The following is a 144179-nucleotide window of genomic DNA, read 5'->3' as shown; positions in this document are numbered from 1 at the left end:
CCTTTTATTCTAATCTTGTGTTTATGTTCGGTGGTCATATTCTGATGTATTGTAATTGATTTCTAGAGATCTTATGAGATGCTATAATTATTCATGATGTATATTCTTTGAGCTTTTCATACCTTGTGAGTTGTACAATGGATGATTATGCATTCTAGTTATTCCATGTGGCATCTTATGTAATTGTATATTATTTCATTTAAATTTTTATTTATGGTTATTCTATGATGTGTATTTTGTTATGTATTAGATTTAGAATCAATAAAACTTACATATGTGATTCAACATAATGGAACTCTTAAGAGATGTAATATATTGATGGATTGTTTGTACGTATGTGAGTTATTGCTTCATATATGTTATCTCTTGTTGTTTTAATCTTTAATAATAAAAAGTTTGGAAAAATTAGTGAAATGTTAGGTTAATTTTTTTGGAATTCCCTAGCGGGGCATTACATCTGGTATCAGAGACCGAGTTTCTGCATTGGGAGCTCTAGGTATATTGGAACACCACTAGATGACAACTAGTTAAACTTAAATAAAACTTAAACAACTATATGTATATATTACAACTTGAACACTTGAACTTCAAAATCAAGTAATTAAACCTAGAAATAAGCAAAACTCAAATCAACCTTGATTTGTTTTCAATATATGTTTCTTATGTTTATGCTTTACAGTACTATGCCCTTCTTGATATTATTAGCATTTCATTGTTCTTTCTTGGATATTGTTGTAGGATGGTATTTGGGACTAGATTGATAGTGAAGGGTCATAACTCAGGTTGTAGCAGAGTCTGTGGGCAAGGAACAGATATCATCTTGCATGAGTCTAGACATGAGAGTCTTATTCCAGAGGAGAACAAAGAGGAACACAATGGAGAACATCAGGTTGATTCAAAAGAGGTTAATCTGAGACAGATGATGAGGACGATCTTAGAGTGCCTACCCACTCCAAGGGGAGTTGATCACGAGGAATTACATCATACTGGGAATGAGGAGAAGTGGAGATGTAGGAGTCCTTAGGGAGACCTCCACAGTGATAGAAAAAGGTTGACTAAGGTCACTCAAATGAGGGACCTACAGAGGTCCAAGATCAAACCTTTCACCAGAGTTGGTATATGATTATAGTAGAACAATAGTTACTTTCCTTAGAAAGATGTTTTTCTATGCAAGACTTTGTCTCCAATGTCAAACTGAGGTATGTCATCACACACCTAGAAGTCTTTGCAGCTACATGGTGGAACATTGAAGAAAAGAAACTAGGTGTGGATATGAACACTATTACTTGGGAGTTATTCCTTGAAAACTTCCATGATCTCTTCCTACTAGAGGAATGGCACCAACAAAGGGTAGATGAATTCCATAATTTGAGGTAGTATACCATGACCATGGTAGAGTATGAGAGAAAAATCTATGAGTTGATGCCTTATGCAGGGATTAGTGACAGTTCACCACTGATGGTACAACACTTCATTTGGGGTCTGAATAACTATTTAATTAAAGGTGTAAAGGTATTCCAACTGAAAACCCTCAAGGATGTAGTACATTAGGCTATTCTTGTAGAGAAGAATGTCACTTTGGGATATGGTGGTTTTGTGGGAGCACTTGCAACATCAGGGTTCAAAGGAAACTAGGGCACAGGTGGCAATAAGAAGCCTCCTTATCCCAAAGGAAAATAGGGTCAGTAGCAACAACACTAGAAGGGATCCTATCCTTTAGCACAGAGTGGTCGCAGTGGCTCCAATTCTTGGAACTTCCATAACTCGCAGTGCAATAGGCAAAATTAGAATAATCATCCTATCCAGAGTAATCACTCCTTTGCTAGTAGATATAGTCAACAATGGTCTAGTGCACCTCTAGAAGGGAGAGGTTTGTGTAGAGGTATAGGGTGTTTCTCTTGTGGATAGTTTGGGCATATAGCAGCCAACTACTTGCAATGTACATCTCACTATTTGGGACTTTTTTTACAGCAGTAGATCACCACCAGGAAGATCATCAAGATGTCATAGTTGAGACTATGAGAGTGATCAAAGGTACACCAACTTCCATCTTATTTGATTCAAGTGCTATAGATTCCTTCATATCGCCTTCCATAGTTGCTAAGTGCAAGCTTGAGGTGGTTAAGTAAGGCATAGGTTCGCAAGTGGAACTAGATTTAGGAGCTCAGCTTCCCACATATTCTCTAGTGCAATAGTGTGAGTTGAACCTAGGAGGTTTTATTACTTCAATAGACCTTTGAGTTATTCCCCTTGGTTCTTATGATGTAGTATCGAGTATGGATTGGTTTGGCTCTCATAAAGCTAGTATTGACTGCAGGAAGAAGATTGTTTAATGTAAGGATGACCAAGGTAAGGACTTTGAGATTGTAGGCATCCAAAGACCCATATCCCTTCAAATGATCTCTATTATGCAACTGAAGCAAAGTATTCATAAGGGTTGTTAGGTGTTAGTCATTACTATGAATGAACTTGAGGAGGAAGACCCAGAAGGGAAGAACCTAGAATACCTTATCCTATAGGAGTATGTCAATGTCTTTCCCAGAAAGATTCCAAGTATACAACCTATGAGGGACATTGATTTACACATTGACCTCACCCAAGGAGAAGAACCCATATCTAGAGCTCCTTATTAGATGGCCACTCATAAGTTGAGTGAGTTACACCTATACCTTGAGGACCTTTTAGCCAAAGGTTGTATTAGACCGAGTGTTTCTCCATGGGGAGCACTAGTGCTCTTTGTGAAGAAGATGGATGGATCGTTATGCTTGTGCAAACTATAGTAGTCGAACAAAGTAATGATTAAGAATAGGTATCCTTTACTGAGGATCAATGACTTGTTTGACTAGATCAAGGGAGCCAAATTTTTCTCTAAGATAGACCTAAAGTCAAGATACCATCAGCTATGCATTCATGAGGTTGATATACATAAGACAACCTTATGCACTCACTATGGACACTATGATTTTACAGTGGTCCCTTTTGGTTTGATGAATGCTCCATCATTTTTCATGTACTTGATGCATGGAGTATTTTGTTCTTACCTAGACTATTTTTTACTTGTGTTATTGGATGATATATTGATATATTCTAGATCCCAAGAAGAACATAAGGAACATCTACGCTTAGTTCTTTAGTGCCATAGAGACAATTAGTTGTATGCCAATTCAATGATGTGTGATTTTTTCAGTCTTAGATATAGTACTTAGGACATATCATTTTAGGAGATGGTATCTCAATGGATCTTGTGTAGATCCAAGAGATGGTAGATTGGCCTACACCCACTACTGTGTCTGACATTTGTAGCTTTATGGGTTTGGCCAAATATTATGGCAAGTTTGTTCAGAACTTCTCCAAAGTTGCATACCCCATTTCTTCCCTCCAAAGAAAGGGGAAGAAATTCATTTGGACATAGAAATGCGAGGAAGCATTCCAGAACTTCAAGGAGCTTTTGACTAGCACATTGATTCTAGTAGTACCTAATCTAGTAGGTATTTTATGGTGTGTATTGATGCTTCCCTAGAAGGGATTGGAGTAGTCCTAATGTAGGATGGACAAATGATTTCCTATGAGTCTCGAAAGCTCAAGGATCATGAGTTGAACTATCCCACACATGATCTTAAGCTAGTTACAATTGTTCGTGCTCTAGTGAGATGGAGACACTTTTCGTTGGGGCATCATTTTGAAGTTCATAGCAATCATCGTAGTTTATAGTATATATTCACGCATCATAATCTAAATGATAGGTAAAGATGTTGGATGGAGTTTATATGTGAGTATGACTTCAAGGTGAAGTATATCAAGGGAAAGGAGAATGTGGTAGCTGACGCTTTGAATTGTGGAAGACATGAGACACTAGCTTTGACTCTTAGTGTGGATTTCAGGAGTTGTATACTTTAGGCACTTCACATAGATACTTGGTATTAAGAGGTGAGTATGGAGATAGATATAGGAAAACCTTTAGAGAGAAGATTTCTAGGTTATGTCCTAGTGTCAGATGCACTATACAAGAAGGATTTATGTACCACTCTTGGATGAGCTTCATACATTGATATTATCTTAGGCCTATTGTGCACCTTACTCAGCACATCCAGGTGTCAAGAAGATGCATACAAACTTGAGACATTTATACTTTTCAACAAAGATGAAGCATGATATCAATGATTTTGTGGCTAGGTGTCTTGAGTGTTTGATGGTTAAGGTAGAGCACCAACATCCAACAGGACTTTTACAACCTAATCTCATTCCTTCATGGAAGTGGAATATTAATTGTAAGGTTTTCATTGCGGGATTACCTATGACTTCTCATTGACATGATGCTATCATGGTCACTATTGATCGGTTGACTGAGGTGGCACACTTTTTACCGATGAGGTCATCCTATATAGTAGCTTCAATAGCTAATGTCTTTATGTATGATACCGTGAGATTGCATGGTATTCCCTAGAAGAAAATTTTGGATAGGGATTCTAAATTCACATCCACATTTTGGACATCCTTGTAGCATGATCTTGGAGCGCAGTTGAAATTCAACTCAACATATCACCTAGGCATAGATGGTTAGGCTGAAAGAGTGAATCAGGTTCTGGAGGATATGTTTAGGATGTATGTTATGAACCAACAGACTCTTTGAGATGATTATCTATACCCAGTAGAGTTTTCATATAATAATGGTTATCACAGTTCCATCAAGATGGCACCTTTTCAAGCTTTGTATGGTCATCCTTGTCATACACCATTAAGTTGGGATATTTTAGAGGATCGCATCCTATTGGGTTCTGAGATGTTTTGAGATATCGAGCAATAGGTAGTGCACATTCATGAGCATGTGTTTGCAACATAGGATAGGCAGAAGAAGTATGTTGATGCTCATAGGATGGATAAGTAGTTTGTAGTGGGTGAGAAATTTTTCTTGAGCATGTGTCCATAGAAGATTCCAATCCATTATGGAAAGGGTTCAAAGCTAGCACCTTGTTTTGTGGGGCCATTTGAGATTCTTGAGAGAATAGGTCTGGTGGCCTATCATCTTGCATAGCCACCTAGCTTAGCTCATGTTCATGATGTTTTCCATGTTTCTATTCTTAGATTGCATATTCCTGATGTGATACATGTTCTTTATTGGAATGTATTATAGGTGGAGGATGGGCAGCTGGCTTTGGAGCCCGTGCACATTCTTCAATAGTGGGATTTGATCCTCAAGGGTCAAACCACGGAGCAAGTGCCCAATGGGACCCTATAGATGAGTCATTAGCTACTTGGGAGGATGCATTTGGCTTACGAGATTTGTATCCCTACTTGTTTATAGGCTTCCAAGAGTAAGCCTAAGTCTAGTGGGGTGGATGTAGTGCCTACCCCTACTTTACTTTTCATGTTATATTGTCAAATTATTTTAGCCCAGCTTTATGGTTATGTTTTATGATTTAGTGGTACTTGGTTACATGATTTCATTGGATGTTATTTCATACTCACTTTATATATTTGATGAGCTACTTGATACTCAGTTATTTCATATTTTTATGTTTATCCTTTCGATGATGATGTTTTGTATGTTCATATAATGATTTTAGTTATTTTTTGATGATAGTTAGATGGATGATTTATATATAATTTTCTATGGTTACATACCCCATACTTGCATGTGTATGGTGTACATGTACGTTTTAAATTATGTTTGATGTTTCAGATGTGGTTAAGGGAGGGAGTCGTAGTCACCTGTTAGTCGAGATCTACATGATGCACCACTCCCTGCCACTACCTATTTAGTTTAGATATATGTATATGTACATGTTCAACTTTTATGTAGATTACAGGAACTGGGCATCGACTTCCCTGAATTGCCAGGATGAGCATGCCCTATCACAATATCTCAATGGTAAAGAGGGGAGGTAGTTCTTGAGTCCAAATCCTAACCCTAAGCCAATTGTCCTAGAAAATAGGACATGTATCCGTGTTATTTACCCTTTCAAAGTTGTCAAGCGACATGAATTCAAGATTTTGACCCTTGAACTTGATTTAGTACTTGGTCTTTAAATTGGGTTTTCTTATTTAGATTTGTGGGTCTATTGTGATTTTTAGCTATTATTAAATCAAACAAAGATATTATTAAATGATTTAATTTAACAAAAAAATTATAAAGAAAAATCAATTTTTAATTATATTTAATTAATGAAGAAATTAATTCAATAGAAGAATTAAATTTAAAACATTTAATTAAAGTTTTTCATGTTCCCTTTTCAAATAATTAAAAAAGAAAATCTTTGCTAAGGCAGGCAGGCCCAAGAAAGTGAAGTTTCGGAAAAAGGGGGTTAATCTTTGGAAACCGTTGGACTAATAAATGAAAATTATTATTAAAATAAGTTTCATTAACCTCTCTTGGACGTGAGTTACAGTTATGCCCTCTTTTAAGGGGTTTGGAGGCATTTTGGGCTCATTCCAGAACTTGATTTTTGCTCATTCTTTGTTATTCTTCAGAGGCTGCCAAACCTGTGGAGAAGGAGACCCAAGAACGGGAGTTTGCAGGTTTCCAGGGAGACCCAAGAACGGGAGTTTGTAGGTTTCTAGGAAGGCTAAGGACGGGAGTTTGAAGCCATTCCATGTGCATGCTCATACAGAGTTTGCCTTTGTGCTGAACAGTGCAGATTTGTGAGTTTTCGGGTGTATTTTTGTAAGAGTTTGGTGTTTCCGGTTGAGTATTTCATATCAGTTTTGGTTGCTGCTGTATTTTATACTTTAAGCTGTTAAAATAGAGCTGAATATATATATTGGGATGTGATTAAACTTCTGAGATAGATTATTAGTGTTCTTGTGGTGTTTCCGGGCATATTTTGTGCTATTTCGGGAGCCCGATGAGCATAGTTTTGGTCCTACATTTTCGAGCTGTTGTGTAAAGGCTATACGGATCTGGAAATGTCAATTTGTAGGCTGTTATGCTGCTGAAAGTTCTGTAAAAATTTCCATTTTCAGATTCATTAATAATTTGTGAAGTTGTGAAGCTTTTAGCACTATTTTCAACATACCCGATTTGGGGTTTCTTGAGGAATTTGGTGGATCTTTGGGATATTAGCTGTTTGATTTTAAAGATCTGATTAGAGGTTGGAAATATCATGAAAAATCAGAAAAGGGACATTTCAAAGTTCTATTTTAGTCTAATTATATTCATTTAATTTAATAATAATTAATTTATGAGTTTCATTTTTTTTAAGTATAAATATTATTATTTAAATTAATAAATATACTTTTAAAATACATCTTGTTATTTAATAAAAGCAAGAGAGAGTAAGTTTATTTTATTTAAAACACAAAAAAATTGCACATGAAATTAAAATTAATAAAAGAAAAATGGTTTGTGTGTTTGTAAAACTAAAACCTAAAAGAGAAAGCTCTTTATTAAGAAATTAGAGCTCATTTCTCCACACACAAGTTTGGAGGAGCAAATTTTTGGAAGGGTTTTCGAGAGATAAGAATTTTTGCAATTTCTAAATGTTCGTCTGGTTAGTATCAGATTGAGGTAGGAACTCTATTGAAATTGTCATAGTAGATTGCACTAAATTTCCTCTCTATCTGCTTCATGTTTGAGTGTACATCTCATTTTCAAAGATCAATTCTGATTGAAACCCTTGTTTAAGAAATTTTGTTATTCATTATTGATTGTCTATGAGAGAAATTAATTGAATACTCTTACTGAAAAATTGCATTGATTTAGAAAATTATGAATTTGGATAGGGTTTGGAAAAGAAAACCATAATTTAATTTAACAAATTTGATTGTTTTCAATTATTTTCCCTATCAAATCTATATTGGAAAAGTTATATATATATGAATTACCTAAGTAATAAAAATTATTGTGGTAATCCTTTTTTTTATGTTAAATACATTTAAAAATGTCATTTCATTTTATTTTGGGAGGGGGGTTTCTATTTTTAAAAAATATAATTTTTTAAAGGGGGGGGGGGGGGGGGGTGTGGATGGCGAGGGACCAAAGGCAATGACCTCCTCCATCCCCCTTTCTACCTCAACGCAGCTTGGCTACGAAGGTAGCCATAGTTGCCACAACAATGAAGGTTGCCTAAGTAGCCAAGGTTGTGGTGAGCAGCGAGACTGTTGTCGCAGTCAACCTATGGAACTATATATATATATATATATATATATATATATATATATATATATATATATATATATATATATATATATATATATATATATATATATATATATATATATATATATATATATATATATATATATATATATATATATATATATATATATATATATATATATATTATAAGTATTAATTTTTATTACTAATATTATTATTAATTATTATTATTATGTTATTAATAAATTTATTTTTTATTATTATTAATTTAATAATTATAGTTGAATTTTAATAATATTTAATTAAAGATTTTATTAATTGGTTTATAAATTTTATATATATATAATTGATAATTGCAATCTCAATTTTTAATTAAGAGAAATTCGTTTATAATATTTTGATTTTGTTTAAATGGGATTTCATTTTTTTCAAAAAATGGGCCTTTTGCACTAAGATGAATTTTAATGGAAAAGATTCCCCAAGTTTCATTCAATTCAAAATATTTTAAACAGTGTATGTAGTATAGTGAATATGTCCTATAGTGAGAATATAAAATGGATTAAGGGGGGATGCCCTTCTAGGTCAATTTTAGCGCCAAGATCATACATAAAATGTAAGATCTAAGTATAAGAAATTCATTTTTTATACTTAAAATAATATTTTATGTATATACTTTTAAGATGTTTGAGAGTGGTTTCAACTTTATAGGAGTTAAGATAAATATTCTAGATTTAAGGATTTGTAGAAAATTTCAGACTTGGAAAATGTTAGGAATCAACACATTATCTTCAACATGATTTCTAGTGGATCAATGATTTTAACCATAAGCCCTTGACTTATGCATGATCATTTGAGGATTATTTCTATTTGTATTATTTATGTTTGGGCTAGTTTGATAATTAACATGTATGTTTAGCCATGTTATCATAGAGAAAGAGAGAGGGGGAAGGTGATAGGGGGGTGGATGGATGGAGAAAGAGAGAGATAGTGAGAGGGAAGGAGAGAAGGTGGATCAAGAGAGGGGGGAGAGAAAGGGAGAAGGGTAGAGAGAGAGAGAGAGAGAGAGAGAGAATCATTATAGGAAAAACTTTAGGGTTCTAAGTGATTCAAATGTTTCATTAGTATTCCTAAGGGTGTTTAATGGGTCCTAAGTGATCCTAGGAATCCTTAGGACCCATTACATCCCATTATGACACATTATTGACCCATTTGGATGTTGGAATTACAATAGGAAAGGTAAACTTTTGAGAGGGGGGGGGGGGGGGGGGGGGGGGTGGTGGTGAATCAATAGTTTAAACTTTGACCTATAAAAATTTTACCACACATCCATCTCATACATTCAATAAGTAAACTGAAATGCCATGTAAAGCATATACATCTAAATCATGTAAACAAGTAAGCATTCACACATATATGACAACTTATATGATTAACCAGAAACCCTCGAATGAGAAGGTAAAACTAGGGTGGGGATGACCACAAATCTTCACTACTGTAGTAATAAAGTGTATCCAATGAAGGTTGCAATGTTTGATCATGAGCCATGATCTACCCTATGAAAGGTCTTCCCTATTAAAGGTTTACGAAGACTATTAGGTCTTACCCTGTTAAAAGTGTGCCTTGTTAAAGGACTTTAACTCGCAATTAAGTAAGCACCTTGTTAGAGGATTTTAATATAGTCTGTTAGGACTACTCTATTAAGAAATTTAACTAACTCACCTATTAGAATGACTCAGCATTGATCCTGTGGTTACCACTTTGTTGCTTGATGATAGATCACCTCTAAACTGATGTATTCTTGATCCTTCTTGATCAAATGTCTCTCTATTGTTCACTATTTCATTCATCTATTCTCCTTTAACTAATTCTGAAATACAATTTTAGATCACAATACCTTAGCCACCATGAATGCTCTTTTTATGCATGCAAACTTCTCTCTTCACTCCTTCCACACACATATTAAGTTTTGGGTTTTTCCTCCTTAAGAAGACCTAGGTGACTTAGGGTTAGGTATGAATCAACGGCTGTGATTCATCCATTTTTTTGATTAAACCTTCAATTTGCCTAATTGGATGCATGCAATGCATAGGAATTCCAACTTAAGATTAGTCCTTATCACCAAAATAATGTAATTCAATCTTTAAGTCAGCTCAAGAATGATTTACATACTAGTTTGTGCCAATACAAACAACTATGAAAAAACTATGTCACTTGGCATCTAAAGTCTCTGATGCTCAACATATACTAATTTCTATACTGTGACTCCAAATCTAAATGACCCGACATGCACTGCTTACTCAACTCCTAATTCACTTGGCATACACTATTTACTCAACATTTGAGTGACTTGGCACTCACTGTTGACTCAACATGCTCTATCTTATACATGTTGTGCTCGGCATGTACTACTTTTTTGGCATGAACTAAGTAAGTGACTTAAGTGTATAGACACTCACTTATCAAAACCAATCTGAGATCAACATTGGACCCCATTGTACACATTAATTATTATAGGAATCACTTTGTTACAAGATATGGTTGTTGCACCAAAAGATCGACATTTCAATGCCTGATACAACCACTAGACTTGTAGAACATAGGAAATGGTTAAGTTATATCACAAATCCTAAAGAGAAGTGTTGGTAGTTAGTCCACCAATCCCCCCTCAATGTTACCCAAGAAGATCTAGACATGTGACCAAGCTCTAATACCACTTCTTCCAAGATAGTGTTTTTGTTGCACCAAAATGTTGACCTTTCAATGCTCAATAGAACCACTGGACTTATAGAAAATAAGAAGTGGTTAAGCCATGTAGAAAATCTTGAAGGGGAACATTGCTAATTAGTCAAACACACTTTAGGGTTATAATGTTTCCTAATATTTCTTAAGGGGCTTTGATGGGTCCCAAGTGCTCCTAAGAACCCTTAGGACCCATTAGGATCCATTAGAACCTAAAGTGTGTCCTACAACTATTATTGCCATCTAAAGGGTCCTAATGTGTCTTAATGTGTCCTAATAGGTTTTAATGGGTCCTAAGGGGCATAATAGATCCTAAGCGATCCTAGTACTACTTAGGACCCAATAAAACTCCTTACAACACATTAGGATATATTAGAACCCATTAGTGTTTCTTATACCCCTTAATATGTTCTAAGGGATAGTATGGATACTAATACATCCTAAGGGGTCATAGTGTATTGTAATGGGTCCTAGGACCACATAAGACCCATTAAAACCCCTTAGGAGATATTATGACCCATTAGGACCCATTTGAACAATCTCTTCGGACACAATAGGAACCAGTGGGACACATTAGAACCCATTAATGTGTCCTATGCCCCTTAATGTGTCCTAAGGGGTTCTAATGTGTACTAATGGTCCCTAATACATTCAAATACATTTGAATGGTTCTTAAGGGTTCTTAAATTCACTTAAGAGCCATTATGACCTATTATGATACATTATGGCCCATTAGGATACATTAGTATGTCCTATGATAGTTAATGTGTTCTAAGGAATCGTAATGTATTCAGATATATCCTAATGGATCCTAATGTGTCATAAGATTACTAATGGATCCTAATGGGTAGTAATCCCACTAAAGACACATTTGAACCCCTCAAGGCACATTAGGACACATTAGGACCCAATAAGAAACATTAGACCCATTACCATGTTATATTCTCTTTAATGTGTTCTAAGGGGTATTAATCAGTTCTAATGTGTTGTAATGGGTCCTAATGTGTACTAAGTGGTTTTAATGGGTCCTAAGAGGTCATATGACCACTTGTAATCTATTGCTGCCAATTAGTACACATTACAACCCTAAAGTATGTCCTACAATCATTAATATACACTAAGGGTTCCTAAGATGTCATAATAGGTCATAATGAGGTCCTAATGTGTTCCAAGAAATCATAATAGATCCTGAGGTGTTTTGGTACCTCTTAATACCCATTATGACTCCTTATGATACATTAGAACTTATTAGTGTGTCATATGCACCTTAATGTGTTTTAAGCAGTATTAATGGGTTCTAGTGCTTCTTAATGTGTCCTAGTGCACTCTAAGGTGTCATAATGGTTCCTGAGGGGTTATAGGACCACTTAGGACTAATTATGAGCCCTTTTGACACATTAGGATTTTTTAGGACACATTAGTGTGCAATGCACCCCTTAATGTGTTCTAATGTGTCCTCTAACGGGTTCTAATGTGTCATAAGAGATCTTAATGATTCTTTATTATTTGTGACCACTTAGGACACATTACAACCCCTTAGGACACATTAGAACATCTTAGGACACATTAGAATCCTAAAGCGCATCCTACAATGATTAATGTGTTCTATAGGGTACTAATGGGTCTTAATAAGTCCTAAGGAGTTGTAATGGGTTCTAAGGGTTCTTAGGACTACTTAGGACCCATTGAAACCCCTTAGTGTACATTATAACCCATTAGAGAACATTATGAGATTAGTTCCTATCGTCAGTAGGAAAACTATTGGAATCGTTCAGTCAAATAAAATATTATTAAAAAACTTTTGTCCACAAATGAAACTCAAGAATTTTTAAAGGTTTTAAACCTCTTAAATTTTGAATTATATATATATAATGTAAAAATGGCTATTTATACAAAACTTCATTGGCCATGTAGAAAAATAACAATGAGAAAATTGATTTTTCAACACATAAATTTGAGAAAATTTCAAAACAAAATTATTATAGAGAATATGACACGACTACATTGCCTTCTGTCGATAGTCTCTATTACATTGTCTCTTGATTGAAACACAGAGTTTCCCTATTTTCGTGAAAGCTTCAACCATCGCACCATCACTTCACAGGTTCATTTTTGAGACACCATAATTTTAAATTATTTTTCCCACATTTCTTCACTTTGTATCTCCCTTGGCCATCTCACTATTCTCTGGCTTATATCGCATTTCCATTCTCGCTAAAACTTTACGATTCCTAGGGAAAACTCCTTAAACTACAAAAAAGTTTAAATTTCTTGGTCAGTCAAGCTCGCAGTAACCTAATCCAAATTTATTGAATTTCTAGGTAAAATTAGAAATTGACACACTCACCTAATCTAAAATGTATTGAAACCCTAGATTAGATAAACAACAAAACCCTTTACCTAAACCTATGGGCCCAAATGTAAGGTTGTGAGGCTAGCCAAGGCTTGCTTAGGGTTATAGTTGGCGGTAGGGTTTAGGAGACTCCCTGAAAGGGATTAATTGTAGGTCAAGAGAATCCAATGTAAAGACTATAGGAATAAAGATAATGTCCAGGGTGGTGTGTAAAGAAGGATTGAAGTTGGAAATAATGATTCTTTGTGGGGTTCAAAGCTGAGCCATGTAAAAACCAAGAAGGTGTCGTCAGTGTAATATTTAACATATCTACTATGATTGCAGCCCCTGAAAAAAATAGTGGAAGAAGGATAGCTAGAGTATTGAGATTCAAACAAGCAAGAGAGATTTAGAAAAAAAATGTTTGGATTTGAACGATTCAATAGTAGAAATTCTAGTTTTTGTAGGTGGATGAATATAAATTTCAAGCTACAATTATATTATTCCGCAATGAAATCCCTTGACTTGTCAATCAAAATTATTTATATTCCAGTTGTTTGAAAAACCGTTGTACAAGATGTTGAGAGAATGGATGGAAAACAATAGCTGAAATTGAAGGTAGTTAAGATAATAGATAGAGGGCTAGGGCATGCATATAATGTGTAGCATATGGCATTCGTCACCTTTGTATGAAAAAATTACTCAAATCCGATCTTTCATTGCTAATATTGTTGACATAATTTTGCAATGGATATTCGACAACTATATTTGGATGAAATTTTTGTCCCATTTTCCTTTAAACTATGGAAATTGTGAATTGGACACTATATGTGGGGCAATGTAGATTGTCCATATAAATATAATGAAGCTTGTTTAGTGTAGGAGAAGAGAGACAATTGTCTAAATCTTGTGTAGAGTAGCGTAAACAAAAGTGAGTGACTCGTCCATATGGAAGCCACACATTGAAATCTTAATCCAGACAAGAGAAATAAGAATTAAAAAAACTCCACAGTACATAATGATAAGAATCTCACCAACAAAATTTCATCCTTATCAATCACAAAAGACTGTAGATAAAAAAATGTTAATTCCAAGGATGATTTCTCGATATCCCTAATTTAGACCTTCTTGTTTCAGGGCCTAAAAATAATTGATTGTTTGAAATTAAGGTTTGGGGACTTTGATATTTCATAGAGTGCAGATCATGTGGATGAATTTTGGTTTTTGGGTTTGATAGACCATAGTTTCTTGTTTCATATTTTATAGTATTTTAGATGGACTTCCTAGAAATTTGACAATAAGCTATTACTTTACAATTGTCCATGCACATAACTGTGCAGATTCAGTACCTAAAATAAGAGCAATTATTATAGATTACAGGAAGTTATCTTTGAGTTGAGAATTTTAAGAATAGTTTCCTATTTAAAAATGGCCTCACCTCTAACTTGTCTACATTTGAAACCAGTTTAGGATTCATAAAGCTTAATTTATTTATTGCATGTAAATTCAGCTTCTCCATGGAGGCCTTTGAGGACTCATCCAAAACTTTAATAGAAATGTGCAGGCACTCCTGTTCCATTGCTCTCAGATTATGCAAGCCCTCTAATCTAACTAATAATTAATAATAAAAAGAATAACCAAGAAATTAGTAAATCCAATAATGTGAACAATCCATTGATTTTATAGTGTTGAGTCTATTACATTCCAATAAATGCAAAATCACATACAAGGTAGACTATAGAGCCTATTTCAAACTTTTATCTATATTAGACAAGGTAACGAATCAAAAAGAAAAGTGAAGAACTTAACAAAATCAATCATGCAGACAATCCAACAATAATCACAAATAAGCATGCTAAAAAACTATAATCTGAAATAGGCCAGACTAACTTGTTATCCATGCAAGATGCTATAATAAATGTTTACTCTTTTCCTTGAAATATCACTGTCAATGTCATGCTAATGCAAAAAGAAGCACACCATATTAGTTTCATAGATCTTGCTAAGAAAGTAGACTAAAGTAATGAATAAAATTGTTGATATGTCTATATTATTGATTGGGAAGCTTCAAACCATACATTTTCTTTACAATCCAATAGAGTCATTCTAGTCTGTGAAAAAAATTAGACTCATTGCATTTGAAAAATGCTCGTATACCACTTCTACCAAAATCTTTTCCAAAACCACTGAATTAAAATCCCCTATTGTGGTTAGCAATGTGCTGGGAAATATGCATGCAAAGTTTGGAAGCACATGCAAGACACGTTTTGTTTGACAGCTTACCTCCAGCAAATGTGGCTTCCCTCTTTGCCCAAGATGCATGTAGCAGTCAAGCACACAATTTTACAATTTATGGCTCAAATTTAGAAGTACACAGTTTTACGTATCAAATAAATAAAAAAATTGATTTTACTACATTCTAAATATAATTTAATACTAGCCCTTAATCACAACTAAAATCTCTTTGTATCTTGGTTTTTACTCCTTTAGATTTGATTGTATAAATATTATTTTTTGTGACTCATAATTATTTGTGTTTCCAATTCATTTCATTTTGATAGTGTATAATAGATATTTTATAAAATAGAAAAAATAGTTGAAGAGTCAATCCAAAAACTTTAAAAGATTCCATAATTGAAAAAGAAACAATTATTGTAGTCGATGAGAGAGAAAGAGAATGAAGAATTAATATATTTTAAAATTTGTTAGTAGGGGAAAGAGAGAAGGTTGAAGAGAGAGAAAGAGGGAGATTTTACCGCAAACAATAACAATTGTATAATCATGTTAGGTCTCCAATAGATTAAAGCTAAACAAATTTAAATAGTTCAAATCTACCAAACCCTTGCACCAAATTGTGCAAGTGCTCAAGTGTGAAAAAAGATAAAGTCCACTTTCTTCAAGCGATTTAACAAATCTACATTGTATGTCACTCTTCTCATTAATTAAATTTTTCTTTTGTACTTTTTTTGAATTTCAATTTTTTACAATTGGAATATTTTTAAAGCTCTTTGTGGTATCTGGTAACATTTCAAGTTTAAAATTAAATGCACAACTTGACTCAACTCTTATCCTAAAACCCACCACATTAAAGGTAGGACCTATGGCACTTTGTGCCCCTTGTTATGTCTTATGTCCCTTGACATGTTTTTAAGGTGTATTAGTACATTCTAATGTGTCCTAATGGGTCCTAATGCATCATAAGGGGTTGTAAGGAAATATAAGGGGTCCTTAGATCACTTAGGACCTATTAAGACCTCATTTAATGCATTAGGATCACTTCGAAATAATTAATGAGTCCTACAATGGTTAATATGTTCTAAGGGGACCTAATAGGTTATAATGTGCATTATGATGATTAACTCTCTATCTCTCTCACTCTAACCATAGCATTAATAATATAATGATCGATGATCCTTAAATGATCATGCAAAATCAAAGAGCTTAGATTAAAATCAATAGTCCACTAGGAATCATGTTGAAGACAATATTTTAATTCTTGAAATTTGGCTAAGTTTGAAGTTTCTTAAAAACCCTCAAAACCTAGAATCTTTATTTTAACTCATTTGAAGCTAAAACCACTCTCAAACATCCTTAAAACATATACATAAACTGGACTTTTACTTAAAAGTTAGATTTTGTGTATGGTTTTAGTGTTGAAACTAACTTGGTAAGACTCGTTGGATTTTAGTTTCCTACTTAGAATATTTTTTAACATGTTTGTATTTATTTGGGAAATTTACATATGGCGTACGTGTTATAGGGTGCACAGTATGTTTTAAATTGTAGAAACCTAAGGCTTGGGCAATCCAGGTCATAACACATACACATAATATTTGCATTTTTTGAGGAAATCCAATCCATAGTGCATGCACACAATATTACTATTTTTGTGGAAAAAAGAATCTTTGTGCACTTACCCATGCCATGAGTATTCATTGCAAGAAACAAATTGCCACCCTGACCATTAGAGCAGGTAAGAATAGGACCAGGCCAAATTTAAGATAAACTTGTCTAGAAACATCACAACGAGATGCAAATCTAGACACAATATTTCCATGATGCCTAGACCATTACATAAGGATTACATAAGATAACAAGCCAACTTAATTGATTGCCTTCCAATACAATAGGAAACAAAAAAATAGAAAGGGAAATATTTTTGGATGATGCAAGATTTCCAATGACCCAATAATGCTTCTACATCTCATACACCAGGTGACTTGAAAAATATTTCATAATAGAAATTTATGAACATTTAACCAAGTCCAAGACATGAATCCCATGCTCATTCTTCACCCACTTGTCTTCTTCATCCAAACCACTAAACTAATTATTTCCATTGTCATTTTTTATAAAGTAACCCTTACCTACATGGTATATGTTTTGCAAATGACTGCTTATGTGCCAACTACCCAAATACTCACACCATTCCATATTCAGTAGTATTATTCTATAAGTTCCATGATCTTAGTTATGTCTTCATTCAACAATAATCCTTACTATTAACCTCGATGGGTGCTTTGGTTCTTTAACTCTACCTCTAAAATCTTTCAACAAAATCTCCATATCTAAATTTCTTAAAAGATTTTATTTCTCATTTGATACCAAAGTATTCTTTTCACCTCCTAATACTTTGCCTTCTTCATTTTTTCTTCATAACAAGTTTTGAAAGTCACAAGCCTTCAAATGTTTTATTTTATGTTTTCCTTTAACAAGACCTTCAACACCTAAACAACCTCAAAATACTTATTACCCACCTTCTAAAAATTCATCACCTCTTGGTCCAAAGCAATCTGATTCCCTAAGGTATATATTCAACATAGTTAGATTCGTTTCTTTCATTTCTTCCTCCCACAAAGGAAGTAAAGTGAATTTCTTGTTAATACTAGGACACAATGAGGGGGCAAGTAAGGAGGAGGAGGAGTTGGGGGTGAATTAGTTTAATCAAAAACCTAATTATTTCCATTAATACTTTCCACAAGATGTAACATGCTATGGAAACAAAAATATGGTAGTAAAGTAAACCAAACATGCAACACATGCAACACTTTAACAAGAGTATTTTTTACATAGAAACCCTTGGTCAGGGAGGAAAACAATGGTGAGAATTAGTACCCAAAAATTATCACTACTATAGTAATAAGTTATCCTATTAGGTACATTGCATCCACTCAATTAAGGATATTTAGCCTTATTAGGAGCTTACAATGAGATCTATTAGGATCTACGTGGTTAAGGGATTTTAAAACTCCTGAGATTCACCTTGTTAGAGGATATTTACCTTTAGACCCATTAGGATCCTACAAACTCGATTAAGAATGACCCTATTAGTGGCTTTCTTTTGTCAAACTACTAAAATCACCAAGCAATGGCCTATCTAAAATTCACACCCAATGCATGATAGATTCAATAATATCTTGACCTTTTTTGTACTCTAGATTGGTTCTAACACAATTGAGTGCACCCAAAATACCATAAATTATATCAAATCTTTTTGTGCATAGATCTTTCAATCACTTTAATAATCTTCTTAAGGCAATGGTGAAACCCAAAACATGTTACCCTTACATCTTCAAAAATAATTAAAATTCCATGAGTGAGCGCTGATTTGTTGAATTATGTGCCTTTTTGCCGGCGAGCAATCGTGCATAAGAACTTTTCATTTTCAAAAAACATCATAAACCTTAACAATTTACTAAATCTATACAAGTATACTCTTTTGGTTGACTATTTTTCATACTATGACCCATAGTCTTCATCAAATCTTCACTTCCTCTAAATTTCTAGTAGACATTCTTTCACAAATCACTCCTCATGTCTCTCATAGACATATCCAATAAACCACTCATCACAACTCATCAAATATATTACCTCATCCAATTTACTATAACCATCTACATTGTACCTCACATACTTTATACTTAACCATTTTGTATATTTGATCAATTTGATCTCCGATATAGGCGCTAATCCTTGCCCCATAGATCACCTAGTTGTCAATAATGACAATATAAGAATGATGGTCCAACCAATCCATTTCATCCAATCTTATCACACAACATCATCATGGAAACAATCTTCCCCTTTGGAAATGATGGAAATATTTAGAGAAAATTTGACTAAGTGTATTAATTAAAAAAATTGACCAAAAACCTAGTCTAAATAACTTAGCCTTAGTTGAACACGACTTATTCCTCCCTTAGATGGAAAAGCTTATCATATTGTACATGCTACTCCCTTTTACTTGTACAACCCAATTTAAAATTCTCCTTATACTACTCCACAATATTTTCTCCTTATACGACTTCCCCTTTGACAACAACAACAGAGGTGTATAAAATTTCAAAAATACCAAAATGTATTAACGATAGGTTTAAAGCCAATTGAACACTTCTTTAAAAATTGTCTTCAACACATGCAAGTCATATTCCCATGCCCTCCCCATATTTTCAATTACTAAAATAATACTGCACAACTGGTACGCCAATTCTTCTAAGATATCTATTGTACTCATGTCCACTAGGGATAACACAACCTCGACGTCTTTATTTCCTTTTGTAAAATATCCAATCTTGAAATTATTTGACATTGAAATTCAATCAAATTATTAATCATATTCTCCTTCTCACTACTATGTGTCTTGAGCTTGTGATTTACCATACTAATTGATACTCCAAAACTTGTGTCTCATTTATTGATAGGGTTAAAAATGGCAATTAAAAAAACCTAAGCTTTAAACCTCTTTCTATCAATATCTTTGAAAAATATTGCATAATCATATATAGGTGTGAGTATCTTACCACCCACTTTCAATTCTTCTTTCAAATTATTAATATTCATAGTCAATGTTCTATAGTTCAGTATAATCATTTGTGCTAATTTATTTGATCACTTCTTCTCATAGTCTCCCTCTACACTCTGAACAACATTTTCTTGACTATGCATTTTCTCACTAATAGCTTCCACTAACTAGCCTAATTGTTCAATAGGTGTGGTTGTATCATCACATTTTTCTTTTGGCACCACACTAATTAAAATGTTTCTAGCATATTATATAATTTGTTCTTTCTTATTATTATGGTCTCTCTTTTCCTTTGATTTGATTTTCATTGCAATACTCATCATCTCTTGAGGGCTTATATCACTTATTGAGATCAAAACCTCTTCCTATCAATATCCTTGAAAAAATTGCATCATCATACATAGTTTTATCTTACCACTCACTTTTAAGTTTTCTTTCAACTTATTGACATTCACAAGCAATCTTCTTCGAACCGATAAAATCTTTTTTGCTAATTTATTTGGTTCCTTCTTCTCATAATCTCTCTCCACATTTTGAATATAAGCATCTTCTAGACTCTGCAATTTTTACCAATAGCTGCTAGTGACTAGCCTAATTGTTCAATAGGTGTGGCCTTCTCAACACATTTTTCTTCTAGCACCAAACTAAATAGAAAGTCCCTAGAAAATTATGGAAAAAAAAATGTTCCTTCTTTTGATCTATCTTTTTCCTTTGATTTGATTTCCACTGCAATACTCATCTCTTGAGGGCTCATAGTACTTAGATCAATTACACCTTTATTGATTGGTAGGTCAAAATGAGCATCAATAGTATGTCTTCAAAGTAGATGATATTTTAAATGACGTTTTTTTTTTCTTTTTTCCAATGTCCTTGCTATCTTATCTTCCTCTTCTAGCCTCTCTTGTTCATCAATAGTTTGCACACTTTCTAGTTGTGCAAGTTCATATTTGTTGCATTTATCACTAGTGGCCTCTTTCATAGTTTATTGTAATCTATCCTTGATAGCAATGTGGACAGTGGAATCATCAATAGGCAACTCTTTCATTAATTGATTTATTCCTACCACCTCTAGTACTTCCATAGGTTCCTTTGGAGCATTCTGAGTATTAATATCATCAAACTATAGGATTTGAGCAAATATGCAAATCAAATCCACAAAGCCCAAGAATAACTACATGCAGAAAACCTATCACGGAGAAGAAAAAGATAAGAAGAGGCAAGGGTTTGATCTAAAAAACATGCAAATTGTATTCAGATGAAGAAAAGATTATTCAACAGATTAATAATTACAAAGAGATCAATCCTTATAAAAGGAGATCGAAACCCAAAAAGGGTAACCTAAAACCTTAAAAAGCTAGGTTGCACATTATAATTAATATAAAATATTAATTATATGCATCTAAGAGATAGCTTAAGAAAACTAGAGTAATAGGCAACTTATTTAATTAAATCAAAGTGATTTAATTAATGAGTGTAAACAAATAATTACTCTAACACCCCCCCTTTAGCAAAGCTCATGAGGTAAGCTAACCTAGCACAACTATGAAAGCATAAAAATGGGTCTCAGCAACAAATTCTGATCAGGTACCAAATACAAGGAAATCTCTATGAAATGGAGAAATAGAGAAAACCACATGGGAAAAACCCTATTCCAAAAAGAGATAGCAAAGAATGTTCTAAAAGATAGGAACAAAGAGAGATCATGAAGAGAACCACTGAAGTAAGAAGAAGTCGCAAACTCTGTCAAAAAGAAACCACTAATCTGTAGAACCTCAAGGTAGGAATGAAAAGAAGAGTGTCTATATGGTAGATGATCCATCTCATCGAAATGCATAGGTATCTAGCCACTGCAATCGCCTAGTATATAGGATCAAAAACTGAATACATAGCTTACTCCAACGAACCATCGAACCAAGGAAGTATTAGAAACAACAGAAGAACCCCCCCTTAATGTAGACAGGGTAGGGTGATAGGCACCTGAGAAGTGGTCAAAAAATCTCCTACAAACATAAAGAACCAGGCACATCAAGGGTGAGGAAGAGGTACAAACACTTATAAAGGCACTTGTCACCAACACATCATGGGGCTAATGTCATGGAAGGGACACTCACTTGACAAAGGAAGAGGGCCTAAACGGCAATCAACTATCCCCCAATGGCACTTTATAATATAGTGTGAGTACAATAAATCACAATGATGAAAAGGATCCCGAAATGCATGTAGTGGCACTTTATCTCAATGTGTTTGCATAAAGATGCTTACAAATGATATTAACAACGATCAGAAAGGAAAAAAAAGCTTATACAAAAGATAGTACAAGTCATGACGAATCATCTGAAGCAACAAAATCAATCTCGGGACCTGAAACAACCAGGATATATCAGAATGCAAAAAATAAAACAGAATAGAATGTGTCTGGAGAAGAATCTGGAACAACAACCAGCATCACTGGAAAGAAGGCAGAAACTGATTTCCAATGATATAAAGAAGTCCCAAATCAGAGATCGGATGCTCAAGATATGCCTCCTGGAGTGCAAAACAAAACATTCGGCTTTGACTACCAAAATAGGAACCAAACTACATCAAAACCCAAAAACATCTACACCAATGTCTTCGTCTTGGAACCAGCTTTTCGACACATTTTTCAAATCGAAAAAATACGTTTGTATTCTCAAGTTATGCAAAAAACATACAAGGCCTCTACAGAGATGCAAAATATTATTTTTTTTAATAGTTACGGGAAAAAAACCTACAGGGCCTCTGTAGAGATGCAAAATATTATTTCTTTTAACAAAAAATATATATCACCACCACCACACAACCAGCGGAGCGGTGGTTGGGTGGAGGGCCGCCATAGGGCGAGGTTGCAGCAGGGCCGCGACAGGGCTGCTAAGCAAACCACCAGCGATGACCGCTAGCAGTGGCTGCCAACGGTAACCGCTAGAGGTTAACAAACTGCAACAGTCTTAAAATTTCTTTTTTATATTAAAATTTATGATTTTTTTTAAATTTCCACCTTGAACTGCGTGTCAAAGGTTGTACGAGCCTGTCAAGCAAAATAAATTTGCCTCCCAGAGCAACGTTATCCGAAACGGACAAACTTTATATGGAAACGAGGGTTTTGACGCCTTCTAAATCCATCCGTTTGGCTTCAAACTGCTCCAAAAATTGGTGACCCCCTATTTTCTCAAGAAATACCCGAAAAACACCATATCTGATCTGCCAAACCCTTGTTCTTGCTTTTTCTCCAAATATCGAACAAGCTATAGCAGATCTGACTCTGATACCATGTAGAATTTGAACAAATATGCAAATCCAATCCATGAAGCCCAAGAATAACTGCATGTAGAAAACCTGTCATAGAGAAGAAAAAGACAAGAAGAAGCAAGGGTTTGCTCTAAAAAACATGCAAATTGTATTCAGATAAAGAAACGATTATTGTAGTGCCTGCCCCTAGGTCACATTTTTGTTATCATTGTTGAACTCTTTTAGTGCTAGTTTTATGTTGATGATTATTAGTAACATTATTTTGAGATTATCAGATATTGTTTTAGATTCAGTTTATTATATGATGAGATTACTTGGTACCTTATAGTTCATCTATGCATGATGATTATTCAAGTGATTTTAGTTATTGATGATGATTAGTTAGATGATTTATTATAACATGTGTTTTCTTATAGATACTTACCCCATACTTGCATGTGTACGGTGTGCATGTTTGTTTTCTTTTTTCTTTCTGTATGGCGTTTCTAATATGGTTAAGGAAGGGAGTCGTAGTCACCTGTTAGTTGGGATCTACACGATGCACCACTTCCTGCCATTGCTTGTTTTGTTTAGTATATATTGTGTATGTACATGCATAGATTTTATGCAGGTTGCACGTACCAAGTATCGACTTCTCTGAATTGCCAGTATGAGCGTACCCTATCGCATTATCTCAATTGTAAGAGAGGGGAGATAAATTCTCAAGTCCAAATCCCAACCCTTTAAGCTTGGTCCTAATCGAAAATTAGGACAACTATCTGAGTTGAGTACCCTTTGAATGTGTCAGATGATGTAATTCGTGATATTAACCCTTTTGGTTTGATTTTGTATGTGTTTTGCTATGATGGGTTTTTGTATTTTACTTTATGAGTCTTTGGGGTATTTTCTATTAATTAAGCCTAATTAAAAGATTTAATTAATGGTTTAATTTAATGAAAAATTAATATGATATTTTAATATTTATTTTATTTAATTAATTGAAAAATTAATTAAATAAAAGAATTAAATTTGAAGAAAAAAGTTATAAGTTTAGATTTGGAATATAATACTAATATATTTAGAATACATTTTTAAATAAATGCTAAATAATATTATTATTTAAGTTAATAAATATTTTATCAATTAAGTTTCGAATAATAAATTTAAAAGTGGAAAAGATATTAAAACTATTAAAAGATTCTAGATCACGTGATGTGTGCATGTGATTAAAATATATTAAGATAAAACAAGTGGATTTAATAAAGGGAGTGCATGAGATTTAAAATTAATAAATTAATTTTAAAAAATAAAAATAAATAAAGTAAATATTAAATAAATTAATATGCAATATTTTAATATTTATTCACATAGGAGTATGCGAACTCTTGTGAGTTGTCATATTGACAACACATGAGTTTGCACTCTAATTATGCACGTGTTGTCTACACTTAGGAGTTAGCACATTATTTGAGCACATGGTGTCTACAACATTCTAGACACCTCATCATGTTTATCATCTTATCGTGGAAGTTATGTGCTTAGTTGTCATGCTTATCTCCTAGTTCTTTCTGGACACATTCTAGATGCATCTTAGAGGCCTTTATATAGAGGCTCTCCTAGTGTGTTTGGATAAGCTTATATGCATTCGAGAAGCTCATATGCTTCTACAAGCACTTCTAGTCACTCGGGGGGGTTCGATTCTTGGAGGAATTGCGAATGTTGGAGAAGGAAGAAATTTTCAGAAAGGAGAAGGTTCTAAGAGGAGGAGCTTCTCTACAATTTTCTAAGGCGTAGTGAATTAGCATCAATGTCCAGATAGGCACTCATGATTATTTTGCATATTTTATTATGCTCTTTCCCTTTCTGTCTTCATCGTGTCTGTTATGCGTGTTTGAATAATTCTCTATGTATGAATCTTCAGTTTTGTAATTCGAGCATGCATATTGTTTCTAGTTATGGAAATTCAAAATATTATTGCAATCTTCCCTTAGTAGAATCAAGATTTGGAAATTCATTCGGATTTGGGTTCGAATTAAAATAGAATCTTATTATTATGCATTAGTTTTATCTGATTTATTAACTAATTTAATTTAATTAAGATTAATTAATAGTAGAAGAAGTGTTATTAATTATTAGTCAATTTAAGTAAATGGATTTTTAAATAAGGGCAAATTAAAAGAAAAGAGGTATTAATTAGTGAAATTAAATAATTGAATTATTAATGAGATTGATTTTACTTAAAATTAATGAGTAATATTTTAAATAAATGATTGTCCTTGAAGTGTTTAAAGGAAATTGTAAACTAATTATTTGAAAGTTGATAAGTATTATTCTAATGTTATGAATAATGTGAATGATTTTATCTAAAAGTCAATGCGAACTAGTTTAATGATTTAAATAAGTAAATAATTATCTTATGATTATTTTAGAGAATTGTTTTAAAATAATGAAGGGATAATTCTATGTTTTATTCAAAAAATAATAAAACAAATGGGTTGAGTTGTAGATTAAATGAAAAATCTTATACACTTGAAATGTAATTGAAAATGAAAACTGAAACCTAATATTTGGTGTAACCATGTGATTGCGAAAGCAAACTAAAGTATGTGTTTGTATCTTGTTCTTTATGCTATCCATGTTTGAGATTTGGGTGGTCCTAGAGTGTTGACCAGTTAGGATGTCTACTAGAGGCTTGGGAGTTATGTGAATGTGATGGCATGTTGATGTTATTTGGTCTCGATTCTTTTAAAACCCAATCATGGTAATGTGATGGCATGCTCTATGAAATGTTTGTATTTACTGATTGTTATTGCTTTCCAGTCTTCTTGTGTGAAGCTGAGGTGTATGTATTTGAGACACTTGACTTAACCATTTTTTAGTCATCGATCAGTTATCCTTGGACTACTTTTCAGTCGCCATGATGAGACTGAATGTTAATTTATTTTTTGATGTTGTCATGTTGTGACATGTTTTGACTCGACCATTTTGGAGTCTTCGATCAATATTATTTGCTTTGAGATGCCTTTTTGGTTGCTTGTTGAGAACCAATGGATATTGTGATTTATTTTGAGATTCCTTACGGTTGCTTGTTGAGAACCGATGGATGTTGTGATTATCATTGATACCTTTAGTTGCCAATAGAGAATTGTTGTGGTCATGATTATCAATGGATGCTTTTAAGTTGCTCATGGAGATTTGATGTTCTTATTTTGATTATCTTTATGATGCTTTTCAGTCGCTTGTATAGGATTGAGGTAATTTTGTGATTTGTGATTTCATGAGCCTAGGGTAGGTTATCTACATGTCGTGTTGGGAAGTGGCTTGCAATGGGGGTCGGGGCCCTAAGTGGTTGCTAGGGTAACCCATTGTAAGTTTTATTAATAAGTGAAAAAATTTACACTAAATGGGGATTAAATGAACCTAATAAGATAATTGTATGTTCTCGCCCATGCCTCAAGTGCTAGTATAGACTAGGATGGGAGTAGAGAGAACGCTTGGTTGTGACCTTGCATTTCATAGTATGCCTCTTCAGTACGAGAGGATACTAGTGGCCGCATAGGGATCACTAGGGGGTCGAGGTCTATAGAGAGACTACCAGGGTAACTCTAGCATGATCCGTGCGATGACACTTTCCCGCTTGCATAGTAAGTTTTCTACATGTCTTTGTTGTGCCTCTAGGATTAGATGTCAGTTTGTGATTGAAACCTTTGAGTTAGTAAACTTTTAGGATTCCTAGACTTAGAGAGTATTTGTGCTATGTGTTTGATAGCCTATTTGGGACTTGATATTATTTCCTCAGCGCGGTGGGAGTGGACCATTTAGGTTCTACACAGTCGGGTGGTAGTGTTTTTTCATTCTTACCATTTGAGATCTATCTAAGACACCATGGTTGAAGCATTCTTTGTTGGCACTTATCTTCATTCTGTTCTTGGTTTATGATGATGGACACGTATCCTTATATTGATAATTAGCATATGATAGATGATGTTGTTTACTTATGTTTTACTTTGCATGATTAGATTTTTGATGCATATGTCATAGCATGTTAGATTGCTTTCTGCATATGATGTAGTATGTTTTAGGAGTGATGTCCCTATTACTATAATATCGATGATCTCTTCGATGGCTTGGGATGTTCCATGCGGAGGGATGGCTAGGGCCCACGATGGTCGAATGATGCTATTTACGATTGAGAGGAACCATGCATTTAGATAATTATGTGTTGTGTTTATGATTTATGGTTATCTTTTATGATGGATGTTTATATCTTCTATGATGATGTATCATGTATGGAATTTGCTTTTATTTACTTTATTGCACTTGCATCATGGATTAGAATAGGATGATGTACTACATTCTCACACATGTATATTCTTTTAAGCTTTTCATACCCTGTGACATGTACAGTGGACGATTGAGCATTCTAGAATCTAAATTACTAAGGGACTTTTAGAACAAATATATATATTATGGACATTGGACCTTTAACTATTCTTTCATGTGGATGCGGTAGTTGTTAAACTTAGTATTAGTTAGATTAAATGTGACTCAACGTCTTGGGATCCTTAAGGAGTGTGAAATGTTATGTATACTTTTTAGTGGAATGTGTGTATTGCTTCCACTACTATGTGTTTGATATGAATGGTTTATCTTTCTTGTTTTAAAAAAAAAATTGTTTGGCAAATTTAGTAAAATTTTAGGTTAATTCTTTTGGATCCCTTGGCGGAGCATTACCTCTATTCAACGAATTAATAATTACAAAGAGATCAATCCTTATAAAAGGAGATTGAAACCCAAAAAGGGTAACCTAAAGCCTAAAAAAGTTAAGTTGCACATTATAATTAATATAAAATATTAATTATATGCACCTAAGAAATAGCTTAAGAAAACTAGAGTAATAGGCAACTTATTTAATTAAATCAAAATGATTTAATTAATAAGTGTAAACAAATAATTACTCTAACACAAACGTCACTTGGAATCCTAAAACATCCCACTATATGTCAATGTGAGTAGCCCTTGAATTAAATGGTCTTCATCATCTTCATTTGGTTCATCATTATATAAAGTGAAATGTGAAACAATGTAAAATCTCTCAATTACTTCACATTTCGTTGCAAGGGCTAAGATCTTATACCTCAATGGGAGGTGAAGGAGATTGGATCCTTTAAATTTTGACTCTAAGTTATTAGATCCAAGTAGATTAATGCAATCCAAATGATGGAGTACAAATACAAACAAATATATAATGGTTATAGACTTGGAGAAGAATGCAAAATCATTAAAACTCCAATGGTAGAAAATGCAAGAAAGGAAGGTAGGAAGAAGCTATGATTTGCAATTACAAATTGTAAATATGGAAAGTAAATTTACTGAAATGAATAAAATAGGTAAAAGACTAACCTTGAAAAGTGAATGGAGAATTGGATTTGCATTTCTACCCTCTGTACTATTAAAAACAAACAGGCCTAGTACAAGACATGAAATTGCCAGATCTACAAAACCCAGATATCATTTGGCTCTAAGTCAAAGATGGCTTCCCTAGACAGGGAAGATATATGTCCTAGTCCAACATAGTCAACTTTCCAAGATAGGGAAGAAATATGTCCTAGTCCAACATAGTCAACTTTCCAAGATAGGGAAGAAATGTGTCCTTGTCCATCTATGCATGATCGCAAAACTGATGTCAGATCTCTAAAATTCAATGAAATGGCTATCCAAATCTAAACTTTGTTCTACTTTTGAGATCTGTAAACTACAAGAAAAATTGTTATTATTATTATTAATCATTTTTATTTTATTTTTAAATTTTTAAATGAGGGATTTGTCTTGGTGAAACCTCACTTTAGGAGTTAACCTTGAAATTGAAATTAAAATAATAATTGCAATGCTAGAAATGTAAAATAAATAAACAAATTCCCCTTACAAGAGTAAGATTTGTCAATCAAATACAATGAACCCACTTTGCCAAGTTGATTATGTCAAGAGGATGTGAATGTACCTTTGAATCAAATCAGTTGTAGAAGAAGCATGAATGCAAAAAAAAAGTATGTGCAATAGCAAGAGAATGATAATGTAATAGGAGCATTAAAGGTGTAATTCACCCATAAAGAGGTATGAGATGAAAACTAACCCTACCTTAAGTAGATATATCAAACACCATGTGCTGAATGAAATGCAAACTCCTATGTATTTACATGCCACCTGGTATGGAAGTACATTATCCAAAATAAACTCAGGTGTCATTTATGAATATTTAATTACATCAACAATAATGCATTTTGTTGAACTAAATGTAAAAAAATGACATGTTAGATCCATTTTTGTGAATTTCCTTTATGAAAGTATAAATGCATGTCACATTGTTTGTCCAAATTATTTAAAAACAAATACGTCATTGTCTACATAGCAACTTATTTACACCTTGAAAAAAAACATATTGGTAACAAACAACACTATTAGCAATTATGTTAGCTAATTGTATTAATGTTAGTGATTTGCAAACGCTTTCAATTAAATAACATAATTGCTAACATTATTGTTTGTCAGCAATATGTTCTTTTACTAAGAATAAATAAATTGCTGCCTAGAGAGTGCCCTTAAATAAAAGCATTATTCCTTACCAGACTGGATCTCAGATCTAGATACCATCAAATCATAATGGAAAATAAGGCTATTCCCGATATTTCCTTCAAAACATGAGGTCGGAGAATAAGGCTATTTGAATATTTCCTTCAAAACATGAGGTCCTCTATGAATTTTCAGTAATATCGTACGTATATTTGCTCCTGAGTTTTACAGTTTGATGAATTTCACTTCAAATCCTTCACGCGTTATTAATATTAGTGCCATTTAATTATGTTCTCATTTACTGCATTCACGAAATTACATCTAACACCAAATACAACTGAAATAAAAACTAGCTTCTACGCAAAAATCCTCGGTTGTTTTTTCAGGGTCTCAAAAACGATCCCAAAAAGGACAGAATAGTAAAAATGCTGTGTACCAACTACCAAGGCTCTCATGAACCTCAAAACAATCTTGTAAGTTACTACCGTAGGTCAATCGAGAATTATGGCTACATTGCAGCTATCAAGAACCCAAGAAGAATCTTCCATGACTTACAAGCTGCTACCATAAATTTATCAATAACTTCGACCACATTGTAGATTCACTACTAATAGCCTTTAAGCAGCACAAAACAACTAAATTTTTTTTAACACTGATCAAGTTTTCTTGGTGTGGCATTGTATATCAAGCATAACAAAAATTTCCTTGACATGCAGAACATGCACTCAAAGGATTGAAAAAACATGGAAAAAGAGGTTTTCTTTAACAAGCGGAGCTTGCACTTATACGGTCTGGAAATTAATTAATGCTCAATTATGAGTACCGGTTATAATTCCACGCCTTTAAATTACATGTTGGAATGTACAAAAATGGATATGCATATTCGGAACTTGAAGATTTACCGATTATTCCACCTTTAAATAACATACTGAAATGTACAAAAATGGGCATGCATATTCGTAAGTTTAGGATTGACAACATACAAATTGAACATGACCATCGAAAGCAATATACTGAGTTACAAAATCAATCACTCAGATCGTTTGAACATAATGCATTATGTCAGTTGAGTAAGAAGTGAGAGATTTTCATTTAGTAAATAAGATACAATCTGCTGTATGATGTTCTTTTATCTTGAGAACTTCCTATTAGTAGTCAATGACTTCAAATCAGTACTATTGCTTTAATTGCAAGTATGTTTCCACAATCCATTGTAGTAATCTTGTTATGCTTCTGGATTTAGATTGTGTATATTTTTTGAGCCAACCTAGCTCTGATGATGGATCACAGAGTGTGACTCAAAACATTGGCTCAAAAAGATGCACACAATTTATGCCTATTGCTTTAGTCCATGATAAAGACAAAACTCCCAAAAGAGTCCCAGATGGAATGGGCATCTGTTATTTAACTTAATTCTTTGAATTCCAATTATTAGTAAGATATAAAAGATTTGTGTGCATGTACGTCAAGTTTGAATCAGTATTGACCATATGATAAAACTTAGAATCACAATAAACTGAAAAATGATACAGATCCTTGAACGATCAAGTGATGTATATTTTCCGTACATCTTGAATAGGCTGTCTACAGATTGGGCATGCCGCAGAAGCCTCCTTTACCCTGATGATGACGAAGTGCAAAAAATATAAATATCATTGAGAAAATTTAAAGAAAGCATATTGTTAAATATATAGAAATTTAATCATCCCTGTCTTACACTCTTTAAGACAAACTAAAATCAACATCCACAAAATAAAATATGGTGTGGTGTCAAGTAGTAGATGCTTCACCTCAGACCACAATTATAGCATGTTGCACAATGACCACATGGCTGGAAAAAGCAGTTCTTCCGATCCTCAAAACAGATGGTACAGAGATTTTCATCAGATATTTCTACTGCTGTCATGTCAGCTTCTGTAGAATTTGTCTGCAGTTCATTGTGTGGATATAAGCTACCACCTGTTGGATTGGTTTGAAAGCAAGTCGCAGCTGTTTGAGAATTTAAAGGAGCAACTTCCGGATAAAAATCTCTTCTTCTTTTGGATTTTATTCGACAACAACAGTTCGAAAACAGTATCAAACCTAACATACCTGCACAAATTATTTGGCTTTACTGCATTAAAATCTCCATAATCTTTGACCTCAAACCAGAATAAGAGAAAAATTGATTTATGGGGAACTTCTAGCAATCTAATTATGATTACTTATCAGTAAACTAACCATATATCGCAATGTATGTTGACCACCGAGCACCATACGAGACAGTCACATGCCACACATCAAGGCCTTCCTGCATGAAGAAAACATACCGAGCCAATAGTTATTCAGATTAGTATAAACCACTATGGATAGAGACAAATTCAAGGTCTATTTACAGTAGCATAAATTGAGGCTTTGTTGTACTAATATGGACAAAACATGATTGTGAGAGACACATAATGGCATCGACTCAATGACTGAAAAGATGAAGACCATAATGAATGAGAAAGAGCAAGATTCAAAAAAAAAACTTTCTTCAAACACGTGCACAAAATTATTGAAGAAAAGTGGAACGCAATGACCACCTCAGTACATCTTTTTGCCTCTGCATTGAGTCAAAAATACTAAGTACTAAATTCTTATTATGCCAATAGGGATTGTCCAATATAGAGATTATGAAGTCATTAGGGTACAAGTCAGTATACGATAGGCTCTTCCCTAATCTTGATTAAAAGATTCATTCATCATTGAGTGCATTATTTTGTACACTCCAAAATATTTAGGCTCGTTTGTGATAAGGTCAACAAAAATGCTCACAATTGATCATACTTGAAGAAAAGTTCTTAAAGTCTTAACATGTAGGTCTATGATTAATTCATATTTTTTCCATGACTCAACTTTTAATTTAATACATTTTGTAATTGAATTTTGCTAAAAAACAAATTGTCCAAGAATTTTCCGAGTTTTGGACAAGTCAAAAAGTTCGGGCCTGTCCAGGACTCTTCGAGTTCGAATTTGTGAGCTATACTTTTATATATCAACTAATCTATATTAGTTATTCATTGGTACTGCCATGATAATTGACTTCTCAACTTGACATGTCCTATAGTGCTAAACAGGTAACACTTATCAGTAAGATTCCTTCTCAATAAACTATAATCCTTTGTCAAGTAGCCATTCATATTTATTTCAAACCTATCTGGCATATGTCCTCGAGAAGTGCATATTGCTAGCTTATAGCAAAGCTCAATAATATATTGTGATGAAATTCTCTGTGCTTAGAATGCCCTAAAACATTAGATCTGAAAAGGCACTAGGTTGCTGGAATAGCATATACTGCTAGCTCGATATCATATTATGCTTAGAATTTTTTTGTGCTTAGAATGGCCTAGACGATTTCATAGGCCTTAAATGGTACTAGATAATAAGAGTATGGCCATTTTAAGAGTGAGAATAGAATGCCAGCTGGATCTACAATAATATGGATTGTTTTGACAAAAGTATATCATTTGATGTATTCCATAGATTTAGTTCTTGATGCACCATATAGCCAGCAAAATAGATTGGGAATCTACAGTGAACTCCAATAAATACTCCCCCAATTACCGAGGGTTTTGTTTGATACGCATCCTATGCATGGTTGTCATTGACTCATTACGATGCATAGTTGTCATGTTGTGGACAAGGGATTGCATGATATGTGGAATCAAACTTGACTCTCTTTTTTTGTCTGCACTATTGAATGCTATATTAGCCAATGAAAACATGACTTAATACAGAAAAGATAAAATTATAAAAAGAAGTGCAATCAGTATATTTAATTTGTTTTGTAAGTTTATGATCTAAAAACACAATTTGTTTGACTGGCCAACAATAAATAAGTTATATATCTAAGTTACCCGTTTGAAAACAGATGCGGATGTAGGTATGAGTACCATGTACATGCATACAAGAAATTTTTTGGAGGGGTGTGTGTCTGTGTGTGTGCGCGTGCAAGAAATATATAGAATTACAGCATTTGATAGTATGATATTTCATCATCGATCAATGCCAACTACCATAGATAAATATTAAATGCAAATTCATAGTTCTAAAATATTCAAATAAGCCATATCATATATGTCTATGTTCATGATTCCAATGAAAATCAGAAAAATCATTACAATTACAAAAATTAATTCATGATTTATCAATCACCAGAATGGTTATAAAAAAATCATCCTCTATCGGATCTTCTCCAACTTCAAGATCATTTCAAATCAATGCAGTTCTAATCACACTAGATGCACCATGTATACGGTAAATTTATATACAAAATTGATAAATGGACATGACAAATATAAATTATATTTATTATTTACCTTCAACAATTCCAATCTCGAAACAATCTAAATATTTTTGTAATAACATTTGGTGGTTTGTCACAAACATATGGATCTCCTCATCCTTTGTATATTTGTTCCACCCACTCTATTTGAGTACCAATTTGTTGCATCACTAAGTTGAGAGAGAGTAAGGTGTATGGTGTCCAAAAATGTGCTCATATCAGCCCTCAACCAAAGCACCTGCTCCCCGACAATTTTAGCATTGTCCGTAATTTACCCTAGACCACATTCTCACTACCCACCATCTCTGTCGACTCAATGAGAATATTAGAAAGGGATTGTGCATCTTCACTTCCCCTTCACAATGAACTTCCCTCAAAAGCATTGTCCCTGTGAGCAACAATGCAATAACATTAATCAATGGACAAACATTGCAAGGGACAATGCAATAACATTAACCAATGGACAGTTTGTGGTATCTTTCTATCCATCAACAATAACAGAAACACCTTATTCAATCCAAGAATCTCTAATTGGTTAGAGAGAGATTTTTGTATTATTCCTCTCCTTTTGCAACAAGGTGGTACACACCTTTCAAACTTCGAAATTGTGTAACCAGTTGATGCACTATTGGTTGCCGACACCATTTCCCACTAATACGGTGATCTCACCAAATTTAAAGGAAGACCATTGGCATAGAGGTAACATACAATTTTTTTATCACCAATGTTTCTTGCCTACACTTGAAATGCCTTGTCCAACGGACCTCTCTTGCGGAAGATAACTTGTACTTTGTCTTTGTAATATCCCTCAACTGAAAATAGTTTAATCAAACAACAATTTTCTTCACAACCAATGGTTTGACATTTCGTCGAAGACATGGCGCACAATTCTGTTATCACTGTATATGATGTATTTGTTTCATTTTGAATTTTGAAATATGTATATACATACAAACTTGAAAGAAGCAAAACCAGACTGGTAATGATAAACAACAGATGTATAACAATTTTATTTATTTAATTTGTATTTGTTGCTACACAATATTGGGGAAGGTAGCACCTATATTAAATTACAAAGATTGCACCTGTTCAAAATCTTCAGATGGTATCACAAGAAGTGCAGAATTATGCCCAACTGAATCTCTCCACTCCACGTGCAGCTACAGCAGCCTTCCCAATTCACTTCACCACTTCCCAACTTGAACACAGGGCCAGGGCTCATGGACGATTCACAGGCCTCTATGAAACACATGCCTTCCAAAGTCATTCATGTGCCACCAAAAAATGAACGCAGGTATGTATAAACACCAGATCGCTGCTACAGGTGTAAACGCAGCCTCTAAAAACAGACAATGATTTACCATATCACAAATCAGAGATATATTTAACAGCCAGAAACCCTTCTCCCAGTCCGATCAAAATCTGATGGTTTAGGTCAGGAACAAACTTCTCCTAACTTGCAAAACAATTGTAATCACTTCCCAATTTACCATATGGTCTTCATAGCAACAGTCTAAACAGAATGAAGACACTATGATTCAGATTCAACAGTCGCCAATAATCAGATTTCTGCATAATAAACAGAATTAAATTACCAATCTCTCATCATACATTTGCTCTCCCACCTACAGGAATCACAGTATGAGGAGACACAATTCAGACTCTTAGATTGAATCTCAGAATTGAATCTACAATACTTCAGCTGTAGATCTCAACCCCTTATACCTCAGCCAGGAAACTGAATTCACAAATCAGAAACTCAGAACTACTCATAAGACCACAAAAGGAAATAGAGAATTGGATGATTCATTTGCTTTATGAAGCCACCTTTTATAATCCACTTGATTTCACCGAGACACCGTTAATTCGAAGCTTCCATTAGATCCTTTTAATAAATAGCTTTTCTACATGGCTTTATGAAGATGCTTTCCAATTAAGAGGCTTCGACTTTTAAATAAAAAAACTGCTTGCACTTTCATATTTAATACTTGACTTAAGCTTATAACTAATTAAATAGATGGCCCCTTCCAATGATGACTCTACCCTTAAGGAAAATTATAAAAGTTAAATTATAACTTTATAACAAGTCATTTAATGACTTTATAATAATTTTGTCACTAAAATAATAACTACTCCCAAAATTCTTGCCCTATTATTTCCTCATGTGACCAAATGCACTTCCCTCAAATAGAAAGAGTTCCTCTCAATCATCACCCAACTTGCCATAAATAGTAGCTGCATGAAACTAAGCCCAAACGAAGTCCAATCTGAGTCAAACAAAGACCAAACTAGAACATACTGAATTGTGAAGAAGACAGGACCCTCCCATAACCAGGTCTGTGTCTCAGACAACCCTCTATCCACTATAATTAGCCTACAAGGATCACAATAAAAGGCTAATCCCTCAAACTCTGATGCAAGCAAAAATGGGAACATTACAATTTTCATCTTCCACTGCCAATATAGGCAAGAATGTATGTTTGGAGTACACAATAATTTGGTGGGTAAATGCATTTTTTTAATGGCTCTACTAGTATAAGTAGTTTGTTTTGATCATAGAACCAATCTATCAACATCTTTTTATTCTTTTACAAATCTTGCCATTTGCACTAGACAAAACCCCTTCTTATCTAAGCCTTGACACTTTCTCATCCCTTTACCAGAAGGGTCCATAAAGTGAAGTTTCACTTGAGAATATGAGCTATTGTTTGGTTTACTATTACAAAAATTGCACTTTTGAAACCTATTAAAATCTTGTGTTTTGTCTCCATAAGGAGATGCTATATCAATTTTGTATTTATTGATTCCTTCTACACCCATTGTTCTTTCATTACCGACCATTCTTGTAATTTCATTTCTTGTTATTTGAACTTTAAAGACACCAAATAAGTTTAAATTAGAAAAAAATACAAAGATACAAGTGCAATAAAAGATACCAAAACATAAGAACAAAGCTAAACTTGTTTCTTTGAGTTTTAGGTGGAAAAAATTTGGCAAAAGAAACTTCAAATTTTCATCCCCAACCTAAAAATATTCATCAAGATCTTTAAAAATATCATTAGAAGACTTAAGAATAGGGTCAAATGCTTACCTTAGACACTTAGATCTCCTTAGTAAAATTTATTTGGCACCCCACAAACGATTAAATTCGAAAATAATCACATGCCCTTCAAAATACCAAAAATGGTGACCAAATGAGAATAGGGGCAAAACAACAAACAAAATGATATGTTGAAACAATGAATGAGGATCTAGGGTCATTTTAGGGTTTTGTGGAAGGAAAAAAAAGTCACTTTTGAGGCACATGTTTTAAGTGAAAACTCGCTTTTTGAAAAACATTATTGAAATTTCTGAGCATTGGACATCCGGGTGTATCTGGATGGGCTTGGATGTACTTGAATGCTCATAAAGAGATATTTTTCCCCCTCAAGGTACATTTGGATGCACCTAGAGGTAGAATAAGCCCTCCCTGTGTACATTTGAAAGCATTAGCAGAGACATCTAGCACCATAATGCACTAGCATCCAAAGTTCTGGGCAAGATGCACGCACCTGGTAACTTAGTTATATATAAATCTCCATCAACATTAAGCTTGACAGCCTACACAATACTAATAGTTCAAGAGCTTTGCAAGGCATAAGTAATTGACACTTTAGGCCATTGTACCTAGGAAAGAAAAGAAATTAAGATGCAATAAGTGAAACTCTAGAAATAGATAGAGTTTACAAAAGTTTTAATGAAAAAGCAAAAAGCAAAGCTGTCCATAAAAATTAATTAATTAAGATAACTGAAAAATAGAACCTAAATAATCATTAACTAAGATTATAAAATAACAAGCTAAAAATACTAAATAGCAAGAACCTAGGATATTAACAATAAAAATGATGGCTTCCCAGTTACACTCATCCAATTTGTCCTAATTTGACCTCGATTAAGTAGGACATATTTCTTTACCAATTACAATGTTGTCAAGACAACGATATAAAAATATTGTCATCATGCGTTGCTTCCAAGTTTTGTAGTAGTGGTCAATGAATCATAGATTTCCTTCCAACATAATGATGGTTAAAGAAACCATCATGAAGTCTAAGGTCATTGATCAACCCTATGATGGCAAAAAAAGTGTAGTGTCCTTAAATTAATGTTGTGAAATAATTAATCCATTGGTTCCAATATTTAAATAGTATCATAAGGATCTATTTAATTAATTAATAAATAGAAAGGGCCAAAGTAAAATAATAATAAATAAAGTATGTCAGCTTACTTGTAGCCCTTCAAGAAATTCTCTAGAGCTCTTTATAAGATCATGGTTTGCATGGTAGGAAATCGTGGCGGGATTATCTTTTCTTTTGTATTTGTGATTCCAATTGGAATTGAGTCTTGTGTGCAATTTTGGAGGTCCAAGACCCTCCCTAGTCTATATTCACAATTTTGATGGTTAGCAACCACCCAACTCTGTAGTTGGAAATATCGCCTCAAATATTTCACTTGTGCCTCAAAATTGTGAAATCTTCTTGCGAGAACAAATTCATGCATCAAGATATAATCTGAAAATATAAAGTCTCCAATTGATAGAAATTCATTTATTTGGTTTGCATTTGCTCTGATCTATGCTCTATTTTGTTACTTTAGATTATAATCATAACCATTCATATTTCTAAAGGGATCAAGTATAATGTTCAATTATCGAGTGTTGAAGGGTGCTAAAGGAAAAGTGTGTTATGCAATTGTATGGTGTATGGAGTGCAATCGTGTGGAGTGCAACATGCAACCACAATTTTGATGGTTAGCAGCAACCCAAGTCTGCAATTGGAAATATCGCCTCAAATATTTCACTTGTGCCTCAAAATTGTGAAATCTTCTTGCAAGAACAAATTCATGCATCAAGATATAATCTGAGGATACAAAGTCTCCAATTGATAGAAATTTGTTTATTTGGTTTGCATTTCTCTTATTTATGCTCTATTTTGTTACCTTGGATTATAATCATAACCATTCATATTTGTGAAGGGATCAAGTATAATGTTCAATTATCGAGTGTCTAAGGGTGCTGAAGGAAAAGTGTGTCATGCGATTGTACGATGTACGGAGTGCAATCGTGTGGAGTGCAACATGCAACCACAATTTTGATGGTTAGCAGCCACCCAAGTCTGCAGTTGGAAATATCACCTCAAATATTTCACTTGTGCCTCATAACCATTCATATTTCTGAAGGGATCAAGTATTATGTTCAATTATCGAGTGTCGAAGGGTGCTGAAGGAAAAGTGTCATGAGAATTTATGGTGTACAGAGTGCAATCGTGTGGAGTGCAAAATGCAACCACAATTTTGATGGTTAGTAGCCACCCAAGTCTGCAGTTGGAAATATCGCCTCAAATATTTCACTTGTGCCTCAAAATTGTGAAATCTTCTTGCGAGAACAAATTCATGTATCAAGATATAATCTAAGAATAGAAAGTCTCCAATTGATAGGAATTCATTTATTTGGTTTGCATTTGCTCTAATCTATGCTCTGTTTTGTTACCTTGGATTATAATCATAACCATTCATATTTTTGAAGGGATCAAGTATAATGTTCAATTATCGAGTGTCGGAGGGTGGTTAAGGAAAAGTGCTTCATGCGATTGTACGGTGTACAGAGTACAATCGTGTGGAGTGCAACATGCAAAGTGCATGCATGCAATGTGTTGAGTGTAGTTGTATGGTGTACATGGTGTGTGGCATGTTGTGTGTTGCGTGCAGTGTGCAAGCATGCGACATGCAAAGTGTTAGCTGGTACAATGGAAGTTCGGTGACTACTACAATGGAAGTGTGTTACTGGTATGGTGGAAGTGTGTTGACCAATGCAATATAAGTCTGTTGGCTTGTACAGTGGGAGTGTGTGTGGTGCAATGTTTATTAGTGTACAAAAAGGGCATTGGTTTGGAAGATTGTGGATTTCATATGGTGGAGGAAGTCTAGTTTATCCTTCAATACATTACAGTGGTGTCAAAACTAGTGATTATGCCAGCCCATTGGGAGAATTGTAACACCCAGTGATGGAATGGAAAATGCCCATACAACAACCTTGTTGAGTAAACTTCATGGAGGTTCATTACAAGGTCAACAATATCGACCCTGCGAGGATTAAGCAACAAAAAATGCAAAACCCACTTTAAATGAGTCGTTAAAGCAATTTAAGCATGATTGGGTTATTGGTGGATGGTAGATGAATATATCTCTCAAGGAATGGGACTAATAGAATCTAGAACAATAATTTGAAATGGAAGATCGACCATCAACTACATAACGCCATGTGCCCTAAGGGATATGAAGGCACGCTCACAACATCTCTTTAGAGACAAGAGGATATGGACAAGCATGAATCATCAACTATTATTTCTTGAAGTGGATTTTTATGTTTTTATGAATTTGTGAATTCCAACTGAAGTCCAACATTGTCTGTCATTTCAAAGGGTGCAAAATCCTCCCTATTATGACACCTCCTCACCCTATTTTGGTTGTGGTCAAAATTTGTAAGTCTTCCTTAAAGAGAAAATTGTAATTAGGTTCCAAATTAAATATATATTGCCAGAGTTTTGCATCTTATGCATTGACGTTCCTATGTTGGCCATTTAAGAGTGTGTTGTGCATTCCATTTAGATATTTTTCTGTTGTTGAATCCATGTATTCATTCGAACTGGCTAATGTAATAGTTGACAATACCTTTAGAGGATCATTGTACAAAGCAAAGTCTTGCGAAGATTGTTAGCTAAAAACTTTGCAAGTCACTATGACCACAACTTGCATAATTATTGCTTTAGGCAACATCGTATGAGATCTCTCTCTCTCCTCTCAGCAATAGGGGAGGCTCCCTTGTTACCATAGGAGGCTTCAACGAGAACTTAATTGAAATTACAAATTGGGCTAGTTCACTTAATCAATTCCTCTTTTGTTTAGAATGATTTACAAACAACTTTCAAACAACAAAAAGATAACTTTCGAACAACAAAAAGATCCTATTGCTACAATAATATTGTTGGCTCAAGGGTTGACATAAGTGTTATTGATTTGTAGCTTTGGTTGGATAAGTCCAATCAATAAAATCAAATCATATTAAACTCCAAGTGTTGATCTGAATAATGGTCGTCTATTTTAGAAGTCAATTATACATATTACATTGATGTTTCATGAAGACAATTATATATAAGATCGAACATATATATATGATCGACCATATTGTTGTTCTAACATATATATATATATATATATATATATATATATATATATATATATATATATATAAACATCACTTTGCAGATCACAGCACATATTACAATCGTTCATACATGTTCCAAGATATATTTCATTCATCTTAATGGCATATTAGCCAATTAATGATTATTGCTAACAACAGTTACAAGACACAAGTATATGTGAAGGGGCATGTCTCAATGTAGAGACATGTCCCTATGTGAATGAGAATCACATAGAGACATGCCTCTACATGTTGATATATATGTTGATCTTAAGTGTTCTTGAAAAACACATACATAACACATTGAGTCTCATTACACCTCAATGTAGAGGCATGTCCCTATGTGAATGAGAATCACATAGAGACATGCCTCTAAATGTTGATATATATATTGATCTTAAGTGTTCTTGAAAAACACATACATAACACATTGAGTCTCATTACAAGTTATACAATATATATATATATATATATATATATATAGAGAGAGAGAGAGAGAGAGAGAGAGAGAGAGAGAGAGAGATTATATACTTATAGATATGCACTATTATCTTCTTACTTATCTCTGCAAAGAAAAGAAAGAATTATAACAGATTGAAAAGATATCATAATAGTGTTAGTTCAGATTTATTGCATTGGAAAATTAAAATTGCCTCTATTTATAATCTGATCTATAACTTTTAACTTGGTATCAAAGCCTTGTTGAAGAAAAGATCAAAGATCAAATTAACTAAACAGAAAATCTAATTGCCATCAAAAGAAATCAAATAAGAAAAAATGGTGAACGGAATTAGATTTGAAGATAGACTTGAGGCTGCCACAAAAAATTTCTCTAGGAAACTCAAGAGTAATTATAGTACTAAGAGAACAAGAATTAGACTCATTTGATAAAAAGGCTGTACCTATACCAAATGACGAGAATGAGAAACTTCAATGGACAAAGAACAATAACAAAGCCATGAAGATTCTAGTAGATGCAATAAAGGATCATATAATTCCAGTTATATCAAAGTTGGACACTGCACATTACGTGTTTACCTTCTTAGAAAACATGTATTAGATTAATAATACTAATAGAGATCTCGCCTTGAAACAACAATTGCATCATGTAAAAATGAACAAGAGTGAGTGAGTCTATTACATCATATTTTATAAGAATAACTGAGTTAAGTGACTAGTTATCCACTACTGGTCATATAATTGACAAGAAGAAATTTAATAATACTAGCTCTCAATGAACTTCCCACATCCTAGGAATCATTCAAACAGGGAATAAGTGCCTAATCCGAACTTCCAAAATTTGACCAATTAAAAATTGATTGTATTCAATAGAAATCAATATTAATCACCAGAGGGATTGGAATAAAAAACTCCGGTGAGAGATCCAAGTGTTAAATACAAATTCTCACAAGAAAGGGAAGAAAGGAAACCTCAAATGGAAGAAAGGAAAGGACACCAATAGAAAACACTCATTCAAAACAAGGAAGGACATGTCTAAAGTCCAATGCTTGAGATGTGACAAATATGGACACCTAGCTGTAAAATGCCCAGATATACTCAAAAATCAAGGTTCAATAGCAGATGTAAGCAAGAAAAAGGATGTAGAAAGAATGGTATCCTTTCAGCACTATCAAGCGAAACATCCACCAGTGGAAACACTTGCGTCATTGATAGTGGAGCATCTCAACATATTACAGGATTTATAGAACAATTGAATAGTCTAGATGAAAACTCAGATGAAGAAGCCGCCATTGGTGATAATTACACCTACCCTATAAAAGGAATTGGGACCTGTACAATTCAGCTAAAATCTAGAGTTTCGCTTCAACTAATAGGAGTACTATTCATGACTGGCATCAAACTGGCCTAAGAACTCAAACATAAAAAAGACTTACACTATAAGGACTCAAGATGGATGTCTATACAAATTGTGCATTGTTCAACCTCAAGCCCTACTCCATGGTGTCTTTACTACAAATGAAATATGACATAAGGGATTAGGACATCTTCATTATCATGCCCTACACTCCATAGAGAAAATTGTTAAAGGCTTACCTAAACTGAATCAAGATCATAAAGGAATATGTAAGGGGCATGCTTTAGATAAGAATACAAAAGGGACTTTTCATAGTAGCGAGAGTAAATCAAGTAATATCCTTGAACTTATTCATACTGATTTATGTGGACCATTGTCAATATCCTCCTTACGGGTATTTTTGTACTAAGTTATCTTTGTTGATGACTATTCAAGGAAAACTTGGATTTATTTCTTGAAACATAAACAATCGAATGAGGTCCTATCAAGACTTAAAGAATTTAAAGCCTTAGTTGAAAACATGCATTGGAAAAGAATAAAAATCCTAAGGTCAGGGAGAAATATATTTCTGAGAGATTTAAAGAATTTTGCAGTACAACTGGGATCAAGAGGTGTCGTAGGTAAATATTGTGTAGCCGACAGGATGTATGTCATCGGTAGATATTGTGTAGCTGATGGGTCCCTTCGAGAAGGTTCTTGTTATGTAGCTAACAGACCCCTTTGGGAAGGTTCTTCGGAAAGTATATATACACCCTCCAAGATCATTGTAATCATCATTAGAAGCATAATGTAATGTCTTTGGCATATGCGAATGAAACAAGGAGTACTGTTGTTCGTTTCTATTGTTTGTGTACATTTGGAAAAGTCACCGTACAGCAACTACAATGCACCGTACGGCTTTTTAAAGCATCATTCATCGTACAATGGATTTTTTAAATTAAAAAAATTGCAAGCATCGTACGAAAATTTCGAGGGATATAGCGTACAGATTTTGAAGTTTTAATTTTATGCTTGAAAAATTAATGGATATTACTACCGTATGGATTTCGGCGTATGGTATTGCCTGTTTCCACCATACGGATTTTGAGATTAACCTTGCAATTGTCACCGTACGGATTTCAAAGTCTAGCGCACGAATTTCCTCCTCAGATTGGCATACGACTTGTGAAGTTTTAATTATATTGCCACCGTACGGATTCTATGAATAAGTTGATTTTCTTCCTCTATGGCTTTGGAGATTTAATTTGCTGATTGGAGCAATACCGCAATTGAAAGTTTAATTGATTTATTGGTGTCGTACGGATTTGGTAACTGATTGGAAATTGTTTTGAGTTGTACGGATTTCAAGACCTAGCTTGGCGTCCAAATTTGGCTTGGCGTACGAATTTTAGAAGGTTACTTTGTTTACTTTCATGTTTTGTCAGCGTATGGCTTCCATACGGATCTGGAGGATTTGCAGGTTTGAGTCAAAACACTGTACAGCATTTTCCGATTGTTAAGTCTTCTAGTTGATACCGTACGGATTGTGAACAGCTTTCCGAAGGGTTTAAAATATATACCAGCAGTACGACAATTGCAATTTTTTGTGCACCATATGTTCAAAGCAGTCAGAAGAGAAGGGTAGAAGGAAGCAGTCAAAAGAGAGGAGCAAAAAAAAATTTTAAATTAAAAAAGACAACAAATTGAAACAGTTCGAAATGAGTAACGCATGATGCCAAAAGGAAGGGTAAACATAAGCAGTTGCCAGAAAGAGTGTGGAATCTGAAGAAAATGACAGAAATAGTGTGTTCCATGCAGTTTTGTGTGGGTTTCAGAATGCTAATTTGATCTTGGCGATGAGGGGGCGCTACTCCTCGACCCCGCTAAGGGCGATGCCCCCTAGACCCCCAGTCGTTGCGATTATCAATCATGGGAAGTGTGACTAGTTGATGAGACCTAGAGCTGCTGCAGGCATGGAGTGTCTGTGTACCGGAGGCACTTGGAGTAGGTGTTGAACGTGAGGCTATCTTGGTGGGATGCATAGAGAGCTCGGGTGGAGATGATCATCCAATTGGAGGCAGTACAGTGACACTTGGCTTAGGGTACCCAAGAGTTGGAAACAGAGAAAGCGGCACGGGTGGCTATCAAGGTCAGTTAAGCAGATAGTATTGTGTTAGCATTGTGTTAGCAGAGGCTGCAAATGCAGGATGGTTTGGAGACCAGTTTGGTGCAAGCACGAGACAAATGTGAAAATGATGTGACAAAAGTAGATTTATCTTGTTAGTCAGTTAATGTATTTTGTTTGTTAATTGTCTCAGATATTTTGTAATTGTCGTCCGGAGTTTAGGGGGGGGATGATGTCGTAGGTAAATATTGTGTAGCTGACACAATGTATGTCGTCGGTAGATATTGTGTAGCCGATGGGTCCCTTCGAGAAGGCTCTTGTTATGTAGCCGACAGACCCCTTCGGAAAGGTTCTTCGGAAAGCATATGTAATGTCTTTGGCATATGTGAATAAAACAAGTATTGTTGTTCGGTTCTATTGTTTGTGTGCATTAATCTATTTACCCGTACGGTAAACAAGAGGGAATACACTCTTCCTTACAACCGACAACGAAATGGGGTAGACGAAAGGAAAAACAAGACCATAGTAGAATCAGCCAAAGCCATGTTGCATGATCAAAACCTTCACACATTATTTTGGGCTGAATCCTTTAGCACAACTGTATACATAGAAAATAGATATCATCACTCTTTTCTAGACAATATAACCCCTAAAGAAGTATTTACTGGAATCAAAACTAATATAAGCTACCTTAGAATATTTGGTTGTCTAGTCTATATTCACATCCCCATTGAGAAAAGGCTCAAACTAGAACCATCAAGGAAGAAAGGGATATTTGTTGGACATGTTACATCCCAATATTTGGTGGCTCAATTTTTAAAATATTCTTATAACTGTTAAAATTTCATGTGAAGTCAGATGACTAGTAAAATTTGTTAAATAATATGATCATGTGAAAAGGAAATATGGTTATTCGTTATAATTTCATGTTAAGATTACATGTTAGTTAAACGTTATGATATTATTATGATCATTTGATATCTTGAAATTACGAAAAAGTTGGTTACTTGTTATAAACTCATGCACTGAAATGGTAGTTAGTCGTGTAGGATTTGAGCAAATATGCCAATCAAATCCACGAAGCCCAAGAATAGCTGCATGTACAAAACCTGTCACAGAGAAGAAAAAGACAAGAAGAGGCAAGGGTTTAATTTGAAAAACATGCAAAATTGTATTCTATTGATGAAAAATATTATTCAAAGGATTCAATAATTTACAACGAGATCAATCCTTATAAAAGGAGAATCAAGACCATAGTAGAATCAGCCAAAGCCCTATTGCATGATCAAAACCTTCACACATTATTTTGGGCTGAATCCTTTAGCACAACTGTATACATAGAAAATAGATATCATCACTCTTTTCTAGACAATATAACCCCTAAAGAAGTATTTACTGGAATCAAACCTAATATAAGCCACCTTAGAATATTTGGTTGTCTAGTCTATATTCACAACCCCATTGAGAAAAGGCTCAAACTAGAACCATCAAGGAAGAAAGGGATATTTGTTGGACATGTTACATCCCAATATTTGGTGGCTCAATTTTTAAAATACTCTTATAACCGTTGAAATTTCATGTGAAGTCAGATGACTAGTAAAATTTGTTAAATAATATGATCATGTGAAAAGGAAATATGGTAATTCGTTATAATTTCATGTTAAGATTACATGTTAGTTAAATGTTATGATATTATTACGATCATTTGTTATCTTGAAATTACGAAAAAGTTGGTTACTTGTTATAAACTCATGGACTGAAATGGTAGTTAGTCGTGTAGGATTTGAGCAAATATGCCAATCAAATCCACGAAGCCCAAGAATAGCTCCATGTACAAAACCTATCACAAGGAAGAAAAAGACAAAAAAAGGCAAGGGTTTGATCTAAAAACCATGCAAAATTGTATTCTATTGAAGAAAAATATTATTCAACGGATTCAAGAATTTACAAAGAGATCAATCCTTATAAAAGGAGAATCAAGACTATAGTAGAATCAACCAAAGCCATGTTGCATAATCAAAACCTTCACACATCATTTTGGGCTGAATCCTTTAGCACAACTATATACATAGAAAATAGATATCATCACTCTTTTCTAGACAATATAACCCCTAAAGAAGTATTCACTGGAATCAAAACTAATATAAGCCACCTTAGAATATTTGGTCGTCTAGTCTATATTCACATCCCCATTGAGAAAAGGCTCCAACTAGAACCATCAAGGAAGAAAGGGATATTTGTTGGACATGTTACATCCCAATATTTGGTGGCTCAATTTTTAAAATATTCTTATAACCGTTGAAATTTCATGTGAAGTCAGATGACTAGTAAAATTTGTTAAACAAGATGATCATGTGAAAAGGAAATATGGTTATTCGTTATAACTTCATGTTAAGATTACATGTTAGTTAAACGTTATGATCATTTGTTATCTTGAAATTATGAAAAAGTTGGTTACTTGTTATAAACTCATGGACTGAAATGGTAGTTAGTCGTGTAGGATTTGACCAAATATGCCAATCAAATCCACAAAGCTCAAGAATGGATGCATGTACAAAACTTGTCACAGAGAAGAAAAAGACAAGAGGCAAGGGTTTGATCTGAAAAACATGCAAAATTGTATTCTATTGAAGAAAAATATTATTCAATGGATTCAAAAATTTACAAAGAGATCAATCCTTATAAAAGGAGATCGAAACCTGAAAAGGGTAACCTAAAGCCTTAAAAAGCTAGGTTGCACATTATAATTAATAAAATATTAATTATATACACCTACGAGATAGCTTAAGCAAACTAGAGTAATAGGCAACTTAATTAATTAAATCAAAGTGATTTAATTAACAAGTGTAAACAAATAATTACTCTAACACCCCCCTTTAAGCGAAGCTCAAGAGGTAAGCTAACCTAACACAACTATGAAAGCGAAAAAATAGGTCCTGGCAACAAGGCCTGATCAAGTACCCAATACAAGGAAATCTCTGTAAACTGGAGAAATAGAGAAAACCACATGGGAAAAACCCTACTCCAAAAAGAGAGCAAAGAATGTTTCAAAAGATAGATCATGAAGAGAACCATTGAAGCATGAAGAAGCCGCAAACACTGTCAAAAAGAAACTACTGATCTGTAGAACCTCCACAAAAATATAAGGCACGAACCGAGAGTGTCTATATGGTAGATAATCCATCTCACTAAAATGCATAGGTAGCCAACCACTGCAATCCCCTAGTATATAGGATTAGGTACTAAATACATAGCTCACACCAACAAACCATCAAACCAAGGAAGCATTAGAAACAACAGAATAACCCCCCTTTAATGCAAACGGGGTGAGGTAACAGGGAACTGAAAAGGTGGGCCAAAAAACTCCTACAACATAGAAACCAAACACATCGAATGAGGTATAGACACCTATAAAGGCACGTGTCATCGACACATCATGGGGCTAATGTCGTGGAAGGGACACTCACTTGACAAAGGAAAAGGACCTAAATGGCAATCAACTATCACCCTCATGGCACTTTATAAATTAGTGCGAGTACAACGAATCACAATGATGAAAAGGATCCCAAAACGCAGGGAGTAGAACTTTATCTCAGTGCGTTTGCAAAAAATATGCTTACAAATGATATCAAAAATGATCAAAAAAGACATGAGACTAATACAAAAGATAGTACAGCCCAAAACGAAGCATCTGAAGCAACAAAATCGATCCCCAAACCTGAAACAACCAGGATATCCACCAGAATGCAAAAACGCAAAAGACTAAATAGAATGTGCCTAGAGCAGAATCTAGAACAACAACCAGCATCACTGGAAAGAGCACGGAAACAGCTTTTCAACGATATAAAGAAGTCCCAATTCGAAGATTGGATGCTCAAGATATGCCTCCTGGAGTGCAAAACAAAACATCCAGCTTTGACTGCCAAAACAGGCAACCAAACTGCATCAAAACTCAAAAAAGCCTGCACAAATATCTCCGTCTTAGAACCAGCTTTCTGGCGCATTTTTCGGATCGAAAAAATACGTCTGTATGCTCAAGTTATGGAGAAAAAACCACCAGGCCCTCTGAAATGCATAAAAAAAAAATTTTTTAATAAAAAAATAATTTAAAGACAAAAAAACCCCACAAAAATCGCACCACCACGTGGGCGGAAGCGGAGCGGAGAAAGGGCGGCGAAGCCGCTGGTGGCTGCGATGGGAGGGCGGAGCTACGACGAGGTCATGACAAAGGCTGCCGGCGGAGCCACTGCCGGCCAGTAACCGCTAGCGGTGACCACTAGCGACTCTACTGCGGTTAGTTAACCACCGCGGCTAAAAACTGCATAATCTTTTTTATTTTCAGCGCCTCGTAGTGCGTGAAGAGGCCATACGACCCTGCCCAACAAAAAAAATTTGCCTCCCAAATTAACGTTGTCCAAATCAGACAAATTTTATATGGAAATAGGGGTTTTGATGCCTTTTGAATCCATCCGTGGTCTGTTTGGCCTCAAACTGCTCCAAAAATCAGTGACCCCCCTATTTTCTTAGAAAAAGCCCAAGAAAAAACCAATCTGATCCACCAAACCCTTGTTCTCCCTTTTTCTCCAAATACCAAACAAGCTACAGCAGATCTAGCTCTGATACCATGTAGGATTTGAGCAAATATGCCAATCAAATCCAGGAAGCCCAAGAATAGCTACATGTACAAAACCTGTCACGGAGAAGAAAAAGATAAGAGGCAAGGGTTTAATTTGAAAAACATGCAAAATTGTATTCTATTGAAGAAAAATATTATTCAACGGATTCAAGAATTTACAAAGAGATCAATCCTTATAAAAGGATATCGAAACTCGAAAAGGGTAACCTAAAGCCTAAAAAAGTTAGGTTGCACATTATAATTAATAAAATATTAATTATAAGCACCTACGAGATGGATTAAGCAAACTAGAATAATAGGCAACTTAATTAATTAAATCGAAGTGATTTAATTAGTAAGTGTAAACAAATAATTAGTCTAACAAATCGTTATGATGTTTGATAAAAATGACAATTTCTTATAGTAACGTTGATTTATGTTGAAGAATATGTTATTCTCTTGAAAATTTCTCTTTTGCAAGAGCACATCTAAGGGTGGGGAAGCATTGTCAAAGAAGGAATTGTGTAAGGGACACCAATCCACCTATGGGTTGATAGTTATGGATTCTAAGCCATCTTGGTCAGGGAAGCTAAACTAGGTAAGCAAGGTCATACCAAGTGATCACCATGAACATGCTGGTCAACACACTTAATAAAATAATGAAATAATCAACTAGAATAAATTATTACTTTTATATTTATAAACAATCTCAAAGCTTCCTGTCATGGCAAGGCATGTTTTAATATAATGATACCATGGTACTTACACATGCATGTACATGTATATACATATACACATGCACATACATATATTCCATATGATTTATATGAACGTATATGTCTTATACATAATATACGTATACTTGGAATATTATGTATGCATACATATACATGTACTTACATATGCAAATATGGGTGGGTGCAAATGATACCCCTATATTAAAACATTGAAGTAACTCTTATTTTCCAACTTATGTCAATGATTTAGTTCCAAACTTTGGCAATTTTATAATTATATTTTAGCCATCGGCCCATTACTTTTTGAGTGCCCTATTTTATTTTTTTTTGGAGTCATTACTTTATCGGCCACCTTGTATGGTTCTTGGACGTAACATATTTTGGTGTCACCTTTTCTTCTTTCTCGTAATCAGGCATGCGGTTGCAAGAGTCAAGCTTATCATATGCGATGTATGTATTTCAAGCTAACTCTTCTCTCACCTTTGAACCTTGCTCTTGATTTTATCAACTATTCTTTCTCTGCTTTCTACCATAAATAGTAGCATTGAGCCGCACATCTTTTTCCAATTAGTTTACTTGCACCAACTATTGTTGTTCCTTTAGTGTCATGTATAAGCATTGGATTTTCATAGCTGACTATAAGATATAGAGTCATAAATCATATTTCTTGAAGCATGTATACTGCAAGCTCAGCAATTGTCGTGAGCCATTGATAATTGATTGTTCAATCCCCAACAAGGAGCCATAATAGGAGGCTTACCTCTCTAGTAAACCAAGGAGATGATCCTCTCCCAAGTTGTATATTCTTCCACATTTCTCATTTTGAATTCTTACATGACAAGCTCTAAAATCTTGGCTGAATATTGATGGAGTTTTTCCTAGAAATTATAGAGAGAGCATGACACCAAAGGATCATCCATTTCATTATAAGTTTGATTGGTAGCTGTAATACCATTGCATGAGGAGCCTATATGTTGCGCTACCTCTGCAACATTATATTTTGTTTTCAAAACTTTGATGTTTGAAGGATTTTAAATCCAATGCAAACTTATATAGAGGCATTTATTTTGTATGCCTTTGAGATAAGGAAAGCACCTTATAGAGTTCAACAATTATTATAAGAACTTAAAGATTTATTTATGAATGACTATTCTAAGCCCACGTTGGGCAGAAAGAGTTTCAAATTGTGATGAAATAAGAACAATCAATGCTATAGCAACCACAACAGGATTCATCCAAAAAGGCCAGCAATGTCGAGATGAATAGTGTGGGTTATGCCAGAATAATAGCGAGTTATACCTGCAAGTTAAGCAAAGGAAATTAGAGACAAATATACAAATAACAAGCTTAAGCAAAACTATCTTGACTAATTAACTCATGGTGATCAAAATGGTGTAAATCTTGTTGTTCAGTCGATCGGTGGGTGATCAGGTACAATTTTTCCATATAAATCCCTAGCCAAGGTAGGTTTAGTGGCATGCTTGTTGTTGTGATCACTAGAGGTCGAGTTGCTAGTTGTCAATAGATAGGTTAGAGGAAGGTATCAAGGACCTATCTAACTGCCTAGCCAACACTACACCAAGATGCTTAGTAGCAAGACAAAGTGACCCAAGTTGAGCAGGAAGAGTTTCAAATTGTGATGAAATAAGAACAATCAATGCTATAGCAACCACAATAGGATTCATCCAGAAAGACCATCAAGGTCGAGATGAATAGTGTGGGTTATGCCAAAATAATAACCGATTATACCTGCAAGTAAGTTAAGAGAAGGAAATTAGAGACAAATAAACAAATAACAAGCTTAAGCAAAACTATCTTAACTAATTAGTTCATGGTGATCAAATGGTGTAAATCTTGTTGTCCAGTCGAGCGGTGGATGATCGGATACAATTTGTGCATATAAATCCATGGTCAAGGTAAGTTTAGTGGCATGCTTGTTATTGTGATCACTAGAGGCCGGGTTGCTAGTTGTCGGTAGATAAGTTAAGAGGAAGGTATCAAGGACCTAGCTAACTACCTAGCTGACAATCTAGCACCAGGGTGCTCAGTAGTAGGACAAGGTGTCCCATGCGTATTCCCAGGTAGGAAGGGCCTTTCTCAGTAGAGATTGTGTAGGGATACTTAAGGATTGGCGGTTGGGAGGTTAAGCCCCTGACAATGCTTCTCATCTCCACTAGATGCCAAGTCTTGCACAAAACAGAGATACGATCTGCAATCAAATAACTTCTAGTAACTGGTATTTTACTTTTATGAATTTGCAATTTTGAATTGAAGATATGTTAGATGGTTAATATCGTTTAATCAATTTTTTTTTTCAATTAATCTATTATAACTGCTGACATCTTTCATATGAACATGTAAAATGGCTGATTATAACTTCCTTCTCATGCTCATGAATATGAAAAAGTAATTGTGTTCAATGATATGATAGTTGTTAGTCAAGGCTTGAAAAACAAGATGTTACACAAAATATACATTCCTAGTCAGAAACAAATTGAGCTCAGTAGAGATATAATTTTTGAGGAAGATATTGCATTCAAAAGATCCAAATACATAAATGAAAAAGACAATGAGTTTCCACAAAATATAGAAGAGGAACTAGCCCTAAGATTCAGAGATAGATACATGTAGAAGATAATGAACCTTTGAACCCTACTCCTAAACCCAAAGATACTACTGTTACTCGAAAAAGGCCTCTCTATAAAAAAAAAATAATTAAAGCAGCAAGAAAACTATGTAGCCCCACAGGGTAAATTTAGAGAAACCAAGAAACCTAGAGGCTACTCAAACTATGTTGCTCTCATGAGTGAACTTATTAAGTCTGACCTTCTAGTGTTAAGGAGGGACAAAAACATCAAGTCTGGAAGGATGCCATGATCGAAGAATATCAATCTATTCTAAAGAATAATGTATGGGATATCAATCTATTCTACAATGAATCTACTATTAGGCTAAATGAAAGAAGAATACCATTAATACTATATCAATCTATATCAATGATCTCTGGGATATAAAAAGAATAGCAAACTACCATCTACCAAGAGAAAATGATATATACACAACAACTCTCATGAGAACCCCAACTTGAATGCAAAGGACAAGAAGATTAAAAAAACACTCACAGTGGAGAGAAGGAATAAATAATGACTTAGTAGTCTATGCACCCAGTCATGTAGATAAAGCACAAGCATAAGTGAAGGGTTATGAGGTGAGTGATAAACTACGTGGTCAAATCATCCATGTCAATCCAGACATCATAGTAAGAGGAATAGTGAGTGAAGTAATTAAAAGGACACATTGGAGACCACACGATATATGGAAAGAAGAGTTTAAAAAATTAATACCCGACCTTGATAGAACGTACATACCACATAGAGATGGGGGACCTATCGTTATTGAGTTGAAATAGAACCGAGTCTATTTTAGAGATCAATAACAATGGCAATATAATTACATTCGGAGACACAATCCATGTTACTTAACATGGTAGTAGAGCAAAGGAAAAATCGATATTATTGATATACGTTTTGAGATCATTGACAAAAGAGATATGTACAGAAGCAAGATTGATACATAAGATAAGCATGGAAAGTTGGAATATTTTGATGTGGAAGGTAAATCGAAGAGAAGTAAAATGCGGTATATTATTTTATAGTTGATGGGACGTCCTTTGTCAATATCATTGATCGTAATACATCGATTAATAGAATTACAATAAGAAAGTACTCGTTGATATGGCATATAGAAAATGAGTGCTTCAAGTGTCAGATGGACATATATTAGATGGATTTAAAAAATAAAAAATTATGTGTTACCATTTGAGATAGATAAGAAATGGTTGTGATAATTGAAAGTAAATACATGACGATGGATGAATAGATAAGAGGAGCCCCACCTCAATCTGGTCAAAGACCATATGAATCAAATTGTCCTAGGCCTCCGTGGTTATGAAGATGAGCTATAAAATATATTCATAAGTAAGGTGGTGGACCGATGTGTTGGGTGTACTACAAATTATGTCTCACTTACCATCAACGAAACACGTGCCCATATTAAGAGAGGGTATGAAAAGATTGGAGGAATAAAGGGGGATCCATTTGGTTATGTGTTGTGAGGTGGCTACCTCAAACCTTCTATGATCAGAAACTCATGGAGTTTCAAAATCTGAAACAGGGGGAAATGACAGTTCATAAATACTGGGAGAAATTTATCAGGTTACTTAAGTATGTACCACCCTACCAGCAGGACATTAATCTAAAAGTAAGAAAGTTTGTCATGGGATTGAATAATAGAATAAGGGGAGCCGTGGATGTTTTAGCACCACGAACCATGGAAGAAGCCTTGGAAAAAGCTGTGCATCAAGAGCATAAAGTCAAGAAGGATGATTCCATTAGGGACAGCAAGAGAAAAACCAATTGGAATTCAGAGGGTGCAAAATCTGGACCACCAAGAAAACAGTTTAAGGACTTTAAGAATAATATCCCTTATAATAGAAGCAATGGAACTAGAGATAATCAGGGAAACGTTCATGTAAACAAAAATGACAGGAACAATGGAAAAAGAGGACCACCAGGAGGTTGTTTCATTTGTAAAGGAAATCATTTTAAAAGACAGTGCCCTAACCTCAATCAGCAACCATGCCCATCCTTACCGCAGCAGCAACAGGTTTTTCAACAAAGAATTCATGCAACCCTGGATAATCAACAGGCAGAACAACAATTAGGCCCCATTGAAATGTCGGGTAAGATTTATGTTAACCCCGTAACTATTCTTATTGATACTGGAGCAACAGAATGTTTTATTTCACCTAAATTATTAAGAAAATTTTCAAAAAGATCTGGCTTTATGGCAAAACCGTGGACGGTCGAATATGCAAACCAGACAAGGGCTAAGGTAGAGCAATGCTTGTTCGAAGCCCAAGTTGACTTTCCAAACTTATCTACAGAACTAAATTTATACGTATCACCCTTAGGATCTTATGACATTATTATTGGAATAAATTGGCTCAGCGAGCACAAAGCTAAGGTCGATTGTCTTGCCAAAACAGTAAGTTGTGTAGATGACCGAGGTAGGCCTACAAATATTTCAAGAGTTAAACATAAAATAAGGGCCCAGCAGATTTCCACAATGCAGCTTAAGAGGTATGGAAGAAAAGGTTGTGAGATATTCGCAGTAAAAGTTGAAGACTTAAGGAAAACTACACTCGGAGATGATTATATTTATGAAGATGGGGAAATTAAACAAAAACTAAAGGAATCTTTTGAAGAAAAATATCCCTATCTAAAGAACCATCAAGATGTATTTCCAAAGGAACTTCTTGGATTACCCCCTTCCCGGGTATTTGACTACTCCATAGATTTAGTACCTAGAGCAAAACTTATATCCAGAGCCCCGTATAGGATGACCACCACAGAACTTATGGAATTACAGATTCAATTACAGGATATGCTGGATAAGAAAATGATTTGACCCAGTGTCTCACCATGGGGAACCCCTGTATTGTTCGTAAGAAAGAAGGATGGAACGATGAGGCTATGTATAGATTATCGGATGCTTAATAAGGTCACTATCAAAAATCAATATCCGTTACCTAGGATAGATGATTTATTTGATCAAAAGAAGGGTGCGACTGTGTTTTCAAAAATCAATCTGAGATCAGGATATCATCAGCTGCGAATAAAGGAAGCAGACATACATAAAACTGCCTTCAGGACGAGATATGGACATTATGAGTTTACGGTCTTACCATTTGGATTAACTAATGCCCCTGCAACCTTCATGAATTTAATGAACAGTATATTTCACGATTGCCTAGACAAATTTGTGTTGGTATTCATAGATGATATTCTTATTTACTCTAGGAATGAAGAAGAACATCAGAAGCATTTAGAGATAGTACTACAGAGACTTAGAGAACATAAATTATATGGGAAATTATCAAAGTGTGCTTTCTACCAGAAGGAAATTCAGTATCTAGGGCATATAATTTCAGTACAAGGCATAGCAGTAGATCCATCTAAGATTAAGGCGATCAAAGAATGGCCAATACCCAAAAACGTGTCTGAAGTCGGGAGTTTTATGGGATTAGCTGGATTTTACAGGAAATTTGTCAAAAACGTTTCAAGAATAGCTTATCCAATCACAAAACTTCAAAGAAAGGGAAAGAAATTTATTTGGACAAAAAAATGTCAATCAGCTTTTGAATTTCTAAAGGAAAAACTGACTACTGCACCTATTTTAAGAGTACCCGATCCACAGAAACCATTCACGGTAATCACTGATGCTTCAGGTGAAGGACTAGGGGGTGTGTTAATGCAAGAGGGACAAGTCATTGCCTATGAGCCTAGAAAATTGAAGAATTATGAACAAAACTATGCACCACACGATCTGGAATTAGCAGCCATAGTCCACGCTTTACAAATGTGGAGGCATTATCTAATTGGAAAACCCTTTGAACTTCGATCTGATCATCAAAGCTTAAAATACATTTTTACTCAGCAAAATTTGAATGCTAGACAAAGGAGATGGTTAGAGTTCTTAGCAAATTATGAATTTGACATAAACTACATTAAGGGAAAAGAAAACAAGGTTGCCAATGCCTCAAGTTGAAGGAGACACATTTCAGCAATGACCAAGGTAAAGTTTCAATTGAGAGATCAGATTTTACAGCATTTGTAGAATGATGACTTTTATGCAGAAATCAGTTTGGCACTTATTAGAGATCCACAGGACCCCAAATATTCAGATTTTAATTTAGAAAAGGATGGACTATTGACATATCGCCACAGGATTTATGTGCCCAATCAATCTGAGTTACGTAGATTAATTCTAGGGGAGTATCATTCAGCTCCATATTCAGGACACCCAAGAGTCACAAAAATGTTATCAGATATAAAACCTTCATACTTTTGGAAGGGAATGAAAAAAGAGATAATTGAGTTTGTAGCAAGTTGCTTAGAGTGTCAAAAGGTGAAAGCAGAACATAGATACGCAGCAAGACTGTTACATCCAAATGAAGTACCTGAATGGAAATGGCAAATAATATCTATGGACTTTGTACAAGGGTTGCCTATGACTCAGAATCAACATAATACTATTTTGGTTGTGGTTGATAGATTGACTAAGGTAGCACATTTTATTCCAAGAAATCTAACTGATGGAGCATCTGAGATAGCCCATAAATTCATAAAAGAATTTTTCAGATTACATGGAGTACCAGAGAAAACTATTTTAGAGCGTGATACAAGAATAACTTCCAGATTCTGGCAAACATTATTCTCAGCCTTGGGCACTAAATTGAATATAAGTTCAGCATACCATCCTGAGACAGATGGTCAAACAGAGCGAGTTAATCAGGTATTAGAGGATCTTCTAACAGTTTACTGCATGGATCGACAATATCAATGGGAAACGTATCTGCCACTGGTTGAATTTGCATACAATAACTCCTATCGGTCTTCGATTAAAATGACACCTTTTGAAGCCTTGTATGGCCGTAAGTGCAGAACCCCTGTAAGCTAGAATCGATTAGAAGACAGAGTTATAGTTGGCCCGAAAATGCTTCTAGAAATGGAAGAACAAGTACTTCAGATCCGCCAGAGATTAAAAGAAGCTAACGACAGGCAAAAAAGTTATGCCGATGCGAAAAGAACACTCAGAGAATTTACTATAGGGGACAAGGTGTTATTAGGAATTAAGCCCCAGAAAAGTACTATTAAATTCGGCAAAAATGCTAAATTGGCCCCCCGATATGTGGGTCCCTTTGAAGTTTTGGAGGTGGTTAACCCGGTAGCCTACAAGATTGCTTTACCTCCAGCCCTTGCCAGGATGCATAACATTTTTCATGTGTCCTACCTTAAAAAGTTTGTCAGTCATCATGAAAATATGATTGATTGGAAGTTGTTGCAAGTACGAGAGCCAAGGGTGGTAGAGGTAAAGCCAACCAGAATACTCGAGGTGTGTAAGCTGCGCTTACGAAATCGAGAAGTAACTCAGTGCAAGGTTTAGTGGGACCAGTATTCAGAGGATAATGCTACGTGGGAAGACTATCATGATATTTTTCAAAAATACCCTTATCTATTTTCAGAAACTGGGAACTGAATATTCCTCTTAATTTTAATTTTAATTTTTAGTTTTCTTTGATACTATTTCATCGTGGACGATGAAAAACCTAAGGGGGTGGGTATGTTACATCCCTATTTTTGCCCTAATTTCTTTTTAGTTAAAAGATAGTCGTTGTGATCATGTGAAATGAATATAGTTTATAGCCGTTGTGTTCATGTGAAATGAATATAGTTTATAGCCGTTGTGTTCATGTGAAATGAATATAGTTTATAGCCGTTGTGTTCATGCGAAATGAATATAGTTTATAGCCGTTGTGCTCATGCGAAATGAATATAGTTTATAGCCGTTGAGTTAATGTGAAATGAATATAGGTTATAGCCGAAACGAATATAATTTTTCTTTAACCATTGTTCAATCAGTTATTATGTATGATGAAATTCCTAACGATATTATTTAATTATGAAATTGATGTTTTGGCGAGAATGATTGTTTTGAAGGTTGCAAGATAAAGACTTGAAAAGGAGGGGAAGCATTACGAAATGAGGTCATATGAAAATGGAATGATCATATGATATAGTTATCAAGAATATCAGGGTTGATCAAAAGTCGCCATGGCAGGATTGTTAACGCTTGACAACAAATAACAAAGTGGGAAGTTACATGAGCTAAAAATAATATAAGATTTTAAAAAAAACTAAATAAGAAAATTGTTACCTTTATTTAATAGTAATATCATTTAATAATATATCATTATTTTGATTAAAATCATAATTAAATATTTGTAAAGTGGCACTATTATATTAGATCTATAATACAATAATGTCACCTTATTTATACTTAATTATAATTTAACCAAAATAATAATACAACATTAAAATTATATTAGTAAAACCTTTATCCACCTCTTGTTCCAACTATTCATATTCCAATCAATGGAATTTCAAACTGCAATGTATTCTTGTAACGGCGGAAGATGTAAAGCCGTGCATATCAATTTATATGTTGTCGTTTTCAGGGAACAAGAAGAAGATATCCGCCTATTCATGTTCTTGCCTTGGTCTAAGTTTTCGTTTTTCTGTAACCCGAGCTAGTGCATGAAGAAAGTCTCTCTCTGCTGTGAGTAATCAGCCAGGGGTCTTCCATCGACCTCTCTGATCAACCTCCAGCATATTGCTTTAAAATCTGGTTCCATTACAAATCATTCAACTGTATTTACGTGAAGCCATCCTTGCATATAGTCTGAGCTACGAACTTCAGTGTGGGTTGTAGACTTCTTCAATCAGGACGCACAGTATACTACAGACGAGTAAGGGTGAACTGGAAATGTTTACATTTTCTTGCATACGTTTCATTTCCATCTCTTTTCCTGTCCTCTTTTCTGAGCCGAGTTGAATCACTGTGAATAAGATGAATATACAGATTGAGTCATATTTCATCACTTGTACTTATCACGTTAGTTGTTCAGCAATAACAGTAAGCAGTGTCTAAGACTGAGTTGATAAAGAAATTAATATGACCTCTGATCTCTTTTATTGTCTGATTTTACCTCAATGATATTTCTTTCTTGTGTGAAACTATACCAATATCAATCCAGGACATAAATCTGTGAAGTTATGTTTTAAACTATTCTGTATAAATCCATAAAAACCAGTAATAAAGATCAAGTCTGAATACTAAGGAAGATTTGAGTAGGTAGAACCAAAATCTTATGATTAAGCTGTAATGGATTCAGGCATCGAGGAATCACCGATCTAACGATCCACTGATGGTGAAAAGTGTAGATGAATCTATCACAAGAAAAATAAGAAAGGTTATCAGTAATTGTTAATAAATAAATAATCTGATTAGCTCATGTAAACCCGCTTTGAAGAATTAATTGTCAAGCTGAGCGGTAGAGATCGGGTTATAAAAACCCACCCCTGAAATCCCTGGCTAGGGCGATAAAAGGGCGAACATGCCACAACAAAATGATCATGTTGTCGTCCTGATACTTCAACTATTCAATCGAATAGTTGTTGGGACCTCAACCCACCTGAGTACTCCGATGATTGGATCGATGAACATCCCAAGCCTGACCTCAGGGTAGGGAGGGCCGTTCTATTTATTTAGAACTTGTGGGGGATAAGAAAAAGGTCCTCGGTTGGGAGGTTAAGCCTACGTTAATGCTTCTCCTCTCACCAAAGTCGGAGCTTGGTCAATTAATTGGAAAAGTCTTTCAAGTAAATCAGTACGTATCTTTGTTTCATTTTTCTTTATTTCTATAACTAATAGATTCTTCCCTGTAATTAGATGTATCATAAATTGATTCTTAAAGTAGAATAGATACAGTTTTCTATCAATAATTTAGAATAAATTTGATAATCAATAATGAAAATAGATTTAGAGTTTTAGATTAACTTCAGTATTAGTTTAGATATATCTTATCAGCTGAATTGTAATTGTAGAATAACCTGATGTTTCATAAAGAGGTAGAATAATCTAATGTTACAAAGAGGCAGAGATAAGCTAGAGCATCCTAAGATTGAAGTTTGGAGATTGATAAGTGTAGTCCATCCTAAGGTAACGAAGAGGCAGAAATTGTTAATGTTTTAGCACCAGTAGAAGTAAAACATTGATTATTTGATATTCTAATCTATGTTTATGTTTTTCAAATAAATTATTATTGGTGATTCTTATTTATATACTATATATTATATATGTAAAATAATATATGTTATATATTATGCAATATATATATTACATATAATATATATATATGATATATGTAATACAATATGTATTATATATATATGATATATGTAATACAATATGTATTATATATATTATGCATTATATATTATTATATATAATATAATAATATAATATTGTATTACATATATGGTTAATATATTAATATTATATATAAGATGAGTTATGCTAAAGTTATTTCTAATCTAAATGGTGATTAACTTTAGCGACATGTCTCTTCATGTCTCTTGAAGAAACGTATCTCCTCCTCTCATATTATACATATATGAGATCCAAATCTGCATTTGGAAATCATCAATTACAATGGTAATGAGAGTACATTTGCAGACACGATCTAAGTTATTTCAACATAGCATCAGAGACAGCTGCAAATGTTGAAAATTTGTCTCCTCCTTGAATTATACTAACCAAATTAATATTTCAACTGAATTTTTTGGTATATCCTCCAAGCATCTGAAAACTCATATAGAGATGTGTATTGTACATGGAAGACGTCACAAAAGGACATTTCATTTGACTTTCGACCTTCACAAAAGCAATCTGTATGCAATATCAAAATATATTTGATTTTCGACCTTCAACAAGGGGTAGAAACGAGTAAAACTGTGGAAAAGAAATGCAGAAGGAAAATCGTGTGGAGACAAAAATACATATCTGACTTCTCTCAACTTCCAAATATAAATCGATAAGGAAAATATATATACAAATCGATAAGGAAAATATATATACAAATCGATTATGGAAAGTCAACCACATAACCTGGTTGTTGAAAGAAGGAAGAGCCTTGGCTGGGTGCTAACAATCCAGTTCTTCCACTGGAGAAATTCCGAACGCACAATTTCTAAGTGATTAATAATCACAACTTTCAACAAAGGTAGAAAAGAGAAGGACGTGACAAATATTGTAGAGATAAATCAGAAATAGAATGGGAAGAGAAAATCAATTCTTGTTATCGGTTTCTCTCGACTCCCAAATTATAGATGCATTCGATATTTCAAGGCTTTCAAGAACCCGTAACTCTTAAAGAATGTCTTGCCTTCTTGGACGTCGATATAATATGCCAAGTGTACATTTCAGTTGCTAGTAAAGAATTGAATAAATAAGGAAAAGAACTTGAAGGTTATAAATCAAAAGAATATTATAAACATATTAACTTACTTGCACGTAAATATATCTTATTAAGATGGCACATAGTAAATGTTTATCCAAGGTCGTACCTTTTAAATATGTATATCTAAATACATGTTTCATCTTGGAAGATTTATTTTATCTTCTTGTACATGCATTTAAATGTATGTATTAAATAGATAAAATCTTGTACAAAAATAATATTATGATGTCACCTTTAATTTATATTTATGTGTACGTACATAAATATGTATTAAAATGATGCAATTGAAAAGTCAATCAAAAGCCATTTGAGGTACGCATTGATTAATATTTTAAATGTTTATTTAATAGCTCGTGTGTGTCTGATGTATGTATCCTGTTATGCAGCTACTAGGTCCTCAACCATGGTGATTCACGATTCATACCCATTTGCCTAATGATAGTGATGCTCCTGTGCCCAATTCTTCTCTGCCAATGCTTCCAACGCTTTGACGTGCTCCCTACAAGGAAATTCTCCGCATTTAAATCATATTATCATAACAAGTTATTAATCATAAATAATCATAACGGCTAATTGCCTTTTCAATTCCATGAATTCATGATAAATAATCAACTAGCATGTTATCTTCATTGGAAATTATAACGACCAACCATCTTACCATTTCAAAGGATTATAACAAATTTAACTGATTGACTTCATGTGAACCTCAACAGCTATATGAACATTTTAAATTGGGTCAAAAATTGGGATGTAACATACCATTCCCCTTGTGTTTCGTCGTCCTCAATGAACTTGAAATTGTAACGAACATTATAAAGGAGCATTTAAAATTGGACCAAAATTTGGAATGTAACAGTAAGGTAGCGAGTAGTGTAGTAGTTGGAGTTCAATCGAGAAGAAAGTTAGGAATGCATAAGTCATTTGAACACGCACCCTCCATCGTCACCATCACCATTAATTGGCGCTCGCATACTTTACAAAGCCAGACATCATCACCATCACAACGAGAGTTCGACAATCTTCGAATGAATAATGCAAGGCCACCTACGTGACTAACCAACAAATCAAATTAATATAACTGAGTTAGTATCCACAAGTTGAAGTAACATTGGAGTTTTTCTCATCTCTTCATGAGTATTTACTTTTCAAGAGAGGGATTGAGTGTTTGATATTCCATATCAAGTATTCAATTCCTATATGTTGTGTAGTGGTACAAAACTAACATCAATAGTATGGAGATGGTAAAAGTACCGAAGAACAATCCTAACGAATATTATCGTAGGAAAAGTGAGATTGATTGAGATTCAAAGGAAGACTAACATTTGAGGCAACCTTAAAATAGAGGGAGCATGATTCAGTCAACCTTTAGTGATCTCAATCATATTGATTCAGAGGGAGTAAACCATGTTGTAATGAAATCTTCACTGATCGATAAATTGTAATAGTCAAGAGGACTGTAATTCATGCAACTATGTGATTTTAATGGGCCTAGCTCTTGTGTACATCATGAGAAATAGGTGACTTATATTGAACCATCTACGAGTCTCTCTCCTTGATAAATAAAACATGACGTTTGAGTTGTAAAGTCATTCAAGTGGCACAATCATACTCAATCAAGATATTGGCATATTGTTTGGAATTTCAGTGGACAAAAAGAGCAAGTTGGAACTTAGAAAAGAGTTGTCTTATTCGATACAAAATTGTTATAAGTGGAAATTTACATTGTGAGGGGAATAATAGTCAATGTTCCATTCCCACTTTTAGAGGGGAGATGTTCCATTCTCAAATAATCTATGAAGAAAAGTTTAAATCTTCATGTGCAGATAAGTATTCTTCTTTTTGACATTTATCTCTCTTATTTGTAATTTCTATATATACTATAAAGTTTATTTGCCTTGATCTTTTCCTTTATGGTTGAGGATATTCTTACAAGAAAAGAGAGTCGGTACTTTAAATATGCTACCAGATATTGTGCAGACTCAACCTAATGATAGTAGCTCCAAAGACCCTAATAATCAAGATGGATAAAATGAGGCTCTCATCTTTGATAATTAAGATTATGAGAGTCTTCTACATTAAGAGGGAGTATGACACTTCTTCGAGGGCAACGCAGGAGCTTAGAAGATTGATACTCAAAGGGAGTCTAGAAATATATGTGGGTGACTACATGATGTTGATGGTCCTACTCCTACATATATCATGAGGAAGTGATAACTTATCACCAGGAAATTAGAAAATTGATATCAAATTCAAAGTGAGTTCGACAGGCATCCTTGGGTAAAGAGAGTTTCTGAGAAGTAACTAGAGGACCTAACTTCCTAGGATAGATGTTCAGAGGGAGAAATTTTGAGATGCAATTCTTTGTGGATAATATCTTCTCCATGAGGAGAAGTTCTAAGATAAATTCTTTACAATACACTCTTCTCTATGAGAGGGAAGTATGAGATGAAAACCCTTTGCTCCACCCTCTCGCAATAGCTCTGGTGGATCCACCCTCTGACTTGGTTCATGGTGGATATCATGTGAGCTACTACATGATGTTGTTTTGATTATGTCATGAAAGGTGACGATCTTTCGTTGATGTATATATTTAGAGGGGAGTTATTGAAAGGTGACGATCTTATCAATAGCTGGACCTATTATCATAACAAACTACATTAATAAGTTGTCTCCGAGTGTTGGAAGTTATGATAACGAACATAAGGTAACTATTGAAAGGTGACGATCTTATCAATAGTAGACCTATCTCCTAACACCAAAATGTGTTGGAGGAAGTGTTATCATGGTTTTAGACCGGATCTTGCCAGACACCATGAAAATTATTGGTGTCATTGTTATTAGGCCGGATTTTACTGAACACCGTGAAAATCATTTGTTATGGTTCTTTAGGTCGGCTCTTGCCATACACCATAACTTAAATCCATCATAGACTACACTTAAGGTGGCATTTAATCTTTGTATTATATTTGCTTCAATTCCCTCTTTGCTAAAGAGGGAGTGTTGAGGAATTTAGCATCACAGTGAATTGTAGCAAATTCCATATATAATATATGTGTGTTGATGGACTTATGTTGATATCCTTAAATATGTCATTCTAGGAATATCATACTAAGATGATATCTCTTCATATACTTAACAACATAATATGTTTTGTATCAATACTTCCTAACTAAGAGGGAGTGTTAAGTTTGTAGTTACAATAAGAGTGATATGATCATGAGTTCCATTATTGATGATAATATAAATATTTCTTTATATATATAAATATATTACATATATTATATTATATATATATATATATATATATATATATATATATATATATATATATATATATACACATGGTTGGTTATATTATTTTATACTAACTAATGATGTTTAAACCCTGGAGACGAGACATGTCTCCTTCTCTCATACTTATATGAGATCCAAATCTGCATTTGAAACATAGCAATGACAATGGCAATATAACTATATTTGGAGACATGATCCATGTTTTAGATTACGGCAAAAGCACGTTTTGAAGGGACCCCGAAACCCTTTAACAACTAGGGAAAAGATATAGCAATAAAACCACCAAGAAAGAAGTCCTGAAACCAACAACAAAATCAGGTTTTACAGAGACCTGAAACCACAAACATAGTCCAAAAAAGAGAACCCAAGTTTTACAAGGACCTAGAACCACTAAAATAGTTTAGACTAAAAACCAGTTAACAAGACCAAAAACTAGTACCAAGTACCACATCCAGAAAATAGGCCCAGAACAAGACAAAACCAAAGAACAAAAAACCCAAGGCAACTATTGCAGCTCCGTAATCATCTTGACAGCCTCTTTACCAATCACGGTAGTATCCTGGATGGAATCAGCAACCGAAGCAACAACATCTTTCAAGGCTTTCTTCCTCGAGCTCTACCTTGTTCTTTGGCTTGGACCCTCAGGAGATATAATTTCTTCATTGACTCTTTTGCCAAGGCTCGTAGCAACAGCACAAATACTAGATGTGACTTGTTCCATCCTTGTTCCACTTTCCTTGATAAGCATTCTGAGATTTTGCTCATAGTTTTTGAGTTTATTAGGAATATCTCCCATTTGCTCTTCCAAATGGCTGATTTTGGCACGGTCGGTATCCTGGATGTGTTGCAGAGTTTCCACTTTCTTCTTCAGCCCCATCAATTCATTATAGATTCAATAGTCAACATGGAGAATGCAATCAACTTTGAGCTTGGCAGAATGCAGGAAGGAGAGCTTGGTTTCCCTCTGCGAAGAATCAGTGGTACCATTTGCAAACTCATGAGGAGGGGAGCCAACCATATCTACATGTTCCTCCCTATCCATTTGTTCCTCCTCCCTAGTCTCAACAGGAATCTCATTCTGAACAAGGTCCTCCTTGTCATGACCTCCAGTCTCTGTAGCAGGTAAGGTAGGATCAACCATTTGATCCTCCTCTCTCACCTCAACAGGATTCACAGTAAGAATATCTTTGTCTTTAACCCCTCCACCAGAAACAGTCTGAATATCCTCCTTCTCAGGGTTGTTCTATTTTGAATTTCCTTCACTTATGTTTGTCTCATTCCTTTTCTCAATTTTTTCTTTGGTCTTCGAATATCCTTCCAAATTTGAGCTAAAGTCCCCAACATCCGTACCATCCTCTTCCTCATAGATATCATTCTCTAAGCTAACAATATTCTCAAACTCAGAAACCTCTTCCACAAATTGTTTCTGAGTATTAGAGGGTTTACGTTTGGGGTCCTTTTGTTTTCCTTTTACACTACTCTCCTTCTTAATATTTTTTTAGTGAGAACCCTTATGTTTTTCAGAGGGGGTAGAGGAAATAGATTTATTTTTACAATAACCCTCTATGAGAAGAATCAGACCTTCATGCAAAATAGGACGAGACTCCTCCTTATGAGCATTCAAACTTTGAAGCAAAGATAACCGCAGATAAAAAGGGAAAGAAAGTCTATCCTTATGCCTGAAATGATTGAGAAAAACAAAATGAAATTTATGAACCCTTTTATTTCTACCGTCGAGAATGAAATACTCACGAATACAACATAGCACATCCCGCCAAATTTCTTTTATCTGCTCCACATCAAAGAAATCTCCCTTCTTTTCTAGTGGTTTCTTCTCAGCATCTGACTTCGAAAAATTTTTGTAGGCAACATTGGAAATACTGGTCTGTTTGGTGAACTTAATGCCATCCGTGGGGAGCCCCGTGATCTCAGCAATAAAATCCTCCATTAAATTCACAGTGACTACATGAAGGAGGACCCTGTCAGCGGACCAGTTATTAAAAAAGGCATTCGTGATATGGGGTTTAAAACCATGCAATCTCTCCAAGTAACTGGTCACCTTCCCTTTCTGTAAGATGTTCCAAACTTCCTTCCAAGCCTTCCATTCATAACACTTTTTAGGTTCTTGCTTCCGTGGTTCACCCCCCATATTCAGAAAACAGATAGAGCCAGGAACCAGAAATAAATGAACACAAAGAGCGAAGTTAAAATAAAACCAGATTTTCGTCACTTGAAAAGGAGCTCGCTTATTCAATGATACGTGCAAAGGCCATCACACTTTTTAGGTTCTTGCTTCCATGGTTCACCCCCCATATTCAGAAAACAGATAGAGCCAGGCCAGGAACCAGAAACAAACGAACACAGAGAGGCAAGTTAAAATAAAACCAAATTTTCATCACTTGAAAAGGAGCTCGCTTATCCAACAATACATGCAAAGGCCACATTACATTCATATGAGTGTACTTTCTCAGGGGAGGTGATCTGACAGCAATAAGGTCACTCTAAGAAATCATTAACTTTCTAAGCCGGGCAAATCTTTCCCACTTTGGAGTGAATGGCATCATAATTAATGATAGCTTTTAAATCAATGTCCTTGTTTAACTCATCAAGCCACCTCACCTTGTATCTCGACTGTACCGCATGATTGGCTATCCAGTCAGCAGCCCCATTGGCCTCTCGATAAGTATGGGAAATGACAACTTTTCCAAATTTATGTATTAGGGATTTGATCTCCATGACCGTTGCTTCTATCGTCCATGAAATTGAATTTTTGTTATTCAAAATGTTAACAATATTCAAAGAGTCACCTTCCAACCATAGATTAGGGTATCCCAGAGCAACTGCAATCTTTATAGTGTATAGGGCAGCAGTAGCTTCAGCAATATGACTGTTAGAGTGACCTATAGGAACTGCGATCACATCTATTACATTTCCCACATGATCTCTCAAAACTCCTCCACATCCCACTCTTCCCGGATTGCCCTTAGCAGCTACATCAAAGTTCCCTTTAATCCAACCGTTGGGAGGAGTATTCCATCTTATGGTCAGTTTTGGATTATCAGTTTCCAAATTAGGATCTTCAGATTGCAAAGGAGTATCAAATTGAAATGTTGGACCAATTTTCCTCTGAGAAATAAAATTCTCCTTGAAGGCTTTAATGATATTCTGTCCAAGCACCCATCCTAGTAATTCTTTATTTCTAAATATTCTATTATTTCTCTCTTTCCAAATGCCCCACCAAAGATGAGGAAGAATTAATTTCCATAGAAATTGAACATTAGGATCCTTCGAAGGGCAATTCCAACTTTTAAAAGAAAGTTCAACATTGTTTTGGTGAACCCAAGTCAAGCTCCAGTAGTTAAGAATCTCAACCCAGACTTGTTGAGTATAAGCACAATTCATAAACAAATGATCTCTATCTTCAAAACCATTTTTACATAAAGAACACCTATTAACCACATTAATGCCTCTTTTTTGCAAATTGTTCAATGTCAAAATTTTATTTTGAAGCATTAACCAATAGAAGATATTAATTTTGGGTATGAGACCCTTAATCCAAGCATAAGACCACAAAGGATGATTACCTTTTTCCCTAGAAGCAAAGATAGTAGAAACTTTAAATAGGCCACTTGGATCAGCATTCCATATTATCTTATCTTCAAGAGATGAATAGAGAGAGAGAGCATTTAGAGACAGTTGAATGTTATTGAAACCTTGATCAATATCGGATAAATTCACCCAGGAATTATTCTGCCAATAGTGAGACACTAAAATGCCATATCTCTGTTTGCATATATCAACCTGAGCCTTATCCTGAAAATCTTCAATCAGAGGATGATCCTTTAACCAAACATCTTCCCAAAATCTCACCTTGTGCCCATTTCCAATTTTCCAGGAGCACCCTTTTACAAGAGTCTTCTTTGTCCCCTGAACAACTCCCCAAATGATAGAAGGATGAATAACATCAGGAGAGGAGAAGAAATCAGCTAGAGAATTAACACTGAAAAGGTACTTATGTTTCCAAATGGTACTCCATTCCTTGTTATCATTATAAGTTCTCCATCCTTGTTTAGCCAAGAGAGCTTTATTCATACTTCTAATTTTCCTAATTCCCAATCCTCCTTCACTAAACGGCTTACAAACTTGATCCCAAGCAATTAAATGCATTCTCTTTTTGTCCTCAGTGCCAAACCATAAAAAATTTCTTTGAATTTTTTCAATAGCCTCTGCAAATTTTAAAGAAATTCTGAAAAGACTCAAGGCATAAGTAGTTATGCTTTGGAGACAAGCTTTGAGAAGAATTAATTTACCTGCCTGACTTAGAAGATTACCTTTCCAACCTGCCAATTTCTTGTTAAATTTATTAATGAGATCAACCCAAAAGGAATCAGGGACTTTCAAGCCTAGAGGAAGACCCAAATTGGTTGAAGGGAGAGACCCTATTGAACAACCAAGGATCTTAGCAATTTTATTTTGTCTAGGAATAGGTGTATTGAAAAAGAAGACAGCACTTTTATTTCAATTAATCAATTGACCTGAGGCTGAAGAGTATAAATTAATGGCTTGCTTAAGACTTCTAGCTTCCTTAACTTCAAATTTAACCATAAAAATAGAATCATCAACAAATTGTCCATGCGAACAAATAAGAGGGTGGGAAGAGTGTTGCAAACCCTTAATGACTCCTCTTTGGACCAAATCCCCCATATATCTCCCCAAACAGTCAACCATAATAACAAACAGTCAACCATAATAACAAAAAGAATGGGGGATAAAGGATCACCTTGTCTCAAACCCCGGGAAGGATTAAAAAAATGAGAAGAGCTACCATTAACCAAAACCACAATAGAGGGAGTTGAAATCAGCTGAAGAATGACACTAACAACCTTTTGGTCAAAGCAAAAAGCATATAAAATTTTTGAGAGGAAAGCCCAGTCAACTCTATCATAGGCCTTGGCTATGTCAACTTTCTTAATGAAGCCCTGATTATTAGAACACGACAAGGAATGGATATTCTCAAGAGCAGAGATAACAGAATTAAGAATTTGTCTACCTGGGATGAAGCCATTTTGCTGATCAGCAATGATCTAAGGAGTGACCAAGAGCAATCTGGAAGTGAGCACTTTAGAGATAATTTTATAGAAAGAATTACAAAGGCTGATCGGTCTAAACTGTTCAAGAGAATCAGCTCCAGTTTTCTTAAGAATCAAGCAAAGGAAGGTGAAATTTATTTCCTTCGGCATTTGTTTTGCTCCATAGAATTCCTTCACAGCATCACAAACATCTTTTCCAACAAGTTTCCAAAGTCTCTGGAAGAAAAACATAGGAAAACCATCTAGACCAAGTGCTTCGTCTCCTCCAAGAGAGCAAACAGTTTTAAAGATTTCTTCGTCCTTTGTAATTGAGCTTAACAATTTATTTTGTTCCTTCGTAACCAATGGAGGAATCACTCTTAGGAAATCAGCCTGATTATCCAAATTAATATTAGGTTCAGCAGTCATTAGAAAAGAGAAGAAACTCACCATTTCACTCATAATGTCCTTATCCTCAGTAATTTTTAAGTCTCCCTTTTTAAGAAGTGAAATGTGAGTTTTGGCTCTGTGTTTAAGGGTGGAAATATGAAAAAATTTGGTATTTTTATCCCCTTCGCTCAACCATATCAATCTAGACCTCTGTCTCCAATAGCTTTCTTCTTTAGTAATGATGTCATGATATTGGGCCAACTTTTCATTTTCTTCTAAAATAAGGTCAAGAGTTATCCTTCTTTTTGAATTTTGTCCTGAATTTTTTGGATTTCCTCCTTCATAGCATTTTTATTCTCAAAAATATTCCCAGAACAGTTTTTATTCCAAATTTTAACTTCCTTTTTGACATTTTTAAGCTTAGAGGCAACTCTAAAGAGAGTTGTACCTTCAATATCAATGCTCCACCATTCTTCCATCTTACTTTCAAACAGTGGGTCTGCATCCATATCTTTTCGAATGTAAAAGGAAAATTCTTCTTCAAATAAATCTTTGCAGCAATGAAAATGAGAGGAAAATGATCCGAACCAATTCACTGACAGGCTTCTAGTTTGCAAATAAAGTCTTTAGTCCAGTCAAAAGAAATAAGAGCACGGTCTAACCTCGTCTTGATACAATCATTACCCACTCTCTTATTGCTCCAAGTAAACTGGATTCCTTGAAGATCCATATCCATCAAACCCTCTTTGTTTATAAACTCCGTAAGGTACAATCTCCCCTCCAACTGGGTAGCATTACCTCCCATTTTTTTTCATAATCATAGAGAGGAACATTAAAATCTCCCATAATTATCCATCATCCAAAATAATCATTACTTCTAATATTGGAGATAGCATCCCAAACCTTTTTCCTTAGGTTCTTGATGTTGGGAGCATATATATTAACAATATACCAACCCTCCTTTTGGTCAACACTGGTAATATTGGCTATCATAAGATATTTACTGGCAAACAGAATTGTTCCAGAGTAAAAATTCTTCTTACTTAACAAGCTTCGTATCATAAAATTGAAAATTTTATTTGAGGTTGAGTCACAATAAGTCTATTGTACAAATACTTAAAGGATGTTTTATATTAATAAACTCTTTTATCATGTCTGTTATTACATGACCTTGTAAAAACATTATGAAAGGTGACAATCTTTCTTTAATGTTTCTTTGCGGTTAATATTGTAAAATGACAACTTTAACAATAGCTTAACCTACTATTATGATGGATATCATATGTTTGATATCTATGCATATATCATGATAGTTTGTATCTCTTAATACTAACTGAGCAATGTAAAACTACAATACATTGTAATGTTGAGATATGTCATGGTGGATGCTATGAGATAGCATTTCTAGATATGCCATGAACAAATATATTCTTCAGTAGGCATTATGAGACTTTGATGCTTGTGCACACACCAGAGAAGATATGAGTATGGTGAATTTCATATAGTTGATATTCAAGGTCATACCAATACTCTTGATGATATTGTGAAGTAACATCTATTATAATGGATGCCATGTTGGTGTTCTTTGAATATAGTGTTGAGATGATAAAAAGTATCCTCCCTAGCTAAGAGGGAGAGTTATTGATTTGTAGCTTTGATCAGATAAGTCCAATCGATAAAACTCAAACCATATTAAACTTTGAATGTCAATCTAAATAATGATCGACCATTTAAGAAGTCGCTCATACATATTACACTGATTTTTCATGAAGACAATTATACATATGATCGAAAACAGTATTGTTCAAACATATATATATGTATGTTTGAACATATCACTATGCAAATCACAACACATTATAATCGCACATACATATTCCAAGATATGTTTCATTAATCTTAACGATATATTAGCCGAATGATGATTACTGTTAACAATAGTTATGAAACGTGAGTATATGTAAAGGGGCATGTCTCAATGTAGAGACTTGTCTCTACATGTTCATATATACACACTTCTCTGAAGTGTTCTTGAAAAACACAAAATACACATTGAGTACTATTACAAGTTACAATCTCAATCTATCTATCTATCTTTCTATATATATATATATATATATATATAAGATCATTATCAATATGATTCAAATTAGCTTGCTGAAATACCCTTCTTTTAATATGGCAAGTTCTCCATTTTTGTTTCATAACAAATTAGGTCACACTAATTCTTTTTTTTCGAATGATCAAAGTAAATTACTTAGTAAGGGAACTATTCGTTCAATACCTAATGAGAATATATATATATATATATATATATATATATATATATATATATATATATATATATATATATATATATATATATATATATATATATATATATATATATATATATACTTGCAGCCCCGCATTATTATCTTCTTGAATATCTCTACAAAGAAAAGAAAGAATTATACCAGATTGAAAAGATATCATAACAATGTTAGTTCAGATCTATTGCATTGAAAATTTAAAATTACCTCTCTCTATAGTCTGATCTATAACTTTTAACAGTAAGAACTCCAAAGACAGTGATCTACTGTATACTAGGTGGAATAGATACATGAACCCAACGTCTCCTGCACTTATTTTGAATGGATATTCAATGATCTGAACAAATGGTAAGGCACAAAGTCTCTTATCGAATGCTCACTAAATTCTAAGAAACTACTTAACACTGAAGCACAAAGTCTTTCAGCCCTAAGTGTTTGAACTTGAAGCCACTATCAACTATAATAATTTGTTCTTCTACAGCACAAAGTCCTCAAAAGTTCAAATTGAATTATCAACTCCAAATGCAATAGGCAGCTCAAAGTTTGCATAATTGAATTCAAATCCTCTTGAACAAAACACCAAAACTAACAATCAATTCAAGAAAATGTTGTCACATAATAGCATGCACTGGCACAAAGTCTCAAAACAATCAACCTCTTTTCTTGAAAGCAATTCAAATTTACATCTAAGTTCAAAGCCTTAGAGCGCATATACAAACTAATAGAATTTTCTTGCATTTCTCAAAGGATGAAAATTACAATCAGTGTCATCCTATATTGATAGGTGAGGGGCTGTTTACATTTTTTCTTTATTTTTATTAATTTTTTAATATTTTTATTCCCAAATTTTCATAATAAAATCCCGATCGATGTGCAAACTCCTCTTGTTTTTTGTCTACTAAGCTTTTTTTGAGAATGATTTATGCTACTATGAGAGATTTTATGTGATTATGACGCTGTCATTCTTCCTGTTATTCACTGGCATGCATCCCGGTGATGAATCCCAGAGCGAGATTCAAAACGTTGATGTTAAAAATTGGCACACAATCAAATCCAAAAATCTTTAGCATTACTCTTATGGATTGTGTAAACTTGATAGCTTTAACTTCAATAGTTACTTCCAATGTGTTTTCAAGATACTGTAGCAATTGACTGAAGAACTAATGAAGTGCCTATTATTACACTATTTTAGTATCCTAGGTTCTTGCTATTTACTTTTTGAGATTTCTTTGTTCAAGAGAGGATAGAATACTTGGTATTTTACTTTGTGTCGGTGAATTGCACAAAACACGCATCAATAGTACCCATCAACATATCCAAGCACTAAAGGCTGAGAAAAAAGGCACAACGAGAAGCAAGCCTATATGCATTTGGACTAGACCTCAACAAGGTTTTGATAAAAAATAATGTCTCTGGAAAATGATGAGGTAAGTGGTTCAAAATTTCCAACCAAGTACTTAGCGAATTCAACATGTACAAGGAAATTGCACTCAAGTTAAAACTGTAATGCAATTAGTGAACTGTATCTATGTAGGACACCCAATTCAGTCTCTCACGGAGACATAGTTAAAGAGACTCACCGAGATACAAAGATCCATACATGTACAAGGCCAACTCATATAATCTTCTGATGTGCAATTTAATGAGTTGTATCTATGCAAGAACACATTATTCAATCTCAATGAGATGCAGTTGGTGAACCATACATGTGCAAAGTCAACTCTCATACAATCTCTATTACGAAGTAATTGGAAAATATTTGCTTGTTATTAACAAAGACCGAAAGGTCATTATAGACAAAAGAATAAAACAATGTTTCCTTAAGAAACGATCGTAGAGAATAGAAACATTCTATTCTAAAAACAAGAAACTAAATATTAGAAACATTATAATATTTACAAAAGATTACAATAGATAACCATTAGATACTAAACAAAGATAATAGAAACTATCTATTATTGTAATACCCTCCCTTAATGGTTAATCTATCTAGAGCAAAAGCATAAAAAACAAATTTTGTCTGCTTAAGGGGCTCCACACTGTTCGTTGTGGGCTGCGAACCAAACTGCTTAGATAGGGCAGCTAAGCGCTTCCGACATTCAAACTTCATGTGCCCATACTTGTGGCAATAGCTGCATTGAATGTTTTTCTTCCAAAAGCCTTTTGAATTTGGAGCAGAGGATGTCTGCTGAGGAGACTGGTGATGGTAGTTTGGATAATGCTCCAAAGAATTTCAAGTGAGCATAACTCTCCAAAACAAACTACCAAAAGCCATGATTTTTGAGGTGAAAAATCAATCAAAACCCAACATGTTTTCTGAGGTGAAAATAAATCAAAACCCAACATGTTTTTTGTGGTGAAAATAAATCAAAACCCAACATGATTTTTGAGGTGAAAAATCAATCAAAACCTGACATGATTTTTGAGGTGAAAAATCAATCAAAACCTGACATTACAAAGCTTCATTTTTTTGTTGGAAAAATGGTAAAACCCAACAGATAGTTTTTGAGAAAAAAATTACAAACCCAACAAAGGAATCTTACATAACTTTGCAAATTACAAAATTAGAAATTTTTAAGGGAAAATTTATAGAAACCCATAGGGAAAAAAAAATTAGGTGAAAAAAATGAAAATCCATCAGATAAATTTTTATCAAGAATTTTGTTTTTAATGAAAACCCACCAAAAAAAAAAATTTGAGAAATTATTTTTATGAAAACCCACCAGATTTTTTGAGGGAGGCAAAACACGAGACTTTGCATGGTAAAGCAGCACATGCAAACATGCAACAAACATGCAAGTGCATGCAACCCTGAAAAAGTAGAGACCCAAAAAATTTGAAGGGTGACCCAGAAGAGCGCTTGAAAAACCTAGAAAGAATATGTTGTTGATTTTTGAATCAGCTAGCTCGAAAATTGAGGCATGAAAATTGATGCACAAAAATTGAGGCACCAGAAAAAAACAAACAACCCAGTTGAGATCTCAAAAAACCACCAAGAATCTGTAAAAATAATTTTTATCCAGTATAGAAAATTAGGATTTTGAACAAAACTGGTCCTGCTGCAAAAAAATCCACAAAAATGATGAACATGTGCAGAAAAAATAGATGGATCTAGACAAATATTGGTTATAGAACTGAACCAAAAAGTTGGCGGATTCAAATCTCTCAAAATAGAAACCCTAGTCGGATTATAAAGAGTTGGAAGCAAATATGCATGTAAATAATTTTGAAAATAAAAGGCAGATAATTTCAACCAAGAAATAATTATTTTCGAAAAAATTTAGAGTATTGGCTCTAATACCATATTACGAAGTAATTGGAAAATATTTGCTTGTTATTAACAAAGACTGAAAAGTTATTATATACAAAAGAATAAAATGATGTTTCCTTAGGAAACGATCATAAAGAATAGAAACACTCTATTCTACAAACAAGAAACTAAATATTATAAACATTCTAAAATTTACAGAAGATTACAATAGATAACCATTAGATACTAAACAGAGATAATAGAAACTATCTATTATCATAATAATCTCACTGAGGCACAATTCATGAGGCATCTCTGTGCAAGAACAACTCAATCACCCTCCACTGAGATGCACTTAACTGTATACATATAAAGAAAACTCATAAATCCAATTGAGATGTAGTTAGGAAACTGTATGTGTAAAATTATGGTTCCATACAGCATTAGAACTAGTATAAAAGGTAGGTTTAAATGACAACAATTTTACATGAAATTACCTATAAGATATTTACATCAATGTGTGGATCTAAAAACTACTTAACATTAACTCAGTCATGAAGGTAAAGATCATCAGAGCTTTACTAAATATCCCACTGTTAAAACCATTATGTGAGATAAAATTAGGCATCACATACTAATAAACATACACTTGTAGCTTCACAAATCAATTTTGTTTTCTGATCATTCGAACTTGTAACTTGTTCAATCCTTCATATTTTTTTTTTCCAAGACAGATAAATTGTCTCCCCAATTATATGGTATAGTATAGTCTAGCATGATAGAAAATTTACCAATGGCTAAAGTAAATCAAACAAATACAAAAGTCGTAGTCAGATGCAAGCATAACAGAAAGTGCATATTTGATGCAAACACAACAATTTTCCCCATGTCCACATAGATCTAACATAATATTGTGGTTTTTTCAAACTCATAATAAATTTAGTCAGATGCAACTATATCAATGACTATTAAAAGTTCATCCTGAAGATACCTGTGACTCATCTGGTGTTGTTATAACTCCAACTTCAGATCCCTTTAGTGACAAGGCAATCGTACATGATCTTACATCCAAGGGGCACCAGAAATCAGCCTCTTCTGTTTCATAAACTTTGGCTCTTATTCCCATATTGAGCTCTAACTGTTTTCCAAAGCGACATGCAAAGGTCATTATTTCTATAGAAAAGCAGATAAATTGAGTCAATCAGAAGAAAATCTTTTACTTGATGTCCAAACTCACTTGTATGCTTGTTTGGTAAAGATTTGCTATGCCAATATAATACTCATCATCTTTGGTTGCTTCGAAAGTAATATGGCCATGTCCTGGTGCAAATGAAAGTATTAAAAGACTATTACAGGACAGATCTTTTGAGTTATTAAACCTATATTGTGAAATTGCAATTTCATATATTTTGTAAAAAACATAAAAAAATTGATGAAAAGAACATATCAATTCATTATCAAAGAGAGATTTGATAATGTTCATAGAAGCACCATCCTCCCCAACCCCCAATGTCTGAACATGTTCTATTGGACTTTGTTATGACATTTTTTACAAAATTGTAACTCAATAGACTACAGAGTCCATAACATATTTGGATAAAAGTCTACATACCATTTTCTACTTATAAACCCCATATCTCAAATAGGGTTAATTGGGGTGCTAGTATGCCAGGCCTAAATGTTCAACTTCAGTTTCACCAGTTTACCCCAAGGAAATTCAACCTGCTTCTAATAAGAAACTGCAGTGTGATTAACTGTTTGTTGTTTAAATGTTTCAGACACATACTTCCCAGCAATTAAAATGTGAAAATTGCGTGAGGATGGAATCCAATTGCATGCAAAAGAAACCGGGTAAATAAGAAAACCAGCAGTTGAATAAAATATTACTAAGTTTATGCAAATAAGATATGTTCTACACAGGACACTAGTCTAGCCTCTCTGCTAGACTTTTTTTTTTTTAAAAGGATGAGCCCTAGAGAAGCTACATAGCCAGCATAAAAATGTCTTAAAGCTTGGCAAGATATAAGCCGACTAGTGACTGAAACGTTCCGGGCAATTTATTGGAGAATTCACCGAGCTTTGCCAATGTTTCACCAAGTATTCTCTGAAAAATATTCCAGCTAGCTGATTAGCTTTTTCTTTTTTTAACAATTATTTCAGTTTTTTCCTCTACTGTGGATTTGAATAGTTCTCAACAATCTTCTTAGCTATGCAAGAATTTAGGTTTATTTCCTATGCTTTATTTTATATAACACTAAGTTGCAATTTTAACTTTATTCTGTGAATGAATTTTTGCTATTATGCCAAGTTTTTCCCAAGTCCAGAATCTGATCAAATATTTGGTCCAACTATTGCTTGCTCAGTTCAGTATTTGAATTATAAGCATATAACTTCGACACAATATAAGGACCAATACAAGTAGAGAACATCACCAAATATTGTCAAAAAGCTCTGTACATTGTATGGAAAATACTGCCAGAGACTTTTATTATGATTTGATGCAGTAGCACTACAAGGCTTTTCAGTGGTGTCCTCCAGATTTGTTTGATAGGGAGAAGTTGTTAAAAGACTTTTAAAAAATCTATTCTGAGGAGGTTTAATGCTGACAGAAAAAATGGGGACAGGTTTAAAAGAGGGAAACAGAAACTCAAAAAACTTCCAGCAAGCCACTATTCCCCACAGAGATACAAATCGCATCCATTCTCTTATCAGGGCAGATTACGTAACCACTAATGATATAGAGGAGGTGAAGTTAAAGGGCTATGTTCACTTCTCAATAGTTGGCAAGCCACTATTCCCCACAGAGATACAAATCGCATCCATTCTCTTATCAGGGCAGATTATGTAACCACTAATGGATATAGAGGAGGCGAAGTTAAAGGCTATGTTCAGTTCTCAATATTTGGCTAACTTAACTGAATATCTCATTTCCCTATGTTCATATTTTGTGTTTCTTTTGTTGCTTGTAGTTTCTTCTTTTATTTCTACATCTATAAATTAGATTTCCTGGCCTCTGCGCGATATTTCCTTCTTTTACAAAATTTTGTAATTGCCGCTTTGGAAAAACTCCCTTCTAAATCATTTTGGGCAGCAGGAAGTGATGAGGCCTCAGCATCTTTTCTTTAGAAAAAATTAGAGTATTGCAACATTTAATATGGTATGAATGCCAAAATGATTCACAATTGCACAGACATAATTTCAACTATGCTGATGGTTATTGACTAGGTTTCAAAACTCATTTAAGTACTTCCTTACTTGCAACTATTTTAGCCAAACAAATCCTCCAACAAGTCACCTAGCCAACCAAGTTTTGCCAAGCACACCCAAGTTGCTGATAACTTCATATAGTATTATTTTTTAGTTTGCTGGCTTTTTCCATGTTGCCAAACTTTAGTCAAGTTTGGTTTTCTGAATTTTTCCAAGCAAGGAGTTTTACCTTAGCATAACACCTTTCTACACTATCAAGTATAATCAATTAAATAGGAGAATGTTCAAAACTATACTAATGGAAATTGTAATGCAGATACAAAAGAGAGACATTTTATCAACAGGCTTAAAGACAATAAGCTGAGATCATTTGAAAGATCCATTTTCTCAGGGCTTACAAGATATCCTCAAAACAGCTTTCCAAAATCCAGCTCCATATCATGGTTGCAGTGATGATTCAAAAATTGGAACTTGACACTACTAGAACAGTTTGATGAAGCCAACATCTGATAAATAATGATATACACATCTAATTGGCAGTCACAAACCAGCTCCAATTATCATATGGACCAAGTAGTCTCATCTTTAATGGAGCAAAAGCCAGCACTACATACCATGCACAGGTTTCCATACGAGACACCAATCTGGATTGCCTGTATCCTGGATCCACTCATTGTAATTGTTTTTACCTAAAAGATGAAGTGTCAGGAATATTAGATAATCAATTAAATTTATGCTAACAGACTTGCATTTGCACATTCATCCATATTTTGTTAAGAGTAAGAAATACTGCTTGTAATTTTGGCCTAAACAACAGAAAAAATGCAAGAAAATAGATAACCAATTTCATTTAACTTTTTAAGCTAACACTCTTGCATCCAAACATGCATTAATATTACTTTAAAAAGAAAAACAGAAAGATCATCTCAACCAAAGTTTGAGAGGAAAAAATAAAGAGTTCCTGCAAAACGTTTCAGTCTTTTCAGCTTAAGATTGTATGTTGACATAAGAAGACATGTACAATATCAATGGCACTAGTGTTTTTAGTTGAAAGGACATAGTTTCATAAAAAGGATTGACACATCAACTCAGAATAAGAGAGTTAGCTGTTAGCAAATGTTACACAACCTGTTTCTATAAGCAGATATTTGTTGTTTTTCTTAGGCCTACAGCGCAATGCAGTTTTCGATTTAGCATTCAATGATTTCCATATTTTGATTCATGATATTCTAAAGTTAACTGGTAGAAATTACTAGAACATATTAATTTGTTAGTGTTGTAAATTACCAGTTTCAGAGGAATAAATGTTGGACAGATCAAAATATATTGTTGTACTTGAACAAATTGCTTGATGGTAGCAATAGCACATTTAACAAGATCTTATTGATCAAAAAAGAACAAGTACAGGAGTAGATACAACTGATATCCATTTCAGTAGCTCAGCTGCAAATGACTTCTGCAACTGACTTTAGTCTTTTTCTAACATTGATCACTACAACACTCACACAAGCCTCCAATAATGGAGCCCAGCTCCACATGCCTTTATTTATTTGCTCGAATGTTACCCTCATACAGTAGGTGGACACAGAAATGAATTTGGAATGAAAAAAAGTGAGACTGTTCATTTCAAATTCTGGATTTTAAAGATCGGGATGGCATGTCATTTCAGAGGCAGCAGCTTAAGTCCAGTCATGGCAGTTATGGCATCATTGCAGCATTTTCAAATTCTCCAGGGCATTTATGATACTGCCTCTCTTCAGGGGAACCAATTTCATAATCACGTCCTGTAGGGACAAACAATTCCATTCCATGAACAAAACAAGCTGTTTTCCTGCTACTGACTTTCAAGAAAACCTCATACTGATGAAGACTTCACATTTCCACGTCCTTATGGAGCATAACTGAATCAGAGAGAATTTTTTGCTACATCCATGATAAATGAAGTATTGGATGAACTTTTATTTGGTGAGCATTTGAGGCATCTATCTTCAGAACTTTAACTGATGCAATTCTAAGATATGAACACTTTACCATGCTTATTTTCCAATCATCAAAAAGGAACTACTGTAAATATTTTGATCTATAACTGCACTCTCTTCAATTGACTCTTTAACAACTAAATATTGGACCTAGAATGATCATTTACAGTACTTATTGCAGAAAAAATTCTAAGCTTCTGTGTTAATGAATATTTCTGTTTTCAGCTCTTATAATAACATTCAGAATTCATGCCAGGAATCCAAATAATTATGATGATGCTTTCAAACCACCTGCTTGTTCAGAGGATGGACAAGGACCATATCAATTTGTTTCATAGTTAAGTTTGTCAGAATTGGATTCCCTAAAATGCATACAAGAATCAAGCCACACAGTACTAACTACTTCACCCATCTGCGAAACAAGGAATGCCATTCCCCAACTTAGATTAGAGTCCACATGGAAATCAAGAGAAGAAAGGCAATGATGCAATTACAGCACCTGCTACTGAATCAGAAATACAGGAGTTCCTTTCTGTTAAAAATAGTGGATCTCTGATAGACAAACAATTACAAAATGCTTGTAGATAAATTCTGAATTAAATTATGCAGAATATAAGTACTTATCTTTTACTGTGACTTGCAGCAAAATCATTAACAGTCTTCCTCCTTCAGAAATGATTAATCTACTGGATAACTGTAAAACAAATGATGAAGGTGATAACAATAATATTCAATAATACTGATATTATCCTGCGAGTACTCGAATGCCTTTTGATCGATGCTCTCTCTGAAGCGGTGAATGACCATATATATACATGGTGAGAGACATGACTCCGAAGAGTCATGTCTCTACGTGGCCCAAAAGCCACACGAAGAGGCATGTTAGTTAACAATAACAACTGCCCAGAACTTGTTTATATGTTGTCGCCCGATAACAACTTAAGGCACAATAATATAACAAAGTCAAGGCACGGGATATGAAACCCGATACAAGCAATATAATAAGTCGCTGATAGTATGAAGCCCAACATGCTTACTTTACTGTCAATATTTCAGTTGTATGACAAATATATGCATACGTATATGTATGCATACATCAGTATGAATATATGTACGTATGCATATGTCTCTGTGATGCATATTAGACAGTGGTAGCATAATTCTGATGTTTATATCTCTGTAATGTATAGCAGATATCAATAATAAAATACAGATGCTTATATCTCTGAGATGTATAGCAAATAGTGGTAGCATAAGAGATTCACGTTTTGCTTCTTCTGACGCTAAACATTAACACTCCCTCCTTAGCTAGGGAGAAGTAAAACATTAATCAGAGTCATCATATAAGCAACACAGCATGAAGAGTAAATGATCTCTACTTGCACTAAAGCAATGTCTAGAGATAGTACACATAGTCTCTAGTTGCACTTAAGCAATGTCTAGAGATGGCACATATAATCTCAACTTGCACTTAAGCAATGTCTAGAGATGGCTCATATAATCTCTACTTGCACTAAAGCAATGTCTAGAGAAGCCCAAAATAATCTCTACTACTTGCACTTAAGCAATGTCTAGAGAAGCCCAAAAATAATTTCTACTTGCACTTAAGCAATGTCTAGAGAAGCCCAAAAATAATCTCTACTTGCACTTAAGCAATGTCTAGAGAAGCTCAAAAATAGATTTATTATTTACAAGATCGTCACTTTGTAACTAATTTTTCTATAACTGAATATGTCCATGAAAGATCGTCACCTTTCATTACATATCAAATACTATTAAGTAACCAATGGAAACACAATCTCAAATGAAATAACTCTTTTATTTCAAAAAATTTCTATTACAAATAATCATACCAAGTTTTTCTCTGAAGTATTTCAGTTTCACTTTAGCAAAAGATTTGGTAAGGATATCAGCCGTTTGACCATTTGTACATATATATTCCAATTGAATGACTCCTCGATTAACCATATCTCTGATGTAATGAAATGGAATTTCAATATGTTTAGAGCGATTGTGAAACATAGGATTTAAAGAAAGCTTGATACAACTTTGATTATCACAATAAATCACGATGGGCTTCAAAGGTCTTTTGAAGAGATCTGAAAGCAACTTTCGTAGCCATACTGCTTCTCTAGCACCCAAGGAAAACGCAATGTACTCGGCTTTGGCAGAACTTAAAGCTACAGAAGTTTGTTTCCGACTAGTGCAAGAAATCATACCAGATCCAAGACTAAAACAATATCTTAAAGTGCTCTTTCGCTCAATAGAACTCCCAGCCCAATCAGAATCTGAGTATCCAATTAGTTCAAGATTGACTTTGTCATATTTGATTCCCATTCCAATAGTACCCTTCAGATACCTCAAGATGTATTTAGCTGCATGCAAATGTATCTTCTTAGGTGCACACATAAACTGACTCAAGGTATGAGTTGCATTGCATATGTCGAGACGGGTATTAACTAGTTATATCAGGGATCCAATAATTTGTCTGTAGTAAGTAGGATCCACATCCTCAGAGTCATTCATATCATCTTTTAGTTTGTGTAAGTTTATCTCCATAGGGGTAGCAGCCGGTTTACATTCCATCATTCCAAACTTGGTTAATATATCAATTGTATATTTTCCTTAATTTAGTATAGTACAGTTGTCCAGCTGCCAAATTTCTAATCCCAAAAAATTATGAAGTAACCCTAGGTCCTTCATTTCAAATTCAGCAAAGAGATCTCGCTAACATTTCTCTATAAGATGTTCATCACCTGTAATTAGCAAATCATCAACATATAATACAAAGATAACCATATCATCACCTTCAAATTTGAAGTATAGATTTGGATCAGCTTCATTTTTGACATATCCCAATTTTAGTAGGTGATTATCTATTCTTTCATACCAAACTTTGGGAGCCTATTTAAGACCATAAAGTGCTTTCTTTAATTTACAAACATGAGTCTTGCAGTCAAAGGTATTGAACCCTTCTGGTTGTTCAACATAAACTTTTTCTTCAATCTTACCATTGAGAAATGTTGTTTTGACATCCATTTGATGTACTTTTCATCCTTTAGATGCTGCAATAGCTAGGATTGTTCTGACTGAAGTATACCTGGCAACAGGGGCAAAAGTTTCTTCATAATCAATACCTTCCTTTTGAGAGAAACCTCAAGCTACAAATCTTTCCTTGTATTTTTCAATACTACCATCTACAGCATGTTTAATCTTGAACAACCATTTGGAAGAAACAACTAATTTGTTTTTGGGTCTTGGTACAATGTCCCATACATGATTTTTCAATATAGAGTTCTATTCCTCAATCATAGCTTCCTTGTAAGATTGATGTGAAAGTCTTTCTTTAACATTAGTAGGTTCAGATTTTGTGAGTTCAAATAGCAGTGCAACGTAATAGGATTGATTTCTAGTCCTTTTGCTTTTCTGAATTACATCATCTGGTTCAACTTGATTTTCAGCTAACATTTTTCTAGCCCAAAGAGGTCTCTTCTTATTGGTATGGTTGACATTTTCTGATTCTGTATGATTAGACATGGAAGAAATGTCAGAATTATCCTCCCTCTCAATTTCTTTAGTTTGATCTTCTTCTAAAATGGATTCATCATTATTATTAAAAATTTTAAAGTGGTATCTTCTTCAAATATTACATCTCTGCTAATCTCAATTGTTCTTTGCCTAGGAATGTAGATCCTGTACCCTTTTGAAGTTTCACTATAACCAATGAATATTCCCTTTTTCCCGGAAGGCTCTAATTTGGTTCTCTTTTCTTTTGGTATGTAAATATAGACTAGAACTCTGAATATTCTTAGGTAGCTTAAATCTGGTTTAACACCGATAAATACTTCTTCTGGAGTGGTGTTTTCTAATATAGAGTAAGGGCAACGATTTTGAATGTAGATAGCAGTATTGGATGCTTCAGCCCAAAAGGAGTAATGAAGGTTTTGATCATGTAACATAGCACTGGCTAACTCAACAATAGATCTATTTTTTCTTTCAGCTATTCCATTCTGTTAAGGATTATAAGGCACAGAACACTCTTTTAATCCCAAGAAAAATACAAAAGTTTTTAAAAATATCAAATGTGGATTCACCCCCACTATCAAACCTTAGGGTTTTGATCTTTTGTCCTAATTGATTTTTAACTAAGGCTTTAAACTCTTTAAACTTGGATAAGAACTCAGATTACTCCTTTTGTTTTGAAAAATAAATCCATGTTCTCCTAAAGTAATCATCAATGAAAATTACATAGAAATGACATCCATTAAGGGAGGGGACTGACATAGGACCACAAAGCTCTGTATGAATCAATTCAAGAATATCACTTTTGAGAAAGGAATGTTTAGTATTTTTACGTAAAGCACACCCTTTACAAATGCTTGAATGATCTGTTTTTAAATTTGGTAGGCCTTTTACAATTTTACCTATAGATGATAAGGCTCGAAAGTTAAAGTGACCTAGTCTTCTATGCCAGATTTCAGTGGAATTTGACTTATCATTACTAAGGGTTAAGTTCAACTTTGGATTTTGATTATTACAAAAGCTTATAAAAGACTTCCATCCCTAACTCCAATGGAAATGGCTTTCTTAATAGATCAGTTCTTAGTCCAAGATATAACTCTCCTTGAAATGCAATTTTGTACCCTTGATCAGCAAGTCCAGAGATGTAGACAAGATTTCTTTTAATTCCTGGCACATATAGGACATTCTTGAGTTGAAGTGTGATTTCAAAATTCAGTTGAATAGAACAGGTACCAATTCCTTTAATAGGGTGAGAGGAATTATCTCCAATAGTTACTTCTTCTGATTCATGATTTGAAAAGGTTACAAATTTATCTTTAAATCCGGTGATATGACGAAATGTTCCACTATCTATGATCCAGATGTTGTGATTAGTGCTTAACTCGCTTGAGAGAGCTACTAAAAATACATAATTTTCTTTATCCATTTTCTCATTATTTTCTTCTTTAACTTCTGCTAAAGCTGCTTGAATTTTCTATTTTTCTGGACATACATAATAGGAATGACCAAGCTTATCACATTTAAAGCATCTTACTTTGGACCAGTCACGTTGTTTGTGAGATTTGTGATTTCTGTTGGAATCCTTATTGTTATTCTTGAACTTTCTTTTCTTATTTGATTTGGAATACAATGCTTAGCTATCACCTTCTTGATTTGAAATTAGACCTCTAGAAGCTAGTCTAGACTCCTTTTGAGTGCATTCATTATTTAGTTGATCAAATTTTGGAAGCTTAGGACGTGAACTTAAACCTCGTATGAAGGTTTCTCATGATAGAGGAAAACCTCTAAGAGCAATCTTGCTTAGTTCCTTATCATCCATTTGACTTTGTATAGTAGCAAGTGGATCCTTTAGGGCCCGTTTGGTTGCTGGAATATGATTCGAGAATTGGCATTCAGAAACCTTGATTTGGGATTCTGGAACTTGAAATCCAGAGTACTGTTTTGAGGATTTGATTTGGGACCGTTTGGTTCACCAAGAATTCATTTCAAAAATACACATTTTCACCGTTTAGTTGCACACTTCTGAAATTGGAATATCGACTAGAATAAGCAAAATTTTTTAAAAAATTTTAATTTCAACATGAATGAAATATGTTTGAAATCCATCATTTTAGTGAGATTTAAAATGTGATAAAAATGTATCTTGCACTTGACATGATTTTAGAGTCATTTTATTTATTGTAAAATAATGCTACACATGGAAAATATGTACTCCAAAAACTTCATTAATTTATAAATTGTCGTGACATTTAAACTTGTCAAATCTCTGTATACAAACTTATGAGATCAAGGTAACTCATAAAACATGTTAAATACGTTGTACGCTCGGATTCGACCGTGAGCGACGCCAAACCCTAGTCCCCTGCTACTAAATGGCCTTCACTGACCCAATGCCCGACTTGAAGCGGCTGTATTTGTTGAGCACTAGGTATGTCCAGAGTCCGATATTCTTGCTCTCGGACCCCGTGTAAAGAATCCCGTTTCTGAGAGTTATGGATAAGACATTGTCGTCGTCCCTATACATTGAGGAGATACACCTGTAGTTAACATGTCCACCATTTGGCTGAGAGTCCATAATTTATTAAACCCTAGCAAAATGCAACCATACCTTTGCTGAGACGTTGATAAACCAAATAAAATGGAGACCAATTTGCAACGCAAGCAACCAGAGGAGATGGAGAGCAGCTTGCAACAGACAACAGAGACGTTGGAGCAAAACGTTGTAGCACTAAAATGGAGCGCAAACACAACATCCAGCAGCAAATAAGTTTGAGCGCCCAAAACACAATATTTTAAGGCTGTCGAACTTCAAAAAAAAATCATTTTGTATTAATTCGCAATGCTCATTTTATCCAAAATTGGAATTAAAACGGGTATTTGGCCAATACCAACTATTTGAGAGGAACACCGAATCCTCGAATTGGGGGCTAAATGAGGATTGCGAATCCTAATTTTCTCGTATTCCAATTCTCATTTCGTCGACCCAAACAGTGGATTGCAATTTTTTTAGAATGCGTAATTCTAATTCTCGTTGATATCCACGAACCAAACGGGCCCTTAATTCAGTAATTCTTGGGAAGTAAGAGGTAATGGATTCCCCATTTTTCATTTTTATGTAAAGTAGATCTTGTTTCAGAGCTAGCAATCTACTTATATTGTTAATTTCAAATGTGCTTTGAATGGTGGAGAACATATCAAATGCGGTTTTAAAATTGGCTATGAATGGAAGTATATGATCTTTTACTAAGTCTATGATTATTTTCATTGCTTTACTATTATGCCTTTCCCACGATGTTTTCTTGGATTCATTTTCAAGCATGGGTAAGTTTGTTTCAATGTGATTTTCTAATTCCATCTCTCTTAGAACTATTAATACTCTATTTCTCCAAGATGAGAAGTTTGATGCTCCATCTAGCCTATCTTCTATTCTTACGTGATTCACCATTTTAATGCTTGAAAACAAATTCCTTACTTTAATCTTTGGCTCAGTTTTATAATGAATATTTTGTAAGAGTTTTCTTCCCAGTACTACTCTGATACCATGTTAAAAATAGTGGATCTCTAATAGACAAACAATTACAAAATGCTTGTAGATATATTCTGAATTAAATTATGCAGAATATAAGTACTTATCTTTTACTGTGACTTGCAGCAAAATCATTAACAGTCTTCCTCCTTGAGCAATGATTAATGTACTGGATCACTGAAAAACAAATGATGAAGGTGATAACAATAATATTCAATAACACTAATATTATCCTACAGGTACTCGAATGCCTTTTGATCAATGCTCTCTGCAGCGGTGAATGACCATATATATACATGGTGAGAGACATGGCTCCGAAGAGTCATGTCTCTACGTGGCATGTTAGTTAACAATAACAACTACCCAGAACTTGTTTATATATCATCGCCCGATAACAACTCAAGGGCCCAATAATATAAAAAAGGCAAGGCACAGGATATGAAACCCGATACAAGCAATATAATAAGTCGCTGATAATATGAAGCCCGACAAATATAAGTTGGTCAACAACATGCTTACTTTACTGTCAATATTTCAGTTGTATGACAGAGATATATGCATACGTATATGTATGCATACATCAGTATGAATATATGTACGTATGCATATGTCTTTGTGATGCATATCAAACAGTGGTAGCATAATTCTGATGTTTATATCTCTGTAATGTATAGCAAATATCAGTAACAAAATACAGATGCTTATATCTCTGAGATGTATAGCAAATAGTGGTAGCATAAGAGATTCATGTTTTGCTTTTTCTGACGCTAAACATTAACACTTTCCTCTCTTGTGGAAACAAATCTCCAAGATCAGACAATTTCTCAGCCTTGCTCTTTCAAAACATTCTAGAAAATTGAAACACGAGATACTGAAAATTGTTGAAAAATCTAAGAAAAGATAGAAAATGCTCATGCAACTGAATGTCATAAATTGTGTCCTAGAACCAAAATGCACACAGAGCACAACATAGAAAAACTTGTCCTAGTCGCAACAAACACTTCAAGGCATCCACTATTGATCATTTTAGACTCACAACACTCCAATTGTAACACAATCTACTAATATAAATAATAATTTCTTAATAAATTACTTCAAAATAGGATTTCACATAACAATTCTACTTTTTGCCAAGATCTGATGAGCTTGATTGTAATGTCCCCATTTTTAGCAAGGTCCTGCAATTGAGCAAGTTAGTTCATCATAGCGACCCTCGTGAGATGATAGGGCATTTTGGGGGTCTCAGTTGTGGATTTACTATTTTTAGTAAGTCTATTTTTAGTAGTTGCTATTTCTGGCAGCGCACTAGATAGCTTAGCAATTGGTCGTCACCTGCAGTTAATTAGGTTAATAATTGCACATGCTCTTATTTATTTATTATTCATTGAGTTGCAGTATTATAATAATGTTTATATTATTATTATAATGACTTCAAGTGATATTTCTAAAAAGCAAGTTGGAAAGTTTCTAGTATTGAGTTCTTTTGGGAAACTTCCACGATTTTTAAAGTGGAGTTTTATGGAAACTTTTGCCAATGAAAGCTTACAAATAAGAGCTCATTCATTGGGAGAGACGGGCTTGATTATATATTTGATTTTGTGCCTTTGCGGCTTTTTCCTGGGTTCTTAACTGTATGCCCTTGCTGATGTATAAGGGTTGGAAATTCTGAGAGTTGCACTTGCAATTTAGCTACTGAGGTATAGCTAAGATTGCCTAACTTCTCTACTGTTCATCACTGTCTCTAAGAAGTGTTTTTATTCCACTACTGAAGTATAGTGGATCTGATATTTGCTAGATAGTCTCCAGCTATGGTAACTGTGGTTAAGTAGACAATTGTTGAAGGGTATTTGCTGAGATTGGAGGACGGCACTTAGCATTTGAAGTGAATTTGTTTATGAATTTTTCTGGCTGCCTTTGTAACCTTGGATTCACGTGTGGCTTGGAGTTCAGCTGGGAACCATATGACTTTGGCAATTTGGACTGGGCATTGGCGGCGGCTAGCAGAGCTTTTATATCCCATTTTGTGGTCATGTTTGCAACCCTCGGCTTCATACTATCCATTAGACATCAGTCTTCCTGCCTGCCATTAACAGTTGGGGCCGAAATCAGTGAATACAGCAGACGTTGAGTCTAGGTGATGCGTGGGAGTTGGATAATGTTAAATGCTTCTATATAGAAGCTGCATATTGGACGTCACTTTCCACTGGCAGGTCCTGCGGGTTATGACACAACAAATCAGGTTTATTTAATTATACACGTTGGACATTTGGGATTATGGTATTTGTTTAAAAACTGTCTCTCCATTATTATTAATACTCAAAGCAATTCAGGAATTGTTGCATAGTTATAGCTCCTTCCTTTGTGTTCATTATGTACTCTGAAAATATTCAAAAGAATATAGTTGAAAATCAAAGAGAAAACAACAAAACACTGTTCACTGGCATACATAGTACTGTTGGGGCATACATAGGGTTTTTACATGGACAAAAAAGAAAAAAAAACATATCGAAGGCATTTTGACAACTGCAGTCAAAACATAATTTTTAACACCGGGCAAACTGCAGTCGAAACATAATTTTTAACACCGGGCAAACTGCAATCGAAACATAATTTTTAACACCGGGCAAAAATAAGTTTAAATATGCATCAAAAAGGTGTTGTTGAAACTCAAATTTGTTGACACACATTCATAGAGGATAGAGACTAGACACAAAATAAGAACCAAGGAATGGAAATCAAAATAAAAAAAAGATGATTGAAGTATTGGCAATTAGCAGTCAGTTAACAAGAAAAGGTGGCTCTTCTTTGCTTCAGGTTCTGCAGGACCCAGGAAGGAATTCCTTGAGGTTTTAATAGGACAGTTCAAGAAAATAAAATTAATACAAATGATCTATCAGGAAACTATAACCCATGTGTAAGACTGTCTCAAGAATTTGTCACTAAATGACCACTGCAATGAGGTACTGATTTAAACCAAGAAATCTCCCTTAAGCAGATACAACAAACATGTACATCACCAAAGGCTGACATAGCTTTATCCCCAAAATATTATGCAATTTGAGATCATACTACATATTTGGCTCCAAAAGAATACTACAAGATTCAAGCAATGGCTTGTGCATGACTAATAGGGCAACTAGAATTAAAATGGTTAAAGGAAAAAAAAGTGCTTCAATTGATTTTTATATGGTGGCAGATATAGTTACTAAAGTCATTATTCACCGATTCTGCTAAATGAGTACTCTATTTGGGGCATCCAGCAATGAGGAAAACTCAGAAAGGATACACAGAATGATAGCCTTCAATTTTCAAAAGTTGCGATTAAAATTTTTTATTCTAGCTACTCAAAAAGAGCACTTTCAGAACTCGGTAAAAACACACCACCACTTAGAAAATGAAACTAAACTCAATCCAATCTCTAGAAAACCACAATCCAAACCAAACCAACAAACCCACATCGAAACAATTAACTGACAAGAACTTCTTCTTATTCAACCCTACAATCATCAACAAGCCAAAATCACTCATAAATCTCAAAACTTTACACCAACTAGCTAGGGTGGGTCTTTCACCACCGAAAACAACTAACTAGCAGAGGTTTTCATCCTCCAACCAGTAAAGATGAATTCTAGAAGCAATCCAGCAGCTCAAAATAAGAATATAAAGAGAGAGAGGAATTATTTTCCCTCCAAAACTGACTTAAAAGCAACTTGAGATTCCCAATAGAAGTTCAACTCTTTAAATGAGCTTTCAAATTAAAAATTTAACTTTATCTTGTTTCTCCAATCTTGACATCCCCATAGAAAACAAATAAATAATCTTTCCAAAAATTAAAGTATACCCCATACCTTGCTGCTAAAATTTCAGAACTCGGTAAAAAACACACCGCCACTTAGAAAATGAAACTAGACTCAATCCACACTTTAGAAAACCACAATCCACACCAAACCAACAAACCCACATCGAAACAATGAACTGACAGGAACTTCTTATTCAACCCTACAATCACCAACAAGCCAAAATCACTCGTAAATCTCAAAACTTTAACACCAACTAGCTAGGGTGGGTCTCTCACCACCGAAAACAACTAACTAGCAGAGGTTTTTGTCCTCCAACCAGCAAAGTTGAATTCCAGAAGCAATCCAGCAGCTCAAAATAAGATTACCAAGAGAGAAAGAGTAATTATTTTCCCTCCAAAACTGACTTAAAAGCAACTTGAAATTCCCAATAGAAGTTCAACTCTTTATATGAGCTTTCAAATTAAAAATTTAACTTTACCTTATTTCTCCAATCTTGACATCCACATAGAAAACAAATAATCTTTCCAAAAATTAAAGTATCCCCCATACCTTGGTGTTACAAAAGAATGTCTAGTCGATCGCTTTTAAAAAACAACTTAAAGTTGTCATATCACCAAGCAAGCACAAGGGGTCCACTTCATGAACCAAATTTATAAGAGACTTAGTGATAAAAATCAAATATCTCTTTGGAAGCATTAAAACTCACCAGGGCCAAAACTAGAAAGCATTGCACTCTAAAGTTAGAGGAGATAGAAATTAAGACCAAGTGCTAATATGTCATGCACTAAAAATAGCCAGAGCTTTCGAAAGCTTGAAAAAAAATATACAACATGTCGAAGCTATGAGACCGAAGCTAAGCCCAGCTACCAAAAACAATGGTTACTACATCTACAAACTATTAAAAATAGTAAATCATCCAAAACTCCAACTGACTGACTGTTGTCGAAACTAACACTCACTAAAAATAGTAAGTCTCAAAAAAATCATAAATCACTTGAAAATGTATCATTCAACTCCATTAATCCCTCTTAACACAGTGGCAACATTGAAATACACCTCTAATCTTGGTGATCCCGACCTAGAAAGCCAATGTCAGGTCACCACAAGAGAATCTAAAATGGTACATTACAATCTGCCCTTCCCAAAGATTGTTGTCAAGAATTACCAAAACAACTCTGCAATCATTTGATTGATCCAGATTGTAACCAATAACAATCCAAGGGTCCCAAGTCAACCTACGAAAGAAACCAGCATGCTAACGCTTCACCACTCGCATCACACTTGTAAAATCATCATGCCACTACATCACTCTCCTCTCATAGAATCCAAAAAGTGTGATCATCAATGCCCAAATTAAGATCCTAGTGAGTGGTAAAATGTATACCATGAAGCATTTTTTTGAGGCATCCTGATAAGATCCATAAATGCAATCCATGTACCTAACTCAATCCTAGGCAACACGAGGGAAAATCATCAACCCAAAACCACACTCAATATAATGTTGAGTATGTTGTCATTGATGTCATAGGTTGATGATCAAGGTCAAATCAATTTCAGAGGATTACTCAAAGTAATAGAGAATTGTAATGAGTTGTTTGGTTGTCTACCTGAGTAACTTGAGCTGATTGGTTACATGGTTGAGCTACTCGGTTTCCTTCTTTATGTTTTATGTGGTGTCATGTTTTTAGAAGCTTAAACTATTGATTCAATCTGCCCAAGTCCCCCCCTTAGTATTTTTTGTAAACCCTTCCATTGGTATCAAAGCGAGGTTCTTTTGGGAATTGTGCATAATGCTTGGAGGTTGATCCTAATTGTACACATGGATTCACATCATAGTGGGAAGACTCACCAATTAATTGTGAAATTCTCCATCTCAGTGAGTAAACCAAGGAAAAACTCACCAATCTAGGATTGCCTAGTTTTTGTGACAAACTTGCCAAATGAAAAAATAGTTGTCGTCAAAGCAAAAAATGACACTTTTTGCTACATTTTTTAAGTTACAGCATTTGTGTTTGGTAAGGAAGAAAGAAAAGAGGCTTCCAAGCCCTTGTTAGCTGGTCTTTATTGATTAGAAGCAATTAAGTGGACTTCAAGTGCATTGCAACTGTTTTTTCAAGAAAAAACACATTCCCAAGAAGGTTTACCGAGTTTGTTTATATGTTTTTTTAAACATTCTATTCATTTTTTGTGATATCTAAATGAATATAAAGTCATTCCTAAGTACTTAGCAATCACTTTGAATCTTTAGAACAAGATTAAACACTTATTTTGACACACTTGTTGAATCTATCACTATTCTTTTTTTAAGGGTATATCTAGTTTTTTATTTAAATATCAAACCCTAGTAGTTTGTTTAGCTCTTTTTTTAAAGTTTGAATGCTGTCTAAAAATATTGAAACTAATTTTGATAGTTTGTTTAATTAATTAACTATAATATATATTGTGGTTTTTGTTTTATTTGTAGTGCAGTAGTTAACCATTAATCGAGCATGCCAAATTCAAAGGAAGATTGGCCACTAACACCATGGCCTTCGACATATATAGGCACTCAACCTAAAAATGTCAGAAATAAGGCTTGGAGGTATGCTTATGAACAAATGGATGATCCTAGAAAGGTGATTTGCATAAAATGTGGTAAAGTAATTTCTAGAGGCATAAACTATCTCAAATACCACCCTGTAGGCATTAGGAAGCATTATACAAATCCATGTGACAAAACTATAGAAGAGATGAAAATATTTGTTAATTTAATGCCCTTCTTGCAATCGAGGAAGAGAAAAATTTGCAAAGCAAGAGGGGAAGATTAGTTGTGAGGGCATATATAGCTGAAACTAAAGGTGCTCCAATTGACATTGAAGAAGTAGCAGCACTTGAAAGCATAGTTGACTATCTTCATGGCCCGCTTATCCGCAAATAAAGTGCCTCCTCTTTTACCAATTTTACTTCCCCTAGTAGAGTGTTTGGTTCTTCATCACCATCAGCATCAAGGATAGGCAATTATTTTGTGCCCAAGAATACACCTATGGTACAACCACCACTGGATGGAACAAGGAGCCACATGAGAAAATAGACATTGCATGTATGAGTTTTGGTATTTTAACAATCTCCCATTGCATGTGGCTGAGTCTCCCTATTGGCTACTTTGGTGACCACAATGATGATTTCAAGAAAGGTTACAAGGCCCCTTATCACAAGGATTTGGGTGGGAGGTTAGTAAATAATTGGAATCCACTTGATTTCATTTTTACATTTTATTTTGTTTTTTCTTATATATTAAATCAGAATCGTATGCTAAGACTTGATTTCACTTTTTCTTTTGTAGATTTCTTGTAAATGCGGTTGATAGGGCAAGAGTTGTGGTGGACAAAAAAAAACGAGTGGAATAAATTTGGCTGCACCATTATTTCTGCTGAGTGGACAAATGGAAAAAACTGAACCATTATTAACTTTTTGGTTACTTGAAAGGATTTAATGGTGCTTTGGAAATTGGTTGATGCCTCCAACAACATGGAAAATGCACAGACATTGGCATAATTTGGCGAATGTTGTCATGGAGTGGGACTAGAGAATGTAGTGCAAATCATAATAGATAATGTGGCGGCACATAATTTTATCTTGAATATGATTAAATATTAATAAGTAATATTTACTTTCATTTTGAGGTAACATATAGAAACTAATTATCGATTATGTTTACGTATATGCCAGGTAGAATCCTCCAAGAGAGGCATCCCACTCTTTTTTGGACACCTTGGGCAACACATTTCCTTGACTTTCTTTTGGAGGACATAGAAAAAGTTGATTGGGTGACTCCAATTGTAGAAGATGCCAGGCAGATCACACAAAGTATATCAACAATCACCCTTGGGTTCTAATGAGAGAGCACACTCATAGGAGAGATTCGGTGAGGGTTGCTATCACAAGGTTTGCAACAATTTTTTTGACATTGCAAAGCACTATTGGTACATTGGCTTCTTTGAAACAAATGTTTATGATTCAAACATGGCTTGACTCAACTTATTCAAAGGATGTTACAGTAAAGGTTGTTGCACGCATAGTCGTTGACAACAAATTTTTGCAAAAGGCTTCTGAGATTGTGAAGATAACTTCAAAACTTGAATTTTTTTTTACTTGATTCAAGTCTTCTCATTTTTTATTTGTAACTTACTCGCTTTATTAATTACTCTTTTGTAAACTAATTTTTATTTTTCAAATTTCAATTATAGGTGTCCCATCCTCTGGTTAGAGTTCTACGCTTGGTAGATGGGGATCAAACCCCAATAGGGTATCATTAGAAAGCCATGGATAGGGCCAAAGAGCTTGAAAAAATTACTACAAGGGGGATAGACTCAAATATGATCCCATTTGGGAAACTATTGATAGGAGGTGGAGCAATCAACTCCACCAACCCATTCATGCAACAAGGTACTTCCTCAATCCCCATTTTAGGTTCGATGATTCTTTTTCAGATCCTAATGGAGAGGTCGTGGAGGGCCTCTTTGTATGCATTCAAAGGATGATACCTAATGTTGCAGACAAAGAGACATTGTTATGACCAAACAACAAATCTATGTGGAATCAAAGGGTAAATTATTCTCATCAAAGATGGCAAAGAGAGCAAGAGGCACTCAAACCCTGGGTAAAACATTTGCAATTTTGCAATTGCCATGTGATAAATTATATTTCTCCTTTTCTCTTTGCTTTCTAATTGCTCAATATTTTGTTCCCGAGTTATTAGTAGCGAAGTTGGGATGGAAATACCCCACATCCAATGAAATTTTCTCTTAGAATCTTATGTCAGCATTGTAGCTCATCCCATTGTGAGTGCAATTGGGGCTTATTTAAAGTCCATCCACACAAAGAAGAAAAACAAGTTAGCCCAAAAACGTCTCAAGTTAGCCCAAAAATGTCTCAATGACCTTTTCTATTTTCTATATAATCTTCAATTGCACATATGAAAGGCACGGGAACCACTAGTTGGTCCAACTGATTTGGACAATATAGATCTTTACAGTGATTGGACGACACAAGAGTAGCCTCCATAGTTTACAGAGGAAGACATCACTAATTTGGAGAGGCAAGCTATGGAGGAGGGGTGCCGATTTGGTTTCACATTGGATGATATTGAGGAGGAGGATGAGGAGTCATTGCCAGTATGAGGAGCTACATCCAAGATGGAGAGCAAGCCTCATGCATCAATAGAGATATCAAGCAAGGAGTCACAGTCACACCCTACGTAGGTTTCTATTTCTAAGACTAGACCCTCTAATTTCTCTCCCTTATTTGCTAGTAGAGCTAAAAAGAGGAAGACAAAAATGTAATGATGTATTTACGTCTAGTTTTATAGAAACTATTTAGTATTTTACCTCCAAAAATTAGGATTCCACATTAGAATGCAATTTTGTACCCACTTTGCGTTTATATATATCTTAGATTATTTCATTTGTGTTTTCATTAATTAAATCATTCGATGCAACTTCTTATTGAATTCTACAAAAAAATGCATTTCCAATTAAATTTAAGTTGTTTTTTTAGTTCTCGGGGTTTTTTGCCAAGTTTTTTCAAAAACTAGCTGAATTTTTCCTGAATTGTTTTAGGACTCAGCAAGTATTGTCAAGTCCAAGTTATCCATCTATGGTTCACATGAAGATCATACAGATGAAGGAGAAGAAGATCTTGACGAGGAACCAATAAGTGCTTTAAATGAAATCAAGAGACCTAGAAAGAAAAATCAGAACTTTAAAATGCTGTTGCAAGAAGAGAATGAGGCAAAATACAAGAAATTTAAAACCCTTGGAGAAGTAGAAAAATTATAGTTGATTCGAGGGTTCAGGTTGAGGAAGCAAAGAAAATAGAAGAAATCAGAAATTGACTTAAGCTCAAGAAAGAAAATTGTGAAAGACTTGAAGCTGAAATTGTTTCACTTAGAAATCATTAGAAGATAAATCAGAAAAATTTAATGTTGATGGATAAGGTCCTTGACTCATAAAGATCATCTACTAATAAAAGGTGGAGTTGGTCTCAAAGAAGGTCAAAGTTTTAAGTCTACAAAAGAACAAGATGTCAATAGCACAAAGGATTCAACATAAAAAATCGGAAATAATGCTTTCAAGAGGCCTCCTATCTCAAGACAAGCACATATGAACAAGTTTAAAAAATCTTTCTTTTATGGTTATTGTTTATCTTGCAATTATTTTAGACACAAGGCAATCAACTATAGAATGTTTTCAAGAAATGATTGCAGATTTATGAGTAGGAATTCATTTACTTCTCTAAGGATCTACAATGTTACATGCTCCATGTGTGACAACTTTGGTCACACTGCAAAAGTTTGTAAAAGTGGAATGGCAGATTTCTCTAAGCAGAAAAATAAGGATGAGAAAGAGAATAGAGAAAATAAGGTTGCTCAGATCTGGAGGAAGAAAAAGAACGAAGTTGTACTGGAGTCTTTGGTTATGTAAATAGCTCTTCATGCACAAAACGAAAAAAACAAATGGTATCTAAAACACATGATTGGAGACAAGGGCATATGATTGGAGACAAGGGCAAGTTTCTCACTCTCAAAAACACTAATGGGGGTAAGGTAATATTTGATGGTAACATGTCTGAAAAAGTAAAAGGTAGAAGTACACTTGTTTTCAATGATGACAAGATAAAAGTTGAGGATGTCTTATTTGTAGAAGGTCAAAAACACAATTTATTAAGTGTGACTTAATGTGATCAAGGACACAATTTAGTTTGTAATTCAGATTGTTGTAACATTAGAAAAGATGGTAGACATGTTCTTTAATTTGGTCGTAACACATCTGAAAAAGTCAAAGGTACAAGTTCACTTGATTTCAATGATGACAAGACAAAAGTTGAGAATGTCTTATTTGTAGAAGGTCAAAAACATAGTTTATTAAGTGCAACTTAATAGTGTGGTAAAGGACACAATTTAGTTTGTAATTCAGATTGTTGTAACATTAGAAAAGATGGTAAACATATTGTTGATGCAATCAAGGCTGCTAACTATCTATATATATTTTCATGATATCAAAAGCAAGAAGTGGGAACGACTCACTCCATCATCGATTTGTTGTTTGGATTCAAAGGAAGTTTTCATTGTCACATTCTACTAGCCTTGTTTCAATTATGTAGGTTGGTTTTAGCCATCGATGTCAAAGGGGAGAAAAAAAAGTCAGGATACAGCTTTATTTCAAAGTAAATTTGTTTTGATTTATTTCAAAGTTGTTCTTTGTTTTAGGTTGGTTTCAGATGGAGTTGTCGTAAATGAAAAAAGGAGGAGATTGTTGAATATGTTGTCACTGATGTCAAAGGTTCATGATCAAGGTTGTATAAATTTTAGAGGATTACTCAAAGTAATAGAGAATTTGAATGAGTTCCCTAGTTTCCTTCTTGAGTTACTTGAGCTGCTAGAGTAGCTTGGTTGCGTGATTGAGTTGCTTTGCTTACATTGCTTGGTTATGTGTTTCAGCTGTTGTTTGGTTGGTTGAGCCACTTGGTCGTTCTCTTTATATTAAATGTGGTTTCATGCTTTTAAAGTTATGATTACTGATTCACCCCCCTTCCTCTCGATACTTTTTATGCGCTCCCCAATCTTTATTGGTAGGACCTCTGGCTGAAACCAGCCAAACTTCCATTCATAAGAATAGAATATATATCCTCCTGAAATACCAAACAAAAAATTGATATATCGTAGTCAAAGCACTAATAAAGAAGATGTCAACATATCCAAATCTGAAATCAACCAACTAAAATCAAATCAAGTGTTAAAGGAACAAACCCAAGTACTCCCACTATGTCAACACTCTCACAAATCATCTAGAGGCATGCATACAAACACCATGAAATGGCTGTAGTGACCAATACTTTTCCAAGTGGAAGTAGAAAATAGTTTGACTATACTCAGAAGTTCTCCCTCAACAAGATGCATGACCTACAAGAGCCCAAAATCTATTTGCCCAAAGACTGAAGCCACCATATACAATAAAGAAAAGCAAGGGAAGTAGTAGAGAATCTCAATCCACACTAAAAATGTAGGAGACATGAGTATGAAGGCAACTAAAGAATCATCTTATCACATCCCAAATTTTTGCTTAAAGAAAATGGTCAATATAGCCGTTGAGACTTCAAACGAAATTTCGTCGGTTGGTTAAATTGTTATTTCATTTATGTTTACATGTGAAAATGAAGTGTTAGTTGTACATTATGGTTTCATGTGGAATTGAGGCGTTGTTTAATCATTATGCTTCTTGAGAAATTGAAAATTAGTTTCCTTATGATGTTATATGAATGGCAAGTGGATTAGCTAATATGACTATTTGATTTTGATTTAAATAATTTGGAAATATGTTATTACCTTGATAAATTTATTTTGCAGGAACACAACTGGGGGGAGGCATTGCTAGGAAAGGAAAGGGTGTGAGGGCACCACCTACCATTGAGCTCACAGGTATGGGTCCTAAACCAACTTGGTCAAGGGAAAACTGGACTAGGCAAGCAAGTGTTTACCAAGTGATCACCATGAGTTAACTGGCCAACGCACTTAATAAGATAATAAAATAATCAAGCTAAGAATAAATTGTTACCTTTATAATTTGGGATGATCGAAGAGCTCCTTGTTACGGCTGACATGTCTTAATATAATGATACTATGGTACCTACATGTAATTCTACATGTACATACATACATACATACATACATACATATATATATATATATATATATATATATATATATATATATATATATATATGCACAACTTCAAATATGACATACATTAATGTACACTTACTTAAAATATGATGTATACACAACTACATATATTTAGAATATTATGTACATTAACATATATGTGTATATGCATATACAAGTAAAGGTGGATACAAGATGGTATCCTTATATTACCACATTGAGAGCAAATTTGTAATTCCACCTTTGGGCAATGTTATACATTATTTTTGTGTCACCGGCCCCTAATATATATTTTTCGACAGCATATTATGATATTGTGTTTAATCAACCATTTTGTATTATCAGTTTTTTTTTAATGGTTGTTGAATGTAACTCTTAATTCCACCACATTTTCTCTATCTTGCTCGTAACTCCTGCATCGAGCATGCATTCAAGCAGGAAAGCTTTCTCTATAATCAGTGATTGCCTTCATAGCATTGGACTCTCCCATATGTGTGATTCATGTGTTATTTGTGTTTCACTGCTATCTTCAAATTTATTTGCTATCTATGTTGCATGTCTACCTACGAATTTATTTGTTATCTACATTTCATTGCTATTTGCATTGCATTGCTATCTATGCTTGCATTCGCCATTGTTCATATCAGTAAACTAAATTCATAAGTGTCGTTGAGATATATCTGCAAATTGCATTCTTCCGTGATCAATTTCTATCTGTGATTGCTCCATTTTGGTGATCGATTTTCCTATCTGCAATCGCAAGAGGCCTGCTATCTTACAATCAAGAAGCCATGCCAAGCATTTCAAGTAATCACAAGCAGTTGAGGGTGAAAATATCACTGTTTACAAAGCCAAGTCATGCATTATTTTTTGCACTTCATCTTTCCATTTTGAAATCTAAAGGAAAATGTTATTGATTAAGAGAAAGATAAACGAACTAGGTCCAAATTAAACTGTCTTGATTTCATAACTTTAATTGTTTATGTAAATGCAAAAAGGGGTCTAAATCGTCTATTGTAACTGTTATGATTAGTCCTTTTGGATCTTAAATTAAATCAAACAGATTTCCAATTCTGTGCAACACTTATACAGGGGCACTAGGGGCACCATCCATATTGCCTCTGAGATGAGAGAAGGCACTCTCATAGAATTAAGGAAACTGATATGAAATCTCATGAACTTCTTTTTATAAATATCTGATATAAGCCCAAGCCAGGCAGAAAGTTTGACAATGATGAATAGAGATTATTCAAAGATATGGACAGCTACACTGAGATTTATCAAGGAAGACCAGCAAGGTCAAGATGAAGAGTGTGGGCTGATAACAAATGATCAACGGGATTATACCTGCAAGAGAAGAGAACTAATTCAGTAACGATCAAACAATTAATAAATATAAGTAAAACATAATAAACTAGGTCAGTTCATGGTGCTAAAATGTTACAATTCTTGTTGTCAAGTCAAGCGGTGGGTGATTGGGCACGTAATGTCCGTGTAAATCCCTGGCCAAGGTAGGATTAGTGGCTCATGATTTCTGTTATGATCACTAGAGGTCAAGATAACTTGATGAAAGGTATTCACAGCATGTAATTGACACTCTAACACCAAGATGCTTAGTGGCGAGAGGGGGGTGTCTCATGGCTAATCTCGGGGAGGGAGAGCCTTTCTCAGTTGAGATTATGTGGGGATGCGTAAGGGTCCATGGTTGGGAGGTTAGTCCCTAACAATGCTTCTCCTCTCCACCAAATGCCAAGACTTGTGCAAGACAAGATATGATCTGCATTCAAGTTATCTTCTCTTAACGAGTATTTTACTTTTATGTTCTTACAAGTTCAGTTGAAGATATGTTTAGATGGTTAATATTGTAAAGTAGTTACTCTCTTTTCAATTGACTAGGATTCAGTTAAACTGTTATAACCATTGATCTCTTCCATTTAAATATGTCAAATAGTTGTTATAACTGTCTTTCATGTGATTATGAAAAGTAATGTATCTTTATTTAGATTTAAATTATTATGGAAAAATAGCTTGTTACACATCTTCAATGATCAAAACACTTATGCTAACCACTCACATCCATAAAGTTCTCAACTGTTGATCAAAAGAAAACATCCAACTCGTTTGTAGGTCAAGGATTGAAGTCATGTATACTCTGATCAGGTGGACAGACTCACTGTTTTAAATCCAACACACTCTAAAAGACAAATCATAGCATAAAGAAGTTTGTTATACTGAGCTAACTCTCAGGGTTAATTGTCAAAAAAGCTTATAACTTAGACCTTCATGGGGTGAAGCCCCATAATTTGGAAGGTTTGTAAGAAATGATTGCTATCGTACATAACAAAACTAGATAAGTACAATCTGACTTAAGTACTCTACACAGAGAACACAATAAATCACAATAAATTTCCCCAGTATAAGCATACATGAAAAACATAAGGCTACACCAAATGAACACAAAAAGTGTTTGAGAAATTCCTCCTCCCAATCACCAATTGAAAATCCTCGCAGCCTTGACAAAAAATAGTGTGGTAACTTCCTGGAATGAGAGAAAACCATGAGATAGTAACTGATCTACAACCACACTGAAAAACTAATATATTATTCACCAAGGAATACTCTCAAGAGTGGCCATACTGTCAATGCTCACTTAAAATCTATCTCCAATGCATTAGTTAATTGAACAAATGGAATCACAAAATGGCTGATAAGGAATAGATTAGCACAATTATTTCTCAAATTTAGATCCTTATCCCTACATAAATTACTCCAACCATTCCCAATTAACTCTATCAATTCTTATAGTGAATCCCAACCGTGGATACCCAACCAAGAATGGTTTCCAACATTCTTAGAAAAGTGCACAACATAACCCCAAGTGCCAGCAATTTAAAATAAATATCATGGAATTTTATGACTTCTTTGTTAATCAATTGTAGCCTATCGTTAAATGCATCTACAACTTCAGTGCAAGGAGCAATCATTTTCTTCAAAAGCAATATAGATTTTCAAGTTTGTAGATGTCGTATTTATGTCCTTTTTCCAAAGCTACATAAGAAGCAAGATGGAACTAACTTTCCTTATTGATGTTCTCAAATTTTCAAAAAACTCAAGGACAAGGTTTGGAAACCTTTCAAAATATGAAATAAAGAAATCTCCAAGAATCAATATACCCATGAATAAAGTGCATCTCCAACTACATATGTAAAGCATGCATTACTACTCATCAACTCAAACGAAGTACGAAATGTCCCACTTGTTGACCAATTGCAGAACTCACAATCAGACCTCATGTCAGAGTGAAGCAATTCAAAATGAATAACAAGGAAATAACTCTCAACCAAATCATTGATTTGCACACTCAACCAACCTTCTCATTCCTCATTTAATAAGAAATAATGATGTCTCTGAGTGTCATCACTCACTACGCAATCTTCATCAATCTCCTCTTTTGTATACTTCATATCTAATGTTCTCCTAAGAGGGTAACCAATCACCTCATAAAGTGAACTTAGATCATTGCCAAGTTGAAAACCATAATTCAACTTACGCTCTGAATCTTCTCTTGGTTCCCATACCTTGCTATTTTCACCAAGTGCAATGGTACAACTAGGGGTTGTTCCATCATCCACCTCAAAAAGAGGATTGTCAATTATCTTCTCAACACTCATCTCATACTATGAGCTATTAAAGGATACCACAAATTTGATTTTGCGAAGACAATGAAATGTCGCTATGATGAATACCAAAATCAGTTATATCATACCTTTCATCAATGACTCCTTAGTTGTCCAAAAACCCCTCGACACCCTCATTAACATTTGCAGCGATCCAAATCATCAAAATCCCTAAATGTCTACTCAAAGTTAACCCCATGCAAAGATAAATCAAAATTTGTTTCAAGATCTTTGTCTAAAGGGAATTTGTCCCATGTAGGGTCCTCGTCATTTTAGTGCATACACACCCGAGTCCCAAGTGTCAAGGAGCTTATCACTATGCTCAGAAGAAATGTACCCACTGAGCTCCTCATGCTATCCTCATCATATTTAGGTGCATACAAACCCCCAAGTCCCAAGTGTCAAGGCACTAATCACTCTGCTCAGAAGAAATGTACTCACTCCTCTCCATGGGCTTATCATTTGCAGCAATATAATGCAATCCAAATCATCAAAATTCCTAAATGTTTGTTCAAAGTTAACCCCATGCAAAGATAAATCAGATTTCAAGATCTTTGACTAAAGGAAATTTGTCCCATGCAGGGTCCTCATCCTTTTGGTGCATACACACCCAGGTCTCAAGTGTCTGTTGTTGATAAATATTGTGTAGCCGACAAGGTGTGTGTCAAGATGTATGTAGTTGGTAAATATTGTGTAGCCAACGAGCCCTTCGAGAAGATTCTTGTAATGTAGCCGACGGCCCTTTGGGAATGTTCTTCAGGAAGTATATATACACCCTTCGGGATCATTGTAATCATCAATGTCTTTGGCATATGCGAGTAATACAATGAGTTTTGATGTTCTTGTCTATTGTCTATATGCATTAATCTATTTACCCCAGTACGATAAACATTTGGCACCATTGCCCGATGGACCTGGTACGAAGGTAGAGGAATGAAGACTAATGTCAAATCAGTTGAATAAAAATAAGAATAAGCTGAAGGAAAAAAGATGAAATACGCACAGCACAAGGGAATTTAATTTTGGCACAGCAAGCTGAACGCAGACGGAGGTTTCAGCAAATTGCCAACGGACACCAAAGCACTAAGGAATTGCTAGAAGAGACTCGACAGCGAGTGGATTTGGTGGAAGAAGCAAGGGAGGATTTTCTTAACCTGCATACGTCAAGGGAAAAGAATCCAGACAAAAGGGGATCAACTCGCACGGCTCAGAGTGCCGAGGGAGTGAACTCTTTGTCCAAGATATACTTCCAAAACGAGCAGTTTTAGTTGATGAAAAACATTCTTCACCAAATAGCACGATTGTTAGAAACAGCACGAGTGTTCAAAGCAGCGCAGGTGTTCAAAACAACGCGGGTGTGCAGAGCAGCATGGGAGTGCAGAGCAACGTGGGAGTGCAGAATAGCGCAGGAATGCAAAACAGCGCAAGTACACAACAAACCCCTCAACCTCGAATAATGATGGCAGGACCAAAGGAAAAGTTGTTAAAATTTGATGGTGATGGAGTAGCCGATCCAATTCAACATTGTAAAACATGCGAAACGATTTGGAGAGCGAAAGGCATAATAGATACAAACGAATGGGTCAGATAGTTTCCGACAACCCTAAGGGAGGTAGCAATTAATTGGTTCGCCGATACAGATACCCAGAAATTAACCAATTGGGACAACATTAAAAAAGAGTTTATCACAAAATTTCAACTGTTGCGTGACAACAATGAGATTGTAGCAGAGATATACAACACAAAGCAGGGGAAGAATGAAACTGTTCGAGTATATGCCAAGAAATTAAAAGACTTAATAAAATGGAAAATAAGTCGGCGAATGGGCTGCAAAAAAGATGATTCATTACGCCCAAAATTGCAAAAGAAGATGAAGATTGTGCTGCCATCGTCGTACACTAAAGCATACAATTGGGCGATGAACTTAGAAAGTGAGCAGAAAACAAAGAAGAAGAGTAGCTCCTGTGAGTCAGACGACGATGCGTCTTCGAAAGAAGATAGCAGCGATGATAAAAATAGTAGCAAGAAGGTTCGAGCTCTCCAGAAGGACATGATCTGAATGATGAAGGAATTTAAGAACATGCAGAAAGAAACGAAGGGAAGCAACCTATGGTGCACGAAATGTAAGACGGAAGGTCACGCCAAAGGGTAAGGTTACACCAAAGGGTCCTGTCCAAAGAACCAGTTCTACAACATCTGCTAGATCATGGGACATTCCACAAAAGAATGCCCCTTCAACATGAAAACAAGAGGACCTCAACAAGTGTTCCTGACACAGGAGGCTTCCTGTCAGGAGGGAGCGGAAACACCAATACGGACGGTGCCACGTCAGGAGGGTACAGAAATAATAGAGAAGGGCAGAACAACAACAATGCGAACAATAATAATAGTAGCCGAAGTCGAATTCAATACGATGCGAACGGTCGGCCGATGGTTCAATGCCGAGCATGCAATTTGTGGGGCCACTTTGCCAGAAACTGTATAACGACCAACACACCAAAGTTATTATGCAAATGGTGCGGTCTTGGAGATCATGAAGATGCCAAGTGCCCAAAGTCAGGAGTGAATTTAATCACCATCGAGACGAATGAAGAGGAGGTTCTGGCAATCACTCGGAAGCAAGCAAAACTATACCCCGACCCGACAAAAGAAAAGAAGAGACTGGAGGAAGCACGGGCAAAAATCAAGAAAGCAACAAAAGCGGAGAAAACACATTTGAAGGACACTACCGGTAACTCAGCAAGGAACTGCACAGAACAGTATATAGTACGACAAACATTACAAACTAAAGTACTCGTCAAAGTAAGTGACCTACTGCTCTCAATGCCTCAACTCCGCTCAGCACTCACAAGCATCACTCCAACTGCTACACTACCAGGAGAACACGGAAGGGAGCAAGAAAGTGGAGCAAGTACAGCAAATAGAAGGGAGAAGGAAAGTGGCGCAAGTGCAGAGGATCCAATGCTGCTAGTGCTCTCATCCGAACAACATCCGACAGTCGTCGAGATGGAAATTCTGGGAACTGATCTAACAAACACGATTGTGGAAGAAGGGTCTGGTGTGAATGTGTTACCGAAGGATACCTAGAAGAGGTTTGGACAGCCGACATTGTGGCCACCTACGTTCCAATTATTAACGGCAAACCAACACGAGATCAAACCATTGGTACTCCTGATGGCACAGCCGGTGACTATCAGAACACAGTCATTCCTGCTCGACTTCGTCGTCATCCCGCTAAAGAGGAGAGGATATGACACCATTCTACGCCGAGGATGGCTCATACAAGCAAAGGTTAAGCACGACTGGAAGAAGAATACTCTATCAATGGAGCGCGGAAGCAGAAGATTCATAATTGACCTGCACACATAAATGGTAGGTGAGGAGGCAGCATTGTCAAACTCAGAAGGTGAAAGCGAGAGTGATGACGAGGGGAAGAAGACAATGGAACCTGATGAAGAGGGAGTATTGAGACTGGAAGGAGGCTCGAATGAGGACAACCTAGACTAGTTGAACGGCCTTTTCCACTGGCAGATGGAGGATTATGAGCTCTTTCCGAGTTGTAATATGTTAAAGGTCGACGAAGGTGAGAAAGAAGAGGGAAATGAATGTTCGAAAGAATACAGAGAGGTGGAAGAAGGAAAGGCGATTAGGAGTGAAACAGAAGGGAAGAACATACAATATGAACCCAAAAAATGGAAAGATTCCACCGTACGACCACGCAAAAAGGAAATGTTATGTCAAACCACAGATAAAGCAAAAAGGTGCCGGCAGCAAGGAAGACACATCATACAGTCTACACAAGAAACAAAAAGGAAGGGTTTAATCAAAGTTGCCGCAGTACAGAGTGAAAGTTCTAAAATCAAGAATACAACTATCGACGACAAGGAATGGCAGCCGACGGAATTCATGGTACGCGATATGGAAAACCTGATGGAGAGATCAGGTAACTTAAATAAACTTCAACGATTGCAGACACAAAAGGCCATGGAGGTGATGCAAAATAGGCGCAAAGCATGGCATGATAAACACTTGAAACTGAACAAGCTCCAAACAGGACAGTTGGTGTTGAGGTATGGCGGACAGAACAAAATTAAACCAGGGAAGTTTAAAGGCAAATGGGTCAAACCATACAAGATAAGGGAAGTTGGTGATAATGGAGCAATAAAAGTGGACATTAGACAGACAAAAAGTACCAGTAGGACTTGGAGTTGGTGTTGGACGTGAAGTTGTCTTGGTGGATGCATAGAGAGCTCGAGAGGAGTTGATCATCCAGTTGAAGGCAGTACAACACTTGGCTCAGGGTACCCAGGAGTTGGAAGCAGAGAAAGCGTCACAAGTGGCTATCAAGGTCAGCTAAGGAAACAGTATTATGTTAGCAGAGGCTACAGATGCAACATGGTGCAGGCAAGGGACAAATGTGAAAGTTGTCTCAAATATTTTGTAATTGTCGTCTAGAGACGACTTTTTCTTTTGGGGGGGATGATGTTGTCGATAAATATTGTGTAGCCGACAAGGTGTGTCTCAGGATGTATGTCGTCGGTAAATACTGTGTAGCCGACGGGCCCTTCGGGAAGGTTCTTGTTATGTAGCTGACGACCCTTCAGGAAGGTTCTTCGAGAAGTATATATACACCCTCCGAGATCATTGTAATCATCATAAGCATAATGTAATCTCTTTAGCATATGCGAGTAATACAAGGAGTTCTGTTGTTCTTGTCTATTCTTTGTACGCATTAATCTATTTACCCCAGTACAGTAAACAGTGTCAAGAAGCTGATCACTATGCTCAGAAGATATGTACCCACCAAGCTCCTCATGCTGTCCTCATCATATTTATATGCATACAAACCCAGGTCCCCAATGTCAAGGCACTGATCACTCTTCCAAGAAGAAATGTACTCACTCTTCTCCATGGGCATATCATGGATATCAAGTTTGTATCCATCTGGACAAAACTCACTATAAATGTCGAAGCAAAGGCTGTAGTTTTATCCTTTCCTTCATACAACCTCAACCACAGTAGCTGCATGCATGATCAAAGAGTTGTCCTGAAACTCTGTCACAAAGTCCTCATGTTTCAGGGCAATCTCTCCTTCAACTTTTTCTACTTTTGACAGCTCTTTATTCACCTACTCCTTGGTCTCAAAAAGATCCATTCTTCTGAAATCTTTAGAGCTAGGCAAGTGTATCTTCACTCTCTTCCTCCTCTAACTCTTCTCATCCCAATACTCATAAAATGACAAACGATGTCTGGTCACACTACAAAGAGTGCCATATGCTGCCAAGGCATTCCTAAAGTCATTCATAATCTGCTGAGTAGTAAAACTAGTCTCATCACCATGTGTTTGATTTCCCTCTGTCATACTCAAAATTTCTCTATGAACATGTCCGTCATGGAACTTAATTTTCTTTCCATTCTAATATGCAACTACAGATCCTATATGGATGTTTATTTAATAGCTAGTCAAAAAATTATTGATCACAAGATCAGTGCTTGCACAGCCTAGGCAACCTTAAACTTCCAGTTGTCTAGACAAATAGCCAAAGGTATAGTGTGTACAGATGAATACTTTGTGTAGTCGTACAAAATTCCCTCTGCTTGGTGGAATCTTTGGCGTTTCATAGCATTGCCTCCTCCAACTTACTCTATGAACATGTGCATCATGGAACTTAATTTTCTTTCCATTCTAATATGCAACTACAGATCCTATATGGATGTTTATTTAATAGCTAGTCACAACATTATCGATCACAAGATCAATGCTTGCACAGCTTAGGCAACCTTAAACTTCCAGTTGTCTAGACAAATAGCCAAAGGTATAGTGTGTATAGATGAATACTTTGTGTAGTCATACGAAATTCCCTCTGCTTGGTAGAATCTTTGGCATTTCATAGAATTGCCTCCTCCAACTTAAGCAGACAACATCTGCAAAATGTGCCACTTGCAATATCTTACTACTTGATGATAGCAATAAACATCAAAGGATATCCATTCAAAAAGGATCTTCTGACAGACTATTCATGCTATACCATATCTTCTATCACTATTAGTTTAATGTGCAAATAAAGGCATAATCAAGACTACTATCTTCTATTTTGTGACTGGGAGCAAGTATCCAGGAGTGACAATCCTTCTGTAAAGTCGGTATTAACATAGAAAGTATGCAAGTGACTATCAAAGTGAAGCCAAATCATTACGTTTTCTTGTACATGGATTGAGAAAATGCATTGAGATTTTTGACACATGATTTTGTTCCAAGAATCAGCCATAATGGTTTTTCTAAAAAGTAACTACCAAAAATAATATTTAAAATTAACAAGACTTGTTTTGCACCCACATATAGAACCATGACAGAATGTGCAGATATCAACTCCTTTGCTAACATGACAATGATAGACATTGAAATGTTTCTACCCACTGAAAGTTATAAATGTAATCAAATCTTCATTTGAATTCATGAACTCAGAAATCTATGAAGGTTGAGATCTGTATGGTTATTGGTATTAATTATTTTTTACACCATTGTTCCAAGAGAGACTTTTTGTAAGTTTGTAAACAATTAACAACTTTCTTCTAGGAGAGTAACAATAGAAAGTCCCCTATTCATTCCTAATTACTTTATTTAGTTATTTCTCAGACTATTTAGGTAATCAAGATGCACCATATGAAGGTTAACAAAAACTTTACATGAGTAGATAATTGTAATGTCCCCTTTCTAGCATTCATAGCATGATGTTGTCGTTAGCCTATTTCCCCACAGTCTCGTAGGCTAACTAGGATATTAAAGGGGCTTAGAGGCCATTTGGCCTAGACAGTTTCAGTTGCAGGTCTTTCTGAGGGGTTCTGAGGCAACTTTGGGCATACTTACTATTTATAGTAAGTCATCTTAGACATGGCCGGACATTCAATCACAGTGATATGTCGATGGTAATTGTTTAAAATCGACAGGAAAACTTATTTATCATTGATAAGATTTGTTATGCATTGATAAAGCCATTTTATAAAGTTAAATTTAAATATTTAACTTTATTAATGCATAGACTATAGTTTGTGGGAAATATTTAAATTAAAAGAGTTCCCTTTATTTTTATAACACATTGGAGACATAAGGTACATAAAGGGAGTTATGTTTTATCCCACATTGAGAAAACGAAGGATTGAGCTCTTGTGAGAACACTATAAAAGAAATGGAAGAGCTTTTTTTTTTGTATGCTTGGATGAAGATTAATGTTATGTTACTGGATATCTGATTATCGGGCTTGGAGGACGGAATCCCTCTTTGCTAGCATTCTCTTCGCTGTTGGAAGACACAGTCAGGAGGATCAAGGGTGTTTTCACTTCAAGAAACACACTGAGTTTCATTTGGAGCGTTCGCATAAAGAAATTTACAAGGGTTTGAGGTGCAGATCTGAAGTTAGTTATTGCTATAGTGCCGCATGAACAGTATTTTGCTATAGTCGGCATGAACAATATTTTGCTACAGTACGGCGTGAATAGTGTTGGTATCAAGTTTACTTGTTTTTCTGGCTGATTAGAAGTTTGGAGGGCTGCCGACTACATCTGTAAAATACTACGGCAACTAATTCCAGGTTTCTTCTGTCAAATTTTGATACTTTGCATAATAATTGTTGAATACAAGTCTGAATAGTTGTTACAGCCTTTAAGGCAGCTGTAAGTGCACATCTACATTTAAAAATCACCCTTTTATCAGCAGATTGAAAGAGTTTCCAAATTTTTCATATACTGTTGAATGTGTGCCAAGTGTTTGTGAAAATGTTATGATGTGTATTATGCATTTTAATGTCACTTCATAGTTATTCGTAAATCTACTCATTGGAAAGCAATTTATTGAGGAAATCAGCTTTATGAGTTTGCATACAAAGTGTTTGACAATATTCCTTAAGTTAAATTTCTACAAGTCAAAGTTCAAATCAGGAGAGGATATTACAGTGGTATCAGAGCTATAAGTCCTGCCATCCTGTGGAGGTCTTATAGGAAATTTGGAACTGGCGGATAGAGGGGAAAGTGTTTGATGAAATGTCAAAACACTAAAATCAGAGCATTTATGTTTGAGCATGCGACAGGGGCCTTATAATTTCCACAATACTAGAGCAAGACAAAGTAGGAGTTCAGACCTGCAAAGCAAATAGTCTAGTTCATCCGTGTAGGGGGGTATAGAATCCAATCATACAGACACAGCGGAGGTATTCTTTGATCAAGACAGCAATATGGGTGACCGAGATGACAAGAATACAAGATTAGGTGGAGGCGGGAATGCCGGTCCAGAGCCTGGAGAGGAAAGATTCTTACAGTTATTAGAGACCTTGGTACAGGGTCAGCGAGTAGCAGAACAAAGGGCACAGGAACAGAATCAGAGATTGGATCTTATGATGCAAATGATGGCTCGTCAAATGGGGTTGAATGTTAACATGGGTGGAGGAAATAATCAGAATGGTAACAATCAGAATGGAAATGATCAGGATGGGACACATAATGGAGATGAACAAGTTGGAAACAATTTCGGTCATGCACCCCAGCGAGCTAGGACAGTGAGTTCAAGGCCCATGATTCCTACATTTCCTCCTAGAGCTCCAGAGCAGCTCGTACCAGAGCCCCAAATTACTGATATACAGGACCAATTGAGAAGAGATTGGGAAGCCGGAGGGCCAAATTTTACTGCTGCAATTACCTTTAGGGAGTATATGGATGTGCGGATGAAACATATGCCACGTGGACATGACAGGAACCAGAGCTATGAGCTACGGAAGAAAGTAGGGAGACTTGAGTTACCATATTATGATGGCTCAAGAAAGCCTACAGCAAGAACTTGGGTTCAAAAGCTTGACACATACTTTCAATTGAACCCTATGCCCGAGGAAGAAGCTATTAAGTATGCAGCAATTCATCTGGATGGGTTAGCACACGAGTGGTGGCATCATGGTATGGTCACTATGGGACATGCACACATTACCTCATATGTGGAGTTTACAGAGAGGCTGATTGAACGTTTTGATAGAAAGGATCCAGAACTCCATTTCAAGGAGTTAGCTCAGCTTAAACAGTGGCGATCATTGGAAACATACATTTCAGAGTTTCAGAAACTTGCAGTGTTAGTAACAGATGTATCTGAACGGAAGATACTAGTTCTATTTATGGATGGGTTAGCTGATCCGTTGAGAGGGTGGATTAAAGCTCTCAACCCTCCCACTTTGCAGGAAGCCATTAAGAAAGCTTGTGACATGGATTCCTCTTCATCTTCAAAAAATAAATTCCAGGCAAAGAGTTTCCCTTCAAGGAAAGATAAGGACAGGAAACCTTTTCATAAAGAGTTTCAGCCAGCTAAGGAGGAAAGTAAGAGGTTGGACAATGAGACACTTAATGATCTCAGGAAGAAGAAGCTTTGTTTTCATTGCAGGGAGCCTTGGGATTTGTCACATAAGTGTCCATTGAAAGCAAAAGCTAAGCAGATGGAGTACTTTTCAGCCGAAGAGTCAATAGGTGGAGATTCAGAGCAGTCATCCGAATCAGATGGAGATGATGATAGTTCTTCATAGGAGGAAGCACGCGGTGATAGCACGATAGATCAAGGCCATTCTGGATTGGCCACCACCGAGGAACACTTCACAACTCAAGGGATTTCTCGGGCTTTGTGGGTTCTACCGCAGATTTGTGAAGGGATTTTCACAGATAGCAGCACCACTTACAGATTTGACATGGAAAGATAGTTTCAAGTGGTCAGAGAGGGCTCAGGATTGTTTTGACAGGTTTAAGGAGCTAATGAGTACATGTCCTGTTTTAGCCATTCCAGATTTCACCAGGCCCTTTGAGCTGCAGTGTGATGCCTCGGGAGAGGGCATAGGAGTTGTTCTCATGCAAGACAAACATCCCATCGCATATGAGAGTAGAAAATTACGAGGTGTGGAGAGAACCTACAGCATCTACGACAAAGAGATGCTAGCAATCATGCACGCGCTAGCTAAGTTCAAGCAGTACTTAGTGGGAAGCCGGTTCACAGTAAAAACATATCATAATAGCTTGAAACATTTCCTTGGACAGAAGGACCTTGATGACAAGCAACAAAAATGGGTGAGTAAATTACAGGCCTATGATTTCGACATAGCCTATGTCAAAGGGAAAAAAAATATTGTTGCAGATGCTTTATCTAGAAGGCCTCATTTGCTTGCTGTTGGGATAGTCATGGATGATTGGAGAGAGATGATCTTGGCAGAATATGCTAAGGATAGTTGGGCATCTAGCATTATTGAGGGAGCTATTCAAGATAGTCGATACACTGTCGTAAATGATCTGATCATCTACAAGGAAAGGATTTATTTAGTACCCGGGTCTGCTTTGAAGCAGAAGATTTTGAGGGCATTTCATGATTCACCAATGGCAGGACATCCCGGAGTCTTTAAGACATATCAGCAGGTGAGAGAGCGCTTCACTTGGAAAGGATTCAAATCAGAGGTGCTTCAGTTTGTGAGGGAATGCCCTATGTGTCAGCAAAACAAACAGGAACATTCTTTTCCGGGTGGTTTACTACAGCCCCTACCCATACCAGAGAAGAAGTGGGAGAGCATTTCCATGGATTTTATCACAGGCCTCCCCAAGGCACAGGGTCGGGATTGTATCTTTGTTGTGGTAGATAGAGTGACGAAATTTGCACATTTCTTTGCAATTTCGTCTACATATTCAGTAGCACAAACAGCAGAACTATTTTTTCGAGAGGTATTCAGACTACATGGGATACCACGGAGCATAGTCAGTGACAGAGACAACAGATTTATGAGCCACTTTTGGCAGGAGTTGTTCAGGTTATGTGGAACAGAGCTCACTCCGAGTACCAGCTACGACCCCCAAACTAATGGGCAGACAGAGATAATGAACAAATGGGTTGAGGGGTACCTTCAAAACTACATTGCAGGAGAGCAGAAGGCTTGGGTGAAGTGGCTACATCTAGGGGAGTACTGCTATAATACCTCTTTCCATATGTCTATTCAAATGTCCCCTTTTATGGCACTGTACGAGTATGATGCTACTAATTTTTTGGATTTGTTATTTGGAGACAGCAGAGTGCCTAAGGCCAAGGATGCTTTGCAGGAATGCCAGGACATTATGCGATCCTTGAAAGAAAATTTGCAAAAAGCTCAAAATCAGCAGAAGCAATATGTTGATCAGCACAGGGTTGAGAGGTCTTTTGAGGTGGGAGATATGGTGTACCTCATGTTACAGTCGTATAGACAGTCCTCTCTCAAGAAGAGTGGAGCAGAGAAATTGAAACCACGCTACTATGGACCGTTCAAAGTAATCAAGAGAGTGGGCGAAGTAGCTTATGAGTTGGAGTTGCCTGCAGACAGTAAAGTGCATAATGTGTTCCATGTGTCACGCCTTAAGAAGGCATTGGGTCACAATGTGGTGCCTTCAGTAGTATTGCCACCTCTTGATGATGAGGAAAAGCTTATCTTGGTTCCCGAGGCCATACTTGACTCCAAGGAGAGGGTGCTTCGCAGGAGGACTATCAGGAAGTATCTAGTGAAGTGGAGGAACCTACCTGTCGAGGATGCTACTTGGAAAAATGAGCAGATATTGCAGCATCCAGAGCTGAAATTGCTTGAGAACAAACAATTTTGGAAAGGGCGGATTGTAATGTCCCCTTTCTAGCATTCATAGCATGATGTTGTCGTTAGCCTATTTCCCCACAGTCCCATAGGCTAACTAGGACATTAAAGGGGCTTAGAGGCCATTTGGCCTAGACAGTTTCAGTTGTAGGTCTTTCTGAGGGGTTCTGAGGCAACTTTGGGCATACTTACTATTTATAGTAAGTCATCTTGGACATGGCCGGATATTCAATCACAGTGGTATGTCGATGGTAATTGTTTAAAATCAACAGGAAAACTTATTTATCATTGATAAGATTTGTTATGCATTGATAAAGCCATTTTATAAAGTTAAATTTAAATATTTAACTTTATTAATGCATAAACTATAGTTTGTGGGAAATATTTAAATTAAAAGAGTTCCCTTTATTTTTATAACACATTGTAGACATAAGGTACATAAAGGGAGTTATGTTTTATCCCACATTGAGAAAACGAAGGATTGAGCTCTTGTGAGAACATTATAAAAGAAATGGAAGAGCTTTTTTTTTGTATGCTTGGATGAAGATTAATGTTATGTTGTTGGATATCTGATTATCGGGCTTGGAGGACGGAATCCCTCTTTGCTAGCATTCTCTTCGCTGTTGGAAAACACAGTCAGGAAGATCAAGGGTGTTTTCACTTCAGGAAACACACTGGGTTTCATTTGGGGCGTTCGCATAAAAAAATTACAAGGGTTTGAAGTGCAGATCTGAAGTTAGTTATTGCTATAGTGCCACATGAACAGTATTTTGCTACAGTCGGCATGAACAGTATTTTGCTACAGTACGGCGTGAACAATGTTGGTATCAAGTTTACTTGTTTTTTCGGCTGATTAGAAGTTTGGAGGGCTGCCGATTACATCTGCAAAATACTACGGAAACTAATTCCAAGTTTCTTCTGTCAAATTTTGATACTTTGCATAATAATTGTTGAATACAAGTCTAAATAGTTGTTGCAGCCTTTAAGGCAGCTGTAAGTGCACATCTACATTTAAAAATCACCCTTTTATCAGCAGATTGAAAGAGTTTCCAAATTTTTCATATACTGTTGAATGTGTGTCAAGTGTTTGTGAAAATGTTATGATGTGTATTATGCATTTTAATGTCACTTCATAGTTATTCGTAAATCTACTCATTGGAAAGCAATTTATTGAGGAAATCAGCTTTATGAGTTTGCATACAAAGTGTTTGACAATATTCCTTAAGTTAAATTTCTACAAGTCAAAGTTCAAATCAGGGGAGGATATTACAATAATATCAAGATTTTTTGAAATAAAAATCAAAAGAATAATTTGCAGCAAAAAAGATGTTGGGAATTGCAAAATGTAGTACCTTGAGCAATTACAAGGAACAAATTGGAAGGTGATGCCACTTTGTATTGCAACTTCACTTTTGATTTCCTATTGAGCCAGAAAGCCCATTCCTAGACCATAAAAATAGATAATAAATATAAAAGTTAGTTTTGATATTCAGCATTCACAAAATCCATTACTGAACAATAAGATAAAAATGGTACCATTGAAAATAAGTTTTACTACTCGATATTGTCAAACCCTTAAATGTAGGCATAAATGGCGAATCATGACTTTCCATTGTGTTTTGATAATACAAGTGCAAATTATCATAAAAGGAAAGTATACATGCCTTGTGGTAAAATCCAGGGATGGTAACATCATGGTCAACAGACCACTCCTTCTCATCATCAAGACTAGGTGGACTCTGAAACCCATACAATCTAGGGCCTGGAGCTAGTTCACGATTTTTTACCTGTAAAGCCACAAGGAGACAAGCCAAACACAACAGATTATATAAAGTAAAGATGCATCCCCTAATACAACTCTCCACCAAAATATCCCAATCCAAAAGGATCGTTTGAAAATACTCACAGAGATGCTTTGCACAAAAAACTTATTGGCTTTTACAAGCCGAGAATAGTTGAGGCCCATTTCCAAATGTTCAGAACCATATAAACCAAACAGCATCCACAATGATCCTAGTGACCAGTCAAAGTATCAGTATAAAATTAGTCAGGAATAAAGAAGCTAAATAAATAGACAACATAGATCCTCCGTTAATTAGCTTAGTCCAAAAGAACGAAAATATTTTCTCTACAAGATACAAACAATAACAATTGTCTGATTCATAAATGCACCTGAACCAAGATAGAAATCGAAAACTTAAACTTTCCTCCTAACTTCATGAAAAGAACAGATTGTGCTAGAATCACCCAGGATATACCCAAGTGATAGAACTGTCAATATAATGTTTCCATCTCCTTGGAGGAAGAACTTTATATTAAACAAATAGAGTTGTTTCAAAGGGTATTCAACATTTTCAGTCAATCTGCCAAATATGACAAACGAAATTATCAGAGTTCAAAATCAACGACTCAGTCGACTCAACTGACTTGGACTTGACAACGGAATAAAAACTCAGCAAATTAAAAATCAAAAAAAATCAGGACTACCAAAAAGTCAGCATACTAGCCAAGTACACACCATGAGTTTCTATATAAAACATGCCAAGACTCACCCAAGCATCAATGGGCAAGTTCCTCGGCTGTGAATAAATCTGATAAGTTTTTTATACCTAGATTAATTTATACAGGTTCTTTCCTCAGTATTTTCTTTATTTTAAAATTCTTGAAATTACTTTTCTAATGTTCTTTTTAGGAATCATGTTCTTTATTTCTATATAATGGATACCAAATCACAACTAACTGACCTTGAGTAATTTTACCCTTTTTTGGCCACTTGTTTATTTTGCAATCATCATACAGCTTAGTTCATACCAAGGGTAGTGTAACAGTTATTAACCATCAGTCTTTACTCCATTCTTATGAATAATTGGAGATGAGTGCTTCAATATCAATTTATTCTGCTCTAAGTTTGAAATCTATGGTTGTAGTCTCTTGTATAACACACAGACCAAGTTAATCTAATTAGAAAACTACATTTAATATATATATCAAATTCAATTGTTATGGTTCTTGACTTACTAATACAACAAATACACAGTAGCCATCAAGATATTTTGTACTTGAAAATAATCAAACTGCATTTCAGGTCATCAGTTTGTTGTATTCCAGGTACAAACGAAAAATGAAGGTCAAATTTTAGGATTCAAAAACTTTAGTGTACTTTTCCAATGATTTATTAGTCACTGAGAATCAAAGCTTCTAATAGACATATTGTCTATTGACAATCCTCTTTAAAAATCTAGATTCGTACTAGTTTTTAAATTTTAGACAAAGCTTTGACTTAACTTCCACTATATCATCATATGGTATTCTAATCCAGGAGATTATAGAACTCAGTTCACACTGTGCTAAAGCTGCAGCACTGGATGTTACTTGCTGTCTTCACCACAAGATTTAGCATCATCCCAATCACAAATAACCAAAGCATGAAGCCCATATTTGGCATATCCAAAACCCCTTGATTCTGACAGGATAAACCGTCTTACAGCCTTCTTTAGAAGTAAATGAATAACCCAATAAAGAACAGAACATGAATCAGTCACCCACAAGAGGTGCTATTTGTAACTTGCCCAGGCGTGTCCTCAATTTCTACTATTGCAAACTAATATAATACAACATATCAAATAAGCTGATAGTTGTAAGCCTTCGAACTGGTATACCCAAATTCTGAATATAGTTTGACGGGCCTTGTGAAAGTGGTGAACATGGACATCAACCTGATTGTCATTAGTCCCTCCACACTCACTTCTTATCATCGTTTCTTTGAAAATAAAAGTAATTTATCGAAACTGGCCATATGTTTCCAACCCCCATCACCTTTGTCTAAGCTCCATGTGACATGGCTGTCCCAAAGAAACAATAGCCTGCAAAAAATTGCAATTGAACATGATTAATCATGGAAGACGGGCATTTTTTTCCAAAATCATCGTGTGATTCATGAAAAAAAAAGTTGACCAGATAGTCAACATTTTTTTTTGTTTAAATTTGCATTATAATTGCCATAAAACTGGCAAGACAATACAAAAAATATGCTGGAACCCACAAAAAAAAGGCCCGCAGACCCTAAAAACCCCTGAAATTGCTATAAATCCAACCACAAGACAAGAGGTAGCACAATGGTAGGAGAAAAATGTGAAATAGAGATCAAATAATAACTTGACATATCTCCTATTGCTTCTTTGGTTCCCACTAACAGATAAACCTAAGACGCACTTCTTAAGGCAAAAGGTGATATCCAACTTTAAGTTCCTCAAATATTTCCTTCATTCTCAGTAGCAAATCAGATCATCTATTCAACCTCTTGCCTATAATCTAATAATTAATTGTATGCTTTAGGCAAGGGGCCACTGGCATATGATTAATGTTCTCAACCTCCTCAATAAATAAGCTGTACTCTAGGTGCCAACGATGGGGCTTGCTTTCAATACAGCTGCATTAACAAATTCAACACTTCCATATCAAAACAAGCCATGGAAACATTTATCTCATGAATAGATAAGATGAGTTAACATTTCTGACCTTTAGGGTAAATTCGATCAAAACACCTATAATAGTTCGCTTATTATTTCTATCACTGCTTAATTTTAAGTTTAATGGTTAATTGTGCCATATATTCTTACCATTGCTAAAGAAAAATATCACAAATAACTGGACCTACATATTATCTCAAGTGAAACAAATCTTTTCACAATAATACTAGCATCTACAAAGAAATTGATGCTCTCCCCCATATCTAGACTTGTATAATAGTTACTAATTGGTTTTGCAGACAATATAGAGTTGGGGTAATATACTTTTCCCTTGTCATTGTGCAAAAACACTGCTGTAAGGATGTTCATTTCTTCCACAACCATCTGTATCATTCAAAAACCAAAGTTGCATGGTGCAGATTCAAAAACTTACATTGCTTAGCTGAGACAATATGATTGTTAGAGTGAAAATAAAAAAACATGACTTTAACTATTAAAAATGATTGTCTACATTAAGAAAGGAACCTTGAGGTTGTCTCCCTTGATCACACAATCCAGATACATTATTCAGCATATGAGCATCCTTATTCAAGAAAGGATTGAGTATTTGGCATTTCACCTCAAAACATTAAGCATTCCATTTTATATGTTGTAGTGTAACAAAACTCACATCAACAGGTTCACTAGTGAATCTTGTGCACTCCTCTTGTCTACTTTAGCTATAAAAAAAACTTATTTACCCATTTTAGTCATTTGTCAAAATTAGTAAATATTTCAAGCTTTTAGAAGCATATGTCTTACGAATTACTACTGACACTTAGTTGTTCATAATACATATACTTATCAATTAAAATATGTTAGGAAATAATGTTGATACTCAAGCTGCAGGCAGCAAATTCGATATGTTAGCTTTCATTTCCTGTGCAACAAAAGGTTCCCTGCATTCATTTCCTGTGCAACAAAAGGTTCCCTGCATAACTGTTAAAAATGCCAACTGTTTGTTCCTTGAAAACAATCCTACTGTTTATGGAGGTTATTTTCTACAATTATTAGTTAAACTCTACTTCATTTACTCTCATATGCTACAGAAATGCCTTTAAATTTTTAAACAGCAGCAGTTTTTGTCTCTTTTTCTACAACATTTTTTTTCAATAAAATCTTATACTTTGGCTTGCTGATTTTTCCCCAAAAGATTTTTGTTGTAATGGCCTGTCCTATCTACAGCATCAAAATTGCAACTCCGCCCCTACAGGGTTTTGCCTATTTTAGCTATAATGTACCATAAGAGCAATAGGAAAAAAAATTCAATTATCAGGTTTTCTTTGGGGAGGGGAGGTGTGTGTTAATTATTAAAGCATGTCACCAATTGTTCATAACTTTATACTATAGAGGCAAAATTCTGTTCCAAAGACCCTTCAAAAAAAATTAGACTACTCACAATCTCTGTTATATCCAAGTCTGAAATAAAACTAATCAAAATCTTCCTTGCGCAAGGAAACTGTGCTCCTTGACATGGTTTAGGAAGTTCTATGACTATCTCTAGTGTCCTGGGTAGCTTCATATCTACCCTGGCAGCACACATTTTGGAAAACAATTAAATTGTTTGGAGTTGGACAGCTCAAAAGATATTTGCCACACAAAGAAGTCCTGGCTAGCATATGTAAGCACCGCACTTCATCAAGAAGTCCATGGTGCCAAAACAAGGACCATATCCATGGGTAACGAACTTTCACATACAGGTATGTAGGATTTCATATCAAGGTTTTCACCAGTGAAAAGGATCTTAAGGATCTGAACATGGATCAGAGAGCCTTCTTGGAGTATGATAAGGCAAAAAGGACAATATGAACAGAGGGGAAGACCACTTCATACATAGGGGCCTCCCAACACCCATCTACAAGCTGCCTGACAGGCAAATTGAGGTAGCCACAGAAGCCATTTTAGAAGCCCATTTCACAGGATCCTCTGCCTAAACAACATTGCCCTACAGTCAAATCTCACCTCCCAAATTTTGCACGTCTATATGAAATTTTGTAAGGTGCATTTCATATTTACAATAAGGGACAGCTCAAGTGAAGCAACACAGAGAATCCTTCCTAGTAAGCTAAAAAACGGAAAAACCAATATCAAATTTCCATCAGTCTCAAACAGCAGAATACAAAAGGAGAGGAAGAAACAGAGGAGACAAAAGAAGAGGTTGAGGCAGCCAAAGAGGAAATAGCTGCATCAGTATAGCTGATCAATAACCATACGATGAGCTGGTTAGTACAGTGGATCAACATGTAATAAACATGTAGGATGATGTGGCAGCAGGACCTCGCATGGTCTTGGGTGGGATGTTATCATGTTTCTGATAGCACAATTGTGATTTCTATTTGGGTGGATGTATCTATCCCACAGAAATAATAGTTGTGAAATAAATAAAGTTCTCAGGTCACCGCAAGCACTTATAGCTTTTTCATTATGACACATGAAATTAAGAACAGATTCCCATTTGTTGTGCTCTGATTGTCCTTCTCTAGAATATTATAATTAATAGAAAGGTCGATTATGACAAACATATTGCCAATTCAGGTACTCAATTCTCCTCTAAACAAAATGAAGGCTATTTTCCAGAGTATGGAGCTCTTTATTACCAAATTTCCAATTGCAAATGTTAATAAAGCCATCAGAGGATTAAAGAAAGGAGCTGAAGAGCCCAAGAAACATCTGTTCTTAGCATCATATTGAGCATAAAAGTTATACTCTATTTGTGTCAAAAGCAACATTATATGATTATTTATTGCAATCATGTTCTCCGGGTGTTGTGTGTATTAGGAAAGGAAAACAGGTACATTTCGTAGGAAAAAACTAGAATAAAGGGGCAACTTCATATCTAGAATTAGAATTTCTAAATACGTTTGGTAGCTCTCCAAATTAATTGAGTTTTAACCACCTGGTATGGTGGATTTATGGAAGATTGACTGGATTTATTGCCAACTAATTTGATTTACTTTCTTACAAGTGGTTGTATAATTTGTTGAGATAACCTCTCTTAAAAAAGAAGGCATATTGTATTGTAAAAGGGATGGAGAAAGGGAAGAAAAAGATAACTCTTAATTATTCAACAATTATATTTTTCGTAACTTTCAGCTTCCTTTCATTTATGGGTTGAGGCAGGCATGGAGATTGCCCTTGGATGCAGAAAAGATGGGCACTTTGTTAGCATAAGGAGGAGAGATCCATAGCCCGTTAAAATATAGATAGAGAAAATGCTTTATATTAGTTCAGTTCACTTCCTTTATAAACTGCCTAGATCCAGATTTCACCAATAACAGGATCTCTAGATTAAATTTGATCTCTAAGCTAACAATTTATAAGGGGTAAGTACGAGATAATTTCCACAGCAAGTCAAATTGTGATATTGCTATCAGGATTTCACTGCGTAGTCTTTGAGTCAAACTCATTGACCTATATTTCATGAGTAGTGATTCAACATGAATCCATCTCTCGTGAGAACAAATGGAACACTTAGCACTTGTTGGATCTAGGTGATACTCTTAAGGGGCTTTCTAATGAATGGTTCATAAGGCACAACACTTGGTGGAGGTTTTACAAATGGGGTTACAAGCAAAGTGGGTTTAACTATGCAGAAAACTTTGTACTTAAGCGCGCTCAAGCTGGAGTAGTACTGGGATGGGTGACCTCCGGGGGGAAGTCCCGGTGCTTCACCACTATGAGCATCACTTAGATCCAATGAGTATTAAGTGTTCTATTTATTCTCATGAGAGATGGATTCATGTTGAATCACTACTAATGAAATATGGGTCAATGAGTTTGACTCAAAGACTATACAATTAAATCCTGATAACAATATCACAATTTGATTTGCTGTGGAAATTATCTCCTACTTATCACTTGATGAGCTTAAGGGACTTTCTAATGAATGGTTCATAAGGCACAACACTTGGTGAAGGTTTTGCAAATGGGGTTACAAGCGTGGGTTTAACTATGGAGAAAACTCTGTAGTTAAGCGTGCTCAAGCTGGAGTAGGACAAGGATGGGTGAACTCCCAAGAAGTCCCGGTGCTTCTGTGAGCATTATCTAGATCCAATGAGTGCTAAGTGCTCTATTTATTCTCATGAGAGATGGATTCATGTTCAATCACTACTCATGAAATATAGGTCAATGAGTTTGACTCATATACTACACAGTTAAATCCTGATAGTAATATCACAATATATAATGGATTGAATGCTCAAAAGGCCAGATTGCTGCTGATTAGATTGATTATCTTGGGCTGAAGGAAATGTTTCCTCAATATTGATAGCTTGATCATTGCATCATCAAGAGCAATCACCACATACAAAGGAGCAGCATCGTAATTCTAAAGTTGAACTTAAATTCTAAAGTTGAACTTAAATACTGAGATGCTACCGAATATTTGTGGGAATTGTCTATTAAAATGGTAGTCTTGGTGTACTAGATTTTTCTGAAAAAATTGCAATTGGTTTTTTAAGGTACATAGCCTGAAAAAACTGTTGTTAAGAACTAAAATTACACAAGAATCTTATCCTCCAGACTCCGCTCCAAGTGAAGTAATTCCTTCCATGAGAGACTTATTTAATTGTCAAATGACAAAATGAAATTTAAAACGAAATAATACAAAAACAACTTCCAAAAATGAAAAGAATAATGTTATATATTACTAGAGAAACGATTGCCACGGAAGTGACATTCCAAGGGCTTCCAACGGGATCCCCACATTCAAATCCCTTAAAACAAGTTGAATGGAATGAACTCAAATGATAAATCATTGGGGCTTAAAAATAAGTCCATTGAATGACTTTGCGTGATGAATCAATTTGTCCTTAGGAGCTGAAGGGGGTATTCAAACATCCAGAAGACAAATTAGATGTCCATATACACAAATGAGCTTTTCAATCCAGGATCAAAATTTTGTGCAGGAGATACCTTGTGTGGAGGTACAATTCCTACGAAATGAAATCTAATAGTCTACCACATTCCGTAATGAGAACAACAACCGCAGCGAACAAGTACTATTTCTCGATGAATATGATGGAATAAATGTTAATTGTATAAATCTTTGAGTAAACTATCACATCTAATTCTGGGTGTGGTGTATGTAACGCATTATTCCTCAGTCGGTCCAAAACGATGCCCCTACCAGATGGCATCGAAGGCAAAAGAGTCTCTGGGAAAAACAATTACCAATTCATATAAAATTGTCTCAAAAAACAGGATTAAAACATGAAATTGGATAAAATATGGAAATTAAAACAGTATAAAGACATGAATTTGGATAAAACATGGCATCAAGCTCGCTAGGTGCAGTATCAACCAATTCAGAAGGTGGCATCTAAGTCGAAGGTTGATCTCGCATAAGAAATTTACCAAAAATTTGAAAAACAAAATTTGAAGAAAGAAATAATGAAAGAAAACGACTCTTACAATCTGAAACTATTTATACCTATTAGCGCACCGATTGAAGCTATGAAGCTCCAGCCCAAGCAGATGGATTTGCTAGACGACCTTCTGGAGCTTTCATGATGGTGGTAGACGATGACCGGAGGGTTTTCATACCCAGCAATCCAGGGATGATGTTGGACCCTGTTTTCCTGCTGCTCCAGTGAGCCACCCGAGCCCTCGCTAGAGAAGGCCGATCCACAGCTGCCATGATTACTGTTAATTGCTCCTCCAGACCCTTGCTGCCCAAAACTCGAACCTCCGCCCTTCATCAAATTTAACTGTTTTTTGCTTCTTGAGATTAAATTTTTTCTTCACTTATGCTCTTTCCAATATACTCAATTAAGTATATCTGATTATTGGTTTAGTTCTTGCCTAGAATTTCCGAAATTCTTCCTTTATTTGTCCGATATGCCGTATATCACTGTCTCTGTAATTTTTACTGTGGGAAATCAGGTCGCCCAGCTTGCTACTTAAAGATTGTCTTCACTACCTATCGTAGGCAAAGCGTGTGCACTTTGCGTGTTTTGCAAGCTACACAATTGTAAATTGTTTATACGTTTCGTTAAAGTTAGAACTGCTGTGGTTTGGACTAATTATCAAACCAGTACTCCATTAATTCAATTTCAAGAAAAACTAGTGTGTCCTTCACGAGGGGTAAGTACAAAGAAAATGAATGAGCAGTTGTGCCTAAATATTACAGTCTTTATTATTTCTGTTCAGCTCATTTAGGATCAATCTATTCCATTAAAGCTTCTGTTCCCCGTGTACGAACTGTTGAAATTAATGATATTCAACAGATTCAGAAGTGTGAGATCTTTAAATGTTTCAATTACTGATCCGATATACGAATAAATCCCAACCAATTGAGTGCATCCACCTTTGGAGGGTCGGTGAATCGAGTCATGATGTTATCTAAACTGGTTTTTTTGAATTTGTGGAAGGAGTATACGAATTTTAACGTTAGTCGATGGGACAGCCCGTCCAATGAAACCGACATCTGCAAATCATTCATCTTGTTTTAAAAAGTTCTATAGATTATTCTATGTAGTAATAACTTAATCAAATTAATTATTAAATGTTTAAAACAATATAATAGATCATTCTTGCTTCTAATTAAGCATAATGAAAATAGTTTTAATAGTGTCAATGGAGGATGGTTAAAATCAGATATGAAAAAGAAATATGTGATAATGACTAATAATGGCATATTAGTGTGTAATGGGAATACGGAATAAATATTAGTGGAGTTTTTAGTCAATTTATTGTAATGTTTGTGAATGCAAAGTAGAGCGAGGGAAGGGGGAAAAGGTAAATAAAATCTTTAAATCAAATAGGTAACAAGTGTCACATAGTGGCTTAGTACTTGTCTTTAGTTTTTATATAAATATAGTTTTAATTTAATAAATTTAAACTTGTATCTCATGTGCTCATGTGGGAGGTGTTGGGTTCAAATTTACCTTCTTCGTCCTTTTACTGATCAAAAATAAAATTATAATTTAAAATTATAATAATATTTTTATAATAATAACATATAATAATAGTTATTATATTAATAATAGTTTAATAAATAGTATTATATGTTGTTATTATAAAAATATTACTTATTTCATATTATGATTTATTTATAATATAACAATAACATGATATATATGCAATAGAACATAAGAAATATCAGTTTTTAGTATGTTTATTTGAATGACATAAAAAATATATTAAAAGATAAAAAAAGTAAACCAATCTACTTACATCAAAAAAGTATTAAACATTAATAAATCATATTCACCTTAATAAAAATAATTCTTAAAAATTAGTTTTATTATCTATCGGTCAATATAAGAACTAAATGAATTCACCCAGTCAAATCTTCGAAAAAATATTTCTAAAAATTATAAAGTTAACATCTTGCATCTATGGCAAGCAACATTTTAGTTTGATAAAACAAAATTAAAATCAATTAATTTTAACTCGTAGAAACCAAAAAAATTTAATCACTAGATAAAGTCGAAAATCTAAAAAGTATCACAATAGTACTTAGCCTAGCCTACCGGCAAGTACTAATAAGGCTTAATTATAAGCTATCCTCCAATTGTACAATTTTTATAATTTTCATAAAATCAAAAACATCATGAATTTTTCCCAAAATTTGGAGATTAGCCTATCCCCAATTATAATAGGTTTGAAGTTATATTTCCAATAGAGAGAAAGGGAGATGAAAAAAGATAAAGGGACCCAAAATTTGGAGATTAGCCTATCCCCAATTATAATAGGTTTGAAGTTATATTTCCAATAGGGATAAAGGTAGATGAAACAAGGACACAAAGTGTCTAGTTCCTGTCGTCATGTATTTTGAATTTTAGCTTAGTGTTGAGTTGAGAGAACTTGCTAATTTTGGTAATTATTGCTACTCGATTTTCTTGCATTTTTTTTATTTGAGTAGGTAAATAAAGCACTAAGAAGGTAGAATTAAGTTGTTGTGCAACAGAATACAATTGTCGATTTTTGGTATATATTTTTTTCACCTAATTTGAAGATATGAATTCTTTGATTTTGTATTGGTTAGGGCAATTACAAGAATCAATCTTCTAAACAATAGTTTTGAATTGAACATGTTAATTGTAGCTTAACCTTGGAGAAATGATTAAGAAGATGTTTTAAATCATGATTCATTACTATTGTTTCTAGTATTTGAGCAGTGCTTGTTATCATAAAAATATTCAACAAAATGTAAATATGGCAAATCTTGTTTCCGTAATTTAGATATGTAATCTTTTGTGCATTATTTGAAAATGAAACTCACAATTGATTCTGTTTCAAATTACATAATTTATATCGAAACAATCATAAAAGCATTGTGCAAAGTTAACAAAGAAGCATTTGCATGATATCCATTCACATGCATCATAACAGTAGAATTTCTATTGATATATCATATGCATGATGTATGCATGAGAATAGTAAAATTTATGCATATATATCACATATGACAGTAACAAATAGTTGTTTCATTTTTTTATTTACTTCATGCCATCTAGACTAATTTTATAGATACAATGCTATAGAGGGTTACAAAGAAATGATCCCTAATTAACAATTTACAAATATGTTTAAAAATAAGATACATAGTTACAGTCATATTTGGTATAGTATTCAAGCTAAGCTATCAGTGGAATATTGTCTATAAGCATATCTACAATATAACAATGTGGTTTATTATAGTTTGATGCACTTTGTAACAAAGCTTCTTCTAAAATAGTGTTCTGTAGTTTTTTTATTCTTCTTTGTCCTGCAATGTCAACAAAAAAATCAAGTTACATATTTGTTATTGGCATATGAAAAGTTTGTGCAATAATTTATGTTTTTAGTGTTTTGCTTAAAGTATTTGTAGGCTTACCTTTTCAGTTGCTTGATTGGTCTGAAGCAGATTGACATGCATAATTGCATTGGCTTGGGTCAAGGTGAAAGTTCCTGCAATGCAAAGCTCTCTTAGGATGAATACAACTCTGGATTTCTGCTGCATATATTCCTCATACTTGATGTTGTGGAGTGCTGGGATTAATTGTTCAACCATTGTGTTGTCAATGAAGCATTGGATTGGTTGTTTGTTTTGACTGAAAAGCAATGTCTTTAGTTGTAACTTGTGGACATAGTTGACATTTTGCTTGCATCGAATACAGTGTGCAGTTTCTTCTTCAAGGATTCCATATCCTTCAAATTTGTGTTGGCAGTGTGGGCAAAATGCTCCAAATAGATTGGAGAATGGATTTGCAATCTTCAATTTGCCATTGACCTGTTTCAAAGTACAGTCTCTAAGTGTCAATTACATTTAATAGCAGCAATTGTTTACAATTTAACAGTGGTTTTCGATTACCTCTCTAGTTTTTTGCATTATGTCATGTAATATTTGCAATGTCATTTTGTCATTTAACTTGCAGATAAATGTCGACAAGCCTGTACGAAGTGTTTGTTTTCTGTCTTTCCTTGTTATAATGTTTCTAAAAAGCAATGTTGGTGTTTCATTTTGAGCAAGATGTTCTTCTGCTAAGATGTAGTGCTGAATGAAATTTGGATGGATTTCCAACTACATAAAATATGTAGACAGAGTTTAAGATTTTAGATTGAGTATTTGTATAGTAAATGCTCCAATAATTTGGAAAAGTATGATTGAAGAGGTGATTGGTAGTAATTGTTACTTGTGCTCTATCTTCGTCAGAATGACCATCCTTTATTTCTAGAATGTGGATGTTGCCTTGTTTTTTAGCTGCAATGACCAATGCACCTACTGTTCCAATAGGGTAATTGCTTGTGCTATTTAACAGATTCCTTATTGTAGTGTTGGGGATGAAATTGTAGTCATTGCATATGCGATTGATTGTTTCGCTTATTTCCTTTAGTACAAGAATGCAATCACAATCACCTCTATCATAGTCTAATTTTGATTGAATTTCAAATCCACTTATGGAAACACCCATGCCTGGGATTATTTTGTCCTCATATTGGGGAATTAAGTTTTCATTGACACTCATTGTTACTGTCATCTCTGCTTTGATATCTGTCAAGTCTGCTCGTAAAACTTCTCGTGTTTTGTTGACTTTGTCAAGGTTGAGTTTGTACACAACTAAGACATCTCCTTCAAATGTGTTGCCTCGTTTTCTTGCATTTATGTCTTCTATAGAAATGCAGTTAGCAGTTTTGACTTTTGTCCTGCATTAGCATATATGTTAGTGCATTTTCAATGTGTATATGAAATTGAAATTTTTTTGAGAAGAAACAAAGATTACCTTTTTGTAGACAGTTCTTGCCTCATTTGTGTAGCCTTTCCTGCTCTTTTGTTTGCATCCATTGATTCCTGTACATAAATTGTGGGTAGGAGAAATTGGCTTAGTGCATTATATTTTTTGTTAGGATGCAAATATTTTGTAATTTGTCTAAAGCGGTTATTGAGTTTTAAAATTTGATGTTAATACAATAATTAGCACAATATTATTAATACAATTGTTTGCCATGGACTATTCTAAATATTTTTATTTTGAACATTGTAATATTGGATATTTTGTTTGTTGTAGTGTGTAATTTTGTCAGTGTCAAGAAATGACAAAAGGAGTTGTTATCTGATTTGCTTATTTGAATTGGATGGATTGTTAATAATTTTAGTAATGTTGGTTGAAATTGTCATTTGTTGGATGGATTTTGAGCACTGTTGTTAGGTGATCAGACTAGTATGCTTCTGATTTGTAGATGTTGCAAATATTTGTAGTTGTATTGGACCAAATGTGGTCAATAAGTGAGGTGTTAATATTGTCTATATGTTGTAAGAGAAATTTGAGTTCGTGGTGTTGCATGTAATTGTTAAGAGTTTTAGCTCGAATGCTGCTTGTTTGCATATTTATATTGAAATCTCCCACTATTTACAATATGTTATTTTGGTCTGTGCTATTCAGTATATAATTTAGAGCTATTTGTATCTTGTCTATATTGGTGTTTGGCCTTGCATATAAGTTGGTAATATTAATTTGATTGTTGAAGCTTGTTATTCTAATTGTCAGTATTTCTACGTTTTTTGTAACGTGTTCTTTGACCTTGGTTGGTAATAATTCTTTTCTTGTTAAAGTTAGTAAACCATGAATAGAAAAGCCATTGTATTTGTCACTAAAAGATATGGAGTCATTAATTTTGTCATTGACTTCCTGTAGGCATAAGATGTCAGAAGAGATGATGTCATAGTCATTTGAGAGGTCAAGTAAATGTGCACGGTATCCGCAAGTGTTTAATGAGCAAATGGTCAAATGTTGTGATCATTTGAAGCATATGTCACCATGTTGAAGCTTCCATTGTGCAATTGTAGTTAGTCGTTCCATCTCTTTAATTATTTTTTGCTTTACTTTTAAATTTTTCATTGTAAGTGGCTTGAGCAAGTATAGTTGATGAATTGTTCTTGTTCATGAAAGTGTTGTATATGCGAGGCCGTGATTTTTGACTCCTGTTGGATCAAAAAGCAAGTGCCCCCATTGTTAGTCCTTGAGATCGATGGATAGTACGAGCACATGCAAGTTGAATTGGAAATTGTTTTCGTATTGTTATTTTTTTATTTGAAGTCATTTTAAGGATTGGTCTCGCAATGCGTAGAATTGGTACCCAATCTTGTTCAATTTTGTCATTGTAATATGTAATATACTTTGCTTTTTGTTGTTGGCCTATGTTTGTATCATTGAATTTGATCCATACAATGTCATGGTCATTATTTCTAGTATATAATTTGAAAATTCCGTCAGAGCCATTGACAATACCATCTTGCGTGTTATAGTTTCTTGAATATATTTCTATCTGAACTCCTTCCTTTACATTTATTTCAGTAGGGAGGGATGTTGTATGAGCATAAAGTTGCAATGCATTGTAGTTTTCCTCAAAGTGATCAATTGCTCTTAATGTAATTGTGCTTCCAGGCATATTTGATAATGTCTTGTTGTTATGTTTATCTACATCTAATCTCCTGAAGAATAGGAAAGGAAGACTAGGGTCAGTTGGTATTGGTTTTATGCAATGCTAATTAAGGTATTCTATGTCTTCTATTATTTGTTTACCTATACGGATTCTATTTAAAATGTCAACAAACATAGGGTCTTTTTGACGCATTGTATCTTTTAAAGAGAAACATTTTATATTGTCACTCCAGAAATTGTAGGGCATCAATTCTTTACCTGTTGGTTTGCTTTCAAAAACATTTGAATCTAGAACTGGTAATGCTTGGTATAGGTCACCATAGAAGACTGTGTCTAATCCTCCAAAATAAGTTGTCAGTTTTTGCATGATGTCACACAAACGTAAGTCCATGTATCTCAAGAAAGAGGATCCCACTAAGGATATTTCATCTATGAGTAGGATTTTAAGGTGGCAGTAGTGCTTACACATCTTGTCAAGTGTGTCACTATTTAAAGGGATGAATTCAGACTTATTGAATGGTATGTGTAATGCAGAATGTATTGTGACACCACCAATGTTATAGGCAGCTTTTCCTGTATATGCAATTATCAATCCTTTTGGTTCGTTAGGATCATCATTAATGTCATTACTGTATAGACATAGAAGTGCATGGTAAATAGCTTTAGCTATAAATGTTTTCCTAGTGCTAGCACCACCTGTCAAGAAAAGGTGTATAGGTGCGGCTCTATCTTTTTGTTTCTTGATTATGATGTCTTTAACTATCATTTGTTGCTCGGTATTAAGTGTTCGATGTAAGTTGAAATAGTCAGTGTTATTCATTATCTGAGGGTGTTTGGCAATCTCAAATCCAACATATGATGATGTACACATGTTTTTATATGAATTTATTGGAATATCTATTGATATATCGCAATTTTCATGTATTGTGTCATTTTTTTTCCTGTTCGTTTGAGTTTTGTCTATTGGACTCTTTGAAATGTAGTTCATTATCCTCTTGTTCAATGTTTCCCCATTTGCTATTGATATTGTGGCAGAACTTTGTATGGTTATTTATAATAGTTGTTTCATGATGTGCATATGCTAGTTGCCAACAGCTGAAGTTGTCAAAGATTCTTTGAATACTTATTATAAATGGAACATATAGTAGGACCTGTTCTCTATAGTAGTTTTCTAGATTAGTATGGATGTTGTAATTCATAAAACGTATTATAGCAGGTTTTAATTTTTTTCTAGTACAATGTTTACTTGTATAGTATTCTTAAACAAATTTAGCAAAGCATATGTGCTTTAGAGTTTATGAACGATTAACATAGTAATGTAGTGCAGATTTTGCCATTATATTCTCATATTCATCTGGCTCTTCTCTCAACTCTTTCAAAGATCTAAGGACAAAAATGTGGTCATCATTAGGTCTTGTGTCAATAAATATACACCTTCGAGAACTTTGATTGAGTGGCATCAAAAGGACTAAATGTGCAGCTTGTTGTGCTGACATTTGTTGCAAGTTAAGTAAGGCATTTCCTAGTTTTCTTATCATGTGAAGTGCATATATATTATTTCTTTGGTGGTCTTTTCGGATGAGTTTGAATGCATTTGTCATTGATTTGTCTACTTTTTCCATATATGAGCTACAATACATAGCTGCAGCATATGCATTCAACACAAATTGTGCATCTGTATTTGCTCTCCACAACATTGGCATTTTCTTTGAAAAACTATTGTTCCATATTTCGCAAGGTTTTCATTTCAGAAATAGAGTAGGCCTATCTAATGTTGACCTAATTGAGTTGACATAGTCATAATTTGTCAATTGCAACTCATTTAAAAACATATCATATGTGAATGAACTATCATACTTTGCTTTTTGTAGTGTTGAGAATATGTTTATTTGCATTTGTTGATATTGTATCAGAGCTTTCTGCTAAAGGTTCAAGTATCATTGTTTGTGGAAAGGGAGGGATAGGAAAGTTGTATCGACATGTTCTTTTTGTTGATCTTTTGCATCGTTTTGTATGATGATGTATTTGCAAATTTGCTAGACATTGTTCTAAATGCTCTGTACTACAACTGATGTACTTATTAACAAAATTAACTAGGTCCATATTGCTTTCTCTCCCATAGATTGGTGCACTATCTACCCAAATCAAAAGATGATCATGTTCATTACCTCTGTTCTGAAATTCTATTATAGAGAAGAAATCAGAAACTTTACCAAAGAACGACACATCACTCATTATTAATTTCTGCATAGCTTTTATTGGATGTCGATAATGACATGCACATGTCACTGGGTCTTTACGAATGAGTGTATTTATGTCAATATTACTTTCGCAAGTTCCTTCATTGTTGTCTCTTTTCGATTTATCTATTTTGTGCAAAGAGTGTAGAGTTTTTGTTAATGGTTCCCAATTTTGTTCTGCACTTGTAAAGGTAAGGAAAAAAGTTGGTGGTCCCAATTGACGTATCATAGCAAAGGCATTTTTCTTAAGATGTTGGCAATAGTCTGGAGATATTCGTATTCTTTTGAAGTCAACATATCCAATGTTTGATTTCAATATCATTTCAAAATTTGGCTTGTGTTTAACGTCTCTTGCAATGAGTTTCCTTCCTTTAAGTTGACCTTTTCTGATTCTGATCCACGTCGTTGACAATACTTGTGTATTAGTATCTTCACTGCTTTGAAAAAAAGATTTGTTGTATGGAGTGCAAAATTACGATGACAGTTTAGGACTTCCCATTGTGCACATTTTTGATAACTTAATTTTTCTGAGAGATGACTATTGCGTGGTTCTCCAAAAAATAATGTAGGAAAATTCATTTCCTTTGCATATTTGTCTTTGAATATTCCTATTGGGTAAGATTCTTCAGCAGGTGCTATTTCAATAATTTTGTCATCCATGTTTCGTATGCTTCTTGAATCTATAAATCCATGTATTAGTGTCTCTGATGGGTTAGCATTGTTGCTATCACTTTTTGAATCAGAATCAAATGACACAGATTGACTTAATGTTTTATCTTGTTGCTCTTCCTCCAATAATTGTAACCATGCATCATTGATTTCAACATTTTCTGATTTGTACAATGTTGTGTTTGCCAATTCATGAAGAGCTTGCATAATAATATTAGGTCTTACCATTCCTTTTTGAAAGGCACTTTTATATTCAAGTCGTCACTTAAGTGACACTACAATAGTTGACGTATTATTCAATGATAGGGGCAAAGCATTTTGTACAATGTTCAAATTGACAGGCACATTTGTGATAGATCCAGTTAGGCCCATTTGTGATCTTTTGTGTCCTGGTTCCCATATTTGAGCAAAAGCAATTCTTAAGGACACTAGTCTTTCTTCTAATTAACTTAGACATTTTACATGTGGTAAAGGATTATTTGTTCCAATGTTTTCTAGTGTTGCAAACTTTGGAAGCTTTGACTATTTGAGAGATTTCTGACACATTTTGCATATGTTTGCATTTTCATCTGGGTAATTATGTTTGGTCAACATTTTGTATATGTCTTTTTCCTTTGGTCTTATATGTTTGATATTTGTTTTAAAATGCAAAGTGTGACAAATTGTGCAAGTATATTTCGGAGTGTCTTGTATTTCAAGTTCATATATTTCTATTGTTGTTTTCTTTGGTCTTCTTTGCTTTCTTTTTAAGTTGTTAGCTACTTGTGATAGAGGTGTTGATGATATAGGCAAAACATTGATATTGGATTGTTGTTGACAATTGTTCAAACTAGCTTTATTGAATATTGGACTACTTTCGTTGCTTAGCATTTTAGCTCTAATGAATTTTTTTGTGTTTCTGAGTGATTGTGGAATGATTTTGTTGGCAAAATGTATATCTTGTTGCTTTGTACTATTTTTATGGCTTGCGTTTATTTCTTGTTCTGTAATATTATGTTTGTTCAAGGTGTCCATATTCTTACTAGGCAATTCTCTAAAGTTATGAAAATTGATCATATGGTTTATGCGTTGGACCGATTGCAATTGTAGCAAAGGTTCAAAATGGTCGTTTTGAGGATTTGTGTCATGAAATAGTATACAATAAGGTTCTGTGTTCAGTGTTTTATTAAAGTCTATGTATTGCTTTCCTATTTTTAATGAAAAGATATAGATACGAATGTTTAACCACTTGGAAAGCCAGTGAATGCAAAATATGTCTCCCCATAAACCCGTTTTGTTACTATTGTTTACTTCTTTTGTAGACAGACGCATTCGTCGCAAGTAAGTGTTCTTGTCATTTATGTTATGGAGGTCTTTGATGAGCAGAGGGTGCAACTCATGATTATATGCATGTAATGCTTCTGGATCTTCTTTTGCAAAGCACATGGAAAAATAGTCTATTGTACCATTTCGTAGTTCTTTGGAGGTTTTTGTAAAGTCAAGTAAGTATTCGATAGAATCAAATAAGTAGTCACCAACATTGTATTTGAATTTTTGCAGTCTACAAAGTCCTTGGTTTCCCAATTCTATATCAGTGTTTCATGATCGATTTTTATCAGTCATCTTGACAATGTGAACATTTGATCATCACAAGTTGCAGTTAACAAATATTTGTTGATAATGTGCACTTGTACTTAATGCATTTCAGACATAGTAACTTCTAACATATGATAATGCTCTTCATAAGAAGTTGAATAAATGCATTCTATGAAAGTAGTCACGTTTGTTATGAATTTTTAACACCTCGGTTAATTTCTAGTTTCAATGTCTTTCCCTGTACATCAAACACATATACTTTGTTAGTTTTGTTTAATTAGCCTTTGCAATTTTTTGACTAATAATTTTGTATACATTTTTGCAACATAGAGACAGGACTATGTAGATGTTCATATTTTAAGAGACATTAGAAAAATTTAGAACCAAATATTTTCAACTAATTAACAATACTTGGTAACTTATGTTTGCCACATTTCAACATGTACTACTCATAATCTATCTTAGTATAATTGAAATCCTAGATTTTGACACCAAGGTTGTACATAGTTCGCAAAGGGAAATTGTTTTACAACAAATGATACACACTATACTTTTTGTAGTCAGTAACATATAAATATATCTATGTAACCATTACAATATAGCTATAGAAATTTAGTATAGAGAATTCAATAAAATGCTTGAAGATTTTTGCTTATGTGTGCAAGTATCTTTAGCATTATTCTCTATGTGCAAAAAATTTTGTGTATTCACAAGCATCCTATGGTGGATGCACAGATCCAGCTATATCTTTGAGGAGTGTGTCTTCCATATTATTTATCACATCCTCAATTTCAGATAACTTGGACTTTAGAATACCAATTTCCAAAATAATGTTCTCATTGATTGACAAATGTTTCTTATCAATATTATTTGTTGGAAGGAGAGTTCCATATGCTTTGCAACCTATATTTTGTTCCCTTGCATCTACAAAATTGGTTTTATAGTTGATTGTCTCATTCATACTATGGAAGCTCATATCATAGGTGCTTGAATCTAATTCCTTGAATCCACTTTTTGGGTTCCATGGGAGAATTGGTTTTAGATTGCCGCTATTCATATTGTCAGACCCTACAATTTCTAAAAAAAATACAATTAGATATCTTTCATATTCAAATGTATTTGACCAAAGTTTATTTGTGCAAATGATTCTAATTACTTGACTAGACTATCTCATATTTTGCATTGACTATGATTAGAAAATGCACAAAAAATGGTAAAAGGAAATACCACTCTCTTGTTGTAGTCCTTTATATTGAAAGTGCTCAGATTTCCAAATTCCAATAGCATTTTTCAATAAATCTGAACCTCCAACATTGGAATTGTACATTGAGGCTTGTTTCCCTTGAAAGCTTGAATGCACATCGGTAGTATTATCCAGTTTGTATACATCATTGATGCCATCATTTCCGACAGAGTTATGGGCAACTATGTTTGGTACTAATCCTGATGTTGCATGTATATATGGTGGTAGATAACTAGCTTGATGTTCATTAGGAAAAATTGTTGATGATTGACAATGTTTACTTTGTTTGGCTGCATCAAAATTATAATTTGTAGGTGTCATTAGACAATGCAGATTGGGTACTAGCATGCCATCAAATGGGATCTGATCTAAGGACAGTCTTTGTGATACTATGCCATCTTCTATCTTAGAAAATGTTGCATAATGAGGCTTTATGTTTTCCTCTTCATGGATTGGGGTTTGGTAGATTGGATTTTCCATTTTCAGTGGCTTAATATGCAATAATGCATCATTGGTTTCTATCATTGTTTTCCTATAGCAATCTACACAATCTGTTACTCCTCTCATAGAGATTGCAAATTTATCATATGCATCTGCAGCTTCTTCTAGTGATTCAAATGTTCCAAGCCACTGGCGATGCTTAGTTTGTGGATCCCTTATCTCCATAGCATATGTACCCAAAGGACATCTCTTGACACCCTTGTATTTCCTATGCCTTGGACATTTTTTCCACCTGGTAGACAAGTTTTTGCTTTCTTTAAAAGTGGGCATGTCTTCATTCTCCAAATCTATAATTGTTTTTGCCTTAGAACAAGCCATCTATATTCTTGGTTCTGTAAAAAGAATTCACCATTTAGACAAAGTACATGAATTGAGTGGATGAAAGAAGCAAAGATAATAGAGTAGAATTTTCCTACTCTAATACTATGTAGAAGAATACAAAATGTATACCACAATTTGGTTATTTTGAATATAGTAGTATAGATTTTATTAAAAGTAATGAAATCTATTAATTGCATCGGTAATGTCCAAACCAACTACATTGGACAACGAATCAGAGCAATAAAAATAGTTTTTTGCAAATGAAAAGAAAATGCAAATGGCTGATTATCATTGCCCAATAGTCCATTAGTAGAAGAAATCAAATCTAAATTAGGCAATGATATAGATTGATAAATGCAAAATAAGTTCTAGTATAGTAATTGCTTGATTTATCATGTGAAGCCTCTAATTCTAAGGTGGATTAAATCATATCACACATATTTCAGATAATGTATGTGCTTAGAATTCAAAATTTGAAACTGGCATTTCAAATGTATAGTTATTTGTATCTTGTCTCCTTTGAGCTTCTACATATTACATATATTTCTCCATTATGTACAAAGTGGCATAAAAAATTACTATGTCAAATGCCAATATGAATATGAACAAAGGTGTTTCCTTGACAGTAAAATATAACATTAAGAGAATGCATATGTTAAGTAGTGTGAACAATTTAGGTAAAGACATGGTGCTCTCAGAAATCAATAGAACAATTTCCTTTGGAGAAATTGTTTGTATATGCGACCTTGAACTTTATGTAGCTTGATTATGTTTGCAAAGCTTGTGCACCCTGCCATATAGAATAAAATAGATCAAAACTATATAAAATAAAATGGAAAACTATGAGATCAAAATAGGTTGATGCTATATCAAGTTGTTATATGGCACATGTTGCCCCTTAGTCCAATTCCTAGCATTTCTTGCCAAGCTCAAATTAGTCCTATAATCAAAATCAGGTCGACAACTTGAGCTAAATTGTGAATATCAGACCAAATGATCAAGAAATGTCAAAACCAATTAGTTGCATTCCCCTATCAAAATATCAAGTACCTGAGGGTATCCAATTGACATTTGGTTGAATTTGAGCATATAAATGTAGAGAAACATACCAATTCTCAAGATGGAATTTGACAATGATCATATAGAATTATTAAGGGTTCTAAGTTAGCTTGACTTAATTTAATTTCTTTTCATCGATTTAAACTATGGAGGAATGTAACCAGTTCAACAATCTATGTTAATGGGTTTTCTATAGTTGCTTGGAGCACTAAGTAACCAGATTTGCAGGGGAGAATGATTAGTATGTGCTGAAACCTAAATTTTCCTATCATGTGTTCAAGTGTTCTGCAATGCTATTTTTTTAACACTGAGAAGAAAGGATTTTGAAATACAGAATAGGCAATTGGTATCTACCAGATGCATAAGCGATACGATCATGGTGCAATTCAGGGTCACAGGAGTCACCTGATGTGCTACAATAGGCATATTCTGTAGCAAACTTTGAACTTGGGCAATGCCTTAGCTGGTCTTAGCCACATACTTCATATAATCATGTTTATGATGTTTTCATGCTACTTTTGCACATTTTCAAGTGCATTGCAATGCATGTTAGCAAAGTTATAAATAATATGAAACACAAGTATAGTATTCTTTTTTAACTAAAACAACTTTTAACACATCAAAATGATCTAATGGTTGAAATCAAATTTTAATTTAATAAAACTTGTACCACTTTAATTGCCTAAGTTTTCGTATTAATACTAACAATCACAAGGTAAATTATGCCTTACAAGGATTCAAATCTTGCTAGAAAGGATGGAAATGAAGATATCAACAACAAAAAATATATAAATAGCACACAAATAACAAATAGTTAGAGCGGATAAATTCTTGTCTTTCATTGGTTACAAAGAAAGTTATGAACATTTGAAAAACAAATCCAAATGCAGTTGGCAAGAATAAAGCCACCATTTGCAACCATGCTTGCATTCGCTGTTCTTTCAACTTCAACCAAGGTCTGAAGATGGATAACGAGGAAAGCTTTTTCTTCAAAATGAATACATAGTATATGCCAAAGAAACCAAAAGAAACTGATAAGGAAAGTTTGAATGATGCTTACGTAAATAATACAGTGATGTCTACAGAAGCACACTCATTGGACTAGACAATATAATTGTGTACTATACTAAATTTTGTTTATATATTTGCAATTCATATATACTAAGCACAACATGAATTTTTAAGAAGAATAGAGTTTGAAAAGAGGAAGTGATGTATTCTTTGAATATTACATTTCAAAGGAGAAAACATAACATTCCATTTTGCAGAATATAAGGCAAGCATTTCGACTCTTGTTTCAAAATACTTCTTGCTTGCTAATGCAAGGGGTTCTAAAGTAGATATGTATGGAACGAGGTATCTAAGAATGACATCATACTCCCAATGGAGGGAGTTGAACGTGTGGTCAAGGCTTCAAAGCTCTTTAAGGATTGCTTTGGTACATATAATGCATAAACTTTTCCTTTTACCAAACGAACTCTTTTGCTCTAAATTTATTGATAATTGTGTCTATGTCATCAGAAAAGAATCTAGATTCCATAAACAATGTGAGTGTAGCAAGTACAACACAAGGATAGAACAATGATTATAACAAAATCTGAGAGTGGGACACCAAAAAGAAAGAATGGTTGTAAAGCAGAAAATCCAACGCACAATAAGTTACAATTTGCCGATATCAAAGTTGCTCATAAAGTGTGTGCATTATGCACCAGAGTTATGAATAGAAATGAAGACATGGGTAACATGAAAACAAGATCTAAGCCTACTTAGTATCACATCGCAACAAAAAACAAATCACCCAACTTAGTAATAAGTACCAACAGAAAGAAAATGGCTTTTAAGCCCAAGTTCATTGATTCCACAGTTCTTTGTGACTCTAAAAAAAAATAAAGAAGAAGAAAAAGAACAATTGTCAAAAGAAAGCAAAGTTGCATAGAATTCCACAGAGTCTCATTGATGATGAACATTCCATTGCTCAACAAAAGCACAAGATGACGCAAGTCAGAGCAAACAAAGCAAAAAGACTGTGAGAGCAAAGGAGCTAAATATCAGTGAATCCTTGAGCATGTTTAGTTTGTTGCACTTCATCTCTTGTGGGCCTCTAGCAGTAGAAAGTGATAATATTCTAAGCATTACATCTCTGAAAGATGGTCAATTTGCATAGGCCGAGAAATAGTCTTTATTTACTAATTCAAAGAACAAAAGTCAATGTTGTAATAAGGTTGTTGATTGAACTCTTGGAGAGGAATTGGATTGTATTCTTGAGGATCTACAGATCATGAATACACAAAGAGTAGAAAAGGAGTATTTCAGTGGGAATATTGTCGAAATAAAAGCTCATGCCGAAGCGATGGATCCTGTTCTCACTAGGTTGGCTTCCTTCGATGCACAAAGATATGTTGTATGTCATAAGAAGGTTCTAAAAGTGAAGTTAGCAATCTTGTGAATAGTTCCCCATTATGTTAGAAGTTGGATTAGATTAAAAAGGAACCCAATTGGAATCATTTGAAGGTTTGCTTACATTGGTGAGTGTTTTCTTTGCAAAGAGTCAAATGTAGACGTGGATGTTGTTATTGAGAAGGGCAATTGTGGCAGGGGTAATATGAACAATTGCGTTGGAAGATTGAAGCATTGAAGAAAGATGTCCATGAAAGCTGAAAGCCCACTGAAAATTGTAACTGTGCAACTGAGTTCGAAGAGTTGCTATTAGTCAATAAACTAGTATTGAAAATATCAAAAAATAGTCAAAACAACCCGGAAGAAGAAATATTTATCCAATTAGAAGATAAAACTTGACAATACTCTTGTTTGCAACTATGGTCCCAGAACATCCCAAACAAAAAAATAGGCCTTAAACTGCATTTTGGCTCTTTAATACATTTAACTATGTAACTTAAATCGTAAATGATGTAGTTAATTGCTAGCATGAAACAATGACCCATGAACTCAATGTCAAGAGGTGTCATGGTTTTACAGTTCTTTTACCCCCAAATTAAACTGCAATTGCTGAGGAGATAAGAATAAAATAACAAAGTAAGGATTCTTTTGCAACTTTTGCTGATGATTTCACAATATCACAGTTGTGAATCTATTGTACAATAGTAGGGTCCAAACACGAATGTTGTAGACATTGACTCTCTCTATTAACCAATGGATGACTTGGTTTTGTATCATGATCCTATATTCCTCTTCTGCTGTAGCTTAATCTCAAGCTATTAGTACACAAGTATAAAAGATTATGTTCAAGTTCCCTTATGGTCCAAAAGATCTAGCTATTTTGTACAATTGTCATTGAGGCTTTGAGATAGAGGAAAACTATAATTGCCCGAACC

General features: G+C 34.7%; 1 protein-coding gene and 1 pseudogene across 1 annotated transcript; one reads left to right on the top strand and one right to left on the bottom strand.

The window, feature by feature from the left end:
- Nucleotides 1-30850: 30850 nt before the first annotated feature.
- On the bottom strand, nt 30851-127590 carry LOC149569662 (E3 ubiquitin-protein ligase APD2-like). The gene is made up of 10 exons (XM_089822383.1): nt 126804-127590; nt 118771-118877; nt 118529-118651; nt 118217-118307; nt 80659-80733; nt 78075-78157; nt 77829-77975; nt 32005-32074; nt 31575-31875; nt 30851-31404 (listed from the first exon to the last, which is right to left on the bottom strand). Exons 1-10 carry the CDS (start codon nt 127069-127071, stop codon nt 31329-31331), a joined length of 1341 nt encoding a protein of 446 aa, XP_089678509.1. The 5' UTR covers nt 127072-127590; the 3' UTR covers nt 30851-31328.
- Nucleotides 127591-142428: 14838 nt separating this feature from the next.
- LOC149569661 (uncharacterized) lies at nt 142429-143482 on the top strand (annotated as a pseudogene).
- Nucleotides 143483-144179: the final 697 nt, after the last annotated feature.

Source organism: Cupressus sempervirens, chromosome 3 (genome assembly GCF_028749045.1).
Source record: "Cupressus sempervirens isolate cs-2001-9-10 chromosome 3, ASM2874904v1, whole genome shotgun sequence".
Classification (NCBI taxonomy): Eukaryota; Viridiplantae; Streptophyta; class Pinopsida; order Cupressales; family Cupressaceae; genus Cupressus; species Cupressus sempervirens.
The sequence above is the reverse complement of the archived record's forward strand: the minus strand, read 5'-3'. Positions and strand labels throughout refer to the sequence as shown.

What these genes read in the sequence shown, in the direction of transcription:
- LOC149569662 (XM_089822383.1), bottom strand. Translation starts at nt 127,071, where the DNA reads ATGAAGGGCGGAGGTTCGAGTTTTGGGCAGCAAGGGTCTGGAGGAGCA. An exon ending in TTTACCAAACAAGCATACAA is followed by an intron (nt 77,976 to 78,074) that starts GTGAGTTTGGAC and finishes TTTGGAAAACAG; the next exon opens with TTAGAGCTCAATATGGGAAT. An exon ending in CAACACCAGATGAGTCACAG is followed by an intron (nt 32,075 to 77,828) that starts GTATCTTCAGGA and finishes TTCTTCATGCAG; the next exon opens with GAAGGCCTTGATGTGTGGCA.